The sequence below is a fragment of the Nicotiana tabacum genome, chromosome 12, assembly GCF_000715075.1.
Source record: "Nicotiana tabacum cultivar K326 chromosome 12, ASM71507v2, whole genome shotgun sequence".
NCBI lineage: Eukaryota > Viridiplantae > Streptophyta > Magnoliopsida > Solanales > Solanaceae > Nicotiana > Nicotiana tabacum.
The window spans coordinates 114,940,880-115,085,058 of NC_134091.1; the positions used below are offsets into that span (position 1 = coordinate 114,940,880).

A 144,179-nucleotide genomic window follows, 5' to 3' on the forward strand; every position below is an offset into this window, starting at 1 on the left:
CCCCTACTTTCGTTCGAATATAACTCTCAATTGAAACATATTATTGACCTAACTCATTTTACTGGTAACAAATTTGCGGTTTTAGTCATGATCAAGTAATGATTTTAAACAATCCACAGTTTACTTAATCCTAATAATTAATACCCCTTTCTACGTGCAATATCAACAATTAAGTATATGCTTAATCGCACTACTAGAATAAAGAAAACTACTTTGTCGAAGCTACATTTTACAATTTTTTAAATCTGAATCAATATAAGATAAGATGTCAATTGGATCTAGAAGTGAAATCAAAAGAACATTCTTCATTTTAGGATTTTGGGTTTAAAATACTTGCTTTTGTGTGAAATTTTTATACTTACTAATCTGTTAGAATTCCTATATGGATCAAATTAATTAATTGGAGTTGAAACTCAGTATTATTAAGGACAGGAAGATCACAAGAAAAAGACCTAAAAATACCCAAAAAGACAGAAACACATGAGAAATACTGATCTTATTAGTGATTCTTCAGTTCAGGTCTCCAAAGATTTTTCAGCAAGATAAAACCTCAGTAAATGTTTCAAATGATCATCATTAGACACAAAATAAGATCACCATAACAAATTCAACATACAAAAATAAAAATTTATATTGTTTAAAAATAATTTCAATAAAAGAACAAGCCCACTTCCAATAGATTGGGATTTTTTTTTTTGCAAATAAAATCTTGAAATTAAAAGGAAATGATGTGTGAATCAAAATCACCTTGTCTCTTCAGTTCAGGTCTCCATAACTTTCCGCATGGTTAATCTCAGAAGAACGAAAGTTATATTTTTGATCATCATCAGAGACAAAAAGAGATCTTTATTTCATAGGAGAATCAAAAAATACAAGCCCTTTATATACCAACTTGAAAAAAGATAGCACTAAACACAAAACAGACTAAGGAAAGAGGTAATAGGAAAACAAATATGAACAAAGAATACATAGATTTTCCTCTTCAAATCACAATAGATGAATAATGATCATCAAAGAGAGAAAATTAAGAAAAAACACTTCGGTATAAGGTAATTATAAGCAAAGTTAAAAAATAAAAACTAAAAAAGTTAAGAGCAAAGCTAAAAGAGAAGGCGCAGCCTTCGTTACCCTAGCGTCCGTTCACTATTTTGCTGCGGAGCAAACATACACTCATACAAAGACTTGGTGCCTGGATTTTATAAGGACAAAATGACGGTGGGAATTATAGAGCCCTAGGCAGTTTGGGCTATAATTTAGTGATCAACTGCTTGGGCTCTTCACAACATGTTGGCCCATCTTGCTTGATAATTAGGGTGAAGTGCAGCAATAGTTACTTTTAAGCCTATTATTTAAAATATATTCATAATTTATAATATATTTAAAGATTAGTTAATTTACCCAAATTTTAGGACTAAGTATCCTGAATTTGGAAATTCAAAGCCTAGTGTCCTGAATTTTTTAGCTGCTAATTTGAAATTCAGGAGTAAGTGTCCTGAATTTCTGAAGTACTAATTTAAAATTCAGGACATAAGATTTGAACTTCAGGACACAATTTTCGAACTTTAGGACACGATGTCCTGAATTTTGAACTTTGAGGTTTAAACTCTAGGACGTCGTGTCCTGAAATTTGAGTAAAATTGGCTAATCTTTAAATACGTTTTAAACATGCTTAAAAATGGCTATCTGGTGTCACTTCCACTAATAATTATATGAAGAATTAACTTTAATTAACATTGGCACGCACCTAAACCTCTATTAACATCTTGATTGATATTTGGCTACCCAATAACTCCACGCTTCGTAGCCTTATCCAAGGTCTTTTAACTCATAACGAACAATTCCTTACACTGGATCACCTTCTATCCATTGGTAATTGGGTGAACTACCTGAAGATTTCTCTTTTCTCATCCATAATACGTAATTTAATCCTACTTTTTCACGACCTGATACATATTGTTGGCTTGCTAATTCTACAGGCTCATTCTCCGCTAAATCAACTTACCACTTTTATCTTGCAACCCATTGTATTCTTCCTGCCAAACCGCCTGATATCAAATGGATTTGGACCCTTCATATCCCCAATGAGATAAAAACATTTTTTTGTCTACTCATTCTTAATCGAGTACCTACTGCTTCATATTTGTCATCTATTAATGTTCTTCACCACCCTCACTGCTACTCTTGTGCGATATAACTGAATCTCTCTATTGTCTTTTTTTCGAGTGCATTGGAAATTCTTTAATATTAGCACTACTAACGCTATTTCCTTCACTGCTTAGCTTATAATGCACTGTACCAACATTCACTGGTCTTTCACCTACCAAGGAATTGAAGTTCCCAAAATTTTACTTACCTCATTCATCATTTGGCATATCTGGACCAACCGAAATCACAATTTCCTCAATAACTTGCATGCACATGTCTTCATAAAATAATATTCTCTTCCATGTATCGAATTTCATTACCTCTTTTTTTTTATTGGCTTCATCCCGAACGTTAGGCTATAAGGAACAGAGTCAACAACTATGGACCGAGACTATAGAAGAGAGTTGGTACTCATTTAATTGACCTACTTCCATCTCCAACTCCCCTTCCCATTTCCACCCTTGAATATATTAAATGTCCCCCCTCCCCCCATATCATTTTATTTTAAAACTTAATATTAACGGCATTTTTAATCCCATCACTAAGATATGTGGTGTTGCTAGAGTATTTAGAAACAATCAATGTCAGTGGATTCGTGGTTTCTCCACAAAAATCCCGTGCTCGTCAGAATTCAAATCAGAATTACAAGCCTTGTTGATAGGATTAAAAATTGCTCAACAATTTTACCTTTATCCACTAGAGATAGAAACGGATTCTCAGGTAATGCAAAAAGTCTTGCATGCATGAATTGATCTTTACTTACCTATTAGTTTGGAATGCAAGTCATTACTGATAATGCTAAGACATCCAGAGCTTCAGCATATTTGTCGTGAAGCCAACACTGTAGCGGATCTACTTGCTAAGCATGTCATGACTTTAGCTCCTTGCGCAGGCCATCAACGTTGCCATCCTCTACACTATGAAGAACCCCCTCTTTATGTTTTACTTGCTTTCAATAATGATTGTTCCCGAACTTGTATAGCCAGGACAGTCCTCCAGTGTAAAACCTCTACTACTTGTCTTTCTTAACTTTTAATAATTATTCGTATTAGCAAAATAAACACAAAAGCTTTAATTATATGAAGAATTAACTAAAAATAGTCGGCGAATGTAAATAATAAGTATAATTCATATATAATATTTGATAATCATATATAATTAGTGTATAATCTATGTATCTAGATTAGAAAAAGTAAGCAGTAAATCTGGCCGACTATTTGTGTAAAGATCTTATAATAATAATAATAATAATAATAATAAAATAAAATGTCATAGTTAGGATTCAAGCTTGTGATCTAAAGCAACATTTGGACCCCCTTTATTATTATAAGAGTTTTTTCTTATGTTAAGAGAATCCAACATTTTATATATAACCAAATAAAATATTTTATTTTTACTCTATTTACAAAATATAATATTTCGACAAAGGGGATTCAATTGAACCCTCTTCTTACTAACGTTGCGCTCATAAAAACAAGATAATTAATAGTTTCTATTCGAGTATAGTAGTTTTTTTTTCTTCTTAAAGTAACATGTTGTGTGAGTTTACCTTGATTGTTTGATTAAGTACTTTTATCGAATAACTATGTCTACTAAAGTTTATGCAAATAAGAGGTTGAGTTGAATGCTTAGTTGTTTGGAAAATATTTGGTAAAAATAGTATATATTTTTTAGAGTAAATCTTACCGAATAGTTTGCCTTTGTAACACAAAAATTACTTTTCTTTTCTTTGTAACATAAAAATCGTCTCTTTAGAGCCTAATTAACAAAAATATAAAAGTGGCAGGAGGGATGTCTGCCATTACAATTGCGATAGGGATTCGGGATCAAGAAAATATTAAAGGGATCGAGCTAGTTGGAATTGAATGGAAAGTTGCAAGCAGGGAAGGGTTCTATGTATTCCGATGGAAAATTTCTCAGCTGCCGTCGGAGAGAAGATCCTTCGGTGGTGAAATTGAAATTAGCTGACGCTGTAGGTGGATACTAATATACTATAAATGACGGAAAAGTGTCCCTACATATGGGATAAGTTTAAAGTGGTCTCTTAAAAAGTATATTCTTGGGCACTTTTGATCCTTTATGTTTGCCAAAAATTAGACTTTTTAGTCTCCGTCAAGGCATCAAATACTTAACAAACTATAATTGTAAGATTCAACAGAATTTTTCTTTTAAAAATAATTTTCTAACTTTGGGGGTTCTTTCCATTTTATACTCTTAGAACCCGTTTGGATGAGCTTATTTTAAGTGGCTTTTAAGCATAATTCATAAGTTAGAAATTCTAACTTTTGGCTTTTAATATTTTGGGGGTTATTTTAGCATAAAAACAAGTGCTTAAAAGCACTTTTTATTTTATCCAAACACTACAAAATGACTTAAAAACTATTCTGGCTTAAAAATACTTAAAATAAGCCAATCCAAACGGGCTTTTAATCTATCCATAATTTTTTTATTTATATCTTATCCTTTTATTTTTGCGTTTTAGACTCTCATTTATTTATTACATTGCAAAATCATAAAATAGTTTATTTTATAAGGGGTATAATTGAGATTAAAAGTTAAAACAAAGAAGAGCCAAACTATAAAGGACCAGCAGAAATAATTTACCTCCGTCCAACAATTGTAAAACCGATTTACTTTACCTTGGCTTGGCCTAGACAAAAAAGGTGAAGTAGTCAAGCTATTGTTTCCTTCAAAAGATAATAGGTTTGGTTTAGTTTAGTCAAGAAAAGGAAAATATATATGTTAATACAAAACAATACCTTAACATTATAAGTAAAATCATGTATTTATGTTTAATCACGCCTAACCTTTCCTCTATTCCTTTTGTTATTTTTCTTTCATTAGTGATATGTGTTTACCATAAAAATCGGATAACAATTGAATTTATACGCAATTTTAAGGATACATGATATAACTTGATACAAATTAAGGAAACAGATTAGAATTGAAATTGACGATAAAAAAGATAAATGCAAATCACACAAATCGAATAGCCTTACGCCAAACTGTTTACCAAATCGAACAGCCCTAGCCCTCAAATTCGATCACCCTTGAACCAAGAGACGTCTCAACTGATGTATGAACAGAATAACAAGATGATAAATCTAGAAAATGATAGTATATTTCTTTATGTTGCGTAATGTGGTCTATGTTACAAATGATCAGACCCCATTTATATAGTAGGAGAGTTCTACTCTTGATACAATTATATACATGTTAAATATCTCATGATTTGCTAATCAATCAGCATATCCTTGATATGTGCCGAGATTTCCGTCGTGATCTACAACCGATCGCGGATATTTCGTCCTTCTGTTATTCGGCTTGGCAAATTTTCCTCGATCTCATTTGATCTCGATTTTTGTTCGATGACATGGTCTCGAGCTTAACGATATAACTTCGCACTTCGGTTCGAAATAATTCGAGGTCCGACTTTAACCTACCATATTTCAGTCTCGATTAGTCACACAAGAGGTGAATCTGGTTTTGACCATATACAAATAGTCCATACGTTTCTAGGAGAGAAGATGACGAGAAACAATATGAACTTCTGAATCCCATCTCGATGGGCCATGACGTAAGCGACAAACGGCCACTGAGACACCCGACTATGACATAAGCGACAAACGGATACCGAAACGTCCCGTTAGTCCAATTACCAAGGTATTGAATGCCTGTCAATTACTGGTAGGCCACTACGAGTTTTGAACCGTCATCAGCAAACTATAAATACCCTAACTTTCATTTATTCAAACTTTATGTTCAAAGCTCTTCCTATTTTTGTTCTTCAAAAATCCCTTTGCTCTCCAACTCTTCACCCGAATTTCTTGAACTTTTAGCAAACCGCTAAACATACCTTCCTAATTTCCTTTTCTTCTATTCTACAATGGCGAAAATTTCTAAGACGGTCCCGCAAAAGGAGGTCATCTCTTCATCACGACCTGCTGGCAACGGGGGCTGCGGCGGAACCACACCCTAAGGAGTTCGTTCCTACTGGGTGCCCGACCGTTGCCAATTTTAAGATTGAAAAAATTTCCTCGGTACCGGGTCGATGCGAGTCGGTCTTGAGGTACATATGTACGATCACCGATGATCTCATCACCAAGGTTAAAATAGATTGCAACTGGGCCAATAAACATGCGGTGGTTCCTTCGCATGAGAAGTCAATCACTACCCACGTGGATGGTTTTTTAAGTGTTTACATTTACCCCTTCACGTTGGGTCTCTTAGACCCGATCATTATTGCCTTATGCAAGAGGTACGACGTGACTCTTGTCCAGATTCACCCTTCATTATAGAGAATAGTGATTCTCCTTCGATTCTTCGTAAACAAAATCTTGGGGTGTCCCTTTACCCTCGATCACCTTATGCGTCTCTATAGTCCCCGACTCTATCGAGAGGGGCTATTCAAGCTTGCTTGCCGGGCCAATAGGGCCCCATTCTCGAGTATAGATGAGGCTCGGGACTGAGGTTGGATGGATCGTTTTGTTCGAATAAAGACTTGAGATTTGATCCCTGCCTAGGACATGCCATTTCCCGAGAAATGGAATATGAAACGTAAGTATTACTTTGCCTAGAAGATTTAATCTATTGCTTCTCCTCTTATCTTCTTTCTTATTGGTGTTTTAGGTGTTACAGTTGTGGCCTAGATGCCAGATGTGGTTCCTCAACTCAAGGAATGGGTCGAGGACCTTGTGTCACAGAGACCATACTTCGAGCGTACTTGGATGGAATTATCGAAGGGTCGGTGGGATTCCCATAATCATGGTAAGTTTCCTTTTCTAGTTCGATAAGGTTTTGACTTTCTCCTTGTGTTGTCGAATTCTTATCGGCTCTATTTTTTTTGTAGGTCTCCCCAAGGACGTTGCTATGAGGCCTCCATCTAAGGGTGAGGATGAGCCTCTCGATTCCCTTGTCCGAAGCAAGATGACGAGAAAAAGAAGAAGAGGGGTCCGAGCTCTCTAGACTCGGAGAAGAAAAAACCAAAGAAGAGGCTGGCGCGTAAAGCTAAGAAAAGTACCAGCGCCCTCCCATCGGACTCGATCCGCCGACTGATGGATGAGCCTGAAGAATAAGAAGATAACTCTGAGCTAGTGGCTCGGGTGCGGACCGCTTTGCCTCGAACTGAGGAGGCTTTTGAGACGACATTGGTCGGTACTTGCGAACCAGAACGAGGTGCGGCTTCTTTGCCCTAGGCCAGGGAGATCGAGAGAGAGACCGGGGCTGACACTTCTCTGGCAGAGGGAGGTGCCCCGAGGGACAATCTTGGGGCGATCGACCTTACCGGGTCCCTTCAAATCTCAGACGCCATGATACGCGAGGCTGGTATGCTAGAAGGTCATTCTTACGAGGGGCCTCAGGGGGCGACTGATATCCATAACTTCTTGGATGGGTTAGATTCCACTGCCTCAGAAGATGTCACCAGCTTAGTGACTTGCTGGTGCCAAGGAAGGTACCGTCATCAGGTGCCAGTGGGTCTTCATCGAGCCCAAAGCTGGTGGCTCGGTTCTCGTCCCTAAGTGTTAACCTTGACCGCAAGCGGTCGATAGTTTTCTCTATCCCGGAGGATGCCCGGGTTTTGTCTACCCCCGTGGGGGGTGCTAGCTACCTTAGTTGCTTGGTGATCGAAGAGGACCAAGCTATGATGGACGCGGTGGAAGCGCCTTGCCTATTCATTGAGGCCCAACACGCCTTGAATCGGGTAACTTCGAGTGTCACTTCATTATTTATTTTAAATTTAAAGTTGTAAATAATCCTAACACCTTTCTTTATGCTTGCAGGCCTCGGTATTGCACCATGAGGCTTTCCTCTAAATCCGGGAGGAGTTAACCCAGCATGAGGCTGAGGTTCGGGAACTCACCGAGAAGAGGGATACTTGTAAGTTTCTGAGTGAGAAGTTTCAGACCTAGTTAGAAGTGTCTCGGGAGGAGCGTACCGAGTGGACCCAGCAAGTAAATCGAGTACTTGAAGACAGTGTTGACGAACTGAACTCAATGGCGAATGATCTGATCCTGCAGGTTCGACAAAGGCTTGAACAAATAAGGCAGCTCAAGGCGCAGGTATACGCGATACAAACTGAGGCCGATGAGTTCAAGAAAAACATGGACCTCATAAACTTGTAAAAGGAAGTTGTCCAAGCACAACTGACATCGGCTAAGGCTCAACTTCGGGATTCAAAGTATAAGACCTCAGTGCAGGCCAAGAGGATCGAGGAGCTCCAATTTGAGCTTAACTCGGCTATTTCTGGCCAAGAGAGCCTGGCCACAAAGCTCGAGGCGGCCAAATCTGAGGTGGTCGTTGCCAATAACAAGGCTGATGCTAAAGTGGCCCAATTCAAGGTTGACGTCAAGGTTATTCAAGCACATGACAAGAGAATGATGGATCATTTAAAGTAGGAAGCTCGAAGGGGGGAGTCCATGCTCAGGGCTTTGACATACTGGCGGAAATCGAGAATGTCAAGGTAGAAGAAGCCAGGTGTTGGAAGCTGGCTTTTTAGGGGAAGGCTCTGAGAGCTTAACTGAATCTGAAGGTGGGGAAGACCCCGAGGATGAAGACGCTGCCCCCGATGAGGACCATACCACTTAGGCCTTTAGATGTTTTTATTTTTTGCTTTTTGCATCTTTTAAGGACGCTTTGGGCATTGTACATATCTATATCAGGCTATTCTGGCATTTGTAAAAAGATTATATATACAAGGCTTTCTTTCCCCTTTGGCTTTCAAAATTTTCCTTTGCTTTATTACTTGTATTCATAAGGGCTGAAACGCCTTAACATAAAGTAATTTAGGTTGTGTCCGAAAGTTCAAACAAACCTTGCCTTTGCCCTACTTTATTTTTAAGGCGTCTTGGGGGTTCGGTGTTACCAGAACCTTTTCCCTAAGTAGGTAGCCGAGATTGTAGTTTGCCGAGGGTAGCCTTTAGAACCGGTTGTGAAAAAATTTCTTTTTCGAAGGCCTAGTTTTTGTTACGAGTTTCAGACGTCTCTAAGCCATATTAATTTGACCGTAGCCTTTTAGTTTGGGCGCTGCCCATTGGACTTCTTTTCCCGAGCTATCCGGTCTTGCCTAAGATAATAGTCCCCGAGTAGGGTATCTGTGGACTTTAAAAATAGGGGAGTTGCCTAATAGGTCTTATGCCCCTGAAGCCTAGTGACTTGGGCTTGCTCGAGTTTTTTTGTTGGCAGTCCCCGAGTGAGGGAGTGGTAGTTCGTATTCCGGTTATAGACTGCCATTGGGCTCGTTATTTTCAGGAGATAAGAAGTATTAAACTCTTTAAGGGATGTAAAGAGGAAAATATTTATAACATAAGATGATTGCAAGGCAAGTACTTCTCTGTATTCTTGTGCAAAGCAGTCATACATGTGTATATGTTTTATGACAGGGCTCAAGTAATCTATGTGGGCACGATTCGTTTGACCGTTTGTCCCTTACAATAAATCCTACCCTATCGAGACCCTTCCTTTACGAAGTAATTTCCTCGCTAAAGTTGATATCTGAAGGTAATGCATATCTGAGGGTAATACCCCCCCCCCCAGTATTCGAGGTTGATTGTAGAGGGACCTCGAATATTGTTGAATTGATTTTCGATACCGATTCATGATCAGACTTGATTATAAGTTAGCACGATGCATTGTTGCCTCATTAAAAACCTTGCCGAAAAACCCATTTGGGATAAAACCGATCTAAGAAAAAAAGAGTGCAACACGTGTTATCAGACCTAAAAACTTCGTGCCGCTTCTTGTTAATCACCTGCAAGTGTTAGTCCAAAATAAAAAGGAAATTAAATGGGGTCGTACCTTAGTAGTAATATCATTTTAGGTGGGATATATTCCAATTGCTCGGTAGTTGTTCTCCGTTCATCATTCCGAGCTTATAAGATCCTTTCCCGGTGACCTCAAAAATCTGGTACGGTCCTTCCCAGTTCGGATCCAATTTCCCTTCATTCAGATTCTGGGTATTTAGTGCGACTTTCCTTAGCACTAAGTCCCCGACATTAAAGTATCGAAGGTTGGGCCATCGAACAAGGGCATCCAATCGAACAAGGGCAGTTTCACGCCTTTCATCCAATAGTTCCAAGCTCATATTCATGGCCTCGTCATTTGACTCCTTTGTTGCATATCGATATTTGATACTTAGTTCCTCGACTTAGACCATTATTAAGGCTTCGACACCATAAACCAATGAAAACAGAGTAGCCCCGGTACTGGATTTCGCAGTCGTGCGGTATGCCCAAAGGACTTCGGGTAGGATCTCCTTCCATTTCCCTTTGGCGTTGGTTAACCTCTTATTACGGTTTTGGATTATGGTTTTATTGGTCGATTCGGCTTGCCCTTGTTCTCGCTAGGGTAATAAGGTGTCGATAAGATTCTTTTGATCTTATGATCTTCTAGAAACTTGGTCACTTTGTTGTCGATAAACTGTTTCCCGTTGTCACACACAATTTTGGATGGTATCCCGAACCGACATATGATGTGGTCCCAAATGAAGTCGATGACTTCCATCTCCCTAACCTTCTTGTATGTCTGTGCTTCAACCCACTTAGAAAAATAATCAATCATAAATAAGATAAATTGAGCCTTACCTGGTGCCCATGAAAGAGGGCCAACTATGTACATTCCCCACTTCATGAATGGCCATGGTGACAAGACTGAATGCAGCAATTCTCCGGGTTGGTGAATAATTGGAACATATCTTTGGCATTTGTCACATTTTCGAACAAACTCCTTCGCATCTTTTTCCATATCGATCCAGTAATAGCCGGCTCTAATTACCTTTTGAACCAATGATTCAGCACCTGAATGATTTCCCCAAGTGCCCTCGTGAACTTCCCTCAGAAAATACTTAGTATCTCTCGGTCCAAGACATATTACTAGTGGGCCAGCGGACATTCTTCTGAACAAGGTTCCATCTTCGGACAAGGTGAATCGGGCTTCCTTTGTACGCAGGCCCCTCGATTCTTTTGGATCTGAGGGAAGTTTCCTGGTCTTCAAATATTCTACTTATTTATTTCTCCAATCCCAATTTAAGCTTGTGGAATTTATCTCGGCATGACCTTCTTTGACTACTGACCTCGTGAGTTGCACAACGACCCTTAATTGTGCTCGTCGTCCTCGACCAACGACCCTAAGTTTGCGAGGGCATCGGCCTCACTATTTTGATCTCGAGGCACGTGCTGCAAAGTCTTTAAACCGATGTAATGTTACTTGTAACTTATCTAGGTACTTTTGCATTCATTTTTCTCTGACTTCGAATGTTTTGTTAACCTGATTCACCACAAGGAGGGAGTCGCACTTAGCTTCGATCACCTCCACTCCCAAGCTTTTGTCTAGATCGAGACCTGCAATCATGGCCTCATATTCGGCCTCATTGTTAGTCAACTTCACAGTTCTAATGGATTTTCTAACCATGTTGCCCGTGGGTGGCTTCAGTACAATGCCAAGTCAGGACCCCTTTTGCGTTCGATGCACCGTCCATAAAGAGGGTCCAGATTTTCGAGGACATTCCCGAGTTTACCAACAACTCTCTTTCGACCTTGTGTATTAGGGCCGGCGTGAAGTCGGCCACGAAATCTACCAAGATTTGAGACATAATGGTTGTTCGGGGTCGATATTCGATATCTTACTCGCTAATTTCCATGACCCATTTGGCCAATCGTCCCGAGAGTTCGGGTTTATGCATTATATTTCGTAATGGGTAAGTTGTCACAACACATATAGGGTGGCATTGAAAGTGCGGTTTCAGTTTCAGGCTGGGACGTCTGGCATAATAATTTATAAACGGCAGAATTGGATAACTTCTTTGGCCTTATTGAGGCTTTTGTAGTGTGTCCTATCTACAATAGAGAAAGCCTTCTTATCCTATAAGGATAGACATAATGTTTTAACCTATAATAACAACAAATATATCGCTTTCTGTTTCCGCTCTATCTGCCAAGGGGAAATCCTGGTAAAGGGAACCCCGACCCCGAAAAGACCGTACTCATGTGCAACTAATTCAATAGGACCGGTTATGAACCCAATAGTGGATAGGAGTACTCATACTCAAGGACCGGAAGCTCTCATAGTAGGCGCTTAACAAAACAAGCGCCAATTGTTTCTAGGTGGGGATATCTTGTTTCGGCCTCACCCAAGGTCCGGCTAACATAATAAATCAGAAATTGCGTATATTGTTCTTCCCGAACTAGGACTCCACTTACCGCTATCTCTGATACTGCCAAATATAAGTACAGTTGTTCGTTTGCCCTCGGCGTGTGAAGGAATGACGGGCTCGACAAGTATCGCTTAAGTTCTTCCAGGGCCGATTGGCATTCTGGAGTCCATGTGAAGTTATTTTTCTTCTTCAGCAATGAGAAAAATCGATGACTCTTATCGGAGGACCACAAGATGAATCATCCCAGGGCGGCTATACATCCGGTTAGCCTCTACACGGCCTTTATGTTGTACACTACCGTGATATCCTCGATAGCTTTGATCTTGTTAGGGTTGATCTTGATTCCTCGGTGGGATACCATGAATCCAAGAAATTTACATGACCCGACTCTGAACGCACATTTTTTTGGATTTAATTTCATGTTGTACTTCCTCAATATACTGAAGGTTTCCTGCAAATGCTTCAAATGGTCCTCTGCTCGCAGGGACTTAACTAACATGTCATCAATGTAAAATTCCATAGATTTCCCTATTTGTTCATCGAACATCCGGTTTACTAGGTGTTGGTAAGTGGAACCAACATTTTTTAATCCAAATGGCATTACGTTATAGTAGTATGTGCTATACTTAGTGATGAATGAGGTATTTTCCTGATCATCCGGGTTCATTTGTATTTGGTTGTGCCCGAAATAGGTATAAAGAAAACTGAGGATCTCGTGACCAGCCATAGCATCGATCATGCGATCGATGTTAGGCAAAGGAAAAGAGTCCTTGGAGCATGACTTATTTAAATCTTTGTAATCCACACACATTCTTAGTTTGTTCTCTTTCGTTGGGACTGCTACTATGTTTGCTAGCTATTGGGGGTATTTGACTTCCCGGATGAACCCTATTTTAAGAAGCTTAGTTACCTCGTCTTTGATGAAGGCATGCTTGATCTCGTACTGGGGTCTCTTTTTCTGCTTCACCGGATGGAATTTTGGGTCCAAGCTCTTCGACCTTTGATTTGGTAGTGTCGGAATCATCTGGGACTATGAAGGATCGATGAACCTCATAATCATCATCTTCGTCATTCCCCTGCTTATCTAGTTGGGTTGAGGCCGACGACTGTGATTGCTATTCGGCTTCCTGTTTTGCTTTCGAATCTGACTCCTTTGTCGATGAGAGTATCGATATTGGAATCACTTCATCGACGAAAAACATTTACTTTGCGGCGGGCTTCTCCCCGTAGATTGTTAATCCCTTCTGGTGTTGGGAATTTTAGCACCCGGTGAAGGGTTGAGGGCATAACCCTCATGTTGTGAATCCACAGTCTCCTGAACAGGGCGTTATATCTCATGTCTCCTTCGATCACATAAAACTTGGTCTCCTGGATGGTCCAGGTTGCGTTCACTGGTAATGTTATTTCTCCCTCAGTAGTTTCACAAGCCATGTTGAATCCGTTTAGAACTTGAGCCGTGGGCACAATTTTGTCATGTAGACCGAGTTGTTCTACGACCCTTGATCGAATGATGTTGGCCAAACTACCTAGATCAATTAACACACGTTTAACTCGAGGTTTATTTATCGGTACAGATATTACCAGTGCATCATTATGGGGCTGTATGATTCCTTCTGCATCCTCGTCGTTGAAAGATTAGGTTCCTTCTGGTATATAGTCCCGAGTTCGTTTCTCCCTCGTGATTGACACCTTGGTGCATTTAAACATCGAACCTTGGGGAACATCGACCCCTCCGATAATCATATGAGTGACGTGTTGAGGTTCTTCGTTCTCGTTTTGTTTATTAGAATCTATGTTTCTGAAATAATTCTTGGCTCGATCACTCAGAAACTCCCGAAGGTGCCCGTCGTTGAATAACCTGGCTACTTCTTCTCTCAACTGTCGACAATCTTCCGTTCTGTGGCCATGGGTGCCATGATATTTGCACATTTGGTTGGGATTTCTGTGGGATGGATCGGTTTGTAAAGGTCGAGGCCATTTGGTTTCTTTGATGCGTCCGATAGCCGATACAATGGAGGTTGCGTCAACATTAAAGTTATATTCTGATAATCGTGGTGCCTCTTTAGGTCCGATAGGTATGTCGAAGACGTTCTTACTCATAAGCCTTTGAGAGTTCTGGTCTCGATCACTCCTTCTTTCATTTCGTACAGGATTTCGCCCATATCCGCTGCTCCTACGATCTCCATTATACGGCCGGTACCGATCCATGTTCAACCTTGGTTCTCGGTCAATGTCCCTTTTGATTCTATCAACGGGCATGATAGGATAAACAGACCCAGAAGGAGCCCCAAGTTGGTTATCTTCGACCCTGATCTTTGATTGATACCGATTGTGCACATCGACCCAAGTAGCGACTGAGTATTTTATCAAATTCTACTTCAACTGCTGCGAAGCCACTGAACTTCGAACATTGAGTCTTTGGGTGAAAGCTTGAATAACTTAATCATTGGCGACCGATGGCAGATCCATTTGTTCCATTTGGAATCGAGACATGAATTCTTTGAGCATTTCATTGTCCTTCCGCCTTACCTTGAAAATGTATGACTTCCTGGTTTCGACCTTGATGGCCCCAACGTGTGCCTTTTACAAAAGAATCTGCAAGCATAGCAAACGAATCAATAGGTTAGGTGGTAAATTGTGGTACCATATCATAGCTTTCTTTGATAGGGTTTCCCCAAATTTCTTTAGCAAGACAAATTCAATCTCGTCATCCTCTAGATCATTCCCTTTGATAGCACATGTGTAAGAGGTGACATGCTCATTTGGGTCGGTCGTTCCATTGTATTTAGGAATCTTGGACATGCGGAACTTCTTGGGAATCGGTTTGGGAGCCGCACTTAGGGGGAAGGGTTTTTGCACGACCTTTTTGAAATCCAAACCCTTCGATATTGGTGGTGTCCCCGGGATTTGATCGACCTTGGAGTTGTAAGTTTCCACCTTCTTGTCGTTTGCCTCGATCTTCTTTTTCCCTGACTCAACTCGTTTTGTCAGTTATTCGAGCATCTTCATGATTGCAGGATCGGCCTCCGATTCCTTCTCATTCGATTTTCTTGAAACCAATTCGACTATGTGGGCAACTTCCTGGGACGGCTCGGGCTCGATCCTACTCGGTGGGTGATCAAACATCTCTACGGATGTTGCTTTCGGGATCGACGGCCAAATTTGCATTGATGGCTACATGCGAGCTGACGTTGATTGGATATACAGCCGGAACTCCATCGAGGCCAACTGGAGGTACGTCCTTCCCTGGTGTTATGTTATCATTTTCGTTGTGGTAACCGAAATCATTGTCCACGTGTAGGGGTGATGACTGAGAGTTCGACATTTTGATCCTAGAATCAAAGATACTCCAAAGAACATGTGTAAAATAGTGTGTATTATGAAAGTTTGTACCAGGTAATCACTATTATCCTTAGCCCCACAGTGTGCGCCAAACTGTTTACCCTAAAAATCGAATAACAATTAAATTTATACGCGATTTTAAGGATACATGATATAACTTGATACAAATTAAGGAAACATATTAGAATTGAAATTGCCGATAAAAGAATAAATGCAAACCACACAAATCAAATAGCCTTGGCCCTCGAGTTCAATCACCCTTGAACCAAGAGATGTCTCAACTGACGTATGAACAGAATAACAAGCTGATAAAAGCTAGAAAATGATAGTATATTGCTTTATGTTGCGTAATGTGGTCTATGTTACAAATGATCAGACCCCCTTTATATAGTAGGGGAGTCCTACTCTTGATACAATTCTATACAAGGTAAAAAATCTCATGATTTGCTAATGAATCGGCATATCTTTGATACGTCCCGAGATTTCCGTCGTGATCTACAACCAATCGCGGATATTTTGTTCTTCTGGTATTCGACTCGGCAAATTTCCCTCGATCTCGTCTGATCTCGATTTTGTTCGATGACATGGTCTCGAGCTTAACAATATAACTTCGCACCTCGATTCGATATAATTCGAGGTCGAACTTTAACCTACCATATTTCAGTCTCGATTAGTCACACAAGAGGCGAACCCGATTTTGACTGTATACAATATAAAAGAACAATATGAAGATTGAACGTTACACATCTAATAAAATATATAAATTGAAAAGAGCCAATAAAAAATCAAAATACCAGCGCTCCATATATATGCATCTTAACTTCTTTGATGAGAAAAATAACTTAACTTAAACAATTTGAAGGTAGGAATATAATTCAAGTACATAATAAATTATCACATCAAGCCAGATAGGAATTCAAGTACATATTAAATTATCATATCAAGCCATTTACGCAAGGGCCCAACAGAACACGCTTTCGATCATATAATTGTTGACTACTCTTCAATTAAATTATCTGGCATGTTTTGATATACCAGTATCATCTTACACACGTTGCACGTGTACTTTGTCTTAATAATAAAATTTAAAATCATCAATCAAATATTCTTCTCGAAGAAGCGAAATAAATCTAAGTATCAACACATTGCTACCAAAAGATCATATCACAAGTTTACAGCAAATTACATGCCCAAAGGAGCGCAAATACCAGATCTAACACTGACATAGTCTTCAAAAGAGAAACCTCTATCGTACGTAGGCGTATTTCGTAAAACAATATTTGCATATTTAGTAAAATCAGTTTCTTCTGCTCGATTTTGTTATTTTTGAAATATATTGTTATTTAATTGGTTTTAATTTTTAAAAATAGAATAACCAAAATACTGATTTATACATATGTAAATATATAGGAATTTTGTTTCTTTTCTCTCTATTTCGCTATTTTGAAATTTAATTACAGCAACTTAGCTGGATTTAATTTAAAAGAAAACCAAAATATTGAATTATTAATTGTGATGATAAGTTAATGTTTGACTTGGACTCCACAATGACTTGGTATCAAAAACAATATACACGGACGACTCCACTGGTAAAGAAATCCGAGAATTGGTTACATACCTGTGTAATTGCTAAATTTTCGAGGAAGTATTAATTGTTATTAATTGTGAACACAAGTTAATGTTTGTTCTAGATGAAGTAAAATAGAATTGTTATACTGAAGTATTAATTTTAATTGTCATTAATTGTGATGATATTATAAAACAATAAAAGAAGAAGAAAAGTATTGCAGAGAAAAGTAGAGAGAATTCTTATTAATTTGGGATGAATGGAATAGAACCTCTTTATTTATAGGGGAAAAGTGACTTGGCCACCAAGTAACAAACCCTAAAATCTCTCTAAAACACCTTAAATACAATTCTATTTATAACACTACCCCTTGGATGTATATTCAACAAATAATGTACCTCGTTAAAACCTTAACTAAAATAAAACCCACTGGGAAAAAATTCTAGTGAAGGAAAAAGAATACTCATGTCTAACAATACGCTTTTTGGTTGCCTCGTTAAAAATGTTGCACAGAAAATCCAGTGGGACAAAATCTTGTAAGGGAAAAAGAGTATAACATGTATTAACTCCCCCTGATGAGAGCATCAATTCAAATATTTGAGTCTTTGCATTCCAATCTTGTGCACCATCTTCAAAATATTGTTGGTATAGAATTGATAAACAAATCAACCATATTAATTTGAACGAATATGTTGCACTTTGAAATCATCATTCTTGATAGAGATGTATTGCCCTCATGTGATCTATTTGTAATCATCATTTCAATATCTTCACATAGGGGTAAAGACTCTTACTATCATATTATCATACTTATAGTTATAGCAAGATACATGTGTGCACAAATTGCACTTATAATGTGATACTTCAGGACCAAGAATTGTATATGCTTTAAGTGACTTAAATCCTTCAAGGATTGTCATATAAGTTAATTCATATAGGCGATATAAATAGACTTTAGATTCATATCAAGTTTTCATGTCATGCTAGACTTAAAATCATTACTCATTCAAAAGCCTAAACGTCATCCTCTTATCTATCACCATTACATCCTTATTCTACTACCAGGGCAGTATTTCATTTCTTTTAATTGCTCATATTCTTAGGCTCCTCTGAGTTCCTTTAGACTGTACCGAGCTTTCTATAACTTATGGAAATCATTAACTCTCTTGTTTTGATAGGCTTAATCTCGAGGCCTTACCTGTTCTCGTCACCATCTCACTCACCTTATCATATCATTACTCTTATCTACCTAAAACCTTGTCGCTCTATCATACTTTATCTTGCGACCTACACATATCTATTTATACTACTCGCAATCTTTCTTTAAATTGCTAGTACCATATATTTCCTTTCGTGCCTTCTCATTTGTCTTTAAATGTAAGCAATTACTTTTCCTGGTCATTCTGCCACTTGTTGCATGAATACTTGGCTTATCTTGTTGTCCACGAATACTGGAATTTTCTGTAACTCATATGATCTCAAATATCACCTTTGATTTTTACTTTCCGTTCATTAGCCACGATGGTGCCACTTTCTTATGGAGTGTATACAATATTATAGTGAGAGTATTATTACAAGACCATTTTTATGTCACTATGCTTAGGTTGAAGCATTCTTCCTTATTTTCCTAGCTAGTCTTTCGGGGTAGTACATAGTGGAGACCCTCTGACTCCTGTAAAGATACGATCTTATTACATCGTATACCCGAAGGAGTATTTGATGTTCTTACTCGCCTATAATTAACCTTAGTTACATACCTCCGCTCCCTTGTACTCGTAGGGTTGCTTCTGAACTCACATTTTGAATGTCTCCCCAGTGGCACTCTCTTTTATTTTTGGAACACTTATACAGTACTTTTAACTACCCCAACTCCTATCTGAATTTTTTTCAACAATTGCGATCTCGTATCTGCGATACTGGATTTTCTATGTTGGGGTTCACTATGTTTATTTTGCATGATCTGTTAATTTATTTGTATCCTCTTGTCTAGCCATAACTAGACTCTTCCTGAATCAACTATAATTACTCGTTGGTCCATTCTCATATATATATATATATATATATATATATATATATATATATATATATATATACTGCGAAACCCCTCTTGGGTTATGTCCTTTGTCTTAACTTACCTCTCGTACTGGCTCCTTATGTAGCGAGTGTTCATTCCCATTTATTTATCAGTATCATCTAGTGCAGAACCCTTACTGCCTCTCGCCGACATCATGTTTGCATAATGTTCTGGAGTCGTATAATATATGTAGGATCTGAATAAATTAAATCTAATTTCTTTCACCTTTTTACCGCACTCTTTCTTTACTATTCCATAGTTACCTCTTCATATTTGGCATATTTTCACATCTTTACTGTCATCTTACCCACCTTGTGGTAACCCTTTTGTACCAAGAATAACTAAAGTTCTTACGCACGAGGGTGACACCTAGTGTAACTGGCACACTTAGTCCCTTAAGCTTAACTTTGCTCACAATGCTCGCTTTAGGGAAGCGTCTTCCTGGATGACCTTTAAAGGTTATTCTTTTGTTGTCCATTCTATTATCGTCGGAACGTGATCTCTACAATTCTCATGATGCCGACTATTGTCAAATTATTCGGTCCCTAATTCACATTCATTTTATCTTGTTCACCAGCTCATACTAATTTCTATTACTCTGGGGTATAACGTTTCCTTGTGGTAATCATGTTGGAGTCACCAACTTATTTCTCGAAAGAAAGATATGACTTTATGGCTTATACTCTTCTATTATTTCAAGGCATGTCTCCTCTTGTCTTTTTATTTCACTTGACTATAGACTCTATAATCGTATCATATTTTGATTTACCGTTATCACCCATAAATCACATCTTACTCATGATACTTTATTTATTCTCTTCTTATTCTTCGGGTAATATTTTTGTCTATTACTTTATTCTGAAAACTTCAACAAAACGTTCTTTCACTTTTAGCTCCCCTTGCTTCATCTCACTGGCTCTTCGGAATGCCTAACATTCTCCTTTTTTTACTAGGGGCTGGAGTCATACTAAGGTAAATATTTATCCCTTCTAGGATTTCAGTGCCTATCTTCTGAAATTTCTAAACAGTCTAGTATTCATATCTGACTATACTATTCTAGAGTTCACCATATGGGTGTCTCTATTACCACATTTGTACTATCTTCGGAAATGTTAGCTAATGATAACAATCCATCCACCATTTTTGGGTTACTCTAACCCCAGCTGGATCCCGATATTCTATCATTCTCTTAAACTATATCTGCTGGCTCCCATAGGGCGTAATTAAGATGAATATGGCCAATTGTATATAACTCTATTACTGTTGAAAGTAACTCATAATACTTGTATTTCTCTGTCTGAATTGCAAATACTGATAATCTTCATTAACTAGGTACCACATACCCTTCTTCATCTTGCTTCTTTTACTTGCCGAAACTTGTATCTACCTTCTGATTCTCTTATTTCTTTTCACCATATGGGTGGATAAATATTCTTGCCTTAGGTCTCCTTATCAAGAATCTTACACATCTTAGTACACACATGATCTTCTGAAGACCTCACATTTACTCATCATAAGCATGATGCAAAATCGAGTTTCTCTCACTTAACTCTTCCACAACCACATTCAATCGCTTATCAACTGTCTTTCTGGATGTAGGTATCGTTGTATTATAAATAAAATAAAATTTAAGAGTTTGAATTCTTACAACTGAGCTCTACCACATGATCTAGAGTAAGAAGAAAGAGTGACAGTCCTAAATGCCTTGTAGCTTCATGCTTATAAGTGCGGTGCACAATACACCCATAAACAAGACTATATTAGACACTGTTGTAGATTCCCTAGGACATAACTACTCTGATACTACTTTTGTCATGACCCAAACCGTAGGGTCTCGATGGGCACCCGGTGCCTAACTCAATCAAGTACCAACGTAATGTATCCTTCTTATCATACTATCATGGGTAAATGAACCGGAAAGGCCATCATGAGGTAACTAGAATTAAACATAAGAGAATACTCGACATGAGATGATCCAACATGATATATAAGCTTATGCATGCTACATACAAGCTTATAAGTCCGACATGATCATTTGTATACTCAAAACATAGGCCGACAAGGCCATACAAATATCTATATATATGACATCTGTCTACAAGCCTATACGAGTACATAAATTTCATAAAGTTCGAGATATGGCCCCGACATACCAATGTAACGACCCGACCGATCGTTTTGAGCATTTACGCTCATTTCAACTATTTGAAGTCTTGAATAATTTCCTACGAGGTATTATGACTTATGTGTAAATGACCCCGAGGGAATTGTTGCTAAGGAAATTAAGGTTTTGTGGTACCGAGGTGGATCAATTGGTACAAAAGTTATAGAACTTTTTGGGTTGAACAATACACCGAGGAGTAAAGGAAATTTTTTGCAAGCAAAAGGGTTATTTCTGCTGCCCACTATGCGGTTGCAAAATCACTCTGCGGATGGATCTTCCCTGGGCATGGATCTTGCCATAGATATATATATTGAGGGATGGATCTTCCCTATGCATGGATCTTGCCTGAAGCATTTATATTGAGGGATGTATCTTCCCTGGGCATGGATCTTGCCAGAAGCATTTATATTGAGGGATGGATTTTTCCTAGATATGGATCTTGTCCGAATAATTGATATTTGGGGATAAATCTTCCCATGTGCTGGATTGCCTTATATAGTACTGAGTGACTGACTGTCAATTGATGGATATACATATATATTTGGGATGGATCTTCCCTGGGTTGGATTGGCCATATATAGTACTAAGTGATTGAGTATTTTAGATTGTGAGTACACAGAGTTTTCACTAAGGTGAATCACATACAGTATGTATATTGACATGTAGATACAAAGATGTCATATTCCTCACATTGTTCGGAATTGATCTATTTTATTTGTACTGAGAGTAACTGTTGAACTTGAAAGCATGCCTACATTTCTGTATTGTTATTTCTATACTGGACTGTACATGCTGAGCTCGTTACTACTTTTAGCCCAAAGGTTAGTCTTGTTACTTATTGAGTTGGTTATACTCATACTACACTTTGCAACTCGTGTGCAGATCTAGGTGCTCCCGGATACGGCAGTTGCTAGATTTCAGAATTTATTATGTGAAGATTATCAAGGTAGCTGCTTGGCGTCCGTATACTTTGACTCCCTTCCTTTTTAGTTATTGTACTGTTTTATATTTTAAGATAGTGATTTTATCAGTCAGACCTTGTATTCATTTAGATGCTCATGTACTCAGTGACACCGAGTTTTGGGAGTGTTTATATATGTATTTGTAAGTTTTCTTCCGCAAAATTTAGATATTATGTTTTCCAAACTTAAAATATATGGTGATTTATTAAGATTGTCGGCTTCCCTAGTATTGAGATAGGCACCATCACGACAGGTGATATTTCGGGTCGTGAAAACCAATCAATACATGTCCCAATCATACTGACCAGATAGGTAAATCCGGAGCAAATGCAGTGCACCAACACCTTCCGCGGAGCTGATAGCCTACTAGGAGGACTCTCAACCTGTCTATCGGGACCTGCGGGCCTGAAACACATTGTCCCCAGGCAAAAGGGACGTCGGTAGAAATAAAGTACCGAGTATGTAAGGCATGACAATAGTATATAAAAGACGTGAACAAAACATGGAGTAAAGAACTCAACCTGTAATTCTGAATAGCTATGTGAATCATGAAAAATTTATAACGTCATGCATGTGCGTATAAATATCATACCATGCATAGGTATATGAGTAATAACATCATCAAGTCTCTGAGGGAATTCCATTATATCATCTCAGCCACTGTGGGCAAAATCATCAACGTATACCAGTTGATCAGGTGGTGGTGCGTATATAACGCCATAAACTTTAACACATACCCCATATACATATACTATACGTGTATATAACACCATCTGGTCATGGGTCAATATACATGTATAAAATGAATACAATACATAATGAAATAAGTCACTTAGATCTCTTGGAATGTCATGAGACCCATGAACATATGATATGATAGTAGGACATATGGGGAATCAAGAACATAGGTAACCCTAGTACTTCTAGGATAGAATCATTCGTGAAAGTGGTGTGCTTGCTTGTTTCGTCGTATCATATGGATCATGACAAAAAAGAAAGAAGGGATAGCCTTAACATACCTTAACTCAATTGAATCCTTAATAATTTCCAAGCAATTCTTCAAACAACTCAACTCAATCTACCATAGTATAAGGAGATTCAATATCAGTGTTGAGTAAAGGCTAACTCCGCAACTTAAACTAGTAGCTCGTTTATGTAAATTTGGGCAGCATCTCCCCAGTAACAATAGCCTCCTCCAATACCATATACCAACAACAATGACCATAAAAATCCAACAATACATAATTATCAATAACAAGACACCATATAACAACAACAAGTCACAATTACTTCACGACGAGCTACAAGCCCAATTGGAATCTGTATACCCGATATCACCCCTTGTAGACTTCTTACTTTATCTTAATAGTATAATTAAAATGATATTGAAGTCATTCATCAATGATTACAACCTTATACCATATATTTATAACAAAGAAAACAATCTACAATTCCAATTATCCTCAATTAGCAACTTTATTCACTAGTTCATGTCTAGTCCATCCATTTAACTTAATCAATGTCAACATAACCTTAAGAACATGCTAGAACACAATATACATACCAACTACAATAGCTTCAAGTCGAAATCCAAGTTATATTTAGCTTACAACAACCCTCAATGGCAATACAATACCATAGAAGTGACTTAAGCTAATATTCACTTCCAATCTCAAGTTTCTTGTGCTTCTTTCACCAATTCACTTGATAAACATATAGACGTGCATAATAACAGAAACCATATCATAATCAAGTTATTTTCCCCATTTTCCATCCATTTGTAGTTCATGGAAATAACCTTTCCAAAACAGTCCATTAAAACCTATAACATCTCAAATTATTTCAAGTCTTCTCTTGTAGTATATTGTTCAAATAATGCAACCAACACACAAACAACTACAAATACATGTAGTAGGATTTTATACTCACCTTAAATAGTAGAAAAAACACAAAATTTCTGCCAAGCACAACCCACAACTATCCTCAATAATACCACAACACTATAGGTGTTGTATTCTCTCCATGAATCAACTTTTGGTGTTCAAGTTGGTGTGTAAACACTTGTAGTTTACCTTTAAAATCTAATATATACGAAGGAGGTATTGATTATTACCTTAATCAACAAGAACAACACGAAATTTGAGGTGACTTGCCTTCAAAACAGTCACAAGACGAAGAACTACGATCTAGCAAGCACCACGGGATTTCTAGCATTGGATTCATATTTTCATCTTAGGTTCTCACCCTAGAATCACAGAGGAACTATTGGAGAGTATTTAGGAACTGTTTTGGACCATAAAAATGAGTTAAAACGACCCAAACCGTAGTACCGCGATGGGCACCCGGTGCTTAACTCAACCGAGTACCAACGTAACGTATCCTACTTATCATTCTATCATTGATAATTGAACTGGAATGGCCATCATGAGATAAGTAGAATTAAACAAAAGAGAATACTCGACATGAGATGACCCAACATGATATATAAGCTTATGCATGCGACATACGGGCTTATAATCCCGACATGATCATTTGTATACTCAAAACATAGGCCGACAAGGCCATACAAGTATTCATATACATGACTTTTGTCTACAAGCCCTACGAGTACATAAATGTCATAAAGTTCGAGATATGGCCCCGCCATACCAATGTAATGACCCGACCCGTCGTTTTGAGCATTTACGCTCCTTTCAACTATTTGAAGTGTTGAATAACTTCCTACGAGGTATTATGACTTATATGTAAACGACCCCAGAGAATTGTTGCTATGGAAATTAAGGTTTTGTGGTACCGAGGTGGATCAATTCTGCAAAGGTTATAGAACTTTTTGGGCTGAACAATGCACCGAGGAGTAAAGAAAAGTTTTTGCTAGAAAAGGGCCATTTCTGCGGCCCACAATGCGGTCTCAAAATCACTCTGCGGACCACATAATGGTCGCCGAGTGAATCAAGAGTGGGGCAAGTATGGAGGAAAATTTACGGTGCATTGTGCGATCACATATCAGTTATGCGGTGCATTATGCGACCGCAGAACATGTCTGCGGACCACATAACAACCAAATACTGAGGCAGCCTTGCCCAGTTCCGGAGGCCACATTTCGCGGCCATTTTGCAAGTCGCAGATGCGACCGCAGAGTGTGTTTCGGGGCTTAATTTTTTTGGTTTTATAAACCCGACCCCATTCTTATAAAACTCTATTAGAGGTCATTTTGATGGATTTCATCTGATATTTTAGAGAGAGAAAGTGAAGACCTAGTCATTTATCCATCAATTCTTGTTCAAGGTTTGAAGATTTCACAAGGATCTTGCTAGGGCTTCAAAGAGGTAAGAATTTCTTTCCCCAATTCTTCAATTTCGGGTTTGGAGTAAAAGATGTGTGATTAAGAGTATGATTCTTGGGTGTGAGAGTATTATTTATACATACACATACCAATAAGGTTTATGGAAAGATTGTTGAGTTCAAATGGGTAAAGATTGGATTGAAAATGGTATAAATCTTCAAAGACTTTAATTGAAGATTTGAGGGTCGAGTCGATATCGGAATTTGGTGAAATTTATATCGTTGGACTCGTGGTTGTATGAACGTTCATATTTTGTAATATTTGTCAGGTTCTGAGACGTGTGCCCCATGGGCGATTTTTGATTTAAATTTCGGATTTTTATTGAAAAATAGTATTTTATTATGGAATTAATTCCAATAATTTGTATTGGCTGAATAAAATTAATTGTGGCTAGATACGAGGCTTTCGGAGACCAATTCACGAGGCAAGGGCATAGCGGAGTGAGAAATTACACAGTTTGAGGTAAGTAACACTTCTAAACTTGGTTCTGAGGGTATGAATCCCAGAATTACATGTTGTATGAATTATTTGGAGATGACACACACGCTAGGTGACGGGCGTGTGAGTGTGCATCATAGGAATTGTGACTTAATTGATTCTGTGGAGTTGCATAATTAAATAAATGACATTATCCGCACATCATGCACTTGTTAGAAAAATTGAGCCGAGACTCGCGTTAAAGATCATGATTTGGCTACGCATCGATATATTTTGGGACCTACATGGGTTGTTTTATTGTTGAACTATTTGTTTAAATTTACAATATTGTACTCAGCCACATCTATCACTTGCATATCATATCTCATTCTATGTTGTCATTCATTGATACTTCATATCATCATGTCAGGTTGATTTTTTTTTCATGTCATTGAGAGCCCGAGAGACTGGAGATTCTGAATGATAGTTATGTTTATTTATTATGCCTGGATCTGGCTATTATAGCACTTGGGCTGAAGGAGCCCCTCCGGAGTCTGCACCCCCACAGTGAGCGTAGTTGATATATATATATATATATATATATATATATATGGGATGGATCTTTCCTGGGCATGGATCTTGCCATAGATATATATATTGAGGGATAGATCTTCCAGGGCATGGATCTTGCCATAGATATATATATTTAGGGATGGATCTTCCCTGGGCATCGATCTTGCCCGAAGCATTTATATTGAGGGATGGATCTTCCCTAGGCATGGATCTTACCCGAAGCATTTATATTGAGGGATGAATTTTTCCTAGACATGGATCTTATCCGAATCATTGATATTTGGGGATGGATCTTCCCCTAGGTTGGATTGGCCTTATACAGTATTAAGTGACTGACTGTCAGTTGATGGATATATATATATATATATATATATATATATATATATATATATATATATATATATATATATATTTGGGATGGATCTTCCCTCGGTTGGATTGGCCATATATAGTACTGAGTGATTGAGTAGTTTAGATCGTGAGTACATGGAGTTTTCACTAAGTTGCATGACATACAGTATGTATATTGACATGTAGATACAAAGATCTCATATTCCTCACATTGTTCGGAATTGATCTATTTTATTTGTACTGAGAGTAACTGTTGAACTTGAAAGCATGCTTATATTTCTGTATTGTTATTTCTATACTGGATTGTACCTGCTGAGCTCGTTACTACTTTCAGCCCAAAGTTTAGTCTTGTTACTTATTGAGTTGGTTGTACTCATACTACACTTTGCATCTCGTGTGCATATCCAGGTGCTCCCGGATATGGCAGTTGCTATATTTCGGAGTTTATTATGTGGAGATTATCAAGGTAGCTACTTGGCATCCGCAGACTTTGACTCCCTTCCTTTTTAGTTATTGTATTGTTCTATATTTTCAGATAGTGATTTTATCAGTCAGACCTTGTATTCATTTAGATATTCATGTACTCAGTGACACCGGGTTTTGGGAGTGTTTATATATATATTTGTGAGTTTTCTTCCGCAAAATTTAGATATTATATTTTCTAAACTTAAAAGATATGGTGGTTTATTGAGATTGCCAGCTTGCCTAGTATTGAGATAGGCGCCATCACGACATGTGAGATTTCGGGTCGTGACAACCAATTATTACATGTCCAAATCATACTGACCAGATAGGAAACTCCGGAGCAAGTTGAGTGTACCAACACTTTCCGCTGAGCTGATAGCCTACTAGGAGGACTCTCAATTTATCTATCGGGACCTGCGGGCATGAAACACAACGTCCCCAGGCAAAAGGAATGTCAGTACAAATAAAGTACCGAGTATGTAAGACATGACAGTAATATATAAATATATAGACATGCATAACAACAGAAACCATATCATAATCAAGTTTTTTTCCCCCATTTTTCATCCATTTGTAGTTCATGGAAATAACCTTTCCAAAATAGTCCATTAAAACCTATAACATCTCAAATTATTTCAAGTCTCCTCTTGTAATATTTTGCTCAAATAATGCAACCAACACACAAACAACTTCAAGTACATATAGTAGGATTTTATAATCACCTTAAATAGTAGAAACAACACGAAATTTCAGCCAAGCACAACCCACAACTATCCTCAATAACACCACAACACTATAGGTGTTGTATTCTCTTATTGAATCAACTTTCGGTGATCAAGTTAGTGTGTAAACACTTGTAGTTTATCTTGAAAATCTAATATATACGAAGGAGGTACTGATTATTACCTTAATCAACAAGAACAACACGAAATCTGAGGTTACTTGCCTTTGAAGAACCCTCCAAAACAGTCAAGAGACGAAGAACTATGATCTAGTAAGCACCGCGGGATTTCTAGCGTTGGATTCATATTTTCATCTTAGGTTCTCACCCTAGAATCACAGAGGAACCATTGGAGAGTGAGTATTTAGGAACTGTTTTGGACCATAAAAATGAGTTAAAACGACGGAGAATTGACTTAAATACAAGCTGGAATTGTTTCCTGACTTTGTGGGTCCCATGGGTACTGCTTGTGCAGTCTAGCAAAAACGTGAATATCTCTCTACTCCGATATTGTATCGACAAACGGTTAAATGCGTTAGAAATTAAACTCAAATACCTTCAATTTTATATATAATATGTCCCCAAAAGATATCATAAAGCTTATAAAATGTATTGTTCAAAAAGCTTCATTACAAGGCAAAGCCTTAGTCGTTTGTTCCGCAACTTAAATTTGATTTTTTTCAAACTTTATATTTCATATCTAAACATCATATACAGTCATATCATGACTTTAAACTCATTTAAATCATGATTAACAAGTCTCATATTCATCTTAACTTACTTAAGACTTCGATAAACCTTTCTTATCCTTGTAAAATGATTTCGTCTTTTTTGAGCTTACATTAGATAATTCTATAATGATAGTGACGTCTGAAGTACGGGGTGTAACAACATGTCCCCTTAGAAATATTTGTCCCCGAATGATAACTCTTAAAGGCTTGCGAAAATGGGACATAACATCATTAAATCACTTTATATACTTTCAAAGAGGATCTCATTTTCAAGCTTACATCAATTGACTTACGACGTACTTTCACGTACAAAAACATGGGGTGTAACAGATACCTTCACTGTAATAATTTTATCTTATTTAAGACTTATTACATATTGCTACCACATTCTCTTAAGAGAACTAGAATGAAGCAAATTCAATGGGACAAGTTTCCACTTCTTGTGCTCATAATCATACATGAATTTGATCATGGCAAGACATAAAAATTTTACCACTTCGGGTGGTTATAATTTCTTACAAACTCCATTAAAGTTATAATCAAAATTTATTGTCTTTGCTTGTATTTAAAATCAAATTATAGAATGTTAAGAATTTAAAAGAGAAAAATAAGGTAAAATACTTACATTAAATCCAGAATTTATCTGAAGGAAGTTCATGGAACAATTGACAATCATTATGCTCGATATTATTAGTAAAGGCGTATCCCAAAGTCTTTACTCAACTGGTTGGAGTCTCGTGTTGATAACGTATTATAAAACAATAAAAGAAGAAGACGAGTATTGCAGAGAAAAGTAGAAAGAAAGAATTCTTATTGATTTGTTATAAATTACAATGGAATAGAACCCCTCTATTTATAAGGGAAAAAGTGACTTAGCCACCAAGTAACAAACCCTAAAATTTCTCTAAATATAGACATTCATCTTAAATACAATTCTATTTATAACAGATAACAATTTAATATTTAATTCTAACTTGGACTTGACAAAAATAAATATACACACAATTACAATTTATTCAACATAAATAATACTTATTGAGAGTAAAAAGGCAAATGCTATTTCTCTAAGGGTCTTCGTATTTTTAATATAGTATAGATATAGATAGATAGATTGATTATTGCATAATTTGTTTTACTGAACTCTAAGCATGATTTTTCCTTACTTATTTCCCTGTGCCTTCAATATTCTCATAAAAATTGTTTACCTCCATTGCCAACATAGATAAAGTGAATTCTCCATATAAGGGTTGTGGCCATGGTCGAATGAGGTAACTGTATCTCAATAACCTTTTTGTGTGTGTGTGTGTGTTAAATCAGTAAAAAAAGAATTGGTTTAAACTTTATTATTTTTTTCTAAATAAAAAAAGTTTAGAAAAAAATGAAGTTTAAACTGTGTATTTCTCTGTATTTTCTCTTTAGATGCAATGACTGTTTTTATTTATTTCTTGAGTCAAATTAGAAAACAAAACGGGTTGAAACTTGAAAATCTATTATTTTTAGTTAGATGAAATCTTTTAGACTAAATAATAGAATTCTATTCATGTTTCTAAATAAATCTAGTCCGTAAAAGATGATAAAAAATTAACGAATTTAAAAGGACAAAAATGTATTTTATTTCAAAATTGCCACGTATCACAAAATTTCCATTAGGTGAGGTCAATGGGATAAATGGTAACACATATTCAAATTTAAGGGGTAATTAGAACAGCATAAAATTTAGTGTCAACTGAATTTAATTTTGCCAAATATAGGAGGGCTTTTAGTTATTCTGTCTAAATTTATTCCTACAAATTTACAATGGTATGGAAACAAAACGGAAAAGGGTCTGATTTGCCCTTCTACTATCAAAAATAGGCATTATTTATCCTCCGTTTAAATTTTTTTTCAAATATGTCCCTACCATTATACATTAGGTGCATATATATCCCTTACACGTTAAAAACACTCTCCTAAATTTTAAAAGCCATGTGTCATCTCCTTATTGGATCAACTGATCCGCCCCATTTTTTATTTCAAACCCACCCGATCCAACCTCTTAAACTACACCCATCAATAAAATAACTTTTTTTTTCATCTCACTATCTCCTTCTCCCTCTATCTCTTCTCTAACATAAAGAGACCAAAATCTAGGATTTACGGAGAGAATCTGACTGGATTCAATCGATTTATGCTTCAACTGTGTTAAAAGGTTGATTGTTTTCTTCAAGTAATTATTTATTTAAGCTCTTATATATATTTTTGTTGCTTAGATTTGCCGTGATTTTGGTCGTTTTTAGGGTTTATTGTTTAAGGATCATCTTTGCTTTAAGAGTTATCTTAAATGATTGTCTTAGTTTGTTAGGTTGTTGTCTAGTGGCAGTTTTGTTGCCATATATTATTGACCATCCTAATTTATTTTATTACTTTTTCAGGATATTAAAGATGACTTTGGTGGATGAATCTAATTTGTTTGTGAATGTTCCTAATATTGTCCATTATTCTGATTCACACCCATCACTAATTGACGTTGGTACAGATTGTAGTGAGAGTGAGAGTGACAATGACAGTGAGAGTGATGAGGTAGGGTATGATTCAGAGGAATTACAATCAATTGCATGTCAAAAAAATAGAGAAATTGATATTCGTCTGCAAAATTACAAGGAATTGTATAAGGGTATGAGCTTCAAGGATATACCTGAAGCTAGAAAATATATTAACTTCTATGCCCTGGCAAACAAAAAGGATTTACAGTAAGAAAAAAGTGATAAAGAAAGATTAAGGTACAAATGTGTTCTTGACTGCCCTTTTGTTGTTCTCATTTCTGGGGATGGAAACCTTCTAGGGGTTAGGATAAAGACATTAAGATTAGAGCATACTTGTGATGAAGCATTTGATAATAGTAGGATTGATTATCATACAATTGCACATTACTTCAACAAAAAGTTGCAAGATAATCCTATGTATAGGATTAAAGAGACGAGAGCAGATATCAAAACTGTATTTAATACAAATGTCAGTTATGGAAAGTGTAAGAGGGCTAAAAGACTGATTTTAGAGAAGCTAAAAGGTAGTTTTACAGATGGCTACAATAAAATTGAGGCATATGCCAATGAACTAAGAGACAGTAATACAGGGAGTGATGTGGTTATTAACTTGTCAAAAGATGCACTTGCTCAAGGTATTAGAAGATTCTTGAGAATGTATATTTATTTCCATGCTCTTAAGATGGTTTTTAAGGAAGGTTTGAGACCTTTCATTGGCTTGGATGGGACATTTCTTAAAGGGAAAGCCAAAGGCCAACTGTTATCTGTTGTTGGTTTGGACTGTAATAACCAAACCTATCCTCTAGCTTGGGCAATTGTAGATAAGGAAACTAAGAGACCATGGACTTGATTCTTGGAATTGCTTCAAAGGTCATTGGATCTCAAAGAGGGTGAAAGTATTACCTTCATGTCAGACATGCAGAAGGTAGTCTTTCCATTCCAGTTATTTATTTCCTTACGGTTAAGTCTATATTATTTGTGTACTTTAATTATTCTTATTTGAATTTACTTTTATTATATGAAAGGATTGATTCAGGCCGTCCATAATGTACTTCCAGAGTCAAATCATAGATATTGTGTTAAACACATTGAGTCAAGCTAGTGCAAAAAATGGAAAACAAATGAGTTCAAGAAGTTATGGTGGTGTTCATGGTGCTCGTATGAGGAAGACTTCAAGGACCAGTTGAACACCATTGGTGAAATGGATAAGGAAGCTGCAGAAGCCTTACTCAAATATCCTCCTCAAACTTGGTGTAGAGCCTATTTTGACACAGTGTAAGAACCAAAAAGTGGACAATAATTTCACAGAATCTGTAAATGCATGGATTTTAGAAGTTAGGAAGAAGCCAATCATTAACATACTTGAGGATATAAGTATTAAGCTAATGAATCAGTTGAGGGAGAGAGAAGAATCTGCGAGATTATGGGCTACATCTTTCAGTCCACATAGCATGAAGTTATACAATTAGTACTTGAAGATAGCTAATAAATGTGTTACTAACTCCAATGGTGAATTTGGATATGAAGTCACAAAAGAGGGAGATAGGCACAATGTCAATATGGCTATGAAGAGATGCACATGTAGGGGCTAGGATCTCACTGGAATTCCATGCCCCATGCAATTAAATCCATCCAATACAAGAAAATAGATCCTTTGAAGGAAATAAATTGGTGGTATAGCAAATAAGCATACATGCTTACTTATAATCACAAACTACAACCAGTCAGGGGTGAAATTTTTTGGAAAGTGGAAGAATCTCAAGCAATGAAACGACCCGAGTTAGTCAAGTTGGATGGGAAGCCTAAAATCAAGAGACCAAGGCAAAAAGATGAAGCAATCAAGAGGCAAGGTGAATGGGGAGTTTCTAGGAAGGGAAGAGTTATGACATGCAACAACTCTGGAGAGACAAAGCATAATGCTAGGGTATGTGACGAGGTAAGAATTAATTTAGTAATTTTATTCACTCACTAATGAATTTAACTAACTTCTCTAACTTGTTTAATAGTCACCCAATAAGGACAAAAGGCAAAAACTGCTCGATGAATATGAAGAAGGGGGGGACAACATTCACATGAAGATATCTACCTTACTGCACCCCAATGTAGTCAAGCAAGTCAAGGCCCAGAGTTGGTTTTCATGCTTACACCGAGCGTCTATAGTGAGACTTCAAGCAGTTCATTTCCTGCTTTTGAGCATCCAGAACCCGAAATAGAACCAGCTATAAGGCCTATGGTTGTGTCAGAGGAAAAAACAAGGCTTCAACAGAGACAACAACCATCACAACCTTCAGGATCAAGGATAATTGCATTCAAAGATGATCATAATGGTTTAAGTGTTCCATCAAATCTTCCTTACTCTCCAGGCAGAGTCACATGGAATGAAAAAATTGCTATTATTGGAAGACAATTGGAAATGCAAAGTAGGCAAAGAATTGAGAAATTGATGCCAAGGAAGGGAAACAAATAATGTGTGGTAGTTGAAGTTTTTTCGTTGTTTGTTTTGGGCTTGTAGTTACTACATTATGACAGTATAATTAAACTATTTTTTTGTTTAATTTGCTAGTAAATTGGAGGTCGTATTATGACCAAGGGTCTGTAAGTTTTTGGGGGTTATAATTTTGCATCCAACAGTTCATCAAACTGAATTTTCAAGCTTGCTAGGTTAAGAAATATGTAGTTATGCATCCAACAATCCATAAAACTGATTTTAGTTGAAGTTTGTTAAAGATAAAGTTCCTTCTTGTTTGTCATAGTGTTATGCTCTTTTGGTAAATGCTAGTATCAATTACCATACTTCATCTAAACACTATTTAAATTTATCCTACAGAAAGCGATACATGAAAAGAAAATCATGGTTCTCTGTCTACTTAGAAATTTGCAACAAAGCAACACATTCACTAGAAAATATAGAGAATAATATTAAAACATCACTACAACACTTCACTGTTTACAAAAGAAGTACCAATACACTAACTTCAAAAGTTGTACTTAATATATCAATTTCAGTTCATTAACATTGCGGCAACAAATCCTATAAATATTTCCCATGAAATCATAATGAAGATCTTCATATTTAGGACTTTCTCTTTCAATTGTCGGGCTTTATTCACTTTCGACTTCTTTAAAGCCTTCAGGACATCCACTATTTCCTTTAATCTGTCCATTTCAAGAATAATCGCATCCAATGTCGACTTCATATAGTTGAGTTTAACATTAGCCGCATCCAATTTGTAATTCAAATTGTTAATTGTAATGAGCGCTCAATCTGGTAACACATCATCTTGCCATTCCCAATAACCGCACGAGCTTATCTACCAACACAAAGCATACAACTTGCAATTATGAACCACTAATACGGGGGAGGGGGGGATTAAATTATTAAAAAAATCAAATGGAAACAGAATAAAGAAATAATATATACATCAGGTATAAGACACTTAAAGAATCTCCTTCCGGGATTATATGGAGTCGTTGAAGTGAAGTGGTTGGCAATTTCCCTACAATGGCACCTCCTCCTTGATGAAGAACTACTTTCTGACATGAAAAAATTCTATACGGTGGAAAACCTTCACAACCCAATGTATGAAGTTAAGAAGAAAGCAAGTGGCAGAGAAAGACTTTGCAATTGACGATTTGTTTTTCTCAGAGTAAATCCTAGATTTTGCTCTCTTTATGAGAGAAGAGATAGAGAGAGAACGAGATAGTGAGATTAAAAAAAAGAATTTTTACTAATGAGTGTAGTTTAAGAGGTTAGATCGGGTGGGTTTGAAATAAAAAAATGGGGCAGACCAGTTGATCCAATAATGAGATGCCACATGGCTTTTAAAAGTTGTGAGGGCGTTTTTAACGTATAAGGGATATATATGCACTTAATGTACAACGGTAGGGACATATTTGATAAAAAATTTAAACGGAGGATAAATAAGGCTTATTTTTGATAGTAGAAGGGTAAATCAGACCCTTTTCCGAAAAAAAAACTAGAAAGGAGCTTTCTGTAATTAGAACAAAACTCAGTGGATGTATATGTAAATTAAACATGATAATAATAATTCCTTTTCTGAGCCGGAGAAGGAACGAACCAGACATAGAGCCCGTTTGGGTTAGCTGAATTTAAGTAGCTTTTAAGCAGTAAATACTTAAAAGCACTTTTTAAGTGCTGGAACTGAATTTGTAATTAAGCAGCTATGTGTTTGGATAAAAGAGCTGGAGCTGAAAGTAAGCCGCTGATGTGTTTGGTAAAAAGTGCTGAAAAGTTCTTTTTCTATTAAGATGACTGAAATACCCTTAGAATTGTTAAGCGAAAAATGAGCTTGTTATTGCAATATTTTAAATTTCAAATTAATTCAAACACAAATTAAGTTATGTCTCAATTAACTTTAGTTATAGATTGTTTTTATAAGATTATAAATTATTTTATAAAGTATTTTTAATAAAAGCATTATGTTTGTTTTCGAAATATACAATAAATTAGAGTCGTCTCAGCAGCACAACTTGAATTTGTTACATAAAAGCCAAACAAAAAAGGCATCCAGAGTGACAATATTGTCACGGCCCTATCAAGACACTTGGATTGAATCAAATCGCTCAATTACTCCATTATTAGAGAACCATGACCAAAACATCTAGAGCTGTATCTATGCCTGGTAAAATGTCCAACGCAAAATTGAAAATAGCTAATGCCAAATATCATATAGAAATTACAAGCGTTCAGCATATTGCCAAATATAATCAGCAATCACGTCACGAGTAGCCATCTAAATGTTATCACTTTGATTTTCCACATTTTCTACGTTTGCGCTATTAGCACCCATAAATGTGCCAACATCATAATCAACAGATGGAATATATCTCTCATCCTCAGCTGTTAGAAACGCATCATCCAACTTATATTTCTTTCTAATATAATTATGAATGGCCATAATAGCAATGACGATATCCCTCTGGATATCAATATCGTAATAATGCATATCTCGCAAAATAGACCACCTCGCTTTCCATACCCCAAATGTACGCTCCACAATGTTTCTACATGAAGAATGCAAATAATTAAATTTTTCTTTCCTTCCTCTTGGTGCTCGCAATTATCGTGTCACACCTCGACAAAAATCTGCTAGGTGGTATCTCACATCAGCCCCTTTATATGGAGCCATATATCCCTTCATATGTGGATACCCTGCATCAACTAGGTAATATTTGTTTCCCAATGGGTGTGGAAAGTTAAGCTTCGATCTACGAAGTGCCTCACCAAATATACGGCTGTCATGAGTTGCTCATTCCCAACCAGCCCATGCAAATATAAAACACATATTAAAGTCGACAACGGCAAGAATATTTTGAGTTGGATAACCTTTACGCCCTATATAAGGTATCTCTTGGCCTCACGGTAATCTTGCTTTCACATGTGTACCATCAAGTGCTCCAATACAATCCTGTAAATATTTAAATACAAAAATATAATATAAATTTGCAATATTAAAATTTTGAGCTATAATGTAAAACTAGTTATTTAAAATTATCACTTACTTTAAAGAAAGGGAGATATCGTCGATTATATGGCTTGTGATCTCCTACACCATCATTATAATTCAATTGCAGCCTAATAATATCTCTTGCGAGCTCACCAATGGACTTTAGAACACTATGAATGTGCCTATGAATTGTTTCTCCTGAGTGTTGAAATATCTCTTGTATCAATCGATTTCCGGCACTATGTGCACAAATCATAAGAAACATGCCTAGCTTCTCGTACACAGACATTTCACGTGTGGGTTGAATACCATATTTGTCTGTTAAATCTTGGCATAAATTCACAAAATACTTCGAAAATTCTCATAGCAACGCTTCTCATTTCCATGTAATATCTCTTGAATAAAAATATATCCGGTGCGCTTAGATGTACGGCAAGGTATCTTGCATATGTATTTCTCGTAATACATCAAGATACACTTACCTGTTATTACACATAATGCATCCCATTCCTTCTTGTCTTGCTCATTTTGAAGTTTCTCCGATTCTTCTTGCATTTCATTTTCTTTCTCTCCATCATCTAGCAGATCATTTGGATAACAGGATACAAAGTTGCTAATGTCCCAATCATTTAGATAATTGGATATCATGTTATTAATGTCCCAATTTTCCATTTAACTGAAAATAAAATAATAAAAAATAGTAACCATGGGCCATAGCGAAATAAAATGAAATCATTTATTTAATAAAACATAATAATAAAAAATGTTTAAACCAAAAATCATAAAGTCTAAACATGAAACAGTAAGAAATTTAACCATGAAAGTATATGAAACAACATCAAATAACTAGTTTCAGAAATGCAATATGTATAACATATTATTGTTGCTTCTTCAAGTATGATTGATAGTTATACTCCAACCAAGATTTTCGAGCTTCATCAGCATATAGCTTGGAAAATATCTCTCGTGTCTCTTTCTTAACAAGAAGGTTTAAAGAGAAGTTGAAAATTTCGCTCCCCTCAGAAATGCCAGGAATAGTTACCAACAAGTCAATACACTTCTCGATAGTGGCCTCTGATGTTGTAAGAGATGTAGCGCTACTTTTGTTGGACACCATCTCAAGTAGGGAGTGTATATCATGTTTTAGTGATACAGCACCATACTTTGCCTTACTCTTTTTCCCTTGACTGCTAGTGCCAACGCCATCAATTGACTTTAGTTTTTTTAATGATGGCTCAGGAAACCTAACAGAATGTGCATGTTGCAAGATATCATCGCTATCGTCACTCTTCTCATCATTAAGGTTACCAAATTGTTCACCCTGATCATAACCATAAAAATTATTTATTTCATCATCTAAATCTAATCCAATCCCCGACATCTGTTCTTGGCTTGCTGCTCGTGCTCTCTCTCCAGTGGCAACAATATCAGCAAACAACGCATCATATCGAAACCATATAAGAGAAAGATCTTTATTCCTAAATTTTTTGTATTTAACATTCTCCTGTAACATAAATTATTAATTAACTTAAGAAAATAATAAAGATTAACAATGAAATACTTTAAAAAAGACATATAGAAGGGCGTGAGATTTGTACCTTAATTTTTTGCTCCCACCAATCATCATCCGCAACAATTATTCTTTTGTTTTCATCCCATCCTAACCCTGTCTCCCCCTTTATCAACTGCTTAAAAAGAGTCCATTCGGCGTTCATACAATCCCAATGATTTTTCATTTGTTTTTTATCATACGATTCTTCCGGTCTTCTTATTAAACTCATTAACCATATTTGTCCATTCTATTATCGTCGGAACGTGATCTCTACAATTCTCATGATGCCGACTATTGTCAAATTATTCGGTCCCTAATTCACATTTATTTTATCTTGTTCACCAGCTCATACTAATTTCTATTACTCTGGGGTATAACGTTTCCTTCTGGTAATCACGTTGGAGTCACCAACTTATTTCTCGAAAGAAAGATATGACTTTATGGCTTATACTCTTCTATTGTTTCAAGGCATGTCTCCTCTTGTCTTTTTACTTCACTTGACTATAGACTCTATAATCGTATCATATTTTGATTTACCGTTATCACCCATAAATCACATCTTACTCATGATACTTTATTTATTCTCTTCTTATTCTTCGGGTAATATTTTTGTCTATTACTTTATTCTGAAAACTTCAACAAAACGTTCTTTCACTTTTAGCTCCCCTTGCTTCATCTCACTGGCTCTTCGGAATGCCTAACATTCTCCTTTTTTTACTAGGGGCTGGAGTCATACTAAGGTAAATATTTATCCCTTCTAGGATTTCAGTGCCTATCTTCTGAAATTTCTAAACAGTCTAGTATTCATATCTGACTATACTATTCTAGAGTTCACCATATGGGTGTCTCACAAGGAGATCTATTACCACATTTGTACTATCTTCGAAAATGTTAGCTAATGATAACAATCCATCCACCATTTTTAGGTTACTATAACCCCAGCTGGATCCCGATATCCTATCCTTCTCTTAAACTATATCTGTTGGCTCCCATAAGGCATAATTAAGATGAATATGGCCAATTATATATAACTCTATTACTGTTGAAAGTAACTCATAATACTTGTATTTCTCTGTCTGAATTGCAAATACTGATAATCTTCATTAACTAGGTACCTCATACCCTTCTTCATCTTGCTTCTTTTACTTGCCGAAACTTGTATCTACCTTCTGATTCTCTTATTTCTTTTTACCATATGGGTGGATAAATATTCTTGCCTTAGGTCTCCTTATCAAGAAGCTTACACATCTTAGTACACACATGATTTGCTGAAGACCTCACATTTACTCATCATAAGCATGATGCAAAATCGAGTGTCTCTCACTTAACTCTTCCACAACCACATTCAATTTCTTACCAACTATCTTTCTGGATGTAGGTATCGTTGTATTACAAATAAAATAAAATTTAAGAGTTTGAATTCTTACAACTGTGCTCTACCACATGATCTAGAGTAAGAAGAAAGAGTGACAGTCCTAAATGCCTTGTAGCTTCATGCTTATAAGTGCGGTGCACAATACACCCATAAACAAGACTATATTAGACACGGTTATAGATTCCCTAGGACATAACTACTTTGATACTACTTTTGTCATGACCCAAACTGTAGGGTCTCGACGGGCACCCGGTGCCTAACTCAATCGAGTACCAACGTAATGTATCCTTCTTATCATACTATCATGGGTAAATGAACCGAAAAGGCCATTATGAGGTAACTAGAATTAAACATAAGAGAATACTCGACATGAGATGATCTAACATGATATATAAGCTTATGCATGCTACATACAAGCTCATAAGCCCGACATGATTATTTGTATACTCAAAACATAAGCCGACAAGGCCATACAAATATCCATATACATGACATCTGTCTACAAGCCTATACGAGTACATAAATGTCATAAAGTTCGAGATATGGCCCCGACATACTAATGTAATGACCCGACCGATCGTTTTGAGCATTTACGCTCATTTTAACTATTTGAAGTCTTGAATAACTTCCTACGAGGTATTATGACTTATGTGTAAATGACCCCGAGAGAATTGTTGCTAAGAAAATTAAGGTTTTGTGGTACTGAGGTGGATCAATTGGTACAAAAGTTATAGAACTTTTTGGGTTGAACAATAAACCGAGGAGTAAAGGAAATATTTTGCAAGCAAAAGGGTCATTTCTGCTGCCCACTATGCGGTTGCAAAATCACTCTGCGGATGGATCTTCCCTGGGCAAGGATCTTGCCATAGATATATATATTGAGGGATGGATCTTCCCTATGCATGGATCTTGCCCGAAGTATTTATATTGAGGGATGGATCTTCCCTAGGCATGGATCTTGCCCGAAGCATTTATATTGAGGGATGGATTTTTCCTAGACATGGATCTTGTCCGAATCATTGATATTTGGGGATAAATCTTCCCCTGTGCTGGATTGCCTTATATAGTACTGAGTGACTGACTGTCAGTTGATGGATATACATATATATTTGGGATGGATCTTCCCTGGGTTGGATTGGCCATATATAGTACTAAGTGATTGAGTATTTTAGATCGTGAGTACACAGAGTTTTCACTAAGGTGAATCACATACAGTATGTATATTGACATGTAGATACAAAGATGTCATATTCCTCACATTGTTCGGAATTGATCTATTTTATTTGTACTGAGAGTAACTGTTGAACTTGAAAGCATGCCTACATTTCTGTATTGTTATTTCTATACTGGACTGTACATGCTGAGCTCGTTACTACTTTTAGCCCAAAGGTTAGTCTTGTTACTTATTGAGTTGGTTGTACTCATACTACACTTTGCACCTCGTGTGCAGATCAAGGTGCTCCCGGATACGGCGGTTGCTAGATTTCAGAATTTATTATGTGGAGATTATCAAGGTAGCTGCTTGGCATCCGCAGACTTTGACTCCCTTCCTTTTTAGTTATTGTACTGTTTTATATTTTAAGATAGTGATTTTATCAGTCAGACCTTGTATTCATTTAGATGCTCATGTACTCAGTGAAACCGAGTTTTGGGAGTGTTTATATATGTATTTGTGAGTTTTCTTCCGCAAAATTTAGATATTATGTTTTCCAAACTTAAAGTATATGGTGGTTTATTAAGATTGTCGGTTTCCCTAGTATTGAGATAGGCACCATCACGACAGGTGATATTTCGGGTTGTGACAACCAATCAATACATGTCCAAATCATACTGACCAGATAGGTAAATCCGGAGCAAATGCAGTACACCAACACCTTCAGCGGAGCTGATAGCCTACTAGGAGGACTCTCAACCTGTCTATCGGGACCTGCGGGCCTGAAACACATTGTCCCCAGACAAAAAGGACGTCGGTAGAAATAAAGTACCGAGTATGTAAGGTATGACAATAGTATATATAAGACGTGAACGAAACATGGAGTAAAGAACTCAACCTGTAATTCTGAATAGCTATGTGAATCATGAAAAATTTATAATGTCATGCATGTGCGTATAAATATCATACCATGCATAGGTATATGAGTACATAACATCATCAAGTCTCTGAGGGCATTCCATCATATCATCTCAGCCACTGTGGACAAAATCATCAACGTATACCAGTTGATCAGGTGGTGGTGCGTATATAACGCCATAACCTTTAACACATACCCCATATACATATACTATACGTGTATATAACACCATCTGGTCATGGGTCAATATACATGTATAAAATGAATACAATACATAATGAAATAAGTCACTTAGATCTCTCAGAATGTCATGAGACCCATGAACATATGATATGATAGTAGGACATATGGTGAATCAAGAACATAGGTAACCCTAGTACTTCTAGGATAGAATCATTCGTGAAAGTGGTGTGCTTGCTCGTTTCGTCGTATCATATGGATTATGACAAAAAAGAAAGAAGGGATAGCCTTAACATACCTTAACTCAATTGAATCCTTAATACTTTCCAAGCAATTCTTCAAACAACTCAACTCAATCTACCATAGTATAAGGAGATTCAATATCAGTGTTGAGTAAAGGCTAACTCCGCAACTTAAACTAGTAGCTCGTTTATGTAAATTTGGGCCGCATCTCCCCAGTAACAATAGCCTCCTCCAATACCATATACCAACAACAATGACCATAAAAATCCAACAATACATAATTATCAATAACAAGACACCATATAACAAAAACAAGTCGCAATTACTTCACGACGAGCTACAAGCCCAATTGGAATCTGTATACCCGATATCACCCCTTGTAGACTTCTTACTTTATCTTACTAGTATAATTAAAATGATATTGAAGTCATTCATCAATGATTACAACCTTATACCATATATTTATAACAAAGAAAACAATCTACAATTCCAATTATCCTCAATTAGCAACTTTATTCACTAGTTCATGTCTAGTCCATCCATTTAACTTAATCAATGTCAACATAACCTTAAGAACATGCTAGAACACAATATACATACCAACTACAATAGCTTCAAGTCGAAATCCAAGTTATATTTAGCTTACAACAACCCTCAATGGCAATACAATACCATAGAAGTGACTTAAGCTAATATTCACTTCCAATCTCAAGTTTCTTGTGCTTCTTTCACCAATTCACTTGATAAACATATAGACGTGCATAATAACAGAAACCATATCATAATCAAGTTATTTTCCCCATTTTCCATCCATTTGTAGTTCATGGAAATAACCTTTCCAAAACAGTCCATTAAAACCTATAACATCTCAAATTATTTCAAGTCTCTTCTCAACTTCAAGTACATGTAGTAGGATTTTATACTCACCTTAAACAGTAGATACAACACGAAATTTCAGCCAAGCACAACCCACAACTATCCTCAATAATACCACAACACTATAGGTGTTGTATTCTCTCCATGAATCAACTTTTGGTGTTCAAGTTGGTGTGTAAACACTTGTAGTTTACCTTTAAAATCTAATATATACGAAGGAGGTATTGATTATTACCTTAATCAACAAGAACAACACGAAATTTGAGGTTACTTGCCTTCAAAACAGTCACAAGACGAAGAACTACGATCTAGCAAGCACCACGGGATTTCTAGCGTTGGATTCATATTTTCATCTTAGGTTCTCACCCTAGAATCACAGAGGAACCATTGGAGAGTATTTAGGAACTGTTTTGGACCATAAAAATGAGTTAAAATGACCCAAACCGTAGGACCGCGATGGGCACCCGGTGCTTAACTCAACCGAGTACCAACGTAACGTATCCTACTTATCATTCTATCATTGGTAAATGAACCGGAATGGCCATCATGAGATAAGTAGAATTAAACAAAAGAGAATACTCGACATGAGATGACCCAACATGATATATAAGCTTATGCATGCGACATACGGGCTTATAATCCCGACATGATCATTTGTATACTCAAAACATAGGCCGATAAGGCCATACAAGTATTCATATACATGACTTTTGTCTACAAGCCCTACGAGTACATAAATGTCATAAAGTTCGAGATATGGCCCCGCCATACCAATGTAACGACCCGACCCGTCGTTTTGAGCATTTACGCTCCTTTCAACTATTTGAAGTGTTGAATAACTTCCTATGAGGTATTATGACTTATGTGTAAACGACCCCAGAGAATTGTTGCTATGGAAATTAAGGTTTTGTGGTACCGAGGTGGATCAATTCTGCAAAGGTTATAGAACTTTTTGGGCTGAACAATGCACCAAGGAGTAAAGAAAATTTTTTGCCAGAAAAGGGCCATTTCTGCGGCCCACAATACGGTAACAAAATCACTCTGTGGACCACATAATGGTCGTCGAGTGAATCAGGAGTGGGGCAAGTGTGGAGGAAAATTTGCGGCGCATTATGCGATCACATATCAGTTATGCGGTGCATTATGCGACCGCAGAACATATCTGCGGACCACATAACATATCTGCGGACTACATAATAACCAAATACTGAGGCAGCCTTGCCCAGTTCCGGAGGCCACATTTCGAGGCCATTTTGCAAGTCGCAGATGCGACCGCAGAGTGTGTTTCGGGGCTTAATTTTTCTGGTTTTATAAACCCGACCCCATTCTTATAAAACTCTATTAGGGGTCATTTTGATGGGTTTCATCTGATATTTTAGAGAGAGGTGAGAGCATCTTAGAGAGAGAAAGTGAAGACCAAGTCATTTATCCATCAATTCTTGTTCAAGGTTTGAAGATTTCACAAGGATCTTGCTAGGGCTTCAAAGAGGTAAGAATTTCTTTCCCCAATTCTTTAATTTCGGGTTTGGAGTAAAAGATGGGTGATTAAGAGTATGATTCTTGGGTGTGGGAGTATTATTTATACATACACATTCCAATAAGGTTTATGGAAAGATTGTTGAGTTCAAATGGGTAAAGATTGGATTTGAAAATGGTAGAAATCTTCAAAGACTTTAATTGAAGATTTGAGGGTCGAGTCGATATCGGAATTTGGTGAAATTTATATCGTTGGACTCGTGGTTGTATAGGCGTTCATATTTTGTAACATTTGTCAGGTTCTGAGACGTGGGTCCCGTGGGCGATTTTTAAGTTAAATTTTGTATTTTTATTGAAAAAATAGTCTTTTATTATGGAATTAATTCCAATAATTTGTATTGGCTGAATAAAATTAATTGTGACTAGATACGAGGCTTTCAGAGACCAATTCACGAGGCAAGGGCATAGCGGAGTGAGAAATTACACGATTTGAGGTAAGTAACACTTCTAAACTTGGTTCTGAGGGTATGAATCTTTGAATTACATGTTGTATGAATTATTTGGAGATGACACACACGCTAGGTGACGAACGTGTGAGTGTGCATCATAGGAATTGTGACTTAATTGATTCCGTGGAGTTGCATAATTAAATAAATGACATTATCCGCACATCCTGCACTTGTTAGAAAAATTGAGCTGAGACTCGTGTTAAAGATCATGATTTGGCTATGCGTCGATATATTTTGGGACCTACATGGGTTGTTTTATTGTTGAACTATTTGTTTAAATTTACAATATTGTACTCAGCCACATCTATCACTTGCATATCATATCTCAGTCTATGTTGTCATTCATTGATACTTCATATCATCATGTCAGGTTGATTTTTTTTTCATGTCATTGAGAGCCCGAGAGACTGGAGATTCTGAGTGATAGTTATGTTTATTTATTATGCCTAGATCTAGCTATTATACGCTTGGGCTGAAGGAGCCCCTCCGGAGTCTGCACCCCCACAGTGAGCGTAGTTGATATATATATATATATATATATATATATATATATATATATATATATATATATATATATATATGGGATGGATCTTTCCTAGGCATGGATCTTGCCATAGATATATATATATATATATTGAGGGATGGATCTTGCCTGAAGCATTTATATATTTAGGATGGATATTCCCTAGGCATGGATCTTGCCATAAATATATATATTGAGGGATGGATCTTCCCTGGGCATCGATCTTGCCCGAAGCATTTATATTGAGGGATGGATTTTTCCTGAACATGGATCTTGTCCGATTCATTGATATTTGGGGATGGATCTTCCCTGGGCTGGATTGGCCTTATACAGTACTGAGTGACTTACTGTTAGTTGATGGATATACATATATTATTGGGATGGATCTTTCCTTAGGTTGGATTGGCCTTATACAGTATTGAGTGACTGACTATCAGTTGATGGATATACATATATATATATATATATATATATATATATATATATATATATATATATATATATATATATATATATATATATATATATATATATATATATATATATATTTGGGATGGATCTTCCCTCGGTTGGATTGGCCATATATAGTACTGAGTGATTGAGTAGTTTAGATCGTGAGTACACGGAGTTTTCACTAAGTTGCATGACATACAGTATGTATATTGACATGTAGATACAAAGATCTCATATTCCTCACATTGTTCGGAATTGATCTATTTTATTTGTACTGAGAGTAACTGTTGAACTTGAAAGCATGCTTATATTTCTGTATTGTTATTTCTATACTGGACTGTACCTGCTGAGCTCGTTACTACTTTCAGCCCAAAGTTTAGTCTTGTTACTTATTGATTTGGTTGTACTCATACTATACTTTGCACCTCGTGTGCATATCCAGGTGCTCCCGGATATGGCAGTTGCTATATTTCAGAATTCATTATGTGGAGATTATCAAGGTAGTTGTTTGGCGTCCGCAGACTTTGACTCCTTTCCTTTTTAGTTATTGTATTATTCTATATTTTCAGATAGTGATTTTATCAGTCAGACCTTGTATTCATTTAGATATTCATGTACTCAGTGACACCGGGTTTTGGGAGTGTTTATATATGTATTTGTGAGTTTTCTTCCGCAAAATTTAGATATTATGTTTTCTAAACTTAAAAGATATTGTGGTTTATTGAGATTGCCGGCTTGCCTAGTATTGAGATAGGCGCCATCACGACATGTGAGATTTCGGGTCGTGACAACCAATCATTACATGTCCAAATCATACTGACCAGATAGAAAACTCCGGAGCAAGTTGAGTGTACCAACACCTTCCGCTGAGCTGATAGCCTACTAGGAGGACTCTCAACCTATCTATCGGGACCTGCGGGCATGAAACACAACGTCCCCAGGCAAAAGGAATGTCAGTACAAATAAAGTACCGAGTATGTAAGACATGACAGTAATATATAAATATATAGACATGCATAACAACAGAAACCATATCATAATCAAGTTTTTTTCCCCCATTTTTCATCCATTTGTAGTTCATGGAAATAACCTTTCCAAAATAGTCCATTAAAACCTATAACATCTCAAATTATTTCAAGTCTCCTCTTGTAATATTTTGCTCAAATAATGCAACCAACACACAAACAACTTCAAGTACATATAGTAGGATTTTATAATTACCTTAAATAGTAGAAACAATACGAAATTTCAGCCAAACACAATCCACAACTATTCTCAATAAGACCACAACACTATACGTGTTGTATTCTCTTATTGAATCAACTTTTGGTGATCAAGTTAGTGTGTAAACACTTGTAGTTTGCCTTGAAAATCTAATATATACGAAGGAGGTACTGATTATTACCTTAATCAACAAGAACAATATGAAATCTGAGGTTACTTGCCTTTGAAGAACCCTCCAAAACAGTCAAGAGACGAAGAACTATGATCTAGCAAGCACCGCGGGATTTCTAGCGTTGGATTCATATTTTCATCTTAGGTTCTCACCCTAGAATCACAGAGGAACCATTGGAGAGTATTTAGGAACTGTTTTGGACCATAAAAATGAGTTAAAACAACGGAGAATTGACTTAAATACAAGCTGGAATTTTTCCCTGACTTTGTGGGTCCCATGGGTGCTGCTTGCGCAGTCTAGCAAAAACGTGAATATCTCTTTACTCCGATATTGTATCGATAAACAGTTAAATGCGTTAGAAACTAGACTCAAATACCTTCAATTTTATATATAATATGTCCCAAAAAGATATCATAAAGCTTATGAAATGTATTGTTCAAAAAGTTGCATGACATACAGTATGTATATTGACATGTAGATACAAAGATCTCATATTCCTCACATTGTTCGGAATTGATCTATTTTATTTGTACTGAGAGTAACTGTTGAACTTGAAAGCATGCTTATATTTCTGTATTGTTATTTCTATACTGGACTGTACCTGCTGAGCTCGTTACTACTTTCAGCCCAAAGTTTAGTCTTGTTACTTATTGATTTGGTTGTACTCATACTATACTTTGCACCTCGTGTGCATATCCAGGTGCTCCCGGATATGGCAGTTGCTATATTTCAGAATTCATTATGTGGAGATTATCAAGGTAGTTGTTTGGCGTCCGCAGACTTTGACTCCTTTCCTTTTTAGTTATTGTATTATTCTATATTTTCAGATAGTGATTTTATCAGTCAGACCTTGTATTCATTTAGATATTCATGTACTCAGTGACACCGGGTTTTGGGAGTGTTTATATATGTATTTGTGAGTTTTCTTCCGCAAAATTTAGATATTATGTTTTCTAAACTTAAAAGATATTGTGGTTTATTGAGATTGCCGGCTTGCCTAGTATTGAGATAGGCGCCATCACGACATGTGAGATTTCGGGTCGTGACAACCAATCATTACATGTCCAAATCATACTGACCAGATAGAAAACTCCGGAGCAAGTTGAGTGTACCAACACCTTCCGCTGAGCTGATAGCCTACTAGGAGGACTCTCAACCTATCTATCGGGACCTGCGGGCATGAAACACAACGTCCCCAGGCAAAAGGAATGTCAGTACAAATAAAGTACCGAGTATGTAAGACATGACAGTAATATATAAATATATAGACATGCATAACAACAGAAACCATATCATAATCAAGTTTTTTTCCCCCATTTTTCATCCATTTGTAGTTCATGGAAATAACCTTTCCAAAATAGTCCATTAAAACCTATAACATCTCAAATTATTTCAAGTCTCCTCTTGTAATATTTTGCTCAAATAATGCAACCAACACACAAACAACTTCAAGTACATATAGTAGGATTTTATAATTACCTTAAATAGTAGAAACAATACGAAATTTCAGCCAAACACAATCCACAACTATTCTCAATAAGACCACAACACTATACGTGTTGTATTCTCTTATTGAATCAACTTTTGGTGATCAAGTTAGTGTGTAAACACTTGTAGTTTGCCTTGAAAATCTAATATATACGAAGGAGGTACTGATTATTACCTTAATCAACAAGAACAATATGAAATCTGAGGTTACTTGCCTTTGAAGAACCCTCCAAAACAGTCAAGAGACGAAGAACTATGATCTAGCAAGCACCGCGGGATTTCTAGCGTTGGATTCATATTTTCATCTTAGGTTCTCACCCTAGAATCACAGAGGAACCATTGGAGAGTATTTAGGAACTGTTTTGGACCATAAAAATGAGTTAAAACAACGGAGAATTGACTTAAATACAAGCTGGAATTTTTCCCTGACTTTGTGGGTCCCATGGGTGCTGCTTGCGCAGTCTAGCAAAAACGTGAATATCTCTTTACTCCGATATTGTATCGATAAACAGTTAAATGCGTTAGAAACTAGACTCAAATACCTTCAATTTTATATATAATATGTCCCAAAAAGATATCATAAAGCTTATGAAATGTATTGTTCAAAAAGCTTCATTACAAGGCAAAGCCTTATTCGTTTGTTCCGCAACTTAAATCCGATTTTTCTCAAACTTTATATTTTATATCCAAACATCATATACAGTCATATCATGACTTTAAACTCATTTAAATCATGATTAATAAGTCTCATATTCATCTTAACTTACTTAAAACTTCGATAAACCTTTCTTATCCTTGTAAAATAATTTCGTCTTTTTTGAGCTTACATTAGATAATCCTATAATGATAGTGACGTCTGAAGTACGGGGTGTAACAACATGTCCCCTTAGAAATATTTGTCCCCGAATGATAACTCTTAAAGGCTTGCAAAAATGGGACATAACATCATTAAATCACTTTATATACTTTCAAAGAGGATCTCATTTTCAAGCTTACATCAATTGACTTACGACGTACTTTCATGTACAAAAATATGGGGTGTAACAGATACCTTCACTGTAATAATTTTGTCTTATTTAAGACTTATTACATATTTCTACCACATTCTCTTAAGGGAGCTAGAATGAAGCAAATTCAATGGGACAAGTTTCCACTTCTTGTGCTCATAATCATACATGAATTTGATCATGGCAAGACATAGAAATTTTACCACTTCGGGTGGTTATAATTTCTTACAAACTCCATTAGAGTTATAATCAAAATTTATTGTCTTTGCTTGTATTTAAAATCAAATTATAGAATGTTAAGAATTTAAAAGAGAAAAATAAGATAAAATACTTACATTAAATCCAGAATTTATCTGAAGGAAGTTCATGGAACAATTGACAATCATTATGCTCGATATTATTAGTAAAGGCGTATCCCAAAGTCTTTACTCAACTGGTTGGAGTCTCGTGTTGATAACGTGTTATAAAACAATAAAAGAAGAAGACGAGTATTGCAGAGAAAAGTAGAAAGAAAGAATTCTTATTGATTTGTTATAAATTACAATGGAATAGAACCCCTCTATTTATAGGGAAAAAGTGACTTAGCCACCAAGTAACAAACCCTAAAATTTCTCTAAATATAGACATTCATCTTAAATACAATTCTATTTATAACAGATAACAATTTAATATTTAATTCTAACTTGGACTTGACAAAAATAAATATACACACAATTACAATTTATTCAACATAAATAATACTTATTGAGAGTAAAAAGGCAAACGCTATTTCTCTAAGGGTCTTCGTATTTTTAATATAGTATAGATATAGATAGATAGATTGATTATTGCATAATTTGTTTCACTGAACTCTAAGCATGATTTTTCCTTACTTATTTCCCTGTGCCTTCAATATTCTCATAAAAATTGTTTACCTCCATTGCCAACATAGATAAAGTGAATTCTCCATATAAGGGTTGTGGCCATGGTCGAATGAGGTAACTGTATCTCAATAACCTTTTTGTGTGTATGTGTGTGTTAAATCAGTAAAAAAAGAATTGGTTTAAACTTTATTATTTTTTTCTAAATAAAAAAAGTTTAGAAAAAAATGAAGTTTAAACTGTGTATTTCTCTGTATTTTCTCTTTAGATGCAATGACTGTTTTTATTTATTTCTTGAGTCAAATTAGAAAACAAAACGGGTTGAAACTTGAAAATCTATTATTTTTAGTTAGATGAAATCTTTTAGACTAAATAATAGAATTCTATTCATGTTTCTAAATAAATCTAGTCCGTAAAAGATGATAAAAAAATAACGAATTTAAAAGGACAAAAATGTATTTTATTTCAAAATTGCCACCTATCACAAAATTTCCATTAGGAGAGGTCAATGGGATAAATGGTAACACATATTCAAATTCAGTCCACATAGCATGAAGTATACAATTAGTACTTGAAGATAGCTAATAAATGTGTTACTATCTCCAATGGTGAATTTGGATATGAATTCACAAAAGAGGGAGATAGGCACAATGTCAATATGGCTATGAAGAGATGCACATGTAGGGTCTAGGATCTCACTGGAATTCCATGCCCCCATGCAATTAAATCCATCCAATACAAGAAAATAGATCCTTTGAAGGAAATAAATTGGTGGTATAGCAAATAAGCATACATGCTTACTTATAAACACAAACTACAACCAGCCAGGGGTGAAATTTTTTGGAAAGTGAAAGAATCTCAAGCAATGAAACGACCCGAGTTAGTCAAGTTGGATGAGAGGCCTAAAATCAAGAGAACAAGGCAAAAAGATGAAGCAATCAAGAGGCAAGGTGAATGGGGAGTTTCTAGGAAGGGAAGAGTTATGACATGCAACAACTCTGGAGAGACAAAGCATAATGCTAGGGTATGTGACAAGGTAAGAATTAATTTAGTAATTTTATTCACTCACTAATGAATTTAACTAACTTCTCTAACTTGTTTAATAGTCACCCAATAAGGACAAAAGGCAAAAACTGCTCGATGAATATGAAGAAGGGGGGGCAACATTCACATGAAGATATCTACCTTACTGCACCCCAACGTAGTCAAGCAAGTCAAGGCCCAGAGTTGATTTTCATGCTTACACCGAGCGTCTATAGTGAGAGTTCAAGCAGTTCATTTCCTGCTTTTGAGCATCCAGAACCCGAAATAGAACCAGCTATAAGGCCTATGGTTGTGTCAGAGGAAAAAACAAGGCTTCAACAGAGACAACAACCATCACAACCTTCAGGATCAAGGATAATTGCATTCAAAGATGATCATAATGGTTTAAGTGTTCCATCAAATCTTCCTTACTCTCCAGGCAGAGTCACATGGAATGAAAAAATTGCTATTATTGGAAGACAATTGAAAATGCAAAGTAGGCAAAGAATTGAGAAGTTGATGCCAAGGAAGGGAAACAAATGATGTGTGGTAGTTGAAGTTTTTTCGTTGTTTGTTTTTGGGCTTGTAGTTACTGCATTATGACAGTATAATTAAACTGTTTTTTTGTTTAATTTGCTGGTAAATTGGAGGTCGTATTATGACCAAGGGTCTGTAAGTTTTTGGGGGTTATAATTTTACATCCAACAGTTCATCAAACTGAATTTTCAAGCTTGCTAGGTTAAGCAATATGTAGTTATGCATCCAACAATCCATAAAACTGATTTTAGTTGAAGTTTGTTAAAGATAGAGTTCTTTCTTGTTTGTCATAGTGTTATGCTCTTTTGGTAAATGCTAGTATCAATTACCATACTTCATCTAAACACTATTTAAATTTATCCTACAGAAAGCGATACATGAAAAGAAAATCATAGTTCTCTGTCTACTTAGAAATTTGCAACAAAGCAACACATTCACTAGAAAATACAGAGAACAATATTAAAACATCACTACAACACTTCACTGTTTACAAAAGAAGTACCAATACACTAACTTCAAAAGTTGCACTTAATATATCAATTTCAGTTCATTAACATTGCGGCAACAAATCCTATAAATATTTTCCATGAAATCATAATGAAGATCTTCATATTTAGGACTTTCTCTTTCAATTGACGGGCTTTATTCACTTTCGACTTCTTTAAAGCCTTCAGGACATCCACTATTTCCTTTAATCTGTCCATTTCAAGAATAATCGCATCCAATGTCGACTTCATATAGTTGAGTTTAACATTAGCCGCATCCAATTTGTAATTCAAATTGTTAATTGTAATGAGCGCTCAATCTGGTAACACATCATCTTGCCATTCCCAATAACCGCACGAGCTTATCTACCAACACAAAGCATACAACTTGCAATTATGAACCACTAATACGGGGGAGGGGGGGATTAAATTATTAAAAAAATCAAATGGAAACAGAATAAAGAAATAATATATACATCAGGTATAAGACACTTAAAGAATCTCCTTCCGGGATTATATGGAGTCGTTGAAGTGAAGTGGTTGGCAATTTTCCCACAATGGCACCTCCTCCTTGATGAAGAACTACTTTCTGACATGAAAAAATTCGATACGGTGGAAAACCTTCACAACCCAATGTATGAAGTTAAGAAGAAAGCAAGTGGCAGAGAAAGACTTTGCAATTGACGATTTGTTTTTCTCAGAGTAAATCCTAGATTTTGCTCTCTTTATGAGAGAAGAGATAGAGAGAGAACGAGATAGTGAGATTAAAAAAAAGAATTTTTACTAATGAGTGTAGTTTAAGAGGTTAGATCGGGTGGGTTTGAAATAAAAAAATGGGGCAGACCAGTTGATCCAATAATGAGATGCCACATGGCTTTTAAAAGTTGTGAGGGCGTTTTTAACGTATAAGGGATATATATGCACTTAATGTACAACGGTAGGGACATATTTGATAAAAAATTTAAACGGAGGATAAATAAGGCTTATTTTTGATAGTAGAAGGGTAAATCAGACCCTTTTCCGAAAAAAAAACTAGAAAGGAGCTTTCTGTAATTAGAACAAAACTCAGTGGATGTATATGTAAATTAAACATGATAATAATAATTCCTTTTCTGAGCCGGAGAAGGAACGAACCAGACATAGAGCCCGTTTGGGTTAGCTGAATTTAAGTAGCTTTTAAGCAGTAAATACTTAAAAGCACTTTTTAAGTGCTGGAATTAAATTTGTAATTAAGCAGCTATGTGTTTGGATAAAAGAGCTGGAGCTGAAAGTAAGCCGCTGATGTGTTTGGTAAAAAGTGCTGAAAAGTTCTTTTTCTATTAAGATGACTGAAATACCCTTAGAATTGTTAAGCGAAAAATGAGCTTGTTATTGCAATATTTTAAATTTCAAATTAATTCAAACACAAATTAAGTTATGTCTCAATTAACTTTAGTTATAGATTGTTTTTATAAGATTATAAATTATTTTATAAAGTATTTTTAATAAAAGCATTATGTTTGTTTTTGAAATATACAATAAATTAGAGTCGTCTCAGCAGCACAACTTGAATTTGTTACATAAAAGCCAAACAAAAAAGGCATCCAGAGTGACAATATTGTCACGGCCCTATCAAGACACTTGGATTGAATCAAATCGCTCAATTACTCCATTATTAGAGAACCATGACCAAAACATCTAGAGCTGTATCTATGCCTGGTAAAATGTCCAACGCAAAATTGAAAATAGCTAATGCCAAATATCATATAGAAATTACAAGCGTTCAGCATATTGCCAAATATAATCAGCAATCACGTCACGAGTAGCCATCCAAATGTTATCACTTTGATTTTCCACATTTTCTACGTTTGCGCTATTAGCACCCATAAATGTGCCAACATCATGATCAACAGATGGAATATATCTCTCATCCTCAGCTGTTAGAAACGCATCATCCAACTTACATTTCTTTCTAATATAATTATGAATGGCCATAATAGCAATGACGATATCCCTCTGGATATCAATATCGTAATAATGCATATCTCGCAAAATAGACCACCTCGCTTTCCATACCCCAAATATACACTCCACAATGTTTCTACATGAAGAATGCAAATAATTAAATTTTTCTTTCCTTCCTCTTGGTGCTCGCAATTATCGTGTCACACCTCGACAAAAATCTGCTAGGTGGTATCTCACATCAGCCCCTTTATATGGAGCCATATATCCCTTCATATGTGGATACCCTGCATCAACTAGGTAATATTTGTTTCCCAATGGGTGTGAAAAGTTAAGCTTCGATCTACGAAGTGCCTCACCAAATATACGGCTGTCATGAGTTGCTCATTCCCAACCAACCCATGCAAATGTAAAACACATATTAAAGTCGACAACGGCAAGAATATTTTGAGTTGGATAACCTTTACGCCCTATATAAGGTATCTCTTGGCCTCACGGTAATCTTGCTTTCACATGTGTACCATCAAGTGCTCCAATACAATCCTGTAAATATTTAAATACAAAAATATAATATAAATTTGCAATATTAAAATTTTGAGCTATAATGTAAAACTAGTTATTTAAAATTATCACTTACTTTAAAGAAAGGGAGATATCGTCGATTATATGGCTTGTGATCTCCTACACCATCATTATAATTCAATTGCAGCCTAATAATATCTCTTGCGAGCTCACCAATGGACTTTAGAACACTATAAATGTGCATATGAATTGTTTCTCCTGAGTGTTGAAATATCTCTTGTATCAATCGATTTCCGGCACATGTGCACAAATCATAAGAAACATGCCTAGCTTCTCGTACACAGACATTCCACGTGTGGGTTGAATACCATATTTGTCTGTTAAATCTTGGCATAAATTCACAAAATACTTCGAAAATTCTCATAGCAACGCTTCTCATTTCCATGTAATATCTCTTGAATAAAAATATATCCGGTGCGCTTAGATGTACGGCAAGGTATCTTGCATATGTATTTCTCGTAATACATCAAGATACACTTACCTGTTATTACACATAATGCATCCCATTCCTTCTTGTCTTGCTCATTTTGAAGTTTCTCCGATTCTTCTTGCATTTCATTTTCTTTCTCTCCATCATCTAGCAGATCATTTGGATAACAGGATACAAAGTTGCTAATGTCCCAATCATTTAGATAATTGGATATCATGTTATTAATGTCCCAATTTTCCATTTAACTGAAAATAAAATAATAAAAAATAGTAACCATGGGCCATAGCGAAATAAAATGAAATCATTTATTTAATAAAACATAATAATAAAAAATGTTTAAACCAAAAATCATAAAGTCTAAACATGAAACAGTAAGAAATTTAACCATGAAAGTATATGAAACAACATCAAATAACTAGTTTCAGAAATGCAATATGTATAACATATTATTGTTGCTTCTTCAAGTATGATTGATAGTTATACTCCAACCAAGATTTTCGAGCTTCATCAGCATATAGCTTGGAAAATATCTCTCGTGTCTCTTTCTTAACAAGAAGGTTTAAAGAGAAGTTGAAAATTTCGCTCCCCTCAGAAATGCCAGGAATAGTTACCAACAAGTCAATACACTTCTCGATAGTGGCCTCTGATGTTGTAAGAGATGTAGCGCTACTTTTGTTAGACACCATCTCAAGTAGGGAGTGTATATCATGTTTTAGTGATACAGCACCATACTTTGCCTTACTCTTTTTCCCTTGACTGCTAGTACCAACGCCATCAATTGACTTTAGTTTTTTTAATGATGGCTCAGGAAACCTAACAGAATGTGCATGTTGCAAGATATCATCGCTATCGTCACTCTTCTCATCATTAAGGTTACCAAATTGTTCACCCTGATCATAACCATAAAAATTATTTATTTCATCATCTAAATCTAATCCAATCCCCGACATCTGTTCTTGGCTTGCTGCTCGTGCTCTCTCTCCAGTGGCAACAATATCAGGAAACAACGCATCATATCGAAACCATATAAGAGAAAGATCTTTATTCCTAAATTTTTTGTATTTAGCATTCTCCTGTAACATAAATTATTAATTAACTTAAGAAAATAATAAAGATTAACAATGAAATACTTTAAAAAAGACATATAGAAGGGCGTGAGATTTGTACCTTAATTTTTTGCTCCCATCAATCATCATTCGCAACAATTATTTTTTTGTTTTCATCCCATCCTAACCCTGTCTCCCCCTTCATCAGCTGCTTAAAAAGAGTCCATTCGGCTTTCATATAATCCCAATGATTTTTCATTTGTTTTTTATCATACGATTCTTCCGGTCTTCTTATTAAACTCATTAACCATATTTTTCCATCCTTTTCTAGACAAATAAGTATTAGGTCTATTTCCTTTTCTTATCTCTTGTTCACACAACTCAACAAATTTAATATGGACATCATCACCCCACTTAGCATTATTTCGTCCGGTAAAATTTTCCGACATGTTTGAATGTTAACAATCTGAAGAAAATAAACATTCTTCGTAAGCTCTGTACGATGATATTCTAACCTAAGAAGTAAATAAATAGAAATATTTCATCATAAAAGGAAATAGAAAATAATAGCTTCTACAATTCTTAGATTGTGAATAGAAGCTACATGTAATGATTGACTAATGTTCTTTTGTAAATAGAGCATCCACAGGATGCCAATAATAAGAACTTCCTTTTTTTTTTTTTTCCGACAAAAATAATGATAATTTCAACCTCCTAAAGTGCATGTTGCCACATTCTTCCATACTTCAAATAAAATCCTGACATATAACCAGTCATCAACGATAGAGCAATACACTTGCACCTCAATCTAATTAACGGAAGAATTTGCAACAGAAAAAAAAATTGCATCAAATAATGACAACAATATACTCAAGACTATAGTGATCTTATGGCTGATATATAATAGAAACAAAGATATACCATAACATTGCAATTATTCATCCATGCAACGTTAAATTGCTTCAACCATTCATATTGAACTTTCTTTAAGTAACAAAAGAAAAAAGAACGGACACAATTTTTTGGTTAGTGAATCACTAATATCTCATCATGATCTTAAAACGAAATAAAACCAAAGTAAAAGATAGGACCTTACCTTAAACTGATCAACAACGTTGTCTACCAAGCAACTCAACCTCCAAGTTTCTTTACTGCACGCAGACTTTTATCTCCAAATGAGGAAGAGATTGTGAGCTCGAGTGAGAGCAGAAGGAAAACGTCAAGATTGATTGAGAAAAGAAAAGAGTCGTAGTTAGGGTTTTAACGAGGGAAGGGTATTTTGGGGTTTAAAAAATAATTTAAGGGATGGTAAAAACGAAAAAAGTTATGGCTTTTAGCTTGTTTTGGCTTAAGAGCGCCCTAACTTAAAAGCACTTAGATGTTAAGCAAACACCAAATTAAGCCAAAATATGCACCAGCTTTTAAGCCCACCCAAACACCCTCTTATTTATATATATCATTCGGTGCGGTGTGGAAACAAATCTACAGAGAGTAAAATTTATCATAATTAGGGTTTCAATTTTCTCTTTTTACAAAAAGTAACAGTCGGAACACTCAGAGGAGAGAAGCAATGGACGACGTAATTTCTGCGACGGACCAGTAGATGTTAGTTTCGTCTTTCCTTGAAATCGCCGTTGGTCAAACCGCCGATACTGTCCGACAGTTCCTCCAGGTTCTAAAAAATATTCCTTTTTTATAAATATCACTATATATGTTTTTTTGCTTTATATATAGTAGCATATCCAGGATTTAAGTTGTAATTATGTGTGTGGATGTACTCTGAGTGTGTGCGTGTTTTAATTTTTTTAACTAGGTATTAGTTCGGGTGTTAAAGAGAGTAGTGTGCTAGCATAATTATATATTTGTATCAAACCTTTTCTCTACTATGTATTTAAAGTTGGAGTTAAAGAGTGTTTTTTTTGGGCATTATCGTGTTGAGAAATTAAATTAATTTTTTGAGCTTTTGTGTTTGTTCTCGTTTTTTTTAATTTAAATCTTTTGATTTAAAGATCCAAGCTTTATAAAAAAGAATTTACTTATTAAAAAATAAAAGATTTGAGCTTTGCACCGAAGGGATGGCTTGATTACTTCCCAGCCACCTAAGACTTTGGGGCATGTACTAGTGGAAGGATGCATGTGGAGTAGTTGAGGTGCGTACAACCTGGTCCGGACATAACCGTTATGAAAAATAGAAAATTTAGCTCCTTTGGGGTCTAGATTTTATGTCATGAATCACGATGTATGTCCAATTTTACATTCTATCTTGTTACTAGAATATGAGATGATGTCAATCCTGTGGAAGTTAAATGAATTTTGGGGTTTCTTTTTGTTTGGCGAAGCATGTTCAACTTTTAGCACAGGAAATAGATGGATGAGACTTGTACATTAGACTTTGTACTTTTGTTTGCTGTTATATTAATTGAGCCCTTCCCTTTGTTTCTTTATCAGTAAATAAGAGATGTTATTAATAGAATAAAACCAGACACCAAGATGGTGATTAGCCGGTACAAAAGTGTGCATTCCCCTGTGATGAAACAAGAGAAGGGGATAACCTTTAAACAAAAGATTCTATTCTTGTAGCGAGCTAATGAAATCTATCATGTTGCGAATTTCATACCCATCTGAAATTTGCACCAAAAGGCTAGCAGAAACAGGAATCTGTATTTCATCCAATGTGCAGTAGTAGCTTTGCCCTCAAATCATCTTGATTGGCCTTCTGACGCTATATCACACAAATTTATTTTCTCAAGCTTTGTCGACAACTTAGTTTGTGAATTTTTTAGTTGTTGGGGCGTGGAGAGGCATTTATTTCATGTATTGGTAATAACATACGTCGATGGGTGGGTAAGTAAGCAGGTAATGAAATGCTGGGTAGGTAGAGGGTTTTGTTGCTACTGATGACATTGACCTTTGCTTGATTTTGGCTATTTGTTGGCTCTTGTTGAATCCTGTTTCCATCAGGGGCCTATGCAGAATATTGAATTATCGTGCAATTGAAATTGATGACTTTTCTCCATTTTGGTAATTTTTTGAACCTAGTTTGTATAAGGTGGATTGTAAATATTCTGTGTGGCAGGCAACAAGCTGGAATCTTGAGGAAGCAATTCAGCTTTCCTACATCGGAAATGAGGGTGGGGCAGCAGCATCTGTTAATTCTCCACAATTGGGAAATGATGCGCTTCTTGGTGATCCGAGCTTGAGGTATTTTTAATACCCTGTGATCTTTCTATGTTAGTTAATTTTTTTGTCTTTTTTAATTACTTTTTGTATCTTTCAATTTTTGTTTTTACCTGTCATACTTCTCATACTTCTTAATGTACTCTGGTTGTCTATATGTGAGCCTTTTGTGTTTGTTAGTTTCTCATTCAAGCAAATTGAATCAAAACAAAGTTATACTGTTCTTAGAGTTTTTTTTTCTCTCCATATTATTCCCATCACACCAATTCCTCAGGTTTGATAGAGCAATCTTTTTCCCTCTTATTGTTTCTGGCTTTAATATTGTGCATCTCCGCTCAACTTTTTGGGGTTTGAGGATATGGTTTCTTCCGGAAATCATGTCTTCACTGTACACTTCCAACACTCATCAGCCACAACTAACTTGGAGACTTTAGGGTAACCTGGTGCTTTCCAGCACAAGCTCAAATCATCTTTTTCAAAACGAAATGTTCAAAGCATTGTTCTTCTACATATGGATAAGATGCATTTTCCCAATAGAATTTCTCAAAAGTACAATAAGGATCAAGCTGGTTGCTGGTTCAGGTTTCTAGTTCTCTGCTTGTTATGTTGCACAAGAATAGTTCTACATTCTTGTCTTATGTGAGGCATCATAAAGTTCCCTCACATAGATATTTATCCAGGGAAAAATGTGTTTCCTCGTTATTATAGATATCTGGCACTCAGAATAATTGATGTTGCTCATAGATTAAAACCTACTGTCGTCCTCTTCTTCCTCTTCATGTCTTTCTCTTTTCATTATTATGGTTGTGATGCGATCAAAATTGTACTATGAACTGCATTCGTTGTTCTCTCAGTGCAAACAACACAACTGTCATACCTCTTTCACAAATGGTATGGCTCTTTCTTGAAGGATATAAGTCGAGTGATACTGATGAGGGTCACCCTTCTGTGGAAAATTACATAGAAGAATATGATTATATTAGTGATTAGAAGTAGTATGGTTTAGAATTTCATATTAACACTTATGTATGGGTTTAGCTTTCATATTAAGACTTAAGTATAACTTTATCTTTTCATATCTTCGCATATTAAGCAGTTTTCTCCTTATTGCGCTTTTTTTAGTCAAGCCGTGCTTTAAGTGCGCTTTGCGCTTTAAGCCCCAGCAGGGCTTTAGCGCTTTTTTGCGCTTTTCGCTTTTGACAACACTGTTTTTTGCAATTTCTGGAGCGCGGCCTAGTTGTACATGCACTTAGATATTGAAATTCGCTGACATGACAAAGATTACTAGCGGTTGTGTGCATTGCTAATCTATACTATTTTGCCATTTTGATTTTCTAAAGGGTGTTTTTAACCCTTCCATTTGTATCCTTTTATTGAATTGATTTTCTTGTGTTCTTTAGTTCATCGGGAGTGGGAGGTTCATCACGTGAACCTCGATTAGTTGCTCCCTCCTGCAACTTTGAGGAGGAAATGAAGCGTCCTGGAGTCCTGGAGGCAGAGAAACGTTCTACTCCTACAACAGATGCTGCTCAAGACAATCTTGCTTCTTTGTGTCATCCTCCTTTTGCCTTGATGTACCATGGGCCTTTTGAGAAGGTAGATGCACCTTATTACTGGAAAGATTTGTTGCTCAGTTTCCTGCTTCATAAATAATTTTTTTTGTTTCTGTGGTGGTTCTTCTCACTCTTATACTCTTGCGAGGATTTTTCTTGATTTATAATTTTATATATAAAGGGTGTGTTCTTTCAATTAGTAAGTAGAGGGGTGGGGAATTTATATTAGTTACCTTAGAAAGCTACTCATATTTTACACATTTGTATCAATACAGAATTTGCTGGCACGTGTTGGTGAGCCAGAAGTCACCATGTTTTCGGGTGTCGGATCTTTCAGATCGTACATAGCTAACACTTTTAAATGCTTGCATCATCTACCTCCTTTTAGTTATAGCAACACGAGAGAAGAGAAGATCCCTAAGCTGGCTGGAGTTGGCAAGTTCAAAGACCTAGAAAAGAATGACTGCAACTGCTCTGCTGTACATTCTTCCAGGAATGAGAAGGGGAGATCACGATTAAATACTAATGCTGCCCTCAAGGTAAAGGACGAATGTGTTCTATCACTTGTGGCTACTCTATTAGCTACTGTAATGCATACAGCAGTTTCTCACTTGCCTTACTTCATTGCCAAGGCTAATCACATCTATGACGGTGATACAGGTCGAATAGTCCAATATATAAGAGATTCCCCCATCATTTCTTCATTCATATTATTTAACTCAATAGGTTTTGTAGCATCATTGGCTATTGTTATGTCCATTCTGCCTAGTTTACCATTGAAACCGTGGACTCAGATGGCAGTATTTATGTATTATGTCTCCTACATGTGCATGATCATGAAAATATTACCACTGGGATCCTGGCTGGTACTCTTCCTTTCCGTCCCATTGCTATTATTGGCAGCTTCTGGAAAACTGTGCAACTTTGCAGAGGAAAGACCTGCAATTCCGCTACTTATTTAAAGAATCAGGTACTTTTAGAGATCTGAAATTTATGAATGTATAAGGATTTATATGCTTCAGAAAAAGGTACTCTTGTGTAGCTTCATGTGTAAATAAAAAAGGTGGATCCACATATCAACTGAAGGTGTTTTTATCTGTTTTCTTTAGACTCTTTCTTAAGAATAGCAATTGTATGAGAGTTTTTGGACTTGTCATTTGATGATTTTGTGGTTGTATTGAATGGAAACAACTTCCAGCATATTATTTGGTGTATTAAGTTACCATCTGCCCTAAAGCTTGAGCTTTTATACGGCTTTAACAATCTCATAATGGTAATGGTCAATCGCACAATTGTCTTAGAGATTGACAATTAATGAAGGTGATCAATACGAAAACATTAAATTTAACCAATTCTTATCTGAATATGGATTTTAGACAAAGTTCTAATTCCCATGGAGCTCTGAGGGAGGCGCTGATCTGGAATTTTCAATTTAAGATAATAAATAACCCAGGAAGTGGAGCAGAGTATTAACCCTCAAACATTTTAGCAGGGAACTGGATTGATTCTACTTGGCAAAGTAAGATAGTGCGTGAAGCTTCGCGTGGACAAAATACCATTCTTAAAAAATACTGCTTGCCACGCCAAAACTATATTCAAGGAGTACGATAATTAGGTTACGAAAGATTTTAAGAGAAATCAGCTGAGTAATTTATCTTTCTTGTATATCAGCCGAGTAAATTAACTTGATGTAGTTCCAGTGATAATTCATCGCTAATTATTTTTGCTTTTACCCAGAGGCGGATCCAGGATTCGAAGGTTGCGGGTGCCACCGTGTTATGCATACAATATACATGTGAGTAGCTACAAAGGCAGATTAGGAATAATGGGTCGATTTTAGTTCAAATTTTTACCAGAGGCAAATAAGTTCGATTTTAGTTAAAAAATTTAACGATTAATTTAAACACATTCTAAATAAAAATGCAAAAGAAAAACAAAATTTCATGAAAGAGCGCTTCCAATATAAAGATTTGCTTAAAGAGTACCTTAACTACACTATATATTCTTTGTTTGACTAGATTAATTTACTTGTATTGTTCTTTGTTTATTTTTCCATCTTAACTGTTGAGTTATATGACAATTATTTTTTTAAAAAATCCTTCAACATTCAACTTATAATATTCTACTCAAAACGACTATCAATCAAGCCATTTAATTTTTTCTTCAAAACCCAATAGAAGATATTGCTCAAATTATATTTCAATATATAAATTAATATCGTTTCATTAAAAATAAAAAAATTATATGCTAACTAAAATCAATTCAAATTACCTATAGAAAATAATTGTTCATAAAGTAATGTATAATGATAAAAACAAAATGAGGACCGAAAGTTAAAAAAATAAAGAAGAGAGACTTAGTAAGTAAACCTTCAAAGGGAAGGCTGAACGAATGACACTTTGTGACTTTTGCATGCCACTTTATCCATTTATACGTTTCTTTCACAGAAATATTATGTACACAGTAAGAATTTTAACAAAGCGAGCGGGTGCCGTGATACCCCTACCTCATAAGGTAGATCCGCCCCTGTATTTACAGATTGTGTACGAGTACTGTTTTTCTTTGGAAATAATCTGGTTTTGGACGCATTCCGAATATTAAAGCTAATAGCTTTTGGTTTATTATATTAGACTGATTGAACTTGTCTCCCGAATTCATGCAAAAGTTTTCACTGATCAATTGTTTACTTGATACTTATCTGGAATAAGCAGTTCAATGATTGACCTTTGCAAATTGCAATACAAAATTAAAGTTATTTTTTTTATAACTTAAAAATCATGTTTTTATAGCGTAGTTAACAAAAGTACAAAAGTGATCGAAATATGTTATTTTGGCCGAAAAACTGACGTGACTATTCTACCCCAACCATCAATATTCCTGATCTTAATTTTTCTTCTTCTGATCCATGTGAACTCGATGATATGATTGTATTTCTCCATATTATTAGTACTTTATATTTTCTTTTGTCCCTTAATTAACTAAAAGTTATGGGGCTAATTTTGTGGACTGATTTATTATAATTTTACCTATTTTGCATATGTTGGAATGATTAGAGAAGGCTTTGTGGAGCAAAAACCAGTGGTATTTCTTTAGCCAAGTGAAGGAAGATCGAGCTACGGGAAAAGGATATTAGAAGGAACTACATATGAATGAGCCAATTATACTCACAACTTTCGGAAAATAAATATAGTTGGGATAAAGAAGTATTTTATTGTACTATAACATTCACTAATTGAATTATGGAAGAATTCCACCTCTGTAGCAGTAATTCCTTCAAGAAGCCTAGCAAGGGAAGAGAAAATGAGAAGACAATATTGTAAGGAATTGTCAACATCTTAAGAAATTATATGTAACTGATTCAGATGTATATCAACCCAATTACATTGGTCGATGATTCAGTGTTAAAGAAGACAAAAGTCCAACATAGCACACAAAAGTGATTTATCTTAAACAAAAGAAAAGAAAGAGAAAAATCACAGCGGAACGGAAGCAGCTAACATAATAGAAGTATTAAAAGAGCCATAGCATGTCAAAGATATAAGCCATTTAAGCATCACATGGGAAAAGGCACTCATAACCATAGCAATATAGCATAGCAGCATATACTTCACAAGATTTCTCTAATATCCCAAAACAATGACCGGCTCCAAATAATGGTGCAACTATTAGGCTGAGACTACACTAAACTAAAGTGTCAATCATGTTGAACTTTTACCCTTCTACTACAAAGCTCCACGGATCCTCTGGGCAATAAGTGCTAATGTACTGGCAAGAATAATAACGTACACACTGTAGAACACCAAAACAGAACCTGCTGGGAATTCCACATGCACTCCATCTATTCTTACACCTCCTGGGAATTCCACATGCACTCCATCTATTCTTACACCTCCTGGGAATTCCACATGCACGCCATCTATTCTTACGACACGGGGAAAGAGCTTATTTAGTGTACTGCAAAAGCTTACTAACATGGATGTTATGACAAAAAAGGTAAAAACTGCCAAGGCAGTCCCCCACTCCCGTCTCCTAAATATCATGCAAACTGCAACCAAAATGCCTAGCATGGCTGATATGAAAGCAACCGTGATTGTAGTAAAGAAAAGAAACCCGTCCATAATGGCACTTGGATATGTAAACAAATCATGCATGCTGAGATTAACAATCTTCCCTTGATCCGCAGCTAAAACTGGATACAAACCGTGATAGCTAAGTGGAGCTGCAAAAGACCCACCTGCAATTAGCACCATCATTGTTAAAGCCGCAGACCATACCGTTGGCTCATTCGGTGTTCTTGCAGAATTCTCCTCGGATACATTCGAAATTGTTCTTGTAGTGCTTCGGCCAACTTTATCACAAGGCTGCATTAAAGTGGAAGAAATAAAATTTGAGTTTACAACTAGAGAAGTTTCTCCAACTAGAACAGAAGTCGCTTCAAGTCAACAACTAGAGAACAGAAGCAAGATGTTAATGAATCATAATCACATCAGGTATAGTAATAAACAACCATTCTTTTCCACTATAAGCACATTCTAATATCTAAATTATTCTTGTTGTCATAATGTAATGCATTCACTAAACAATTTCTTCCTATAAAGAGAAATACAAATAATCAAGAAACCTGGGACGCAGGTGGATTAACAAAGAATATTAGTCATAACGGAACTCCATGGACATGACAACCTTTTAGAAAGAAGCAATGGACTAGGCAAAGGAAAAACATCAGGCACAGTGGATCCAACAACTATTTCTGATATCTAATTAGTAGAAGCTTTTAAAACAAATGCAAACACATCTTAACAGTAAACGCAGGATGAAGCCTGCTGTTTCAGTCAACATTCGTAGTATGATATAGTTATGCTTTGCTTTTGTTACTACCATAATTTAATGAAATTCAGAATGTGGAACTGGTGTTTCAACTTGCCCACAGAACCCAATACTGCATCTCTCGTGAAAATTGGGTTACTCATGTTTACCATTTGTATCGATGCAGAAGTTGCTGGCATCTGTTGGTTATCCAGAAGTCACCAAGTTTTCGGGCATCAGTTCTTTCAGAGCATGCTTAAGCAGGCTGTGCCATCTACGTCTTTTTAGTTATAGTAACACGAGAGAAGACAAGATCCCTAAGCAGGCTGGAGTTGGCAAGTTCAAAGACATAGCAAAGAATGACAGAAACTGCTCTGCAGTACATTCTTCTGGGACTGAGAAGGGGAGATCACAATTAAACACCGATGCTGCCCTCAAAGTGAAGATAGAATATGTTCTACTGCCTGCGGCTACTCTATTTGCTGTTGTAACGCTTATAGCAGCGTGTCATTTCCCGTGCTTCATTGCCAAGGCTAGTTACATCTATGACTATGATACAGGTCGAATAGTCCAAGATAAAAGAGAATCGTCTGTCACTTCATCATTCATATTATTCAACTCAACAGCTTTCGTAGCATCATTACCTTTTGTTATCTCCATTTTACGCAGTTTTCCATTTAAACCGTGGCCTCAGATCTCAGTATCTATGTTTTTTGGCTCCTACATGTGTTTGATCATGAAAATATTACCATGGGAATCCTGGCTTGTACTCTTCCTTTCCGTCCCATTACTACAATTGGCAGCTGCTGGAAAACAGCTCAGCTTTGCAGAGTAAAAACTTTTGCTGTTCTTCTACTTGCTTAAAGAATCAGGTACTTTAGATGTCATGGTTGTTTGTGAATTATTATCTCTATTAAACTTAGATTTTGTGGATCTGATGTATTTCACATTTGCAGGATGGAAGGTAAGGACCATGACACGCCTGCTTTGTTCTTTCTCATTCTTTTGTTTTGCCATTTATTGCTTAGCTGCTTGATTAATACAAGTAATAGCTCATTCTTAGGATTAGTCAGTCCCTAGTTGGCAGAGAATTCTGTGTGACACATACACATTAGTTAGTCAATAACATTAGCTTTTCAGAGTTCTATACAACTCTTTTATGGTATCAGGACTATACTGCCTAACGGCGCAACTATCCACCATTATTTTGACGCCCCATGGATGCTGAAGGAAAATCTACCTAATCTTCCTCACCTTTGATTCCAACTACCAGTTCTGCTATAGCACCAATAACTCCTCCCTTCATGACTGACATCACTACAGCCGATGCATCTCATAGCGTCGGACACCTTCCGTCACTTCTGGTTGGCACTCATCCTTTGTCAGTGGCTGCAACTACTATGTCGTCTACTTTAAATCCCGCAGGATCTGCTATCAACTCTTCGTTGTTTCACCCATCTTTGGGTTCTCTACCTGCAACATCCATGTCACCTTTTCACATGGCTGCTCCTTCTACCTTTCTACAAATTATTTGATGGAACCTTCTGTTAATCAGACCCTTCCTTCTCTCCCGTCTTTACAGACTCCATATCCAGCATCTACGTCTACTTCTTTTTCTCCTCAGATAATAAACCCAATCCCCTCACTCACTGTCCCTTCTCAACCAAACACAAGTTCATCTTCTCAGTCATCCTTGATTAATATTACACCCTCACTTCAGGCCTCCATTAAACTCACGCCATCGAATTATAAAACTTGGAATTCACAATGGCGCTCCATTCTTATTGGATATGGATTCACACAGGTTGTTACCGCACAGCCATCTACACAGCAAATTCGATCTGACTATTGGTATCGTCAAGATCAATTGTTAAGAAGTGCAATTATTGCCTCTCTTTCTACAGAAGTTCTTCCACTTGTGAATACTGCTGACACTTCTGATGTATGGACTGCTTTGCATACAATGTATGCTCGTCCCTCTCGAAGTCGTATTCTTAGCCTTAAAGAATCTTTATCTCGGGCAAGTAGCTATCTAGCTAATGATCTAATATTTGATTCCTTATATTGACTGCTTTTGAAGGTGAAGTAGCTATCTAGCTAGTGATCTAACATTGATTCCAAAGCCAATTGCCTGACCTGCTAATCATATGTAATAATGGAATGTCAAAGATCAGATCTGATCTCAATCTATGTTTTCTAGTTGCTTCAGGATTAGGCTTTCTACTGCTGTAATAAGACTCCCTATCTAAAGGGGGATTTGAGGAATAAAACCCTAAGTCATATTTCAAACAAAAAAAGAGACCACAATTCTTTCCTTTAACCAGCTGAATTTTAAATCAAAATAGGTCCATCTAAGAATTCGAACAAGCGCAGAAAGTCGAAGCCAATAGATTTAGATTTTACTGTTCATCGTCCTGTGACACGATCCTTCTACTTGAAATTCTAGCAAAATAATCTCCCCATTACAATCCCTGTAGTTTTAATCCTTGCATTACAAATTCTTGTATTATAATATATGTATAACTTATGTTCAAATTAAATGGCCCTAATAATTGTAGAAAATCGTCCCAAAACTCTTGAAATTTCCATTTTAGTTGTTAATTCTGTTTTGTGTGACTAAGGTCATAACATTGTCTAAGAAAATTGCTTTCATTCTACAGAATTAACAGTGCAAAACAATCTTTTACAGTGTTATATGCATATATAGAGAGAGGGAGAGAGAGAGAGAGAGGGACCTTAAGGAAACGACGCTGTACAGCAATTTCACGGTAAGTTTCGCCAGTTTGGCGGGCAGGCATATCGAGAATGTGGCGATCTTTTCGCCTGTGATGCGTCTTGCATAGTAAACTGAAGCAGTTCCATTTTTCTTGACGGAGTGACCAGTGAAGCAAAGTTTCACCAGAAGGAGTCTTGAAATGAAGAGACTCTGGGCATGACCGAATCAACAAACGCATCATATCTTCTCCCCCATCATCAATAAGGGCAGTAACAATAGGATACCTTTCGAACTCATCCTTAGTAGTACAATAGCTAGGGTATTTCTTGATAATCTTTCTCACTGACGCAATGTCTCCAGCCTTTATTTTTTCGAAAAATACTCGTTTCCTTTCTTCTTCATTGATCAGTTCAGAGGAGCGTGGTGGTGGCTCAATATCAATAACCAATTCTCTCGTTTCTTCTTCTTCATCGGTTTCAGAGGAGGGCGAATCAAGCAATTCTGTCATTTCTACTTCAGCGGTTGCAGAGGATGAAGTTAACAGGGTTTTTTCTGATTCCTTCACTTTCTGAGCAGTAACCTGAAAATCCGATAGAAAATTAATCTGACAATTATATGTGAATGAAATCAAAATGAGTCAAAATTCGAATAGCGTGGTACTAAATGCATTAAACGATGATATCTCTGCCAAACTCACCATTGTTTCTGTAGAGAGAGAACTGAGAGTTTAGAGAGAGAGAGAGAGAGAGAGAGAGAGATTTGGAAAGTTAATCGGAATGAATTGTGAGAAATGAAGAAAACTGGCGGGAGATAGTTCAGGGGAGGTGAGTTTATTGAGCAACGCGAACTGTGTGCTACAGTGGCTTAAACGGAAATTCGGAAAAAGGCAGGGGTTATTTTGAACTCGGTCATTATTTGTTTCCTTTTTTCTTGTACAACATTACTTTCTTTTTTATCAAGTTAATTTATGCTGAAGCAAATAAATTTACTACTTTTGAGTCTTAGTTATGCTTGAATTTATTACTCATGTATGTCTAAGAAAGTAACTTAATAATTTTTGGTATCCACCAATACAACTTAGGTTAATTGGTTTATTTTTTTTAAGTTTTATATTAAATCTCCTAAAATAAATCTATTTTACACCTAAGAGAATTAAAAATAAAAAAATAAGATATGTTTCACATTTACATATGTGTCTTATACTTCTTTTCTCCATCATACCACGTGTGCCATCACCTAATTCTATCTCTTCCTCTTCGTTTCTATTTCCCACACGCTCACTTAATTCAAAATCCAAAATCAACACTCTCTTTGTAAAATCCAAAATCAACGGTCTCTTACTTGTGATCCTCTTCCTTCCCTTTTGCTCCTCTCTGCGTCTTTCGCATTGTTCTTTTTTAATATTTTCTGTTTGGGTTTAAAGCTATCTCCGGGTTGTGCTGTATTTTTCCATTCTTGTGATTATTCCTCTAATCTTAATTTGGCAAATGCATACATATTTTTCCTAATTGGACTTTTATGGGTATCTGGTAGCTTTTCTCTTCTTTTGGGTTGTTTTTGTTGGAATTTCTTCGTGCATGTTGGTAATTTTGTCTGATTTGCTCGTGTGTTGTTTTTTCCTCGCAATCAAGCAATTTTACTTGCATCGCCCCAATATTCTTGAACTGGGTTTTTCTTTTCTTTAAAGTTATTATTTTGTCTTTGTTATTTTTATGAGATTTTAATTAAACTGAATAGTTTGTCATTATATTTGATGTTTTATTTTGAAGAAGATGAACTTCAGTTGATTTTTCCTTGAAGATTAAGCTTAGTTGACTTGTTTTTTGCCAAAATATTGATTTTAGTGAACATATTTGCTTGAGATTTGATTGCTTCTTAAATAAATTCTCAATGTTGCTTTGAGTTTTATCAATGATTTGATCTTCTCTTTTAAAAGATGAATATAAGTTGATTTCTTAAAAATTATGTTCATGTAGTTGAATTATTTCGAAGAAATCTTGATTCTACTGTACAAATTTGTTGCTTGAGTTGAATTTTTTCCTTAAAATTATTTTGTTTGCACTTGAAGGCGAATATTCTGCTTTATGAGTCAACCGCTTCTTAGGAGTGTTCGTGCTACTAAACATTTTGTTCACTATACTAATTTTCCTTCCATCCTTTTGTATCTCATTTTAGAACTATTCATTTGTTCATGTGTATATTAGAAGTGTCATGCTTTAAGAATATTGATTAGAGTGTTATAAAATTTCAGTCTCAAAAGTACATTTTCAAGATTATATTAAGCTGTAAAATATAGTTAACCATATTTGGTTAAATAGACTTGCATGGTTGATTGTCTGATAACATATGTTTTTCTATCACTTCACTTCTTGCCTTTCGGCTCTGATTGTTTGTGGCTTATATTGTTTTTGTGGATTAATTCCTCACACACATGAGCTAGCACTTTGTGATTTTGGGAGTGATAAGATATTGGTATGTGGTGCTAAGTATTTTTGTTCCTCCTCTATTAGCAAATTATTGAGATTTTTGTTTCTTTATTCTACCTGTTTGGCGGGGCCAATATATCATGCATTTGTTCTCGTAGGGCCATTGAGGTGATTTCAGGACTATGGACTATACAAATGTAGGTGACATATGTATTATGCCCGTTGCGCTATTCATAAGTTGCGTTGCAAGAGGCTGGTATATGTAACTTTTATATATTTTCCTGCTGAAACTTTTATATACGTAACTTTGGCATTTGATCTAATATTATTCCGAAGCTTCTGTTTCAAGTGTTTATATTGGTTGTACTAAAATCTAAATACAGCTGATAGTGTTGAAATATTTTCAATATGAGTAATCAAAAAAAAAGTTAAAGATAAAGAAACTAACAACAAATAGAAAGAAAGAGAAGTGTTGATGCTAGGGAAAGTTTTGGAAAATGGAAAAAATTAACAAGATGTCAAGGAAATGGGAGAGCTCTATAGAACACTATTTGGTACGAACTATTTCCTTGAACCTTGAGTTTGTTGCTTAAGAGTAGCTTCTAATTTTTTTGTATATCATATATAACGCTGGAGGAACAATGAGAGTTTGTAATATTATTATATCCTTTAACCTGTTGTGATATGCTTATTTATATTATATGCAATGTTTCCTCTCTGCCAGTTTTTTGTCTCCTTTATTATTCATGTTTTCTTCTTTTATTTGTAGCATGATATTTTTTGATACACCGTATAGGGTTGGGTTGGATGAAATGGAGGTTAGTATCTGGAGTCCTGTGTGACAAAAAATGCCATTGATACTCAAAGGTAAGTTTTATAGAGCGGTGGTTAGACCGGCCATGTTGTATGGGGTAGAGTGTTGGCCGGTTAAGAACTCACATATACAGAAGATGAAAGTAGCAGAGATGAGGATACTGAGGTGGATGTGTGGGAACACTTGGATGAATAAGATTAGGAATGAAGATATTCGAGAGAAGGTGGGCGTGACTCCTATAGATGACAAGATGCGGGCAGCGAGACTTAGATGGTTTGGGCACGTGCGTAGGAGGAGCCCTGATGCCCCGGTAAGAAGGTGTGAGCGGTTGGCTTTGGTGGGAACGAGAAGAGGTAGAACGCGGCCTAAGAAGTATTGGGGAGAGGTGATCAGGCAAGACATGGCGAGGCTTCAGATTTCCGAGGACATGGCCCTTGATAGGAAGGTGTGGAGATCGAGCATTAGGGTTGTAGATTATGAGGTAATTGAGCATTTTTTCTACTTCGTTCCGGGTGCGGGGATAGACTGATAGGATTGTCTTAGATTTCTAGTGGTTTATGTTGTGTTCTCGCTATTCACCTGTTTTTCTTTACTGGTTATTATATTGCGTTTCAACTATTTTTTGGTTTCTTATAATGATTTATTATTTCTATGGTTTCTGTTGATGGTACTGATATATTCTCTTTTGTCTTTTTCGTTTTCTTAAGCCGAAGGTCTATCAGAAACAGCCTCTCTACTCCATTGTCACGACCCAAATTTCCCTTCGTTTGGGTATCGTAATGGCACCTAGTCTTAGGGACTAGGTAAGCCTAACATTAATTGAGACAACAACATTATTTAAATAACATATGACAATTTGAAATAGAAATCTCTTAAAATTTACAATTCCCAAAACCGGTAGTGCAAGTCATAAGCTCTACAGAGTGTTTGCTAGAAAACTTTCAAATACAACTGTCCAGAAATAAGAATAAACAGTGCAAAACGAAAACTTGAAGGTGACTCTGAAGCCTGCGAACGCACCAGTAGGTTTACCTTGAGTCTCCACAACAACGACCCAGCTACTGACGAACAAATACCTAGATCTGCACAAAAATGTGCAGAAGTGTAGAATGAGCACACCACAGCGGTGCTCAATAAGTATCAAGACTAACCTCGGTGGAGTAGTGACGAGGAACACTCAAAACACCCACTCGTCTAATAAACTGAACAAGTATATGTATAGGAACAACAGAAATATGATATCTACATAAAGACTATGCAATATGGCTCACAATACAGTAATTTCAATAAGAAAAGAAACAACAAGTATCAACAAAATACCATAAAAATGACACAGAAAAGTGAATGGAACACAACCTAAATCCGGAATCACAAATACAACAGGGACAAGTAATAACTCAACAACTACAACCACTTTTACATCAGGTTTTAGTCAACAAACTCTAGAATCTCGGACAAATCACAACTCACGGGTCTCAATACCTGAACCCTAATACTTGGCATCCTGTGCCTTCATAACACCTCATAACCGCACTAATGACTCACGTGCCAATAGAGCCATTCTCACATAGAAGGCAAGTAAACAAGGGTGAGCATCTATGCTCAACAATATCAAGAAAACCTCTTATCCAATAAGAGTGCTTAACTACGTGTATGCTTGTGCAAGTGTCCTAACATAGTCCATACCAACAAATAAGCATAAGGAAAAAGAACGGACAACACGTAGAATATTTTCTCACAGCTTTCACAAGATAAAGCCCACGCGGGTAAGTCCACTACACAAATATCAACAACAAGAATGCCCCCAGGCCATCACGAATCATCACAAATCCATCCCTCACATAACCTTGTCTCGCCACGTGTGCAATAATAAAGTAAGTGCCTGCCTTGTCTCGCCACGCGTGCATAACAATGTTCCCACCTTGTCTCGCCACATGCGCAACCAACATATATATATATCCATATATATCCCGCCTTGTCACGCCGCATGTGCAAATATCAATAGTAACAATAGCACAACAGAAATCTCGTGCAACACCATAACAACAACTGCACGACAAAAAACTCGTGCATCACAATAACCACAACCGTACGGCAGAAACCTCGTGCATCACAATAACAAATACAACATCAACAGTGACAATAGTACAATGGTACGACAAATAAGTCAACTTAGAAATTCCAGAACTCAAGGAAACGGAGGAACTAATTCACAAGAAGTAGCAACAATAGAGAATGCTAGTCATAATAGAATAGCTCAGCAAGAAAGGAAATATTGTGTAACACGGTCTACAAGGTACGGTTCGACAACGAGGGAGCTACGCAAGGCGAATAATTTCAAATAAGGACAAGTCACTAACATATAGGATATCTAACTTCTTTTAAGGTTGGCCAATTAAGAAAGAGGTACAACAACTTCAATTAAGAATAAGCAGTATAGGGGTAATCTTTGCCTCAACTAAGGATGAACAATTACAGAAGAGACAATTATAACTTCAAATAAAGATAAGCAGTTAGGGAAAAAAATAACATGACAATAGAAGAGATAATCATTTCAGTTTATGGCACATATGAATCAAATGAACAACAAGAGTGGATCATGAAGCAATTAATTCCAATTAAAGCAGGTAGAAGTGAAACCATAATGTTAAGAAACGTAATCATAACGAAAATAACTGCATATTCAGTGAATACAAGAACCTAAGAATCCTTAAAAGGCCAATTGCCACAAATAAGTGCGGGCACGTACTCGTCACCTCGCGTACACGGACTACAATTAGCATAAAAGACTCAAATCCTAAGGGGTAGTTCCCCCACACGAAGTTAGGCAAGATACGTACCTCGAACCAAGCTCAATCAATCGGTAACAATGCCTTAACCACGAATATCCGACTCTGAATGGCCCAAATCTAGCCAAAATCAATTACATACCATAAATACAACTATAAGAAATTAATCTAATTAATGAAATCAAAGCTAAAACAAGAAATTAGAAAATCGCCCCAAAAAGTTTCCCCGGGCCCACGCCTCAGAATCGGGTAAAAGTCACAAAATATGAACATTCATTCACTCACGAGTTCACTCGTACCAAAATTATCCAAATCCGATGTCAAATTCTCAATCAAACCCAAAATATTAGTTGAAGAACTTCTTCCCATTTTTCCCAAATTTTCAATCCAAATCCGAAATTTAAATGATGAAATCAACCATAGATTAGTGGAATATAACCATAAAGGAGTTAAGAATCGTTACCCAAAAGCTTTTCTCTGAAAATCCCTCAAGTCAAAAAAAAATAATCGCCCATTGCGAGCTCTCAAAGTCCCAAAATCGAAATGGGAATCAAACCCTCGAATTTCTCTTTTTCTGCCCGGTTATTCCGCATATGTGAACCTGCCTTCGCATATGCGTCACCGCACCTGCGGAATTCCCATCGCAGGTGCGGATTCCACTCAAAACTCAGCGTCCACTTCTGCGATCAAAGGGTTGCACTTGCGTGTGTGCACATGCGGACCCATGTCCGCTTCTGCGGTCCTTCACCGCTCCTATGATCGCTCAATCGCATTTGCGGGCATCGCAGATGCGGAATTCACCTCGCACCTGCGACCCATGGTACTCCTCCACTTTTCCGCTTCTACGGTTACCTCTACGCACGTGCGATCCCTCATCTGCGGTCTCTCTACCGCAGGTGCGAAAGTACCAAATGCCTAAAGACTTCACCACCAACACAAATCCAACTTTTGATCCGTTAAGCACCCGAAACTCACCCGAGATCCCCGGGACCTCAACCAAACATACCAACTAATCCTAAAACACCATACGAACTTAGTTGAGCCCTCAAATCACATCAAATAACGCTAAAATCACGAATCACCCTCCAAAATCAAACTTAAAGAACTTGAAACTTCAAATTTCTACAACCGATGCCGAAACCTATCAAACCACGTCCGAATGACCTCAAATTTTGCACACAAGTCCCAAATAACATAACAGAGTTGTTCCAACTCTTGGAATCGCATTCCGACCCCGATATTAAAAAGTCCACTTCCGGTCCAAATCTCAAAAAATTCGATTTTCGCCATTTCATGCCTAAATCAGCTACAGACCTCAGATTCACAGTCCGGACACGCTCCTAAGTCCAAAAATCACCAACGGAGCTAACGTAACTGACGAAACTCCATCCCGGAGTCGTCTTCACCCAGTTCCGACTACGGTCAAAATCCTAAGACTTGCTTCCGTTTTAAGGACTAAGTGTCCCAAATCACTCTGAATCATCCGATAACTGAATTCAACCACGCACGCAAGTCAATACACATAATACAAAGATGCTCAGGTCCTTGCGCAGCCGAACGAGACTTAAATTCTCAAAACGACCGTCCGGGTCGTTACATCCTTCCCCTCTTAAACAAACATTCGTCCTCGAATGTGCCAAGAATCGCCTCGAAGTCTTCAAATTACTGAATGCACATATCTAACATACACCTGCGGGCGACCCCACGTCACCCCAATCCACATAAGCCTGATGACACCATCCTAACTGTAATTTATCCTTTCTATCAACACCGATAAGCCTTAGAGTCAAAATTCTCACCTTCCATTTATCTTCAAAAGACCCTATTCTAAATCCATAACCGGTATCACCGTATCAGTCTCAACCAACTGCCACAACTCATGCCTACACCCACAAGGTACGACCATAATCATGACACACCACCCATAGGCCCATAATAACATTTCTAATCACAATAGCTGCCCGTAAGCAAAACCAGCACCGACAATTAGTCTCATATCCGTTAGCAACCCATTTCAAACCTCCACAACGCTGACAATGATGTAAGGAACACGAAGACCTCATAACTATACACTCAGATCAACAAGTCACAACTGACACCACCGGGCACACACCCCGCAAGCTAAAACTCAAGAAGCACATAACGAAAATGACTGAATATGTAAAGAGAAACACATAAGAGAAATATCAAACAAGCCCGACATGCACAACTCTCTAACAGTACCATACTACGAATCAATTTAAAAGGAAAAATCAAAGTATATGAACAAATCACAAGAATCTCATCCTGATATAACTTTCCACCGCGGCACGCAGCGCCGCTCAAACATATCGAATCACATGAAATCACGAGGGTCTCACCCTCAACTCTGAATCACAAGCCGAATACACATCATACTAATTGAAATCTTCCACTAACTCAATTCTGCCAATAAAATCACAACACTTACTGAACTCTCACCCAGTAGAGTATCAAATCACAAATCGTAACCAAATTACTGAGGAATCACATCAAACCTGCCATAATAGACCACATGAATTCACTTCTAGTCTCGTAACTTTCAATAATTAATTAAAACAACGATAGACACGGCTATCACTCATAGAATCTCCCAACATGGGCAAACACATAAACATAATACTAAGTCATGAACTCACCCATAGGTGGGACAACAAATAGGGGCACTCGCCCCGATAAGCAGAACCGATTAAAAATACGAATGGTGCCCCTATGTAACAAATTAAAAGCATACATGTATGACATCATCTGGCGTAGCAGCCTCCAGCCTACTATATGAGACACATCAACTGGCCGGGCCTTCCCCTCTTGGGCGCCCTCTACCCGCCTGAATACCCCGCTGTGACACATCTGTCCGGAGTCTAGGACAATCTCTCACCCTATGGCTGGTATTTCCACACTCGAAGTAACCTCTCTGCTGACGTGGCTGTGGGAACTGTGCGGTACAGATACTCTAAGACCCATGAGCACCTAAAACACTGTGCGAAGCCTGAAGTACAAACTGAACTGGCTGACCCATAAAACCTCTACCATATCGTACCCTGCCTCCAAAATAAGGACTAGTAGATCTCTCCGGTCTACGAGGCCTCCTTGCCTCCGTGTCCTCTCTCTCCTAATCTCGCATGTACTCTCTCTCATGGCCCCACCTGTCCTCTCTCTCCTGATCCAACATGCCCTCTACACGACGAGTGATCCCTACCACCTGCTGAAACGAGACATCCGACTCCAACTCTCGAGCCGTGCTGAACCGAATATCATGCCTGAGCCCCTCAGTGAATCTACGGACATGCTCTCTAACTGTAGTGACCAAAGCAGGTGCATGTTTGGCCAAATTACTGAATCTCACAGCATGCTCTGATACTGACATAGTGCCCTGGCACATCCGCTCAAACTCCGCGCGCCATGCATCCCGAAGGGACTGAGGTACAAACTCTCTCGAGAACATCTCTGAAAACTGAACCCACGTAAGTGAAACTGCATCGGCCCGCCACCACTGATAAGCCACTCCCTTAAGCTGGAACGTAGTAAAAGCAACCCCACTCGTCTCAACAATACCCATAGTGCAGAGAATGCGATGACATTCCTCCAGAAAACCTTGTGCACTCTCTGAAGCCAAACCACTGAATGTAGGAGGGTCATATTTCTTGAACCTTGCAAGTCTAAGTTGCTCTTCCTCAGATGATGTTGCCCTGCCCACAGGCTGAACTGGAACCACAGGCTGTGTCGCCACGACACCTGGAACCTGACCAACATGAACTCGCTGCTCTGGGGTGTGGGCGACGGGAGTTTGGGTTCCTCCCCCGGTCTGTGAAATAGCTGGTGCAACCGGAATCAACCCCTCCTGAGCCAATGTGCCAAACATGCTCAGGAACTGTGCTAAGGTCTCCTGAAGTCCGACGGTGACAGCAGGCGCCTCCGGTACCTACCCCCCAACTGGAACTACTGGCGGCTCCTCAACTGCTGCTCTGGTAGGTGCTCTAGCTGCGGTGCGTGCTCCTCTCCGGCCTCTGCCTATGCCCCTAGCGACATCTACTCCGGGGACAACGTCATCAGTAACTGCAGCTCGTGTCCTCACAATCTGTGAGAGAATGGAATGACAAAAATTCAAACTCCGAGATCAATGAGCTCGCACGATAGGAATGAAAGAAGTGAGATTGTCCTAATAGTTCCGTGGCCTCTCGAAGATAAGTACAGACGTCTCCGTACCGATCCGCAAGACTCTACTAAACTCGCTTATGATTCATAGCACCTATGAACCTAGAGCTCTGATACCAACTTGTCACGACCCAATTTCTCCCCCGTTTGGGTATCGTGATGGCACCTAGTCTTAGGGTCTAGGTAAGCATAACATTAATTGAGACAACAACATTATTTAAATACATGTGACAATTTGAAATAGAAATCTCTTAAAATTTACAATTCCCAAAACCGGTAGTACAAGTCATAAGCTCTACAGAGTGTTTGCTAGAAAACTTCCAAATACAACTGTCTAGCAATAAGAATAAACAGTGCAAAACGAAAACTTGAAGGTCACTCTGAAGCCTGCGAACGCAACAACAGGTTTACCTTGAGTCTCTACAGCAACGACCCGCACAACTACTGACGAACAAATACCTGAATCTGCACAAAAATGTACAAAAGTGTAGAATGAGCACACCACAGCGGTGTTCAAGACTAACTTCGGTGGAGTAGTGACGAGGAACAGACAAGATACCCACTGGTCTAATAAACGGAACAAGTATAAGTATAGGAACAATAGAAATATGATATCTACATAAAGACTATGCAATATGGCTCACAATACAGTAATTTCAATAAGAAAGGAAACAACAAGTATCAACGGAATACCATAAAAGTGACACAGAAAAGTGAATGGAACACTACCTAAATCCGGAATCACAAATACAATAGAAACAAGTAATAATTCAGCAACTACAACCGCTTTTACATCAGGTTTTAGTCAACAAACTCCATGAGGTACCGAACCTCGGACAAATCACAACTCACGGGTCTCAATACCTGAATCCTAACACTTGGCATCCTGTGCCCTCATAATACCTCATAACCGCACTGACAGCTAACGTGCCAATAAAGTCATTCTCACATAGAAGGCAAGTAAACAAGGGTGAGCATCTATGCTCAACAATATCAAGAAAACCTCTTATTCCAATAAGAGTGCTTTAACTACGTGTATGCTTGTGCAAGTGTCCTAACATAGTCCATACCAGCAAATAAGCATAAGGAAAAAGAACGGACAGCACGTAGAATATTTTCTCACAGCTTTCACAAGATAAAGCTCACGCAGGTAAGTGTACCACTACACAAATATCAACAACAAGAATGCCCCCAGGCCATCACGAATCATCACAAATCAATCCCTGACACAGCCCACCTTGTCTCGCCACGTGTGCAATAATAAAGTAAGTTCCCGTCTTGTCCCGCCACACGTGCATAACAATATTCCCACCTTGTCTCGCCACATGCGCAACCCATATATATATATATATATATATATATATATATATATATATATATATATATCCCGCCTTGTCACGTCGCATATGCAAATATCAATAGTAACAATAGCACGACAGAAACCTCGTGCGTCACAATAACAACAACCGCGCGGCAGAAACCTCGTGCGTCACAATAACCACAACCACACGGCAGAAACCTCTTGCATCACAATAACAAATACAACAACAAGAGTGATAATAATACAATAGTACAACAAATAAGTCAACTCAGAAATTCCAGAACTCAAGAAAACGGAGGAACTAATTCACAAGAAGTAGCAACAATACATAATGCTAGTCATAATAAGAATAACTCAGCAAGAAAGGAAATATCGTGTAACACGGTCCACAAGGTACGGTTCGGCAACGAGGGAGCTAACGAAAGGCGAATAATTTCAAATAAGGACAAGTCACTAACATATAGGATATCTAACTTCTTTTAAGGTTGGCTATTATAACTTCAAATAAAGATAAACAGTTAGGGAAAAAGACAACATGACAATAGAAGAGATAACCATTTCAGTTTATGGAACATATGAATCAAATGAACAACAAGAGTGGATCATGAAGCAATTAATTCCAATTAAAGCAGGTAGAAGTGAAACCGGAATTTTAAGAAATGTTATCATAACGAGAACAACTGCATATTTAGTGAATACAAGAACCTAAGAATCCCTAAAAGGCCAATTTCCACAAATAAGTGCGGGCACGTACTCGTCACCTCGCGTACACGGACTACAATTAGCATAGAAGACTCAAATCCTAAGGGGTAGTTCCCCCACACGAAGTTAGGCAAGATACTTACCTCGAACCAAGCTCAATCTATCAGTAACATTGCCTTAACCACGAATATCCGACTCTGAATGGCCCAAATCTAGGCAAAATCAATTACATACCATAAATACAACTATAAGAAATTAATCTAATTAATGAAATCAAAGCTAAAACAAGAAATTAGAAAATCGCCCCAAAAAGTCTTCCCGGGCCCACGTCTCGGAATCGGGTAAAAGTCATAAAATATGAACACCCATTCACTCACGAGTTCACTCGTACCAAAATTATCCAAATCCGATCTCAAAATCTCAATCAAACCCAAAATCTTAGTTGAAGAACTTCTTCCCATTTTTCCCAAATTTTCATTCCAAATCCGAAATTTAAATGATGAAATCAACCATAGATTAGTGGAATATAACCATAAAGGAGTTAAGAATCGTTACCCAAAAGATTTTCTCTGAAAATCCCTTTAATAAAAAAATAATAATAATTGTCCAATCCGAGCTCTAAAAGTCGTGGACAAGCTGGAGCTTTAGGCTTCAATGGCCAGCGACCAGCCGGATTTTCCGACTGGTCTGCCCTCCCCAGCATTGCACAACAACATAAAACAACTAACGCCAACCCAGCCCCTCTAGATTACTCTAAGATTTTGAAATCAAATTCTTTAAATCCTCCAGCGATGGCTACTGCTGCAGCTTCAATTCAACCCATTCCACTACGACGAGCAGTGTATTTGAATGGCCAACCAGTGGTTAAATTCACAGAGGCAGAAGTAGATAGAATGAACGTGATTGAAGGCCTCCAATATGCTATCGTTGGCAAGCTTTCATATGGTTCTCCGGAGATTCACGAGCTTCGCCGAATAATTCCAACTCAATGTGGTATCAAAGGTGAGTGTAATATCGGATTCCTTAGAGATCGTCATGTGTTAATTAGATTAACTCTATGGCAAGATTTCCTCGATTTCACATCGAAGAGTACGTACTACATCAAAGCCAAAGATGGGTACGAATACCAATTGCGTACTCTTATCTACGATGCAAAATTTAAGGCGGGTGAAGAAACTCCGATGGCGATGGCGTGGATTTCTTTTCCTGGACTGTTGCCTACTTTTTTGTAAAGGAAACTCTGTTTTCTTTGGCTACAGCTGTGGGAAGGCCAGTGTGTCTTGACGCGGCAACTACAAACAAAACTAGGCCGAGTTGCTCAAGAGTAAAAGTTCTTGTTGATTTGTTGGCCGAACTACCTAAAAAGGTGCGATTGGATATTGACGATGAAGCTTCTGGTGGTGTTCGAACAGAATGGGTGAGAATTCAGTATGACATGCTACCAAAATATTGTAAGGAGTGTAAACTACAAGGACATGATGAAATTGAATGTTGGCGTTTCCACCCCGAGCTTATTGAGAATCGAAGCAGCAAGAAAAGGAATGATCTTGCTGAGTTGAACAACTGGAATTCTGCTGTTGATGAACAAGGAAAAACCAAAAGTCACATTACCCCTTTAATGATTCTCACGAGTGGAAAAGTAGTCGGGAACGTAGGTGCACAGTGGAAGGAAGTTCAGGATAATCGGGGAACCAACAAAAATAACAAAACCCGAGTATAAGGGCAAACTGGCAATGCAATCGTGCCAGTGAATGCTGGTGTACAACAGGTGCACAATAACTTTGCACTGATGGAGGTCGAAGAAGATCAGACAAACAAGGTTCAAACAAGGAATAAATTTGCAGTATTAGAGGAGGAACAAAGTGATATAAACGAGAACAACCAACTGGTTTTGGTGGGGGAAAAACCAGTCTTTAGTTCTAAAGATGGTCCTACTCCTTCTGGGATTCAGTCCACAATCGACTGGGTTCATAGAAGGTTTGGGACTAGCAAAGATGAGCTAAAACAACTCAATGTGACTACAAACCAATCTTGTCATGCGATTCCATCTCAAACTTTTAAAGATTCTGGGCAGATGGAGGATCTTGATGAGGTAAACTCTACAAAGGTCTTATGGAGCGATGCAGTTGAGGTTAAGAATGATCAGCTGGGCAAAACAAAGACAATAGAAGACAAGGTGAAGAAGGACAACAATCCAAGCTCACCCGGCGATAGGCTGGCGACGCCAGACCTAAAGCCAGGCTGATAGGCTGGCGACGCCAGGCCTAAAGCCAGGCTCCCCAAACGTTAGGCGGGCGACGCCAGGCCTAAAGCCAGGTTCACCTGATGAGGCAGCTACAGTAAACCTCAACCATAGAGCCATTGGAGAGATTTTGGCCTATGTAGATGGTGTTCCGGCGTATGTCCATGAGCTACAATTCAAGGAGTATGAACAGGCTGATGAGCGGGCAATTGTTCCAAGAGCATCCGAGGAAATAGAGGAAGTGCCTATGGAATCTGGCACTGATCAAACCATGCAACTACATCTTAATGTTCTAATTAAGACTCCTCTACAACATTTACATGATTTAGTTACACACAATGTGACACCAATTGATGAAGACTTATTGAGACAAAATCCAATGGAGGATGAAGGAGATGATGAATCAATTGCCGAAAACTTCAAACAAGTGGCTAGGGAAGGGAATTTATCACCCACAACTAGTGCTAAAGGAGGTAAAAAAACTAAGAAGAATCAGAGTAAAGATCCACCACAACCTTCAAGAATAATGCCCAGGAGGGCAGCTTCTCTATCTAAATGATGATGATCAAAAAATTAATATGGAACCTAAGGTCTGTGAATACACAACAGGCCTTTCCTAGGGTGATCAATATGAATAAGGAGCATAATTTTTGTGTAGTTGCATTGATGGAGTCTTTTCAAAAGAAGGGACTCATTGATAGATATAAAAGGAGGTTGAATATGGAGACTGCTTATACAAATATTAATGGGCAAATATGGTTGTTCTTCGATGCAGTGGTGGAATGGGAATTAGTGGAGGATACTGAGCAACAAGTGACTGTGAGAGTGTTTCACCATGACCTGGGGCAGCACATGATGATGACATTTGTTTAGGCAAAATGTTCAGCAACAGAGAGGTTGGATTTGTGGGATCACTTGTATTATTTAGCAAGTGATATGGAATTACCATGGTTGGTAGGAGGGGATTTCAATGTGATATTGCATGAAGATGAGAAAATAGGGGGATTTCCAGTACACCCTCCTGAATATGAGGATTTTGCATTTTGTGTAAACTCTTGTGGTTTGTTTGCGCAAGGGTACAAAGGAAGTCCATTCACATGATGGAATGGGAGATCCAATACTGAGTGTATATTCAAGAGATTGGAAAGGATTTTTGTGAATTTGCCATTTCAGAACATGTTGCCAACTATTGAAGTTGAGCATCTAATCAGAACTGGATCAGATCATGCACCATTGCTAATGACATGTGGGGTGCAGACAACCAATTTTGTCAAGCCTTTCAGATTCTTGAACTTTTGGACAAAGCATGCTACATTTATGGATGTGGTGAGGCAGAATTGGGAAGCTGATTTCATAAGGGATCAGTTTTTGATGTTCAAGCACAATATCAAGAGGGTGAAGGCAGCACTCTCAAAATGGAATAGGGAAACATGCAAGGCAGGTTTTGCAAGGCAAAAGCCAGGATTGAGCTGGCTTTAAGCAGGCTTTACAAGGCAAAGGCCAGGCATGCGCTGGCTTTAGGCAGGCTTTGCTGGCCAAAGGCCAGGCGTGAGCTGGCTTTAGGCAGGCTTTACAAGGCAAAAGCCAGGCATGAGCTGACTTTAGGCTGGCTTTACAAGGCAAAAGCCAGGCATGAGCTGACTTTAGGCTGGCTTTACAAGGCAAAAGCCAGGAATGATCTGGCTTTAAGCAGACTTTGCAGGGCAAAGGCCATCCTTTGAGAATGTGCCTTTTTGTGATCTTGTAAGCTCAGATCCTTCCCTACTAGAACCTTTAATGTAGACATCATTCAAAACATTGCTAAACCATTCTCAGATTGAGCTTGAAAGCATGCTAATACCACTGAGAAATGATTCAACAATCTCCAAAAATATCATATGATGGGTTCAGCATTTTCCCTAGCATTTGGACATATCAGTTTGTGCAGAGTCCAATCTTGTGAAGCCATCAATCTGGGGTTCTTCTCTTTGCTATCCTAATCCTAAGGTTAGGTGATTGAGATTTGTCTAGATTGATCAACCTCCTCTCTGCACTAGGCAGTTCAGAGAATGAATGAAACTCAGATGTACCTGCAAAAGAGAACACAATGTTAGCTATAAAATCCGCCACTGAGTTGCCTTCTCTGAACACATGTTGAAAGATCATATTGAAGTTGTCCTTCATCTCTATAATTTTCTTCACATCCTTTGCAATTACCCAAGGAGGATTCCATTCCCCTTCTATCGCCTTCTTCATCACCAATGAATCAGTCTCCAGTATGAGAGGGTGAAAATCATGCTCCACACAATATTCCAACCTTTGAATAATAACCTTAGCTTCAGCCACCACATTAGTTGTCACTCCCAGGTCTACTGCCCTAGCATACACCACATCACCTTCATCATCCCTCATACAAAAGCCTAGGGAGCTAGGTCCAGGATTGCCCTTTGAAGCTCCATCAGTATTACATTTGTACCAACCATGACAAGGAAGTTGCCATGTTACTCTTGTAGTGATCAATATAGGTTTATATCCTTCAAAGTATTGAATGATGTCTGGCCATAACAATGGAATATTAGGGATCCAAGCATACCTCACCCTTGCCAGTTGATGCAATGTCCTATTTATCTCATGAATCACCCTATTTGTGGACATTGAACCACCATGTTTACCTGCATTTCTTCTCTTCCACAGCTCCCAAGTGATGATAGCTGGTACTGCTTGAAATAGTGGCTTTAATTTCGGACAACACTGAGCATACCACCAATGCCTTATAATCTGCTTCAATTGAATCAATTGCACAGAAATTCCAGCAGCCCCATGAACAAGTTCCATACCTTGGAGGCAGTAGGACTTGTGACAAATATATGCTCAATGGATTCCTCGTGGGGCTGCTGACAACACCAACACCTAGACATCACCATTTGCCCTTGCCTCTTCCACATGTCATCGGTGGCTATTTTCTGCCTCCACAATCTCCACAAGAAGAAGGATATCTTGAATGGCAAATCTTTAATCCACATTAACTTGAATTCCTGATTAGGATCTGCCCTATGCATTAATATTTGCCAAGCACTGCTAACACTGAACTTGCCTGAAGGAGTTGGCATCCAGTATGGCTTATCCCAATATCCCTCACTGCCTTCATAGTGCACATTTAGCCTTATATGTTCTGCAATTTCCTCATTGAAAGTTTGATCTAGCAGCTGATCATCCCATGTTTCCCCTTGCCGCAGTTCTGCCACCTCCTGAAGACCTTCATTGTTTGGAAAGTTTTCAGGTAATACATGATAAAGTGCACCCAATCCAGTCCAATTTTCATGCCAAATATTAGTTGTTCCACTATTCAATTCACATACGATCTTATGTTCTACTTCTTCCCTAGCATTCAGCATTTGTCTCCAAACATGAGACCCTCCCCTAAAATGCACCACAGTTGGTGGCTCCTTCTTGCAATACTTATTTCACATGAAATTAGACCACAAAGATTTTGTGGTCCTAAACCTCCACCATAGTTTAGCAAACAGTGACCTTGAGACATCATTTAAGGACCTAAAACCTAGCTCCCCTTCCTCTTTAGGAAGGCAAAGATTTTGCCATGAAGCCCAGTGTCTGCTTATCCCTTCTTCCTTTGTGCTCCAAAAGAACCTAGCAAAAGTCTTATGTAGATGCCCCAGGATGCTGTTTGGTGGATCAAGGACTGATAACATGTGAACTGGCATATTTTGCAACACACTAGAGATGAGTGTTGCCTTTCCTCCAAATGACAGTAGTTTTCCTTTCCATGAATACAATTTAGCCTTCACCTTCTTGATAAGATCCTCAGAATAGTCCTTCCTCTTTCTAGTGTAAAAAATAGGACACCCTAGATATGTGAAGGGGAATTTACCTCTTGCAAATCCTGTAATAGCTCCAACTGCCTGAAACAATCCATTAGCAACCTTTGAATACATGTAGTATGAACTCTTATCTTTGTTGATCATCTGGTTTTTATCTTCTCATAGTTCCCCAACACTGCCATAATCTTGCTCAAAGAGGGAGGATGAGAGATGCAAAGATTATCGTATCATCAGTATATGCCAAGTGGTTTAAAGAATCAGACCACTTAGGCATTCCAAATCCCACAAATGACTTGTCTTCAAAAAGCTTATTCAAAGACCTAGAAAGTACCTCAGCTAACAGAATGAACAATGCTGGAGATAGGGGATCCCCTTGTTTCACACCCCTTGTCGACTTAAAGAACCCTGAGGACTGCCCATTCACCAATACTGAATACCAGTTATTTGACATCAAGTTCCACACCATGTTGAAGAAGTGTTCAGAAAATCCCATCTTCCTTAGCACATGCAATAAGTACTTCCATGAGACCCTATCATAGGCCTTAGCCATATCAAGCTTGATCACCACATTAGCTGGCTTTCCCCTTAACCTTATGTCAGTGACAATTTCTTGAGTCAATAAGATGTTCTCAAATATACTCCTACCCTTTACAAATCCGGATTGATTAGGAGCTATTAGAGATGGCAAAAAAATCTCCAATCTGTCATGTAACACCCTAGACAAAACCTTGTTAATGAAGTTGCTCAAACTAATAGGTCTTAAGTCAGAGAAGGTCTCAACTCTAGGTTTCTTGGGCAGCAACACTAGATTGGTGTGAGTGATGGATTTAGGCAATGCAGCTCCTCCATAGAAGTGTAGCACCATGTTGTGTATATCAGCACCAATAACATCCCAGCATGTTTGATAAAACAAGCCAGTGAATCCATCAGGGCCACTAGCACTCTCCCCACTAAGCTCAAAAACTGCTGCCCTTACTTCTTCAATTGTTGGCAATCTGCTAAGTTCCAAATTCTGATCCATAGTGACCATTGAAGGTACATTATTGAGCAAGGGAAATTCAGAAGCATCACCTTCATTTGTGAACTGTTTTTGATAGAAGTCCACTGCAGCTGTAGCCAATTGCTCCTGGTCTTCAATCCATACCCCACTGCCACTTTTGATCCTCTTCAGTTGCAATTTCTTTCTTTTGCCATTGACATGGTTGTGAAAGAAACTTGTATTCCTATCTCCTTCAGCAAACCAAGTCATCCCAGCTTTTTGCTTCCAATACTGCTCCTCAATATTCAAGTATTTCTTCAATTCAGATTGAGCCTTTTGAAGCACAATCCTATTCTCAATTGTAGGCTCTTCTTCAAACAACATCTCCTTCACCCTAACAATGTCCTCCAAAATAGCCAATTGCTTGAAAATATTAGTCGAGCACTCAAATCATATCAAAAAACGCTAAAATCACGAATCACCCTCCAAAATCAAACTTAAAGAACTTGGAACTTCAAATTTCTACAACCGATGCCGAAATCTATCAAACCACGTCTGAATGACCTCAAATTTTGCACACAAGTCCCAAATAACATAACGGAGTTGTTCCAACTTTCGGAATCGCATTTCGATCCCGATATCAAAAAGTCCACTTCCGGTCCAAATCTCTAAAAAATCGATTTTCGCCATTTCAAGCCTAAATCAGCTACAAACCTCATATTCACAGTCCGAACACGCTCCTAAGTCCAAAAATCACCAACAAAGCGAACGGGACTGAAGGAACTCCATTCCGGAGTCGTCTTCACCCAGTTCCATCTACGGTCAAAATCCTAAGATTTAAGCTTCCGTTTTAGGGACTAAGTCCCAAATCACTCTGAATCATTCGGTAACTGAATTCAACCACGCACACAAGTCAATACACATAATACGAAGCTGCTCTGGTCCTTACACCGCCGAACGAGATTTAAATTCTCAAAACGACCGACCGGGTCGTTACATCCATGGGGTAGTGGTAAAATCTGCGTACACACTACCCTCCCAGACCCCTTACTTGGGTTGTTTTTGTTGCTTGAAATTTTTTGATAAGGATTTGTGGCATGATCATTAGTTCATCTCAGAGTAAGCATTACGCTTTCTAAAGCAAATAAACCAATTGTTGAAAAAGTACCTTTTTGATTTTTAACCAATAGTTAAATAAGATTCTTTGTATTTTGCTTATTGCCTTTGCTGGTTTGACAAATAGATGGGCAGGTGGAGATCTTGCTTCATTCTACGCAAGAGTTCTAAAATGCGGGCGACTATCTTTTCCAAATGCACGGGCATCATCCCTCTAGTATTCTATATGAGATAAATTACTGAAAGCTAGTTCTGAGCGTGTGGGATGTGTCAAGTTTCACATTGGTTGAGGAAATGTATTGTTATGGTTTTGGGTGGCTCTCCCCTCGTGAGTTAGTTTGTATTGTTGAATTAGGCCCAAGGGTCATATCTTCATATGGCATTATAGCCAAGCGCATCGATCCATGTTGCTGTGTTTCTCGATGCTGGGCCTCGTGTATACTATCCATGCACTAGTTGTCCAGTCTTGGCCCTTGGGTGTGTGAGGGAGTGTCAAGTCCCACATGGTTGAGGATATGAGTTTGGTCTTCCTTATATGGTCTTGGATAATCCTCTTCTCGTGAGCTAACTTTTGGGGTTGTGAAAATAAGTATATGTAAATATATTATACCTTGTATATTTTATTTGTAATCCAAAGAACCAAACATTGCCATTAAAAGTATATCCACTAAATAATTCAGTTATTATTTAATTTCTGCATTATAATCCCACATTATAATCTCAGTTTTACTTGTTTGCATACCAAACAACCCCTAAGAGTATAACTTTTCTTTTCTTGTTGCCCAGGTACCTATGAAATTCCCCTATATTTCGCATAGGTGTTTTTCTTCTTTGTCATGATTTTAGTATATATTCCTAGAAGTTGACATGCAATATGAGCTTTGTTGTTACTGAAACTTCACTAATGGATGCTTTGGCAAGTCCTTTTTAAAAAAAAGAAACTGTCTGCTTTATGTTGTTACATTAGCTATAACTACTATTTCATTCCTTTTCTTTTGTTTGTGGGGGCGGGTGGTGGTGGTGGTAGTTGGGGGAAGGGTGTAGTAGTTTAGAGAGTTACTCATGTTTACCATTTGTATCGATGCAGAAGTTGCTGGCATCTGTTGGTGATCCAGAAGTCACCAAGTTTTCAGGCATTAGTTCTTTCAGAGCATGCTTAAGCAGGCTGTGCCATCTACGTCTTTTTAGTTATAGCAACACGAGAGAAGACAAGATCCCTAAGCAGGCTGGAGTTGGCAAGTTCAAAGACATAGCGAAGAATGACAGCAACTGCTCTGCAGTACATTCTTCTGGGAATGAGAAGGGGAGATCACAAGTAAACACCAATGCTGCCCTCAAAGTGAAGATAGAATATGTTCTACTGCTTGCGGCTACTCGATTTGCTGTTGTAACGCTTATAGCAGCGTGTGACTTCCTGCGCTTCACTGCCAAGGCTAGTTACATCTTTGACTATGATACAGGTCGAATAGTCCAAGATAAAAGAGAATCGTCTGTCACTTCATCATTCATATTATTCAACTCAACAGCTTTCGTAGCATCATTAGCTATTGTTATCTCCATTTTACGCAGTTTTCCATTTAAACTGTGGCCTCAGATCACAGTATCTATGTTTTTTGGTTCCTACATGTGTTTGATCATGAAAATATTACCATGGGAATCCTGGCTTGTACTCTTCCTTTCCGTCCCATTACTACAATTGGCAGCTGCTGGAAAACAGCTCAGCTTTGCAGAGTAAAAACTTTTGCTGTTCTTCTACTTGCTTAAAGAATCAGGTACTTTAGATGTCATGGTTGTTTGTGAATTATTATCTCTATTAAACTTAGATTTTGTGGATCTGATGTATTTCACATTTGCAGGATGGAAGGTAAGGACCATGACACGCCTGCTTTGTTCTTTCTCATTCTTTTGTTTTGCCATTTATTGCTTAGCTGCTTGATTAATACAAGTAATAGCTAGTCCAAGCATTTGAGAGTTGTGTAAAGAAAGTTCTACTATTGTTAGTATTTCTCACATTTGAAACTTATGAATGTATAAGGATTTATATGCTGCAGGAAAGGTACTCTATGTAGTTTCAGGTGTAATGATCCTCACTTGTATACATAAAAAGGTGGATCCACATATCAACTGAAGCTGTGTTTACATCTGTTTTGAATAAACTGTTCTTAAGAATAGTCATTTATTCACATCTGCATGCATGAGAGTATCCAGACTTGTCATTTGAATATTTTGTGGTTGTGTTGAATGGAAGCAACTTCCAGCAGATTATTTTGTGCGACAAGATACTACAGTCCAACCTCTCTATAACATCTCTATAACAACATTCTTATATAACAACACTTCTCTATAAAAGCCAAGCTTTTTCGGAACTAATTTTTATGTTATGTTATAATATATGTTCTCTATAATAGCACTTCGATATAACATTCAAAAATATTCGGAACAAACGAAACTGTTATAGAGAGGTTTGATTGTATCTGCTTTATTTGTCCTCGAGCTTGACTGCTTGAGTTTTGATATTCTCATCATGCTAAGGGGCAAGATGCACAATTGTCTTGGAGATTAACAATTAATGAAATTGGTTAATACAAAAACATTAAATTTAACCAATTCTCATCTAAATCCATCTAAACAACTGGATTTTAGAGAAGTTCTAAATCGCTAAACTTGCTATATGAAGATTTGAACTCTGAAGGAGCTGTTGAACTGTAATTGTCAATTTAAGACAACCCAGGAAGAGCAGAGTATTAACCCTCGAAAAGATTTAGCAAGGAACATGGTCTTGATTCTACTTGACAAAGTAAGGTAGGCTTGGCAAGGGACACTTAAAGCCTCATTTATTTATTTTTAAGATTAAGACGTCTGGATCTGAATATGAAGATGTGTATTAAGATTAAAATATCTGAATATTAAGATGTGTAGTAAGATTTGAATACTAAATGATCTGTTTTTTTTAACATATGAATATATAAATGTATTTTTATTTAAAAATTAATAAACATAAAATTTAAATAAAATACTAATTAATCTAATGGTGGTGGTTCTAAGTAGTAGCTAGTGATGATTGGTAGAGATAGCGATTATGACTGAGGATGGTGGTGGTGGATGGTGAAAGTTAATAATGGTGGGTGGTGGTTGTGGTTGTGATTGAGGAAGGTGATGGTGGGTGGTGATAGTTTATAATGGTGGATAGTACCGGCTATGGTTATTGATGGTGATGGGGTGGTTGGTTGTGGTAGTTGAGGTGGGTGAGTATGTGATTATGGTTGAGGGTGATGGTGGTGGAAGTAGTGGGCGATGGTAGTGGTGACGGCTATGGTTGAGGATGTTGGTGGTGGTGGTGGTGGTGGTGGTAGTAGTAGTAGTAGTAGTTGATAACGATAGGCAGTGATGACAGTTAATAATAAATGTGGATGATATCATTTTAATAAAATTAAGTCTTTGTTATAGATCTAAATCATACATACCGATTCAGATCCATTAAGTGGTTGTGAAGTAAAAAAACAAACACAATTAATGATTAAGATTCAAATTTTAAAAACAAACGTACTTAATATCTGAGATTTGAATGATTAAGAGTCACCGAGGCCTAAGAAAGACCATGGCACCTTCAGACCAAGCCTTCTGATCATATTGTAGATTATTCTTCAATTCAATGTTCTGGCATGTTTTGAGATATTATTGTGTAAAAGGTGGCCTTATTTTTAGGCTTTTTATTTGTAAGCCTTGTTGACACATTTGGAGCCTTTTATTTAAGGCCTTGTTGGCCAAATAAATGGCCTTGTATTTTGAGAGGATGTGGTCAATTGTTGGCCAAGCATTTTTTTCTTCTCTTCCTATATAACGAGGACTCTCTACACATTTGAAAACACACCAACAAGACTTGTCTTCAATTCTTGTTTCTTCCTTTCTTCCTTTATTAAGAATGTTTTGTATGAGAGTTAGTGTTAGGAAGCACTTGTGTGAACCCTTTCTTTGGAGTGATCTTGTGAGGTTATTCTTTTGGGGTATTTGGGATTAATTAGAGTATTTATTCTAATTTTGTACTCTCTTTTGTACTCTTGTTGGTATAGTGAAATTGCTTCTCTCCGCTTGTGGACGTAGGTCACCTTGACCGAATCACGTTAAATTTGTGTCTTATTTATCTTCTTTAATTGCCGTTATTATCAACTTTCATTGTCTTTGTTATTATCATTATACCGTTGTTTGGCTAAATTCCGCACTACTCGGGTTCCCGATCCTAACGTATTTCATGAATTTTAAGCATGATTTTCCATTACTTATTTCCCTGCGTCGTCACTATCCTCATAGAAAATTGTTTACCTTCATTGTCAACATAGATAAAAGCGAATTTTTCATATATGGGTTGTGGGCAAGATCGCATGAGGTAATTATATCTCAGTAACTTTTTCTTTTTTGTATTAAATCTGTAAGAAAATTGGTTGAAATTTCATTATTTTTATCTAAATAAAAAAGGTTCAACTGTGTATATCTTTTTATTTCTCTTTAGATGCATTAATTTTCTTATATTAATTGTATTTTTTTTCCAGAGTCAAATTAGGAAACAAAAAAACTGGTTGAAACTCTATTATTTTTAGTTAGATAAAATCTTTTAACCTAAATAATGGAGTTTATTCACATTTCTAATAAAACTAGTCCGGATGATAAAAAATATTAACGAATTTAAAAGGACAAAAACTATTTTATTTCAAAAATGCCACGTGGATACAAAAATCCACATAGTACATGGATCACATTTTCATTAGGTGAATTCAATGGGGGTAAATGGTAACAAATATTCAAACTTAGGGGATAATTAGAACAATGCAAAATTTTAATGTGAACTGAATAAAATGTGCCAAATTTAGGAGGGCTTTTAGAGCCTATTTGACCAAGCTTCTTATAGGCCAAAAGTACTTTTATCTCGAAAAAGTACTTTTCAAAAAATTTAAGTTGTTTGGCTAAGATGGAGAAGTACTTTTGGCGTAGTTTTTCTACTTTTGGGAAGAAGTAGAAAATTTTAGCTTCTTCCAAAAAGTAGAAGCAGAAAATTAATTTATTCAAGACAAAACTATCATCGGCATAAATTTATATTGTCCAAGTTATCCTTTATTAATTTAATTTTTTTCTTTTTATTTTTGTCTCTAGTGTTTACCATTCTTTTAAAATTAAAGATATCATATACATGAATCATATTGTAACTTTCCAATTATTTATTGACTTTTCTTGTTTTTGATTTCTTGTTTATGAAATATCTTGTAACTTTCCAATTTATCTTCTTTTTTTTCACACTAAAGAAAATTATCTACATCCTTCTTTGGATTATCAATTCTTTTCCTACAAACAATCATCTATAATATCTTCTGTTATATGCTATTAGTTCACTAATCTTTAAAACATTTATCAAATCTAATTTGTGAAAATTACCTACTAATAGATAATAAATTTTCAATAGCATCGCATAATTTATCTATATTATTATTAAAAGAAGAAGAAAAAGCATCCACATTAAGTCAAGTGACAGCCTCACAAAAGCCATTTGGCAATTTAGTACAAAGTTAGTTATGTTAGGTAATAATTAATTTCTTTTTGAATTTAAATTTTTTAAAAACAAAATTATACATTATATGTTGTTAATAATTAATTACTCTTTTTGAATTTGAATTAAACCATACTTAACTTTTTTTTTTTACGAAAGTAATTTTTTTATATATATTTAAAATTATATTTTTATTTTACGCTTAATGTCATATTTCAAGTTTGACACTCATAATTATCTAGTTACAACTACCATGACTATACATAATTTCATCTTACAATATTCTTCTACCGATAAGAAATTTAACTATTATGCTAACAAAGACATTACTGCATAGATTGAGGAAGGAGATGGGTCTTCTCGTATTCCTTTAGAAATGCAAGGCAAATCTTCTACTAATATGGAAGCGTTGTGCCATAGAAGTAGAGATGGAATTATTGAGAAATGTTATCATATGTGAGTGACTTTATTTATTATTTCATGATGGATTATCAATATATAGTAATTTGTGGAATAGACTTCTAATTTATACTGAATGATGTATTTTGATTCTTCAAATCATCATGCAACAATAAGTAATTATACAAGATAATATTATATGCTTTGGTATAACTATATATGTAAAATTGATTTAAATCTTTAATATGTATGTTTACTTTATGTTTCATATTGTAATTAAATAAAATAAAAAATAATAAAGTATCTTATGATAAATAATTAAGTTTATTTTTCTCTTTAAAATAATTATAAGACATGTGTACTATCCTTTTTGGTAATTTAACACTCAAAAGTACATTTTAGAAAGATTGACAAAACACAATTTGTTTATCAAATGTATATATATATATACACACACACACACACACACAACAACAACAACAACATACCTAGTAAAATTTTACTAATGGAGTCTGAAGAGAGTAGAGTGTACACACACCTTACCGCTACCCCGAAAAAAGTATAGAGGCTGTTTCCGGGAGACACTTGGCTCAACAGAAGAGACAATAATATCAGAAAAAAACAAAAGAAAAGGCATGTAATAACAAAAGATGCCAAAAAGATAATGTCACACCTCCTTTTTCCCGAGGGGATAGGGGATAGGGGATAGGGGATAGGGGAGTTTTTTCAATTAAAGTGACTTTAATCGAAATGAGGTTATTTATTTAATTCAGAGTCGCCACTTGGAATAATTTATGGTGTCCCAAGTCACCGGTTTATTTTAGAATCCCAAATCAAGGAAATTTGACTCTTATTTTTGGTCCGCGAATACAGAAGATAGGGTAAGGAATTTTGTTAACCTGGGGAGAAGGTGTGAAGCACTCCCGAGTTCCGTAATTTTAGCACGGTCGCTTAAAAATTAATACTTAGCGTAATTATCTGATTTATTACATGTTTTAAACCTATTGTGAATTTTTGTCTTTTACCGCCTTTTAATATTTATGGAATTTATTTGAACAAGTCGCGATGTCGCACACTTGTCGTTTTGGTACACATTGCAAACCGCGCCACGTGAAACGCACCCGCGATTTACAACATATTTATTTTTATTATTATTTGAAATTATGGTCAAGTCGCGTGAAACGCGCACTTGAATTGGGGTTTACGTATTATGACTATGCCACAAGAACCGTACCCATAGTCACAATGATTTATTATTAATCGCGCCTAAATCAAGCTACGGTGTTCGAATATTATTCAATTACTAATTTTGACATTATTGTAAGGTCATGAGGTATGTATATTGTTATGGAGGAAATGAAGTAAATTAATTATGGAAAAAGTTGGCTAGCTTGTGAATGTTTATTTATTTTTGGTCATGTGCAACAATTAGCCCATAAATATGCTAGTGAAGTCCAATTAAAGTCTTACACCAATCATGGCACAACCTAATCTCTTATAATTTTACTGCTAACCAATACTTGAAACTAGACTAAATTTATGGCAGGAATAAATAGATACAGGCAGGACCAATTTAGTAGCTAAGATAGTAGAACAAAATGAAACTTCATCAATAAAATTAACCATATGAACTACTAAAAAGGACAATAAATTAATCTTAACAAATACTCAACATGAGAACAGATTAATCTTAGCACACTCAGATGCGAACTCGATCATATCATACTCAAAGTTAAATTAAAACCGAGTGACCCAAACATTAATGAGAAAAAAAAATAGAAAGAGAAGTTAACCTTTGTATTGATGATTGTGGATTTAAATTATAACCACTCAATGATCGGATAGCTCTCAACTGGACCCTTCGGACCACGGAAAACTCGAGCGGCAAATCTCAACTTGCAACCTCAATCGACCTTGCAAAATTGACGATTTAGTGGCTATTTTTGGAGCTTTTTTGTTATTGTTTGGGGGGTTAATGATGGCTCAAAAGTAGTCAAGGGCCGGTGGTTTTGGGGTGGTGAAGCTACTGAATTTTTCGAAATAAAGCCGAAGAAAGAATGACACGAGTATGAATTTCCTTATCCTAGAAGAAGAAAATAATTTTATCTCAATTTCTTCCTCCCTATTTTTTCCTTTCTCTCTCTCTCTCTCTCTCTCTCTCTCTCTCTCTCTCTCTCTCTCTCTCTCTCTCTCTCTCTCTCTCTTTTTCATCACATTTCTCTTCTATTTATAGAAAAAAAATTCGAAATTTTCAGATTTTTATTTTTTATTGATTTTTTTATTTTTAATTAAAAAGAATTTTAACTTCCCATTTTTCTTATTTTTTAAAAAAAATAATTTCCCACTTTCCTTTACTTTTAATATATTTAAAATCCCACTTTTTTACTTTTCTTTTTTTATTTCCCACTTATTTTACTTTTCTTTTTTATTTCCCACTTACTTTTACTTTCTTTTTTTTAATAAAAAAATCAGATACCCTTACTTTTATTATTTAATTACAACTTTATTTTAATTTTTATTTTTTAAATTTCCACATTCTATTACTTTTATTTTTTTTAATTTTCCACTTTCTTTTACTTTTTTTATTAAACAATTTCTACCTACTTTTACTTTTAAATTCTATATTTCTACTTTTCCTATTTTTTTTAATTTCCATCTGAAATTTGTTTTAAAAAATAAAATAAAATATTAATTTTTATTTATTTTCGGTTTATAATTCATTTTATTTAAAAATAAAGATAAAAATAATACTAATAGTAATAATTTACCTCTCTCTCTCTCTCTCTCTCTCTCTCTCTCTCTCTCTCTCTCTCTCTCTCTATATATATATATATATATATATATATATATATATATATATATATATATATATATATAAATGTTTACATAGTAGAAGGTGATAAAAATTCAAATATAGTCAAAAATTAGGTGCTCACCGCTGCCCCTCTTTGCTTGGAAACATGAAGAGTTTTCTGCCAAAGACTAGGTGAGTCATGTGACTAATTTTTGACTAAACCATTATTCAAAAGGAAAAGAAATAAAAGATAGGGTGCAACCGAGTCCTGGTTTTGGACAACCTACATATCCCGGGTTATAGGAAAATCAGGTCGCGTGTAGTTCAAGGAGAATGGTGAAATGATGAGTTGAGGAGTCGAGTGAGGTTCCGTCGATGCTCCGGTGTGCGGTCCTGCTATTATATCAAAATAAAAAAAATAAAAAAAAACAAAAAAAAACAAGCCTATCAATTATGAGTTACAAGATTCCTATCTATAAGTCTTCAGAAACTTGATCTTGAGTCTTGACTAGTTCTTCATGCAGGCTTTGATCTAAACCTTGATGCTCACTAGCTGTAGGTTCTAGTTCATTGTTCTATAGCTTCTTCTAATCAAACCGGAACTCCAATGCTCGTGGCTTCAATCATGTCTTAGCATTCCACATCTTTTCAATTGCTTTTGCATTTTGGATTCTCTTATTTTTTTCTTTTCTTTTATTCTGAATTGAGACTTCTTCTTTTGGTTATCTCAAACCCTGTGCCTCGAGGTAAAACCTACTCAGACACCAAAACAAACAATCGAACGAAATTTTTCTGCCCCAGTTTGTACTAGGAAAATTTCGTGAATTATTGTAACAAAATTCTAAACTACTTCTTTATTGAAAGCAATAAAAGGTTAGGAGTGGTGTACCCTAAAAATGTCATTTTTATTTTTATTTTTTTTGGATTGTGTTCTTTTATTGTCAAAAGGATGTCTCAACTAAGGATTGGTATACCTTATGTTGAGAAAATATGGACAGGGAATGAGATACCCTATATTGGCAAAGATATCGGGGAATGGTATACCCTGCATTTAAGATCAAATTAACTAGGGTGTGGACACCTTATGTTAGAAAAAATGACTAGGTAGTGGAGAACCTATGTCGAAAATAAAATCAACTAGGGAGTGGAGATCCTATGTTGGAAAAGACAACTAGGGAGTGGAGACCCTATGTCTACAATAACATCAACTAGGGAGTGGAGATCCTATGTTGCAAAATCGACTAGGGAGTGGAGACCCTATATCTAAAAACATCAACTAGGGAGTGGAGACCCTATGTTGGAAAAGAAACAAGGGAGTGGAGACCCTATGTCTAAAAATGATCAACTAAGGAGTGGGGACCCTATGTTGGAAAATGATCAACTAGGGAGTGGAGACCCTATGTTTAAAAAGAGACTAGAGAGTGGAGACCCTATGTCTAAAATATCATCAACTAGGGAGTGGAGACCCTATATCTAAAAATCATCAACTAGGGAGTGGGGACCCTAGGTTGGAAAATCATCAACTAGGGAGTGGAGATCCTATGTTTGAAAAGAGACTAGGGAGTGGAGACCCTATGTCTAAAATATCATCAACTAGGGAGTGGATACCCCTATGTTGGAAAATCATCAAGTACGGAGTGGAGACCCTATGTTGGAAAAGAGACTGGGGAGTGGAGACCCTATGTCTAAAATATCAATCAACTAGGGAGTGGATACCCTATGTTGGAAAAGTGACTAGGGAGTGGAGACCCTATGTCTAAAATAAAATCAACTAGGGAGTGGAGACCCTATGTTGGAAAAGCGACTAGGGAGTGGAGACCCTATGTCTAAAAATCATCAACTAGGGAGTGGAGCCCCTATGTTGGAAAACGCAGCTAGGGATTGGAGACCCTATACTACCATTTTTTTTTATTTCTTTTTAATTTCATATATATTTTTTAAGATAATGAGTAAAATGCGGGAAAGAGTTTGGAGAAGACTTCCCTTTTGCAGTAGTTGCTACAAAACTGTTTCTAGCCTTTGCGTAATTTCGTTTTTGTTGCACCTGCTTCTTGCAAAGTTGCTTTTGGATTGCACCTGTTTCCCTATTTCTTTTTCAAACAAAGAACAATTTGTCAGTTTGAAACAGTGGTTGGTTTTGTGGCCTTGATTGTTTCAGTCACTTGGTCTCGGTCCTTTCAGTTGCAACTGGTTGTTTCCTGAATATCGATTGCATTTCTAACCTTGAAGAACCTCTGGCTTTTCTGAACTTTGCCATAATGGTTAGTCACGTGGGACTTAACCTTTTCAACTTTTATTTTGCCCTTGTGGGCATTTGACTTTGAATTTCCTTTTTCAATAGTTTTTGATTTCGAAACATCGGCCAACATGGCCAGTTGGAGTCAACTTGATGCCCTTGCCGAGATTGGGTGCCTTTTTCTTTTGCATATTAGCTTGTATCAAGTGAGAACCCTGTAAATCAGTATTGTCTTCCCTTCTTTGTCTTAGTTTCAGAACAGAGTTAAACCGAAAAGGATTCAAAGAAAAGCAAACAATGGAATGGACAAATGAATTTAGACAAGAGGTATCCCTTTCGGGGAAAAGAAAGAAGGACTTATCTGGAATGTATATAGACTTCAATGAACATGACATGCCTCTTGGACTAGATGCGTGATCTGTGTAAACCATCCAACTCTCAGAAATTCATCACAACTCTTGCTTTGAGACTGAGAAACTTTGCCCAGGACTGTGTCGATGCCAGTGACTGTGAGGATTCTCTTTTCGATCAGTGGCGCCCTTTGCGGGTTTTCACTAGCTGGCCTCTCTCATTTCTATTCTCACCATCGCATTATAGTGCTCCTTGTGAGTTTTCACTAACAAGACTCTCTCATTTTCAAATTTCTCTGCTTACCATCGCCTTATGATGCCCGTGAGGTTTTCACCAATAAGACTCTCTCATTTTATTTCTCTTATTTTGTTGTATCAGATCCGAGTAACTGTATCCTCCCATTTTGAATCTCTTTGCCGATTGATCGGAAGGACTTGAAAAGGATTTGGGTAAAAAGGATTTGGATTGAATTACAACTTTGGAACCTTTCAGACAAAACCATCGCCAAACCATTATAACAACTGCCCCGATTTCACTTTTGAGGGAATTTGGGTTTTTGTTTTGGTGTGACTGAACCCCAGAGAGAGGCTGCCTACGTATCCTTTCGGAATCAAGTCAAACGTAGTTCAAGGAACTTTGTTTTTGTTTATTTTTCTTCCTTTTTTTTTATCTTTTTTTTTCGTAGTAACTTCCAGGTTCCAAAGAGGGTGACCAAAGAAACAAAAAAAAATCAAACATAATACCTCTTGACCGCATCTGCATTGACAGCTGTTTCAGGGTCATTTCCTTCAATGTCTCCCAAGTACAACGCTCTTTTCGACAACCGTTTTCTTATAATGTACGGACCTTTCCAATTTGGAGCAAATTTTCCTTTTGCTTCCTCATGATGCGGGAGAATACGTCTCAAAACGAGTTGCCCCACTTCGAATTTCCTGGGTCGCACTTTTTTGTTGTAGGCACGAGCCATTCTTTGTTGGTACAACTGCCCGTGGCAAACTTCGGCCTTTCGCTTTTCATCAATCATAGTTAATTTTCCAATCGGGCCTTGATCCATTCCTCATCCTCGATCTCGGCTTCAACAATAATTCGAAGAGAGGGAATTTCAACTCCTGCAGGTATTACGGCTTCAGTGCCATAAACCAATAAGTAAGGTGTAGCCCTAACTGATGTGCGCACGGTTGTGCGATATCCCAATAATGCGAAAGGCAACTTTTCATGCCACTGTCTAGAACTTTGAATCATTTTCTTGAGGATCTTCTTGATATTCTTGTTTGCAGCTTCAACAACGCCATTAGCTTTGGGCCGATAAGGGGTAGAATTACGATGCGTAATCTTAAATTATTCACATACCTCCCTCATCAAGTGGCTGTTCAGATTTGTAGCATTGTCTGTAATGATAGTTTTATGAATACCAAAATGACAAATAATGTTGGAATGCACGAAGTCCACCACCGCTTTCTTGGTGACGTCTTTGAAAGTGACTGCTTCAACCCACTTTGTGAAATAATCAATGGCAACCAAGATGAATCTGTGCCCATTTGAAGCTTTCGGCTCGATTGGCCCAATGACATCCATACCCCAAGCAACGAAGGACCAAGGTGCTGACATAGGATGTAACTCTGAAGGCGGTGCATGAATCCGGTCACCGTGTATCTGACACTGATGACACTTCCGGACAAAACTGAAGCAATCCTTTTCCATGGTCATCCAGTAATAACCTGCCCGAAGGATTTTCTTTGCAAGGACATATCCGTTCATGTGAGGTCCACATACTCTCGAATGCACTTCGTTCATGATCTTTTCAGCTTCTAGGGTATCTACACACCTCAAGAGATTCAGATCTGGAGTTCTTTTGTACAAGATTTCTCCGCTCAAGAAGAAACCGCTCGCAAGCCTTCTAATGGTTCTCTTTTGGTCTCCACTAGCCTGTTCGGGATATTTCTTTATTTTCATAAACCTTTTGATATCATGATACCATGGCTGAACATCTGGTTCTATTTCAATTGTATTACAATAACCATGCCTCTCTCAAATTTGGATTTCCAGTGGGTCAATATGGACATTGCCTGGATACGGCAACATTGAGGCCAAAGTAGCTAATGCATCAGCTAACTCGTTGTGGAATCGAGGAATATACCTGAACTCGACGGACTTGAATCGTTTGCTAAGATCTTCCACATGTTGCCTATATGGAATAAGCTTGAGATCTCGAGTTTCCCATTCACCTTGGGCTTGCCGAATGATCAAATCTGAATCTCCCATGATTAACAATTCTTCCACATCCAGATCAACTGCCATATTCATGCCCATAATGCAGGCTTCATACTCAGTGGTGTTGTTGGTACAGAAGAACCAAAGCCGGGCTGTGGCCGGGTAGTGCTGACCGGTGGGTGAAACCAAAATTGCCCCAATCCCGACACCTTTTGCATTTACAGCTCCATCAAAGAATATTTTCCAAGAATTGGTGTCTTCTGGAATTACTTCAACTGAATTTACTTCCTCGTCCGGAAAGTAAGTACTTAGGGGTTGGTATTCATCATCAACCGGGTTCTCAGCTAGATGATCCGCCAAGGCTTGAGCTTTCATCGCTGTACGGGTGACATAAACAATGTCGAACTCAGTGAGCAGGATTTGCCATTTTGCTAACCTTCCCGTGGGCATTGGTTTCTGATAATGTCTGAGCTTCTGGGCGACCCAAGTTAGGGCACAACAAGTTCTTTCCAACAAAGTATACTTGGCTTCATAAATGGTAAACTTCTTGCTCAAGTAGTATATGGCCTTCTCTCTCTTCCCGGTCACATCATGTTGCCCCAGGACACAGCCAAAGGAATTTTCCAAGACTGTCAGATACAAGAACAAAGGTCTTCCTGGCTCGGGTGGAACCAACACCGGCGAATTTGACAGATATTCTTTGATCTTATCAAAAACCTCTTGACATTCATCTGTCCGTTTGATCACTGCATCTTTCTTCAGCAACTTAACTATGGGCTCACACGTGGTAGTAAGCTGAGCAATGAACCTGCTGATGTAATTCAATCTCCCTAGCAGACTCATGACCTCTTTCTTGGTTCTCGGAGGTGGCAAATCCCGAATAGACTTTATCTTTGTCGGATCTAACTCAATACCCCTCCGACTGACTATAAACCCCAGAAGTTTCCCAGATGGAACTCCGAATGCACATTTGGCTGGATTCAATTTCAAATCATACATGCGCAGACGCTCAAAGAACTTTCTCAAATCTTGCACATGGCCTTCTTGTGTTCTGGATTTAATGATCACATCATCCACATACACCTCAATTTCCCGGTGCATCATGTCATGGAAGATGGCAGTCATGGCTCTCATGTAAGTTGCCCCGGCATTTTTCAAACCGAATGGCATGACTCTGTAACAATAAGTGCCCCACGGCGTGGTGAAAGCCGTCTTTTCTGTGTCATCCTCATCCATCAGAACCTGGTGATACCCAGCATAACAATCCACGAAAGACTGTATCTCATGTTTGGCACAATTGTCAATAAGAATATGAATGTTTGGCAGTGGAAAGTTGTCCTTGGGACTTGCTTTGTTCAAATCCCGATAATCAACACACACTCGGGGTTTCCCATCTTTCTTTGGCACTGGGACCACATTAGCCAACCACGTGGTGTATCGGACCACCCGAATCACACCAGCTTTTAATTGTTTGGAGACTTCTTCTTTGATCTTATCACTGATTTCCGTTTTAAACTTTCTTTGCTTTTGTTGTACGGGTGGGTAACCGGGATAAGTTGGCAATTTATGTACTACCAAATCAATGCTCAAACCTGGCATATCATCATAGGACCATGCAAACACATCCTTGAATTCAAACAAAAGTTGGATCAATACATTCCTAGTTCTTTCATCGGCGTGAATGCTTATCATGATTTCTCGGACCTCTTCTGGACTGCCCAAATTAACTGGCTCGGTTTCATTTAAGTTTGGCTTAGGCTTATTCTCAAATTGTTCCAATTCTCGATTTATTTCCCTAAAAGCCTCATCTTCATTATATTCTGGATCTTGATTCATTATTTCATAGTTAGACATCGTTTTAGGATCTGGGCATGAAGTCTGCAAGCATGTCATATTATTTAAGTCCGCATTATTAGAACTTAAAAAGAAAAAGATAAGAAAAATAGCAAAATTAGAATAAAGAAAAAAGAAACATCCATTGATGATGAAATATTGATTTCATTTCTTTGAATTGAAGATAAGAGGGGTTACATCGAAATCAAAAGACAATAAAATAAAAACATTCGAGTTACACCCTGAAATAACTCGTAATGTAGAAAAGATGGCAAGACTGGACTACCGGGATTCCCGCCTGACAGGGAATGGGGTAGCTTTCCAATTCTGAAGCTTGGCATTTGGCCCCATGTATAACACCTCAGCAGTTCTCGTTCCTTCCCCCGGATGGACCATGTGGGACTCATACAAAATTCGTTTCATGGATTCACAAATGTCCTCAATCTTTTCAGCCGTGAATGTCTCTTCTTCTTCTTCTTCTTCTACTACATATTTGGGATCAATAAATGACTTGGTGAGATGCGGAACGGGCTGAGGCAGGACCCACCCATTTTTCTTGCGCTCATCAGCCCATTTTCTATCGGCCTCTGTAGCTCGGAAACCTACGCCGAAGAGCTTCTCATTGGCGGCTGACGTAACGGTCTCTATGATGCCTTGTAGATATACCCCGAGCCCCTTTCCGGTCTTGCACCCATGTTTAATCATTTCAGTGGCGACCATGACCGAGGCATTAGATAAGCAAGGTTGAGGGAACGGGTCCCCTTCTTCGCATTGATCAGCGATCACAATTTCAAAGGCTTGGTAGACAATGTTCTCACTTCCTTCTCTAGCTTCGAGACATGGGACTGAAGGGTCCCTGTAAATGGACTTTTCATCCTCCCCGTGGACAACAATTTCTTGATTTTCATGTTCAAATTTGACCATTTGATGAAGAGTGGAGGGCACAGCTCCTGCAGTGTGAATCCATGGTCTTCCTAGGAGAAAATTATATAAAGTATCCATGTCCATAACCTGGAAAGTTACCTCGAAATCCACAGGGCCAATGGTCAAAATCAAATCAATTTCCCCTATTGTGTCTCGTTTGACACCATCAAAAGCGCGCACACATACATTGTTTGGTCGGATTCTTTCTGTTCCAATTTTCATCCTCTGGAGCGTTGAGAGAGGGAAAATGTCGACCCCAGACCCACCATCTAGCATGGCTCTCTTCATATAATAACCTTCGCATTTGACAGTCAAGTGAAGGGCTTTGTTGTGGGCGGCTCCCTCTTGGGGAAAATCATCACGGCTGAAGGAAATCCCATTAACTTCAAAGAATTGTTCAGCCATTCTTTCCAGTTGTTCAACTGAAATTTCAACCGGGACATATGCCTCGTTCAATGTTTTCAGGAGTACCTTCTGATGTTCATTTGAGCTAATAAAAAGAGATAAAAGTGAAACTTGGGAAGGAGTCTTCCTGAGCTGGTCAATTATTGCATATTCTGAAGTTTTCATTTTTCGAAAAAACTCTTCTGCTTCCTCAGAACTCACAGGCTTCTTAGGCGGAAACCTTTTATCCTTGCTCAGTTTTAACATATTTTGCTCTTCTGGGTTGTGGTACTTCCTAGGTTGGTTCATTTCGTTCACCTCTCCCATAATCTCTTTCCCTTTGTAAGTAACCACTATTTTGCTATAATTCCAGGGGACTGCAGTGGGGTCTCTCATAGGGCTCTGTGGTGCGCGGCTAATAACCACGGGCTCATTCAGCCTTGGTGAAATTACCGGCCCCCGCGCCACATAAGTCCCTTTTGGCACATACAACTTTGGCACATTTAGCATGACTTTCCTCTGCTCAAATCTTTTGGGAGTGTTCAACATGAGTTGTTCTTTCCTTGGGGCCCTAGGAACATAGAGAATTGCGTCCTTAGCTGGTGCTTCCCCAGTATTTGTTTCTACAACTTGAGGAGTTAGAGTGATTTTCTTCTCATTTCTGGCTTGTTTCAATGCCGCTTTAGGTCTTGCCTCTAAATCGACAATGGCGATGATAGCTTTCAAAGCTGGATCAAACTCTTTATCATCACAAATCATTCCAATGACCGGCCCATTGTTGTGAGTCGGTAATGGATTGTTAGTCACATTGGGGACTTCCTCGTCCCTCAGCACCACTCATTTTTGTTCTATCAAATTCTCAACGGCTGTCTTGAGAGTCCAACAATCCTCTGTATCATGACCCTCTGCCCCTGAATGATAGGCACACCTAGTACCGGGCCGGTATGATGGAGATTCCGGATTTTGCCGGTTTGGAGGCACAAGTTGCAATAGACCCATATGGACAAATTTTGTAAACAAGCTAGAGTAGGACTCCCCAATAGAGGTGAAGTCGTTTCTCCTAGGATGCTCACGAGGGCGTGTATTATGTTGGTAATTGCTTTGTGGGGGAGTTTTATGGAGCTTGGTAAGGATGGTTATTTCTGGGAGGTGGAGCTCGGTTTTGGTTGTAGTGTTGTTGTGGCTGTGCATAAGGTTGGACATTCATCACCGCATAGGGAGGCGGTGCCATGGCATATGCTGCATCTTGATGGGGGTAGTAGTATTGTGGGGTTCTGGAAGGCAGGTAAGAATGATCGCGGGATCGATGAGGGCATCTCAAACCTGAAGTCATCAATGCTCCTTCTTCCCTCTTCTTTCGATTTGCTAAACCTCCCGAGCCGTTCTGGATGGCTTGGGAGGTGGCTCTCAAAGCAGATTGACTTATGATTCGGCCAGTTTTCAAGCCATTTTCTACCATTTCTCCAATTTTTATGGCCTCTGCAAAAGGTTTGCCCATTGCAGACATCATGTTTTGAAAGTAATCGGCCTCTTGGACTTACAAGAAAACATTGACTATTTCTGCCTCATCCATAGGCGGTTTCACTTTGGATGCTTGCTCACGCCACTTGGTAGCATATTCACGGAAGCTTTCCGTGGTTTTCTTCTTGAAATTGGTCAGAGAATTCCTATCTGGAGCTATATCAATATTGTATTGAAATTGTCTGACGAAATCTCGGGCCAAGTCATCCCATATATGCCAATGGGAGATGTCCTGATTTATGTACCATTATGACGCAATTCCCGTCAAGCTCTCCCCGAAATAGGCCATCAAAAGTTCTTCTTTTCCACCTGCCCCTCTCAACTGATTGCAATATCTTTTCAAATGAGCGATCGGGACTCTGTGCCCGTCGTATTTTTCGAATTTTGGCGTTTTAAAACCAACGGGCAAATGAACATGAGGAAACATACACAGATCGAACATGAGGAAACATACATAGATCGGAGTAGGAGACACTCTTTGGCCACTCAGGCCTTGCATGTTCTTCAGACCTTTTTCGAGGCTTTTCATCTTTCGAACCATCTCTTCTTGCTCGAGGTTTCTCATAGCTCTTTCCTGTTCCATAGGAGGCTCAATCTGCGGGTGTTGAGGGTAAGAGTTTGGGGTAACATGAGCATTGTCTAGCTGAAATTGCGGGACTTGAAAAGTGAAAGCTGAAGGCTCGAAGCATGGCCTGGGAACTGTTGGTTGTGCCGTAGTAGAGACTGGTGGTGCGGTGAATAATGTAGAAGGTACCCCTGAAAACGGTGTCTAGGGACGAACCTTAGAAGGCATACCGGTGAAATTGGCCGATATAGTGGGGTACCCAAACGGGATGAATGGGTTTGTTACGGGGATGGGAACATTAGAGATTCCACTCGTCCTGGGAAGCAGTTCAGGAAATCCAGAGATTATACTGGGCGGTTCTTTGCCATTAGACCAAGCGTCCCACATTTCTAACATGCGGACGCGCAACCTCTTATTTTCCTCAGTGGTTGCGGACTCTGACTGTGGAATAGCCGATACAGGACTATCCTCAGGCTCAATAATTGATAGATGACTTTCAGAGGCCATAGGAACACTGCTTTTGATCTCGTGAAGTAAGGATGGGAAGCCAGATTACCACAAAACCAACCACCTTAACAGGACCTTTGATATTTGCACACACAACAACCTGGTTAGTTTGAGATATTTAACAAATAAGGAATCGCATATTGGGAATGCAATGCACTTAAACAATTAAATATTTCTATATGTCTTTGCAACGGCTGTATGTTTTATCCCGGCTTTACTATCTCTTTTCTCAAATTTCGAATCCTTATTTCTTTTTCCTTCCCTTATTGTTGTTTTTGCTCTTTTATTTTTCACTCTTTCTTCTTTCTTGTTCACTCAATTTTCCTTCTTTTTCTCTCCTTTTATTTATTTTTCACTCGAATTGTCTATAGCTACGATCGAATCTGATGGGGATTGCCTACGTATCATGACGCCGCATGAATCAGATCATTACGTAGTTCAGGACCGGCTTTGCAACTTGTCCGAACCTCGTTCTAAAAATTAGGGTATGGCTCTAACAGAAAAGAAGCCACGCGAAGCGCACGCTTCCCAAAAGATTTAGAAGACTCAGAGAGAAGAGGGTTTCGTAACAGTTTATATACAGTTCAAGCAATATCAAAGCGGTAAAAAATGGCATTTAGCACATTAGGCTCAAACACGAAAAAATCAGATAATAAATAAAAGCCAAGTATAACAACTATTCTAAGCTCGAATTCTGAACCCTGAACCAGAGATTCTAAGTTCTTATTCCCCAGCAGAGTCGCCAGAGCTGTCACACTTCCTTTTTCCTGAGGGGATAAGGGATATGGGAGTTTTTCCAATTAAAGTGACATTATTCGAAATGAGGTTATTTATTTAATTCAGAGTCGCCACTTGGAATAATTTATGGTGTCCCAAGTCACCGATTTATTTTAGAATCCCAAATCGAGGAAATTTGACTCTTATTTTTGGTCCGCGAACACAGAAGATCGGGTAAGGAATTCTGTTAACCTTGGGAGAAGGTGTGAGGCACTCCCGAGTTCTGTGGTTTTAGCACGGTCGCTTAACAATTAATACTTGGCGTAATTATATGATTTATTACATGTTTTAAACCTATTGTGCATTTTTGTCTTTTACCGCCTTTTAATATTTATGGAATTTATTTGAACAAGTCGCGATGTCGCACACTTGTCGTTTTGGTACACATTGCAAATCGCGCCACGTGAAACGCTCTCGCGATTTACAACATGTTTATTTTTATTATTATTTGAAGTTATGGTCAAGTCGCGTGAAACGCGCACTTGAATTGGGGTTTACGTATCATGACTATGCCACAAGAACCGTATCCATAGTCACGATGATTTATTATTAATCGCGCCTAAATCAAGCTACGGTGTTCGAATATTATTCAATTATTAATTTTGACATTATTGTAAGGTCATGAGGTATGTATATTGTTATGGAGGAAATGAAGTAAATTAATTATGGAAAAAGTTGGCTAGCTTGTGAATGTTTATTTGTTTTTTTGGTCATGTGCAACAATTAGCCCATAAATACGCTAGGGAAGTCCAATTAAAGTATTACACCAATCATGGCCCAATCTAATCTCTTATAATTTTACTGCTAACCAATATTTGAAACTAGACTAAATTTATGGCAGGAATAAATAGATACAGGCAGGACCAATTTAGTAACTAAGATAGGAGAATAAAATAAAACTAAAGCATGCTAAAATGGAAAGCCATTACTTCATTGAATAAACAAGAAAAGTAACGAACTAATACATATTCATCAATAAAATTAACCATATGAACTACTAAAAAGGACAATAAATTAATCTTAACAAATACTCAATATGAGAACAGATTAATCTTAGCACACTCAGATGCGAACTCGATCATATCATACTCAAAGTTAAATTAAAACCAAGTGACCCAAAACATTAATGAGAAACAAAAAATAGAAAGAGAAGTGAACCTTTGTATTGATGATTGTGGATTTAAATTATAACCACTCAATGATCGGATAGCTCTCAATTGAACCCTTCGGACCACGAAAAACTCGAGCGGCAAATCTCAACTTGCAACCTCAATCGACCTTGCAAAACTGACGATTTAGTGGCTATTTTTGGAGCTTTTTTTTTTTTTGGGAGGGGGGGAGGGGGGGTAATGATGTCTCAAAAGTGGTCAAGGGCTGGTGGTTTTGAGGTGGTGAAGCTACTGAATTTTTCGAAATAAAGCCGAAGAAAGAATGATACGAGTAGAAATTTCCTTATCCTAGAAGAAGAAAATAATTTTTTCTTAATTTCTTCCTCTCTATTTTTTCCTTTATCTCTCTCTCTTTTTTTCATCACATTTTTCTTCTATTTATAGAAAAAAAATTCGAAAATTTCAGATTTTTATTTTTTATTTTTTATTTATTTTATTATTTTTAATTAAAAAGAATTTTCACTTCCCATTTTTCTTTTTCTTTTTTTAAAATAATTCCCCACTTTCCTTTACTTTTATTTTTTAATTTCTCACTTTTTTTTTACTTTTAATATATTTAAAATCCCACTTTATTACTTTTCTTTTTTTATTTCCCACTTATTTTACTTTTTTTTTATTTCCCACTTACTTTTACTTTTTTTTTTTAAAAAAAAAAATCAGATACCTTCACTTTTATTTTTTAATTCCAACTTTATTTTACTTTTTATTTTTTAAATTTTCACATTCTTTTACTTTTATTTTTTTAATTTTTCACTTTCTTTTACTTTTTTTATTAAACAGTTTCTACCTACTTTTACTTTTACTTTTAAATTTTATATTTCTACTTTTCCTTTTTTTTTTAATTCCCATCCGAAATTTGTTTTAAAAAATAAAATAAAATATTATTTTTTATTTATTTTCGGTTTTTAATTCATTTTATTTAAAAATAAAGATAAAAATAATAATAAAAATAATACTAATAGTAATAATTTACCTTTTAAATTATTAATAATTTTTTCTATATATATCTAAAAAATATATATTAAATTCTGAAAATATTTACATAGTAAAAGGTGATAAAAATTCAAATATAGTCAAAAATTAGGTGCTCACAAATAATAACAACAACGAATAAGTGAAAGGACAGTAACACAAAATTATGTAAAACAACAATACGAACACAACATAGACCGCTAACAAACCTAAACAAAACTCTATCAGACTACCCCGTACAAAGAGGGAAGAACTCTCGACTACCCCCTAGCCTACCACCCTAATGCTCGACCTCCACATGTTCCTATCAAGAGTCATGTACTCGGAAATCTGAAGCCACGCCATGTCCTGCCTGATCACCTCGCCCCAATACTTCTTAGGCTGCCCTCTGCCTCTTTTCATACCTGCCAAAGCCAACCGCACACACCTCCTAACCGGGGAATCTATGGTTCTCCTACGCACGTGCCCGAACCACCTAAGCCTCGCTTCCCGCATCTTGTCGTCCACGGAGGCAACACCCACCCTCTCTCGAATATCTTCATTCCTTATCTTATCCAGTTTAGTATGCCCGCACATCCATCTCAACATCCTCATTTCGGCTACTTTCATCTTCTGGATATGTGAATTTTTCGCTGGCCAACACTCAACCCCATACAACATAGCCGGTCTAACTACCGCTCTGTAAAACTTACCTTTGAGTTTCGGTGACATCTTCTTGTCACACAAGACTCCAGACGCTAACCGCCATTAACCAAACACAAACTGTTTTTTTTTTTAAAAGTACTTCTGAAAAATTACTTTTCAAAATAAGTAATTTTGTCAAACTTGAACAAACGAGCTCTTAGTTATTATACCTAAATTTATTCCTACAAATTTACAATGGTGTGGGAAAAAAAACGAGATAACAATAATTCTTATTCTGAGCCGGAGAAGGAACGAACCACACTTATATATATCATATCAATCGGTGCGGTGTGGAAAGAAATCTACAGAGAGTAAAATTCATCGGAATTAGTGTTTCAACTTTCTCTTTCTCAAAAAAGTAATAACCGGAAAACTCAGAGGAGAGACGCAATGGACGGCGTAATTTCTGCGACGGACCAGCAGATGTTAGTTTCGTCTTTTCTTGAAATCGACGTTGGTCAAACTGCCGATACTGCCCGACAGTTCCTCCAGATTCTAAAAAATATTCCTTTTTTGAAATATCACTATGTATGTTTTTTTGCTTTATGTATAGTAGCATATCCATCATTTAAGTTCTAAATATGTGTGTGGATGTACTCTGAGTGTGTGCGTGTTTTAACTTTTTTAACTAGGTATTAGTTCGGGTGTTAAAAGAGAGTACTATGCTAGCATAATTATATATTTGTATCAAACCTTTTCTCTACTATATATTTAAAGTTGGAGTTAAAGAGTGTTTTTTGGGCATTATCGTGTTGAGAAATTAAATTAATTTTTTGAGCTTTTGTGTTTGTTCTCGTTTTTTTTTATTTAAATCTTCAAATTTAAAGATCCAAGCTTTATAAAAAAGAATTTACTTATTAAAAAATAAAAGATTTGAGCTTTGCACCGAAGGGATGACTTGATTACTTCCCGGCCACCTAAGACTTTGGGGCATGTACTAGTGGAAGGATGCATGTGGAGTAGTTGAGGTGCGTACAACCTCGTCCGGACATAACCGTTATGAAAAATAAAAAATTTAGCCCTTTTGGGGCCTATATTTTATGTCACGAATCACGATGTATGTCCAATTTTACATTCTATCTTGTTACTAGAATATGAGATGATGTCTCCTTTGGAAGTTAAATGAATTTTGGGGTTTCTTTTTGTTTGGCAAAGCATGTTCAACTTTTAGCACATGAAATAGATGGATGAGACTTGTACATTGTAAAGAATAAGACGAATATTGCAGAGAAAAGTAGAGAGAAAAAATTCTTATTGATTTGTTATGAATTACAATGGAATAGAACCTCTCTATTTATAGGGAAAAATGACTTGGCCACCAAGTAACAAACACTAAAATCTCTCTAAATATAGACATTAATCTTAAATACAATTTTATTTATAACAGATGACAATTTAATATTTAATTCTAACTTGGACTTGACAAAAATAAATATACACGCAATTACAATTTATTCAACATAAATAATACTTATTGAGAGTAAAAAGACAAACACTATTTCTTTAGGGGTTTGCGTGCTTTTAATATAGTATAGATATAGATAGATAGATTATTGCATAATTTGTTTTATTGAACTCTAAGCATGATTTTTCCTTACTTATTTCCCCGTGCCTTCAATATTCTCCTAAAAATTGTTTACCTCCATTGCCAACATAGGTAAAGTGAATTCTCCATATAAGGGTTGTGGCCAAGATCGCATGAGGTAACGGTATCTCAGTTACCTTTTTTTTTTTTTTTTTTGTGTGTGTGTGTTAAATCAGTAAAAAAAGAATTGGTTGAAACTTTATTATTTTTTTCTAAATAAAAAAACTTTAGAAAAAAATGAAGTTTAAACTGTGTATTTCTCTGTATTTTTTCTTTAGATGCAATGATTTTATTTATTTATTTCTTGAGTCAAATTAGAAAACAAAACGGGTTGAAACTTGAAATTCTATTATTTTTAGTTAGATGAAATCTTTTAGACTAAATAATAGAATTCTATTCATGTTTCTAAACAAATCTAGTCCGTAAAAGATGATAAAAAATTAACGAATTTAAAAGGATAAAAATGTATTTTATTTCAAGATTGCCACGTATCACAAAATTTCCATTAGGTGAGGTCAATGGGATAAATGGTAACACATAATCAAATTTAGGGGGTAATTAGAACAACATAAAATTTAGTGTCAACTGAATTAAATTTTGCCAAATATAGGAGGGCTTTTAGTTATTCTGCCTAAATTTATTCCTACAAATTTACAATGGTATGGAAAAAAAAACTAGAAAGGAGCTTTCTGTAATTAGAACAAAACTCAGTGGATGTATATGTAAATTAAACATGATAATATTAATTCCTTTTCTGAGCCGGAGAAGGAACGAACCAGACTTATATATATATATCATTCGGTGCGGTGTGGAAACAAATCTACACAGAGTAAAATTCATCAGAATTAGGGTTTCAACTTTCTCTTTCTACAAAAAGTAACAGCCGGAACACTCAAAGGAGAGAAGCAATGGACGGCGTAATTTCTGCGACGGACCAGCAGATGTTAGTTTCGTCTTTCCTTGAAATCGCCGTTGGTCAAAATGCCGATACTGCCCGACAGTTCCTCCAGGTTCTAAAAAATATTCCTTTTTTATAAATATCACTATATATGTTTTTTTGCTTTATGTATAGTAGCATATCCAGGATTTAAGTTCTAATTATGTATGTGGATGTACTCTGAGTGTGTGCGTGTTTTAATTTTTTAACTAGGTATTAGTTCGGGTGTTAAAGAGAGTAGTGTGCTAGCATAATTATATATTTGTATCAAACCTTTTCTCTACTATGTATTTAAAGTTGGAGTTACAGAGTGTTTATTTGGGGCATTATCGTGTTGAGAAATTAAATTAATTTTTTGAGCTTTTGTGTTTGTTCTCGTTTTTTTTAATTTAAATCTTCTGATTTAAAGATCCAAGCTTTATAAAAAAGAATTTACTTATTAAAAAAATAAAAGATTTGAGCTTTGCACCGAAGGGATGGCTTGATTACTTCCCAGCCACCTAAGACTTTGGGGCATGTACTAGTGGAAGGATGCATGTGGAGTAGTTGAGGTGCGTACAAATTTTATGTCATGAATCACAATGTATGTCCAATTTTACATTCTATCTTGTTACTAGAATATGAGATGATGTCAATCCTGTGGAAGCTAAATGAATTTTGGGGTTTCTTTTTGTTTGGCAAAGCATGTTCAACTTTTAGCACAGGAAATAGATGGATGAGACTTGTACATTAGACTTTGTACTTTTGTTTGCTGTTATATTAATTGAGCCCTTCCCTTTGTTTCTTTATCAGTAAATAAGAGATGTTATTAATAGAATAAAACCAGACACCAAGATGGTGATTAGCCGGTACAAAAGTGTGCATTCCCCTGTGATGAAACAAGAGAAGGGGATAACCTTTAAACAAAAGATTCTATTCTTGTAGCGAGCTAATGAAATCTATCATGTTGCGAATTTCATACCCATCTGAAATTTGCACCAAAAGGCTAGCTGACACAGGAATCTGTATTTCATCCAATGTACAGTAGTAGCTTTGCCCTCAAATCATCTTGATTTCCTTTCTGTCCATCTTGTTGCTCAGTTTCCTGCTTCATAAATAATTTTTTTTTTGTTTCTGTGGTGGTTCTTCTCACTCTTATTACTCTTGCGAGGAATTTTCTTGATTTAGTTACCTTAGAAAGCTACTCATATTTTACACATTTGTATCAATACAGAATTTTCTGGCACGTGTTGGTGAGCCAGAAGTCACCATGTTTTCGGGTGTCGGCGCTTTCAGATCGTACATAGCTAACACTTTTAAATGCTTGCATCATCTACCTCCTTTTAGTTATAGCAACACGAGAGAAGAGAAGATCCCTAAGCTGGCTGGAGTTGGCAAGTTCAAAGACCTAGAAAAGAAGGGGAGATCACGATTAAATACCAATGCTGCCCTCAATGTAAAGGACGAATGTGTTCTATCACTTGTGGCTACTCTATTAGCTACTGTAATGCATACAGCAGTTTCTCACTTGCCTTACTTCATTGCCAAGGCTAATCACATCTATGACGGTGATACAGGTCGAATAGTCCAATATATAAGAGATTCCCCCATCGTTTCTTCATTCATATTATTTAACTCAACAGGTTTTGTAGCATCATTGGCTATTGTTATGTCCATTCTGCGCAGTTTACCATTGAAACCGTGGACTCAGATGGCAGTATTTATGTATTATGTCTCCTACATGTGCATGATCATGAAAATATTACCACTGGGATCCTGGCTGGTACTCTTCCTTTCCGTCCCATTGCTATTATTGGCAGCTTCTGGAAAACTGTGCAACTTTGCAGAGGAAAGACCTGCAATTCCGCTACTTAGTTAAAGAATAAGGTACTTTTAGAGATCTGAAATTTATGAATGTATAAGGATTTATATGCTTCAGAAAAAGGTACTCTTGTGTAGCTTCATGTGTAAATAAAAAAGGTGGATCCACATATCAAATGAAGGTGTTTTTATTGGTTTTCTTTAGACTCTTTCTTAAGAATAGCAATTGTATCAGCAGATGTTAGTTTCGTCTTTTCTTGATATCGCCGTTGGTCAAACTGCCTATACTCCCCGACAGTTCCTCCAGATTCTAAAAAATATTCCTTTTTTTAAATATCACTATGTATGTTTTTTTGCTTTATGTATAGTAGCATATCCAGCATTTATGTTCTAAATATGTGTGTGGATGTACTCTGAGTGTGTGCGTGTTTTAACTTTTTGAACTAGGTATTAGTTCGGGTGTTAAAAGAGAGTACTGTGCTAGCATAATTATATATTTGTATCAAACCTTTTCTCTACTAAATATTTAAAGTTGGAGTTAAAGAGTATTTTTTTGGGGCATTATTGTGTTGAGAAATTAAATTAATTTTTTGAGCTTTTGTGTTTGTTCTCTTTTTTTTTATTTAAATCTTCTGATTTAAAGATCGAAGCTTTATAAAAAAGAATTTACTTATTAAAAAATAAAAGATTTGAGCTTTGCACCGAAGGGATGGCTTGATTACTTTCCAGCCACCTAAGACTTTGGGGCATGTATTAGTGGAAGGATACATGTGGAGTAGTTGAGGTGCGAACCTGGTCCGGACATAACCGTTATGAAAAATAGAAAATTTAGCCCTTTTGGGGCCTAGACTTTATGTCACGAATCACGATGTATGTCCAATTTTACATTCTATATTGTTACTAGAATATGAGATAATGTCTCCTATGGAAGTTAAATGAATTTTGGGGTTTCTTTTTGTTTGGCAAAGCATGTTCAACTTTTAGTACATGAAATAGATGGATGAGACTTGTACATTAGACTTCGTACTTTTGTTTGCTGTTATATTAATTGAGCCCTTCCCTTTGTTTCTTTATCAGTAAATAAGAGATGTTATTAATAGAATAAAATCAGACACCAAGATGGTGATTAGCCGGTACAAAAGTGTGCATTCCCCTGTGATGAAACAAGAGAAGGGGATAACCTTTAAACAGAAGATTCTATTCTTGTCGCAAGCTAATGAAATCTATCATGTTGCGAATTTGATACCCATATAAAATTTGCACCAAAAGGCTAGCAGACGCAGGAATCTGTATTTCATCCAATGTGCAATAGTAGCTTTGCCCTCAAATCATCTTGATTTCCTATTCTGTAATTAGAACAAAACTCAGTGGATGTATATGTAAATTAAACATGATAATAATAATTCCTATTCTGAGCCGGAGAAGGAACGAACCACACTTATATAAATCATATCAATCGGTGCGGTGTGGAAACAAATCTACAGAGAGTAAAATTCATCAGTATTAGTGTTTCAACTTTTTCTTTCTCAAAAAAGTAACAGCCGGAAAACCTAGAGGAGAGAAGCAATGGACGACGTAATTTCTGCGACGGACCAGCAAATGTTAGTTTCGTCTTTCCTTGAAGTCGTCGTTGGTCAAACTGCCGATACTGCCCCGACAGTTCCTCCAGATTCTAAAAAATATTCCTTTTTTTTTTAAATATCACTATGTGTGTTTTTTTGCTTTATGTATAGTAGCATATCCAGCATTTAAGTTCTAAATATGTGTGTGGATGTACTCTGAGTGTGTGCGTGTTTTAACTTTTTTAACTAGGTATTAGTTCGGGTGTTAAAAGAGACTAGGTATTAGTTCGGGTGTTAAAAGAGAGTACTGTGCTAGCATAATTATATATTTGTATCAAACCTTTTCTCTACTATATATTTAAAGTTGGAGTTAAAAAGTATTTTTTTTGGGCATTATCGTGTTGAGAAATTAAATTAATTTTTTGAGCTTTTGTGTTTGTTCTCGTTTTTTTTATTTAAAACTTCTGATTTAAAGATCGAAGCTTTATAAAAAAGAATTTACTTATTAAAAAATAAAAGATTTGAGCTTTGCACCAAAGGAATGGCTTGATTACTTTCCAGCCACCTATGACTTTGGGGCATGTACTAGTGGAAGGATGCATGTGGAGTAGTTGAGGTGCGTACAACCTGGTCCGGACATAACCGTTATGAAAAATAGAAAATTTAGCCCTTTTAGGGCCTAGATTTTATGTCACGAATCACGATGTATGTCCAATTTTACATTCTATCTTGTTACTAGAATATGACATAATGTCTCCTATGGAAGTTAAATGAATTTTGGGGTTTCTTTTTGTTTGGCAAAGCATGTTCAACTTTTAGCACAGAAAATAGATGGATGAGACTTGTACATTAGACTTCGTACTTTTGTTTGTTGTTATATTAATTGAGCCCTTCCCTTTGTTTCTTTATCAGTAAATAAGAGATGTTATTAATAGAATAAAACCAGACACCAAGATGCTGATTAGCCAGTACAAAAGTGTGCATTCCCCTGTGATGAAACAAGAGAAGGGGATAACCTTTAAACAGAAGATTCTATTCTTGTCGCGAGCTAATGAAATCTATCATGTTGCGAATTTGATACCCATATGAAATTTGCACCAAAAGGCTAGCAGACGCAGGAATCTCTATTTCATCCAATGTGCAGTAGTAGCTTTGCCCTCAAATCATCTTGATTTCCTATTCTTTAATTAGAACAAAACTCAGTGGATGTATATGTAAATTAAACATGATAATAATAATTACTATTCTGAGCCGGAGAAGGAACGAACCACACTTATATATATCATATCAATCGGTGCGGTGTGGAAACAATTCTATAGAGAGTAAAATTCATTAGAATTAGTGTTTCAACTTTTTCTTTCTCAAAAAAGTAACAGCCGGAAAACCTAGAGGAGAGAAGCAATGGACGACGTAATTTCTGCGACGGACCAGCAAATGTTAGTTTCGTCTTTCCTTGAAGTCGTCGTTGGTCAAACTGCCGATACTGCCCCGACAGTTCCTCCAGATTCTAAAAAATATTCCTTTTTTTTTTAAATATCACTATGTGTGTTTTTTTGCTTTATGTATAGTAGCATATCCAGCATTTAAGTTCTAAATATGTGTGTGGATGTACTCTGAGTGTGTGCGTGTTTTAACTTTTTTAACTAGGTATTAGTTCGGGTGTTAAAAGAGACTAGGTATTAGTTCGGGTATTAAAAGAGAGTACTGTACTAGCATAATTATATATTTGTATCAAACCTTTTCTCTACTATATATTTAAAGTTGGAGTTAAAGAGTGCTTTTTTTGGGCATTATCGTGTTGAGAAATTAAATTAATTTTTTAGCTTTTGGGTTTGTTCTCGTTTTTTTAATTTAAATCTTATGATTTAAAGATCCAAGCTTTATAAAAAAGAATTTACTTATTAAAAAATAAAAGATTTGAGCTTTGCACCAAAGGAATGGCTTGATTACTTTCCAGCCACCTATGACTTTGGGGCATGTACTAGTGGAAGGATGCATGTGGAGTAGTTGAGGTGCGTACAACCTGGTCCGGACATAACCGTTATGAAAAATAGAAAATTTAGCCCTTTTGGGACCTAGATTGTATGTCATGAATCACGATGTATGTCCAATTTTACATTCTATCTTGTTACTAGAATATGAGATGGTGTCTCCTGTGGAAGTTAAATGAATTTTGGGGTTTCTTTTTGTTTGGCAAAGCATGTTCAACTTTTAGCAGAGGAAATAGATGGATGAGACTTGTACATTAGACTTTGTACTTTTGTTTGCTGTTATATTAATTGAGCCCTTCCCTTTGTTTCTTTATCAGTAAATAAGAGATGTTATTAATAGAATAAAACCAGACACCAAGATGGTGATTAGCCGGTACAAAAGTGTGCATTCCCCTGTGATGAAACAAGAGAAGGGGATAACCTTTAAACAGAAGATTCTATTCTTGTCGCGAGCTAATGAAATCTATCATGTTGCGAATTTGATACCCATATGAAATTTGCACCAAAAGGCTAGCAAACGCAGGAATCTATATTTCATCCAATGTGCAGTTGTAGCTTTGCCCTCAAATTATCTTGATTTCCTATTATGTAATTAGAACAAAACTCAGTGGATGTATATGTAAATTAAACATGATAATAATAATTCCTATTCTGAGCCGGAGAAGGAACAAACCACACTTATATATATTATATCAATCGGTGCGGTGTGGAAACAAATCTACAGAGAGTAAAATTCATCAGAATTAGTGTTTCAACTTTTTCTTTCTCAAAAAAGTAACAGCCGGAAAACTTAGAGGAGAGAAGCAATGGACGACGTAATTTCTGCGACGGACCAGCAGATGTTAGTTTCGTCTTTCCTTGAAGTCGCCGTTGGTCAAACTGCCGATACTGCCCCGACTGTTCCTCTAGATTCTAAAAAATATTCCTTTTTTTTTAAATATCACTATGTATGTTTTTTTGTTTTATGTATAGTAGCATATCCAACATTTAAGTTCTAAATATGTGTGTGAATGTACTCTGAGTGTGTGCGTGTTTTAACTTTTTTAACTAGGTATTAGTTCGGGTGTTAAAAGAGAGTACTGTGCTAGCATAATTATATATTTGTATCAAACCTTTTCTCTATTATATATTTAAAGTTGGAGTTAAAGAGTGTTTTTTTGGACATTATCGTGTTGAGAAATTAAATTAATTTTTTGAGCTTTTGTGTTTGTTCTCGATTTTTATAATTTAAATATTCTGATTTAAAGATCCAAGCTTTATAAAAAAGAATTTACTTATTAAAAAATAAAAGATTTGAGCTTTGCACCGAAGGGATGACTTGATTACTTCCTAGCCAACTAAGACTTTGGGGCATGTACTAGTGGAAGGATGCATGTGGAGTAGTTGAAGTGCGTACAACCTGGTCCGCACATAACCGTTATGAAAAATAGAATTTTTTTTTAAGGAGGTTCATGGAATAATTGACAATCATTATGCTCAATATTATGAGTAAAGACGTATCCCAAAGTCTTTACTCAATTGGTTGAAGTCTCGTGTTGATAACGTATTATAAAACAATAAAAGAATAAGACGAATATTGCAGAGAAAAGTAGAGAGAAAAAATTCTTATTGATTTGTTATGAATTACAATGGAATAGAACATCTCTATTTATAGGGAAAAATGACTTAGCCACCAAGTAACAAACACTAAAATCTCTCTAAATATAGACATTAATCTTAAATACAATTTTATTTATAACAGATGACTATTTAATATTTAATTCTAACTTGGACTTGACAAAAATAAATATACACGCAATTACAATTTATTCAACATAAATAATACTTATTGAGAGTAAAAAGACAAACACTATTTCTTTAGGGGTTTGCGTGCTTTTAATATAGTATAGATATAGATAGATAGATTATTGCATAATTTGTTTTATTGAACTCTAAGCATGATTTTTCCTTACTTATTTCCCCGTGCCTTCAATATTCTCCTAAAAATTGTTTACCTCCATTGCCAACATAGGTAAAGTGAATTCTCCATATAAGGGTTGTGGCCAAGATCGCATGAGGTAACGGTATCTCAGTTACCTTTTTTTTTTGTGTGTGTGTGTGTGTGTTAAATCAGTAAAAAAAGAATTGGTTGAAACTTTATTATTTTTTTCTAAATAAAAAAACTTTAGAAAAAAATGAAGTTTAAACTGTGTATTTCTCTGTATTTTTTCTTTAGATGCAATGATTTTATTTATTTATTTCTTGAGTCAAATTAGAAAACAAAACGGGTTGAAACTTGAAACTCTATTATTTTTAGTTAGATGAAATCTTTTAGACTAAATAATAGAATTCTATTCATGTTTCTAAACAAATCTAGTCCGTAAAAGATGATAAAAAATTAACGAATTTAAAAGGATAAAAATGTATTTTATTTCAAGATTGCCACGTATCACAAAATTTCCATTAGGTGAGGTCAATGGGATAAATGGTAACACACATTCAAATTTAGGGGGTAATTAGAACAACATAAAATTTAGTGTCAACTGAATTAAATTTTGCCAAATATAGGAGGGCTTTTAGTTATTCTGCCTAAATTTATTCCTACAAATTTACAATGGTATGGAAAAAAAAACTAGAAAGGAGCTTTCTGTAATTAGAACAAAACTCAGTGGATGTATATGTAAATTAAACATGATAATATTAATTCCTTTTCTGAGCCGGAGAAGGAACGAACCAGACTTATTTATATATATCATTGGGTGCGGTGTGGAAACAAATCTACAGAGAGTAAAATTCATCAGAATTAGGGTTTCAACTTTCTCTTTCTACAAAAAGTAACAGCCGGAACACTCAAAGGAGAGAAGCAATGGACGGCGTAATTTCTGCCACGGACCAGCAGATGTTAGTTTCGTCTTTCCTTGAAATCGCCGTTGGTCAAACCGCCGATGCTGCCCGACAGTTCCTCCAGGTTCTAAAAAATATTCCTTTTTTATAAATATCACTATATATGTTTTTTTGCTTTATGTATAGTAGCATATCCAGGATTTAAGTTCTAATTATGTGTGTGGATGTACTCTGAGTGTGTGCGTGTTTTAATTTTTTAACTAGGTATTAGTTCGGGTGTTAAAGAGAGTAGTGTGCTAGCATAATTATATATTTGTATCAAACCTTTTCTCTACTATGTATTTAAAGTTGGAGTTAAAGAGTGTTTTTTTGGGGCATTATCGTGTTGAGAAATTAAATTAATTTTTTGAGCTTTTGTGTTTGTTCTCGTTTTTTTTAATTTAAATCTTCTGATTTAAAGATCCAAGCTTTATAAAAAAGAATTTACTTATTAAAAAATAAAAGATTTGAGCTTTGCACCGAAGGGATGGCTTGATTACTTCCCAGCCACCTAAGACTTTGGGGCATGTACTAGTGGAAGGATGCATGTGGAGTAGTTGAGGTGCGTACAACCTGGTCCGGACATAACCGTTATGAAAAATAGAAAATTTAGCCCCTTTGGGGTCTAGATTTTATGTCATGAATCACGATGTATGTCCAATTTTACATTCTATCTTGTCACTAGAATATGAGATGATGTCAATCCTGTGGAAGCTAAATGAATTTTGGGGTTTCTTTTTGTTTGGCAAAGCATGTTCAACTTTTAGCACAGGAAATAGATGGATGAGACTTGTACATTAGACTTTGTACTTTTGTTTGCTGTTATATTAATTGAGCCCTTCCCTTTGTTTCTTTATCAGTAAATAAGAGATGTTATTAATAGAATAAAACCAGACACCAAGATGGTGATTAGCCGGTACAAAAGTGTGCATTCCCCTGTGATGAAACAAGAGAAGGGGATAACCTTTAAACAAAAGATTCTATTCTTGTAGCGAGCTAATGAAATCTATCATGTTGCGAATTTCATACCCATCTGAAATTTGCACCAAAAGGCTAGCTGACACAGGAATCTGTATTTCATCCAATGTGCAGTAGTAGTTTTACCCTCAAATCATCTTGATTTCCTTTCTGTCCATAGAACGCAACACACACAGGCCGGAACCGTTTTCCTGAGCTCTTTGGCCTTCTGACGCTATATCACACAAATTTATTTTCTCAAGCTTTGTCGACAACTTAGTTTGTGATTTTTTTAGTTGTTGGGGCGTGGAGAGACATTTATTTCATGTCTTGGTAATAACATACGTCGATGGGTGGGTAAGTAAGCAGGTAATGAAATGCTGGGTAGGTAGAGGGTTTTGTTGCTACTGATGACATTGACCTTTGCTTGATTTTGGCTATTTGTTGGCTCTTGTTGAATCCTGTTTCCATCAGGGGCCTATGCAGAATATTGAATTATCGTGCAATTGAAATTGATGACTTTTCTTCATTTTGGTAATTTTTTGAACCTAGTTTGTATAAGGTGGATTGTAAATATTCTGTGTGGCAGGCAACAAGCTGGAATCTTGAGGAAGCAATTCAGCTTTCCTACATCGGAAATGAGGGTGGGGCAGCAGCATCTGTTAATTCTCCACAATTGGGAAATGATGCGCTTCTTGGTGATCCGAGCTTGAGGTATTTTTAATACCCTGTGATCTTTCTATGTTAGTTAATTTTTTTGTCTTTTTTAATTACTTTTTGTATCTTTCAATTTTTGTTTTTACCTGTCATACTTCTCATACTTCTTAATGTACTCTGGTTGTCTATATGTGAGCGTTTTGTGTTTGTTAGTTTCTCATTCAAGCAAATTGAATCAAAACAAAGTTATACTGTTCTTAGAGTTTTTTTTTCTCTCCATATTATTCCCATCACACCAATTCCTCAGGTTTGATAGAGCAATCTTTTTCCCTCTTATTGTTTCTGGCTTTAATATTGTGCATCTCCGCGCAACTTTTTGGGGCTTGAGGATATGGTTTCTTCCGGAAATCATGTCTTCACTGTACACTTCCAACACTCATCAGCCACAACTAACTTGGAGACTTTAGGGTAACCTGGTGCTTTCCAGCACAAGCTCAAATCATCTTTTTCAAAACGAAATGTTCAAAGCATTGTTCTTCTACATATGGATAAGATGCATTTTCCCAATAGAATTTCTCAAAAGTACAATAAGGATCAAGCTGGTTGCTGGTTCAGGTTTCTAGTTCTCTGCTTGTTATGTTGCACACGAATAGTTCTACATTCTTGTCTTATGTGAGGCATCATAAAGTTCCCTCACATAGATATTTATCCAGGGAAAAATGTGTTTCCTCGTTATTATAGATATCTGGCACTCAAAATAATTGATGTTGCTCATAGATTAAAACCTACTGTTGTCCTCTTCTTCCTCTTCATGTCTTTCTCTTTTCATTATTATGGTTGTGATGCGATCAAATTGTACTATGAACTGCATTCATTGTTCTCTCAGTGCAAACAACACAACTGTCATACCTCTTTCACAAATGGTATGGCTCTTTCTTGAAGGATATAAGTCGAGTGATACCGATGAGGGTCACCCTTCTGAGAAAAATTACATAGAAGAATATGATTATATTAGTGATTAGAAGTAGTATGGTTTAGAATTTCATATTAACACTTATGTATGGGTTTAGCTTTCATATTAAGACTTAAGTATGACTTTATCTTTTCATATCTTCGCATATTAAGCAGTTTTCTCCTTATTGCGCTTTTTTTAGTCAAGCCCTGCTTTAAGCCCCAGCAGGGCTTTAGCGCTTTTTTGCGCTTTTCGCTTTTGACAACACTGTTCAATTTCTGGAGCGCGGCCTAGTTGTACATGCACTTAGATATTGAAATTCGCTGACATGACAAAGATTACTAGCGGTTGTGTGCATTGCTAATCTATACTATTTTGCCATTTTGATTTTCTAAAGGGTGTTTTTAACCCTTCCATTTGTATCCTTTTATTGAATTGATTTTCTTGTGTTCTTTAGTTCATCGGGAGTGGGAGGTTCATCACGTGAACCTCGATTAGTTGCTCCCTCCTGCAACTTTGAGGAGGAAATGAAGCGTCCTGGAGTCCTGGAGGCAGAGAAACGTTCTACTCCTACAACAGATGCTGCTCGAGACAATCTTGCTTCTTTGTGTCATCCTCCTTTTGCCTTGATGTACCATGGGCCTTTTGAGAAGGTAGATGCACCTTATTACTGGAAAGATTTGTTGCTCAGTTTCCTGCTTCATAAATAATTTTTTTTGTTTCTGTGGTGGTTCTTCTCACTCTTATTACTCTTGCGAGGATTTTTCTTGATTTATAATTTTATATATAAAGGGTGTGTTCTTTCAATTAGTAAGTAGAGGGGTGGGGAATTTATATTAGTTACCTTAGAAAGCTACTCATATTTTACACATTTGTATCAATACAGAATTTGCTGGCACGTGTTGGTGAGCCAGAAGTCACCATGTTTTCGGGTGTCGGATCTTTCAGATCGTACATAGCTAACACTTTTAAATGCTTGCATCATCTACCTCCTTTTAGTTATAGCAACACGAGAGAAGAGAAGATCCCTAAGCTGGCTGGAGTTGGCAAGTTCAAAGACCTAGAAAAGAATGACTGCAACTGCTCTGCTGTACATTCTTCCAGGAATGAGAAGGGGAGATCACGATTAAATACTAATGCTGCCCTCAAGGTAAAGGACGAATGTGTTCTATCACTTGTGGCTACTCTATTAGCTACTGTAATGCATACAGCAGTTTCTCACTTGCCTTACTTCATTGCCAAGGCTAATCACATCTATGACGGTGATACAGGTCGAATAGTCCAATATATAAGAGATTCCCCCATCATTTCTTCATTCATATTATTTAACTCAATAGGTTTTGTAGCATCATTGGCTATTGTTATGTCCATTCTGCCTAGTTTACCATTGAAACCGTGGACTCAGATGGCAGTATTTATGTATTATGTCTCCTACATGTGCATGATCATGAAAATATTACCACTGGGATCCTGGCTGGTACTCTTCCTTTCCGTCCCATTGCTATTATTGGCAGCTTCTGGAAAACTGTGCAACTTTGCAGAGGAAAGACCTGCAATTCCGCTACTTATTTAAAGAATCAGGTACTTTTAGAGATCTGAAATTTATGAATGTATAAGGATTTATATGCTTCAGAAAAAGGTACTCTTGTGTAGCTTCATGTGTAAATAAAAAAGGTGGATCCACATATCAACTGAAGGTGTTTTTATCTGTTTTCTTTAGACTCTTCTTAAGAATAGCAATTGTATGAGAGTTTTTGGACTTGTCATTTGATGATTTTGTGGTTTTATTGAATGGAAACAACTTCCAGCATATTATTTGGTGTATTAAGTTACCATCTGCCCTAAAGCTTGAGCTTTTATACGGCTTTAACAATCTCATAATGGTAATGGTCAATCGCACAATTGTCTTAGAGATTGACAATTAATGAAGGTGATCAATACGAAAACATTAAATTTAACCAATTCTTATCTGAATATGGATTTTAGACAAAGTTCTAATTCCCATGGAGCTCTGAGGGAGGCGCTGATCTGGAATTTTCAATTTAAGATAATAAATAACCCAGGAAGTGGAGCAGAGTATTAACCCTCAAACATTTTAGCAGGGAACTGGATTGATTCTACTTGGCAAAGTAAGATAGTGCGTGAAGCTTCGCGTGGACAAAATACCAATCTTAAAAAATACTGCTTGCCACGCCAAAACTATATTCAAGGAGTACGATAATTAGGTTACGAGAGATTTTAAGAGAAAGGGCACAATTCTGCTTCCATTGTCAACATCTGATCTTGTGACCCTAATGGTTTTCCTTTTTTCCTTTTCAATTGCCTGCTATAAATTAGACGAAATAGTAATTTGTCAAAGTTAGACTTCTTTTGATAGACGTGATCAGTAAATCATGCAATAAAATTTTCTGTTGGCCTCACCTAATCATGCTCTATATGAGTGCTACTACTGAGTACTGATCTCAAACCGCAAATGGATCAAACTAAGCGAAATTGTTTTTCGGAAAAGTTGAATCAAACAAATTGTAAATTGAATTTCAGTTAAAAGGGGAAAAAATACGTAAAAGGTTGACGTCTGTGCTCAATAGTGAAGATAACTATAGAATGACATAAATCTTAACATCTTCAGCAAACTAAAACAATCTACTTTAGTCACTGGATGGAAACAAAAGCTCCCTTACTTCCCTCTCCTTTCAAAACCAACATATCAAGCCAGGGGAAGTACATCTGTGAACTTGAATTTGGAGGTTGCATAACATATATATTTGAGTTAAGTGAAACATTACTTTTTGTTGACTACTGTATCATGTGCACCGGTATACTCTGTCAAGTAGATTTAGATGAAACTAATATATCTAGTTCCTCGCACTATCATACTTATAGATGAAACTAATATATCACTGCTTGGATTTAAAGAAACTACTAAGGAAACTACCAAGAGATGTTACTATTTGAGTATCCATGTCATGAACCTTCAAGCAATTTGAGATTTTTGGCGTCTTACATACTGAGGAATAGGATCTTTTACCTGCAGACAACAAAGGTAAAAAGAAGAATGAGTTTCAGGATTCAAAGTAGTATAACTTATCCCAAATTCATTGGGAGAAATTGATGCATACCATGCTTGCTTTCCTTTTACGCTTACCCTGACTGGATAAGCTACAGACAACTGTCTCTAACTCATCACGATTTGTGCTTCTATATGTTTTCGCATTCTCATTCCCAGGTACGAAACTCTCCCCTGTAGGTATGGGCTGCATAATGTCATATATAACGAGTTATTTCTTAAGAATTTTCAGTTACCAACTTTTCAGATCAGTGAAACAGTTCAAGCATGAACTAACCTCTGCCTTGCTTGAAGGGGTGATGGTGTGTTTTCATGGTCCCTTCTCTTTGAGACAGTCTGATCGCTCAAGGCAGAGCCATTCTGGAATGCATCCGATTTGCCTCTTGTGCGAGTGAGGTATGATCCAATAGAGCGGAGAGCACCACAAGTGGATAAATCTCTATGATTATTTTCTGCCAGCACCAAAGCAGTCATAGCTTTTGTGGTTTTAATCTTGATTACAAGCATAAATTAAATTGAGTAAACACTACCCGAAGTTCTAAATTGTTGGACTTATTACCTGATTTATTCATGTCCACATCCTGACCAATAAAGATAGTTCAAAATTGATTAAAACTTTTGCAGTGCATAAACTATTGAACCCATATAAACTTGTGACTCTTACCATGGCATCTTTCTCTAAGACCTTCTTAACCTCAACCAGTTTTTTCTCAGTCAAGTCAGAGTGGATCACACGCTTGCCTGCAATAACAAAAGCAATATAACAAATGGTGGTTAGTGATATTCTGTTTCTTTCTCCTCCCTGCAACGCCAAAAAATGAAGTTCACCAGTGCGTACCTAGCCTGCGGTTGCTGCTAGCCTCAACAAAGCCATCTTGTGTCATTTTATTTAGTAGCTTCTTCACAGTAGTTTGATTTGCTTCTCCTGCTAGTTTACTTTGAAGTTTGCTAATAGTTACATAGTTCATTGGAAGAGCATGATACAAAGCCTGAAACAAGACAGTGCCATTACAAACTTGCATTCCAGAAATTTAGCATATAAATTCCATACATCTCAGAACAGAAATTTTACAATTAGTAAAATAGGATACTGTAATATTATTCCTCTTATAACTTTGAGAACTTTAGTTGACTAAATGAGAACGCTAAACCTTTCTCCACAATCTATCGGATGTTATTTGGATGTTTACTCTTTCCAAATGCTTCAGGCAGGATCTAATGTATTCGTCTCTGCCTTTGCTCTAAAGTTTTCTTTAAAATCACAGATCATAAGATTCTTTGTCTACAACAGCCAAATGTATGAACGCTATTCAAAGCTCCTTCTAATAATTAATCAACCATCAAGGCAAAATATAATTTGTCTCTTGATTTATATTAGGAGGGTAATCGAAGGAAAGTTAGCAATGGATGACAAAAAATTAGCATTGAGTCATTGACAGGCAGGGATCTGGATGGTTGGAAGAGGATGCAGGTCCAACCACTGGATTCAGCTGGAACTGTACACATATTTGAGAATTCATAAAGTATATAAATTTATACTAAGTCAGCATCCACTGACTTAAAAGACATGGATCCTCTAACAGGACCGCCACCTTATCCCTCCCTATGTCATCTCGAATTCTCTAGCTCCCAGAACAAGACACTAGATTGATACCAAGAAATCTATCCCAAGTGCAACAGACCTTTATTATAATTGCACTTGATAAATGGTCAGGTCAACCACTCTGACTCTTTGATCTCCATTAAAGTGAAGTCCAAAAGTATTTCTACCTTCTACATCAGAACTACATTTCTGTACATGCAGCTTCTAAGAACATCAATGTAACCTTCATTTCACATTTTATCATCCTGAATCACTTATATTTTTTCCATTTAATCTGATAATATTGGGTAGTGGCCATTTGTAAAAGCAATAGAAGCATTCATCATCACTTTGGTTATGGTGGGGATGGCATGCACAGAGAAAAAAGCTTTTTACCTTGACAAGGTGGATACACAACGTGTAGAAACGAGGAAAATAAAAACTCTATAAACAGGACTCAGTACAAAAATGACCTGCTCCGTACCTGACAATTTTATTTGAATGACCGATTCCAGAAAGAAGAATCAAAGGGCAAATAGTAGGTGGAAACTTTCAAAACCCATGAGTATATATAGATAGATACACAAAGTGAATAGATGAGAAACTATTAGTTAGAGCAGCTTCATATAACATGAAAACACATTTCGAAAAGGATACCGTGCACCCACTTAGATATCATCAGGCCAATGCCGAGTATGAAAAATCTTACCTTCATGTACATGTATTCTTCACCCTTGCCATGCTGAGTTTGGTTGCCTTTTGGGTATTTCTGGCCGTTAATTTCTTCTTTCACAATGTCGAACTCATAGTTGAATTTCTACAATTGAGTATCAGTTGAAATAACGGTATTCCAGAAAGTATATATTATGACCAAATGGAAGAAATATATATATGGAAACTATTAACCAGTAAAGGAAATGCTAACAAACCATTTGCTTGTTAATGATGTAACAGTCTGTGCCAGCACGTGAAAGTATGCCTTCCTTAACAAGCTTTTCTATAATGTCTGAAATGAAATTGAAAGGAAGAAGAGGCTGTAGAACTACTTAAGATTGATACTTAGAAAATAGGCTTTATTCATCTTAGTTTAGTTTTTAAATGGCGTTTTTGGGCCAAGATTATTTGATCAATGGTCTCCTCTATGAAGCATAGGTTTAGCATGCTCCTTATTTGGTTAAAGATGTCCTTCCATTACCTTCAGCCAAGACCTGCAACCAGGATAGCATATTAGGTAAACTGACCAGAAGTTGTGAGAGAAACAGGCACTTTAAATGACCACCAGCATCAGAGTTTTTACCACTGATATGTCAGGGAAATGAGACAGAACATCAGTCACTTCAATTTTGTCAAGGTGGTATGAGTTGATCCAGTCCTTTAGCCTAGCAAATTGTTGCTCATCTTCATCTGGATCCTGAGTATCATCTGAAAAATCAAATAGCACATTAGAGGTATTTGGCACTTGGTCCAGCAGGAAGTTGGCAGCATTTGATGGAAGTAAACAATACCTTCATCATCCATATTACCATTATCCTGAGCATCTTGCTTCTCTGTGAAGAGATTATTTGTTATTTAAACTTAAGTGATTCAGAAGTACTTAGGTAAGGAAATATATAAGCAAATCAGTCAGGTATAGACATATGTATTACCAATTGGGGCAACTATGTATTGGTCATCATCAGAGTGACTGAACTGAAATATATCATCATATTGCAGAATTTAGTCCGTGCAAACAAATTAAGAGGATACTAAATGCAGTCAAGGTTTATATACAATTGAGGCTAGGAGAAATAACGTTCTACCTCACTATCAGATTCGCTGTCATCACCCTGGAAGGAATCAGCTCCCAAGCTCACACTAATATCTTGATTGTTGTCATTCTCATCCTCACAGGGATCAAGAATGCTCTTAAGCTGTGCAGAAACCACTTAATGCAAATTGATGAGCATTAAACTGAAAACTGTAATATCCTTCTTCCTGAAATAACTGCCCCATACCTTCAGAGCTAACACAAAATGCTTGCTATTGACATTGCCAACCTCCATTTCCAAAGGACTTTTAGTCCATGGATTAACAGCCTCCTCTTCAGTGCAGCTTCTAAAGAAAGGAGGCTCGTAATCAGCAGGCTGCACAACCAGCAATTCTGTTACCAACCTTCACTTGACCAGTATATTGACAAGCCAATTGACATTTGAGACTAAAATATTAAAATGGTAAGAGTAGAGGAAGTTAGGAAAGGACAAAAAGAGTGAGTGAAGGGAATACAGTGACATCATCATAATAAAGGAGCTTCATCAGTATCGTTCGCTGAAAAAACAGGAAAGGAGGAAAAGAAATTGAAATTAGAAACAAGATGAAAGTTTCAGAGAAAATGAAACATCAATGATTAATGAATAATGTAGCCTGCGTTTAAGGAATACCAAAAAGCTTTACCTCTTCTGGCATCTTATCCAAAGTTCTCATCAACTGAATCAATGTACGGACCATTTTACAAGCAGAACTCCTGAAACAGTGCTACTTCTTAACTCAATGGTTCTAGCTATCCAAAATCAACTAGCATGGGACGAAACAATGAACAAGAATTTCATGGATCAATATAACTACCTCATCTGATTGGGAGTTATTTCAGCGGTTGAATTGCACTTGAATGTTCCCCCTTTCTTCATTCCAATGCGATTGACATTCATTGACACTTCTTGGCTGTCAGAGTTTGAGTAACAGAAAGAAACTGCAAGTAAAGAACCAGAAGTATCAGTTTTTCTCAAGCTCCAAGATTATAGTTTCAGAAATAATAAAAAATTAACATAGAAAGGCTATTATTTTGCGTTTTCATTGTTTCAAGCCATACTATTCTGAGATGCTGAAATACATAGCCTGTGATATCATTAATCAGTGCAAACATGTAACTATCTATACAGTCCAAACTCAACCGTCTATTTTGAGGTCATACATGCATATTCCTCGATCATTGGGCCACCTATTTTTTCGCACACGCTGAACAAGAGTGTTTTAAGATACTTCTTCTGAAATGCATCATAAACACCTAAAAAAACAAAGAGATGTAAAGAGCTGTCATGGCAGATTATAAAAGTTGACAAAGTATCACAAAATAGCCAAAGATCAACATGCCTTTTTCCATCCAATCAATCAGTCGACGTGATTCAGCATCCATGGGCATGAGTTTCTTAATTTTCATCTCTGTTTGTGATATAAGTACTCACTGAGTTAACTCAGACAACTGAAAGAGACTGTTACCATGACAGGTTTAGCAGGGAAAAAAAAAGTTACCTAAAGCTGGAACAGATTTATCACTAAAATATTCCTCAGGAAACAGGCCTCTGACGTAAGCAATGTTGAATAAAGCAATGCGCATCAAGTTCCTTGTCTGTTTTTTCAGAACCAAGAAGGAATAGATAGATATTAATATGTAAATGACACATGAGATAAAGTTAGAATTCAAAATAATAGAAATGTAAACAGTTCAGTTCACTGATCAATAGATCAAGTGACAATTTAAACTGACAAATTTACCCAAGACACAAACACAATACAGATTATCACAGTAGTAAAAACAGCCTAAACTTCTCTGTTAATTTACCCAAACAAATTTTGTAGTAAAAGGAACATAATACGAGACCGGATTATGTTAGTTTTGACAGTCACTGGAAATTTTTAAGCACAGAAGTTAACAACCAATAACCATAATTTCGGAAAATGGTGAATGGAGCATAAAATAACATATTAAGGCTAGGTCGATACAATTTCAGAATATAATGCAAAGTTTTGATACTAAATGAAGATAACTTCTCGAATCTAACAATTCTTTTTAGATCAGGTTCAATGATCGTGAACTTGTCTCCTAAAATATTTTAAAATTTTAGGTTGTTTAGCAATAGAAACTAACATTCCGATCAATTGCAATTGAAAAGCTACATATATATAGACTATATGCTTGCGCGTGCTCTTACAGATACTAAATGTTCGTTTAATGCCTGTTTAAATATACGGAGTAATAAAACTCAAATTAATGCGATCATAATTAGCTGATGAATAGAAAAACGTCGAAAGGATAAGTTAACAGGGTTTTTACAAGGAGGAGTGAGTCCTGCTCTGTAATTTCTGATTCCTTCAGTTTCTGAACAGTAACCTGAAAATCCGAAAGAAAATTAAAGTGAGAATTATATGTGAATTAAAAGAAAATGAGTCAAAAATTCGAAAACCGTAGTTGAAATGAGAAAAGCATTAAACGATGATATCTCTGCTGGGCTCACCATTGTTTCTGTAGATAGAGAACTGAGAGTGTAGAGAGAGAAAGATTTGGAGAATTTGGAAAGTTAATCGGAATGAATTGTGAGAAATGAAGAAAACTGGCGGGAGATAGTGCAGGGGAGGTGAGTTTATTGAGCAACGCAAACTGTGCGCTACAGTGGCTTAAACAGTAATTTCGGAAAAAGGCAGGGGTTCTTTCTAAATGCTTTAAACTCGGTTATTATTTGTCTTCCTTTTTTTTTTGTCCAGCATTACTTTCTTCTTTATCAAGTTTAATTAATTGGCTTATGGTCCATTATAATTTTTTTTAGTTTTATGTTAGATCTCTTAAAATAAATTTATTTTACACCTAAGAGAATTAAAAAAAAAAAAAAGAAATCGTTAAAGGATCATTATCTTCTATATGAGATAAATTACTGAAAGCTAGTTCAATAAATATAATTTTTGTAATAATATTTTTATCTTGAAAAATAAATATTCATAGCTTTTCCTCAAATTTTCAAAAACATATTTTTTGCAAATAAAAATGTACTTTTAGCTTCCCAAAAAGTTGCCAAACTTGATAGAAGCCACAATGCCTAAGTACTTTTACCAATTTTTTGTAGCGTTGTTTGACTAAACACAAAAGTTATTAAAGAAAGAAAAGATTTTAAAAATTTATTTATAATCTCAAACATATCACAAACATTTGTGTGAGATAAAATGAGAATTTTAAAATAATAGTATTTTTAAATAGAGAAAGTGATATTCTTTTTAAAAAGATTAAAAAGAAAAGTTACCACATAACTCAAAACAGAGAAAGTATATTCACAATTTTTAATTATTTATCTTCTCTTTCTACAACATATCGTAATGTACGTGGAGCTTTCTTTCCAACCAAGAAATGAAGTGCAAAGGCAAATGAAGGATTTGTACAATTAATCATTTTAAGAATTTAAATTTAAAAATTTATATATTATTAAAATGAGAGAAAAAAGTCCTCTCCTTAAGCCAAGTGGCAACCTAAAAAAAAAGCCACATGGCATAAGTAGTTAATAATTAGTTATTTAATTAATAATTAATAATTAATTATTGGTTATTATTTTTAAATTTAAATATCTATAAAATAAAATATTTTATAATAAAAAACGAAAATTAAAAAAAAATCTATCCATTCAAATTAGAATTTTTAAATCATTTTAAAATAAAAAACTAAAATAAAAAATTGCCAATTCAAAATTTCTTTATTTTTTTAAATGATTTTTGTTTTTATTTTTAAAAATAAAAAGTTTATTTATTCAGAAAATATTATTGATAATAATAGAATAAAATATAAAAATATATCTTCTATTATATTATAAAAAGAAAGTAGCATACAAAAATTTAAATAAAGTAATATGCTAATAAAAATTTCTATTAACAATGCAATAATACTAAATATTGGATAATATAATAAAGAAAAATACCTAACAAGCCTATTATTCGATGCCTATATAAGTCTCATTAATATTATAGAGATTTTATTCATTAAAAATTAAATAATATTATTGAGAACAATAGGATAAAATTTAAAATAAAAAAAAATATTTCAAGAGTAATAAAATATATATCTTCTATTATATTACAAAAAGGACGCAGTAAACAAAAATATTAAATAATATGCTAATATAAAATAAAAATTATTTCATGATTAATAAAATATATATATCTTCTCTTATATTACAAAAAGAAAGCGAGCAAACAAAAATATAAAACAAAGAATATGCTAATAAAAAATTTCTATTAACAATATAAAAATACTAAATATTGGATAATAGAATAAAAAAAAATAGAATAAAAAAGTTATTTAATGACTATATAAGTCCCTTTAATTTAATAAAGATTTTGTTATTGGTATATTATATTGACAAATAAAATGACAATAAAAATTTATTAAAGTAATACAATCTAATATATTCAAACAAACTCGATCAAAATTTAATTTAATTAATATTTTTAAGATTGATCGCGCATCCACGACTACTCGTTATAATTAAAGGGACAAAAGTCGGAATCCGCACGAAAATAAAAGAAAAAGAAAATGCGAGGAAAGGGAAAAAGCTAAAAAGCGTGACTGAAGTGGACATCAACGTCGGGCCCCACTCAACGACAGCATATATAAGCCCTCACACTCCGAGCAAACAAACGCTATTAACGGCTTTCTCTCAGTTTCTCTGAATCACGCACACACAACTTGAACACTCCACTTGAGAAAATTCACACGTTCTGAACCAAAGTACAAGCAATGAAACGAAAGTTACACTCAGAAGCACTTCAACCGGCGGTGAAGAAGCAGCTCCGGTCAAAGCTACCTCTCCGGCGGCGATCACATATCTCTCCGATTCTACATTTCTCTATTGCTGGTAATTCATCGCACTTGACCTGCGAATTCTCACGCAATTCGAGCAAAAGTTCCGTGAATAAGGAAACAGCAGTGAAAAAGCGTGAAATCCAAGGAGATGAATTTAGGAGAATTACTAGAGCTTATTACAGGAAGAACATGCTTGAGAATGATCAGAAGAAAGATGCTTATCTGGAATTATCGGAGTGCTCTTGTGTTGATTCGTGTTCTGAAATTATTGGAAAAATCATGAAAAATGAAGATCCAGTTGATATCGTATCAAAACAGAAAAGAAATATAAAAGATATTGAAGGAACTGAGGATTCAGATGCAATTTCGCAATTTCTGAAAACTTCTGCTGATTTTTGCGGTAAAAGCTCTAAAAACGATGCGAAAATCAACGATGAAGATGTTGTTTCGTTCAATTCCGTGTTACAATCGCCTACTGAGTCTAAATATGGAAAATCATCAGTTCAAACAATCAAATGTAGTGAAAACAGAGCAGCGGAAGATGTCGTTTCATTCAATTCTGTGCTTCAATCGCCTTCTGAGTTGAAATGTGCACATTCATCAGTTCAAACAATCAAATGTAGTGAAAATAGAGTAGCGGAAGATGTTGTTTCATTCAATTCTGTGCTTCAATCGCCTTCTGAGTCGAAATGTGCACATTCATCAGTTCAAACAATCAAATGTAGTGAAAACAGAGCAGCGGAAGATGTTTTTTCATTCAATTCTGTGCTACAATCGCCTTCTGAGTCCAAATGTGCAAATTCATCAGTTCAAACAATCAAATGTAGTGAAAACAGAGCAGCGGAAGATGTTTTTTCATTCAATTCTGTGCTACAATCGCCTTCTGAGTCCAAATGTGCAAATTCATCAGTTCAAACAATCAAATGTAGTGAAAACAGAGCAGCGGAAGATGTTGTTTCATTCAATTCTGTGCTACAATCGCCTTCTGAGTCGAAATGTGCAAATTCTTCAGTTCAAACAATCAAAAGTAGAGAAAACAGAGCAGCGGAATTTGAAGTAGAATTATCAGCTGAAGAACAAGCACATGAGAAGCTCGTTGAAGCAGAATTTGATCTAGAATGTTCTGAAAATTTCTCAATGACTGATGTTTCTGATGACTACTCATCAGCTTACTCCGAACTCCAGTCGGAGATTTTCCCGGAGAGTTCCGATATAGATCTCTCCGACTATAGTCTGTGGTACGACGACTCTGGAAGCCAGTTTTCTGAGAAATCGAACGCAGATGCTACTCCTTCACATACTTTCACGTTGTTTCTTCAGTTCAGTCAACAGTTTTTCAGATCAACCGTCGCTTTGCAGTCTCCTTCCATAAACTCCTCAGACGATTACATTTCTACTGAATTCACCGTAAGTTCTATAAAATCTCAACTTCTTCCTTTGTACTGATAATTTACATTTCACATATTTTTTTCTCTGTCTAACTTCATCGAATTTGAAAATGTATCATAATAGATATAGAGAATTTAGATAGAACACGTTATAATTGTTGAAATTCAGGCTTTATGTGTAGTTTTGATATTGTAGTAGTATTAATTTTGTTAGCCTTAATATCATTATGATTCTGTTTATTCATCTACTTTGAAATTCTATAAATTCTTCTTCCTTTGTACTGATAATTTAAATTTCACAAAATCTAATCTCTCTCTAAATTCATCGAATTTGAAATTCATATAGAGAATTTAAATAGCGGATTCAAACTAGTTTGAGATTAGACATATAGCTTTTGTTCTTTTTTGTTGTTGAAATTCATGTGTTCTTTTAGTTTTAATATTGTATACGTATTTGTTAGCCTTAAAATCATAATGATTCTGTGTGTTTTTAGTCTCTCTCTAATTCATCGAATTAGAATTATGAGCGTTGTGTTAAAATTACAAATACTGAATAATGGAATCAAAGGAGAAGTATCACAAAACACATGTAGGTATAGATAATTTATATAGAACGTAGTTATAAATTTATAATTGCCGTTGAAATTCAGGCTTTTGTCTAGTTTTGATATTGTAATTAATATTTTAGATTTAAAATCATTATGAATTTTTCTGTGTATGAAGGAGGGTTGGGAAGAAGAGGATGAAGAGAGTTATTTGATGATAAGGAAGAGAGAGAGGAGACAATTGTATCTACACGATTACGCCGAGGAGTACTGTTCTACTACGGACTACGGCGAATTAATCGTACAGCAGCGGTTGCAGATGGTTCATTGGATCCTTGCGGTAAGTTACGTTATAGCCGGGAACGTGTTACTCTCCACGTTCCTTTCTAGTTGATCAAATCAAATCAACTTTGTGTGACATGGAATATTTACGTTATAGTGCATGTGGAAGTTATATTTTTCTACTACTGGTAATAACTAACAAGACAATAGAATCCAGTTTGCACGTGAGCCTATAACGTTACTTGCTGTCCATATTGCGTGATGCATGTTATTCATGGCGGTTTGAGTGCGCTTATACATTTACCAGTTTTCTGAAATAGAAGTAACTGTTAGTAATAAATGATCCATGAAGTATAATATAATCCTCCCTTTTATATTGCACAACTATATATACAATTGTTTTGACTAAATACAAAGGTGAGGATGTTATTCATTTTGTGTATTACATCATATTAATGGTATAGACGAAAAATTATATTTGGGAATAGTTAGTTTGACAGTGAAGACCTCATGTTAAAACTTAATTCTTGAAATTTTTGAAAGTCGAGAAGATCGGCTATGGTCGTCAAACACTTTGGAAACTTCGAAAAGGAAAAGGATTTCGTTTAAATTGAAATAAATGTATTATAAAATCTCTTGTTTTTGCATTTTAATCATAGTCTCATGGGAAAACTAATAATAGCAAAAAAGAAAGAGTAAATCCTACTTAAACACCTTAATTTTTTTAGGTTAAGGAAATAATACCCCTTTCTCAATTTGAATGGGATAGAGAATTGCCCTTGACCTCAAAGCCAAAGGCCAAATGAGAGTCATTGATAGAATCTTCAAATGGTAGAGAATGACCCTCAATCAGTGGCGGAGCAAGATTTTTATTAAGGGGAGTCAAAATATAAAAAAATAAGCTCAACAAAAAATCAAAGGGTGTCATTATATAGTGTGTATATATATATATATATATATATATATATATATATATATATATATATATATTTAAAATAACTACTGAGTTAAACAGTGTAATTTTCTGTGACACCCTTGGGTGCATGTGGCCCCGCCACTGCCCTCAATTAGTAAGGTTTTAACATGTACAGTTTTTCAACAATTAAAAATTTAAGGCTTTTGCGTCTTAAACCCAATGGTGCTGGGAGTAGTCCTCCAATAAATTGTTGTTACTTTAGTACTATGTTACTTAGAAATTTTACAATTCATTAGATGGTAAATGGGCAAAACCATTCTTTGGCATCTCAGAATTCCTACTTTTTAATCTGCAAAAAGTTGCAATCACCTTTTTATATATAATACTGAAGGATGCTAATACCCTTGAAAGAGAGCTTTGGAATACAAGAAATAATTTGTTTGAACAGCCTATGCTTCGGAAAGTTTACACATACAGACTAATGTCACTAGTGTTTTGCAGTTTCCCCTTCAGTCTAATGTTGGACATACTTCTTTTACAGCAAGCTACTAGGAAGGACCTTCAGAAGGAGACAATGTTCTTAAGTGTCAACCTCTTTGACCGACTTCTAAGTAAAGGGTACTTCAAAACCAAAAGATGCCTTCAAATTGCTGGCATAGCCTGCCTTACTCTGGCAGTCAGGATCGAAGAAAACCAGCCTTACAACAGGTAATGTTTCTTGCTCTGATGTTATTTCCGGGCTTGTTCACTTGAGAGCCACTAGAGTATCAGAATGAAATGGCTATAGAAAGTGCATATAACCAGATCTTGAAATCAAATGTAGAATCTGAGGAAGCTCATTGCAGATTACTTTGCATTCATTTCCATTTTCCTCTGATGTTAGTTACTGGGAAATATAGCTAAAAATTCCAAAAGAAAAGCTCAAATTGACGAGACTGAGGACATTAAACAATTTAAGAGTCTTGGTCTTTCACGTTCCATATCATTATTCAAGCATACTAATGTGTCTTAGGTCTCATTTGCAAAAAAAAAAAGGTTACATATTTAGTTGACAAGTTCATTACTTTCATTTCAGCATCCGCCAGAAGACATTCGTTGTTGCAGACACTGCATATAGCTGTTGTGAAGTGGTGGCTATGGAGTGGCTGGTGCAGGAGGTCCTCAACTACCAGTGCTTGCTTCCCACAATATACAACTTCTTATGGTACAAAGATTAACCATTGCTATACAATTGCTCAAGATCTGAAATTTGATGATTTTGCCTTCACTAAAAAGAGCCATTCCATCTACTTTATACGGCTTTCGTCACAATGGCATAGGTTCTATCTTAAAGCTACTAGAGCTGGCGAACGTGTGGAAAGGACTGCGAAATACCTGGCAGTACTAGCTTTGCTCAGTCATGATCACTTGTGCTACAGACCATCAACTGTAGCTTCCTCACTGGTGTTTCTCGCTTCATCAGCTGCAAATCTTTATGCCTCCTGCTATTTGGTCACAAAGGTAATTTCTGAACGACATATTTATTAATCCAAGTAAAATGTGTCTGTAACTTTCTTCTCTACTTGAAAATACGACTTCAAATACGAAATCAGCTCGAGTGTTTTCTTTTAGTGTGGAGTCATGACGGAAAGTGCATTTGAACTCTAATTCACATGCTTTTTCATCTCTTCATTTGCAGACTCATGCCAAAATGAAAGACGACGATTTACCTGAATGCATAAAGGTACTATATCCCTAACTTCCAAACTACCACTATTTAGCTCATCTTTTGTTTCTCTGCAGAAACACACGTAGAGAGATTGAAACAACTAAAACAACACTTAAGTCGCTCCTTTTTTTAGTCCTGTATAATTAAAGTTGTGATATTAGTTTAAAGAGGTTACTGCTTTAAGCTTATCAAAGAAGTTCCCTAATGGAATGTTCATACATGACAGAGCTTGGAATGGTTGGTGAGGTACATATGATATGAAGGTGGACCAGCATCTCAGTCACACATTTTGGAGTAAATCAGTATATCTTCTCATTCTTTTGCTGAAACTTTCTTTTAGTCTCTTCTCAGAGCCGTGGGTAATAACATCAGGAAGTTTGATCAAGTGATGCTTACTTCATCATGTTGTCCAAGTAACAACCAAAAGTACACTTTATGTCTACTGTCCTTACCAGGAAATAAGCAAGTAGTTAGGGCTTAGAGTCAATCTTGTACTCAGCAGCACCCTGTACCCCAAAGTATCGATAAACAATGGTTTAGCTGAAAAAGAAAATTCGTGATCTATGTTTCAACTCAAATTTTGAAGGAATCTGTAAGACTGAATATCAAATGAGAAAGGGAGTTTGGCAATGGCAAAGCCATTAGCCACCCGATACCTTCAGGCTTCAGGTATGAGATGTAAATTGTAACTTCTGTACATGAAAGCTGGTACTCATTTTAGCATTGGCCTATGCCTCAACAGGTTAATGCTCACTCTCCTGGTTTATTTTACAATCCTAGCCAACTGTTTTATAATGCCTCAACAGGTTAATTCTCACTCTCCTAGTTTTTTCCATAACACTACCTTAGAACCACCACAGTTCCAAGGAGAGAGCACAATCAGAACTAGTAAGTCAAGACATAGCACTAATTGTTGCTGCAAGTTTCAGCAGCAAGATTATCTAACTCGGAACTAAAATCAACCATAATACAAATTGTTAACATTCCTTAATTTATCTAGTTTGAATTTGATCGATGCGAACTTCTAGGCTATTGTTTCTGAGACTTTCTTGCGGCCGTGGATTATTCTAGCAGAGATCTCAGACAAAGGGCCACAAGAATGCAATTCAATGATTTCTAATGTTGGGATATCTTCAATCTCACAAGAAGTTTCCTTCAACAGGTAGCAAAATTTGATACCACAAAACTAGGAAACTAAATTCATTAAGTATGCTTAATTCCTTTCATGAAAACCTTAAAAGTTGTTAACAGCACTGACCTGCAGATTCAAGGAGGCCGTATTTCATGCAAAAAGCGACTACTACATCTACTAATTCAACATTGTTTTAAGCTATAACAAAAAGAAATAAGAAGAAGAAAAATGAAAAGTTCAATTCTTCATACCAACACTTTCTTGAATCTAACAACAAGTGGTTCATCATTCAACCCAAGCCATCTCTTCCCATTCTCATTAAAAACACCAACATTCCCACACACTACCTTACAATTATTACAAACCCCAGGACAGAACACAATCTTATAATACCCATTATTAATACTACTCACATTCCCAATCCTCTCTATTCTAAACCAATTGCTCACTGTCTCCAGCCCCGGCCGGCCAGTCATGCCACCACTCATGACGTACCTCCGGCCGGTTATCTCGTCCGTTCCACCGAGCTTCCACGCCGTGGACTGCACACAAATGGTGGCAGTAAGAAACACAATGTTTAAATCAGTAGAAAGGTTTATGACATTTTGTTTATTGTCAACTGGCATGAATCTTGTTGGAAGGCCATTGGATGATTCAAGATTTTCTTGCATGACATAAAAAGGACATGGCCTGTCTTTAGCTGCTAGTGCTAGCCCACCTCCTCCAGTCCCATTTTGACTAGGTAAAATTGTGTACTTTGAGCCAATTTGGAGCTCATGGCCATCAATGTCTAACACTGGTGTTGTGGTTGTTGTTGTTGATGGGGCTGCAGGTTGGCTGGTTATTAGGCAAGCTAATAATAACAAACTCTGGAGTAGGAGTGATAATTTTAGATAGTTTGTAGTACTCATGGTACCTTTTCTTTTTGTTGAACAATGTAAGTACTAAATGACCAGTCACACGTATATATAAACTATCCGAGTTTTGGACCATTTAAAAAATTAAGTAACGAAGCATAGTACCACTGAGTAGTAGCCTAGTAGGTGTGATCATATAACACAAAGGGTTGATTGTTAAAATTTCTCATAATAAAAGTATAGAATTTGAGTCTTGAAAATGA

General features: G+C 36.5%; 9 protein-coding genes, 2 long non-coding RNA genes and 2 other non-coding genes across 19 annotated transcripts; 5 read left to right on the top strand and 8 right to left on the bottom strand.

Annotated features, from left to right (window-relative positions):
• Positions 1-504: 504 nt before the first annotated feature.
• On the bottom strand, positions 505-584 carry LOC142167733 (small nucleolar RNA Z159/U59). The gene has a single exon (XR_012697819.1). It is a non-coding gene; the product is annotated as a small nucleolar RNA Z159/U59 (small nucleolar RNA).
• A 166-nt stretch (positions 585-750) lies between these two features.
• Positions 751-834, bottom strand: LOC142167732 (small nucleolar RNA Z159/U59). Its single transcript, XR_012697818.1, has one exon. It is a non-coding gene; the product is annotated as a small nucleolar RNA Z159/U59 (small nucleolar RNA).
• A 37,035-nt stretch (positions 835-37,869) lies between these two features.
• On the bottom strand, positions 37,870-38,728 carry LOC107816071 (L10-interacting MYB domain-containing protein-like). Its single transcript, XM_016641741.2, has 2 exons — positions 38,591-38,728; positions 37,870-38,496 (listed from the first exon to the last, which is right to left on the bottom strand). Exons 1-2 carry the CDS (start codon positions 38,726-38,728, stop codon positions 37,870-37,872), a joined length of 765 nt encoding a protein of 254 aa, XP_016497227.2.
• A 17,718-nt stretch (positions 38,729-56,446) lies between these two features.
• On the bottom strand, positions 56,447-57,495 carry LOC142167342 (uncharacterized). Its single transcript, XM_075227503.1, has 2 exons — positions 57,322-57,495; positions 56,447-57,073 (listed from the first exon to the last, which is right to left on the bottom strand). Exons 1-2 carry the CDS (start codon positions 57,493-57,495, stop codon positions 56,447-56,449), a joined length of 801 nt encoding a protein of 266 aa, XP_075083604.1.
• Positions 57,496-58,530: 1,035 nt separating this feature from the next.
• LOC142166941 (uncharacterized) lies at positions 58,531-62,976 on the top strand. Its single transcript, XM_075226841.1, has 4 exons — positions 58,531-58,718; positions 60,123-60,247; positions 61,624-61,819; positions 62,052-62,976. The coding sequence occupies exons 1-4, from the start codon at positions 58,650-58,652 to the stop codon at positions 62,736-62,738; spliced, it is 1,077 nt and encodes a 358-aa protein (XP_075082942.1). The 5' UTR covers positions 58,531-58,649; the 3' UTR covers positions 62,739-62,976.
• A 2,306-nt stretch (positions 62,977-65,282) lies between these two features.
• On the bottom strand, positions 65,283-70,121 carry LOC107805504 (uncharacterized). Its single transcript, XM_075227595.1, has 3 exons — positions 69,996-70,121; positions 69,318-69,878; positions 65,283-66,137 (listed from the first exon to the last, which is right to left on the bottom strand). Exons 1-3 carry the CDS (start codon positions 69,996-69,998, stop codon positions 65,499-65,501), a joined length of 1,203 nt encoding a protein of 400 aa, XP_075083696.1. The 5' UTR covers positions 69,999-70,121; the 3' UTR covers positions 65,283-65,498.
• A 394-nt stretch (positions 70,122-70,515) lies between these two features.
• On the top strand, positions 70,516-91,869 carry LOC107805503 (uncharacterized). 7 transcript variants are annotated; one of them, XM_075226843.1, is made up of 5 exons: positions 70,524-71,770; positions 71,883-71,980; positions 72,494-73,019; positions 90,766-91,450; positions 91,535-91,869. In XM_075226843.1, the coding sequence occupies exons 3-4, from the start codon at positions 72,573-72,575 to the stop codon at positions 91,411-91,413; spliced, it is 1,095 nt and encodes a 364-aa protein (XP_075082944.1). In that variant the 5' UTR covers positions 70,524-71,770; positions 71,883-71,980; positions 72,494-72,572; the 3' UTR covers positions 91,414-91,450; positions 91,535-91,869. The 7 variants fall into 7 exon arrangements, with proteins under 7 accessions (XP_075082943.1, XP_075082944.1, XP_075082945.1 ...); XM_075226844.1 differs by having other exon boundaries at positions 72,521-73,019; XM_075226845.1 differs by having other exon boundaries at positions 70,533-70,630.
• A 23,127-nt stretch (positions 91,870-114,996) lies between these two features.
• On the top strand, positions 114,997-117,063 carry LOC107816744 (uncharacterized). The gene is made up of 2 exons (XR_012697460.1): positions 114,997-115,136; positions 116,277-117,063. It is a non-coding gene; the product is annotated as an uncharacterized LOC107816744 (long non-coding RNA).
• Positions 117,064-123,129: 6,066 nt separating this feature from the next.
• Positions 123,130-127,654, top strand: LOC142166944 (uncharacterized). The gene is made up of 4 exons (XM_075226851.1): positions 123,130-123,363; positions 124,825-124,949; positions 126,302-126,497; positions 126,731-127,654. The coding sequence occupies exons 1-4, from the start codon at positions 123,262-123,264 to the stop codon at positions 127,415-127,417; spliced, it is 1,110 nt and encodes a 369-aa protein (XP_075082952.1). The 5' UTR covers positions 123,130-123,261; the 3' UTR covers positions 127,418-127,654.
• Positions 127,655-128,313: 659 nt separating this feature from the next.
• LOC142167443 (uncharacterized) lies at positions 128,314-129,210 on the bottom strand. The gene is made up of 3 exons (XR_012697583.1): positions 129,189-129,210; positions 128,964-129,098; positions 128,314-128,872 (listed from the first exon to the last, which is right to left on the bottom strand). It is a non-coding gene; the product is annotated as an uncharacterized LOC142167443 (long non-coding RNA).
• A 10-nt stretch (positions 129,211-129,220) lies between these two features.
• Positions 129,221-134,764, bottom strand: LOC107819972 (meiosis-specific protein ASY1-like; the record flags this gene model as incomplete). The annotated part of the gene is made up of 20 exons (XM_075227504.1): positions 134,711-134,764; positions 134,581-134,637; positions 133,779-133,875; positions 133,620-133,688; positions 133,441-133,533; positions 133,095-133,218; positions 132,924-132,993; positions 132,756-132,797; positions 132,488-132,616; positions 132,293-132,403; positions 132,140-132,182; positions 131,999-132,040; positions 131,791-131,915; positions 131,689-131,701; positions 131,423-131,499; positions 131,203-131,310; positions 129,750-129,900; positions 129,576-129,652; positions 129,471-129,492; positions 129,221-129,363 (listed from the first exon to the last, which is right to left on the bottom strand). Coding segments are annotated over exons 1-20 (1,647 nt in total), but the record flags the coding sequence as incomplete, so codon positions are not given.
• A 2,183-nt stretch (positions 134,765-136,947) lies between these two features.
• LOC142166943 (uncharacterized) lies at positions 136,948-142,650 on the top strand. The gene is made up of 7 exons (XM_075226849.1): positions 136,948-138,495; positions 139,200-139,361; positions 140,761-140,927; positions 141,295-141,423; positions 141,539-141,719; positions 141,898-141,942; positions 142,154-142,650. The coding sequence occupies exons 1-7, from the start codon at positions 137,023-137,025 to the stop codon at positions 142,181-142,183; spliced, it is 2,187 nt and encodes a 728-aa protein (XP_075082950.1). The 5' UTR covers positions 136,948-137,022; the 3' UTR covers positions 142,184-142,650.
• Positions 142,651-143,304: 654 nt separating this feature from the next.
• LOC107819974 (kunitz trypsin inhibitor 5-like) lies at positions 143,305-143,970 on the bottom strand. The gene has a single exon (XM_016646169.2). The coding sequence runs from the start codon at positions 143,968-143,970 to the stop codon at positions 143,305-143,307; it is 666 nt and encodes a 221-aa protein (XP_016501655.1).
• Positions 143,971-144,179: the final 209 nt, after the last annotated feature.

Excerpts from the sequence above, each read along its gene's own strand:
- LOC107816071 (XM_016641741.2), bottom strand. The coding sequence starts at position 38,728 with ATGAAAAATCATTGGGATTGTATGAACGCCGAATGGACTCTTTTTAAG. Across the intron at positions 38,497-38,590 it reads GGTGGGAGCAAAAAATTAAG|GAGAATGTTAAATACAAAAA; the intron begins GTACAAATCTCA and ends TTTATGTTACAG.
- LOC142166943 (XM_075226849.1), top strand. The coding sequence starts at position 137,023 with ATGAAACGAAAGTTACACTCAGAAGCACTTCAACCGGCGGTGAAGAAG. Across the intron at positions 138,496-139,199 it reads ACATTTCTACTGAATTCACC|GAGGGTTGGGAAGAAGAGGA; the intron begins GTAAGTTCTATA and ends CTGTGTATGAAG. Across the intron at positions 141,720-141,897 it reads CCTGCTATTTGGTCACAAAG|ACTCATGCCAAAATGAAAGA; the intron begins GTAATTTCTGAA and ends CTTCATTTGCAG.
- LOC142166944 (XM_075226851.1), top strand. The coding sequence starts at position 123,262 with ATGGACGGCGTAATTTCTGCCACGGACCAGCAGATGTTAGTTTCGTCT. Across the intron at positions 124,950-126,301 it reads CTTGGTGATCCGAGCTTGAG|TTCATCGGGAGTGGGAGGTT; the intron begins GTATTTTTAATA and ends TGTGTTCTTTAG. Across the intron at positions 126,498-126,730 it reads ACCATGGGCCTTTTGAGAAG|AATTTGCTGGCACGTGTTGG; the intron begins GTAGATGCACCT and ends GTATCAATACAG.
- LOC107805504 (XM_075227595.1), bottom strand. Across the intron at positions 66,138-69,317 it reads TACAGCGTCGTTTCCTTAAG|CCTTGTGATAAAGTTGGCCG; the intron begins GTCCCTCTCTCT and ends ACTTTAATGCAG.
- LOC142167342 (XM_075227503.1), bottom strand. The coding sequence starts at position 57,495 with ATGTCGGAAAATTTTACCGGACGAAATAATGCTAAGTGGGGTGATGAT. Across the intron at positions 57,074-57,321 it reads ATAAGAAGACCGGAAGAATC|GAGAATGCTAAATACAAAAA; the intron begins GTATGATAAAAA and ends TTTATGTTACAG.
- LOC107819974 (XM_016646169.2), bottom strand. The coding sequence starts at position 143,970 with ATGAGTACTACAAACTATCTAAAATTATCACTCCTACTCCAGAGTTTG.
- LOC107805503 (XM_075226842.1), top strand. The coding sequence starts at position 72,573 with ATGCCATTGATACTCAAAGGTAAGTTTTATAGAGCGGTGGTTAGACCG. Across the intron at positions 73,020-90,765 it reads TTAGGGTTGTAGATTATGAG|AAGTTGCTGGCATCTGTTGG; the intron begins GTAATTGAGCAT and ends GTATCGATGCAG.
- LOC142166941 (XM_075226841.1), top strand. The coding sequence starts at position 58,650 with ATGTTAGTTTCGTCTTTCCTTGAAATCGCCGTTGGTCAAACCGCCGAT. Across the intron at positions 58,719-60,122 it reads CTGTCCGACAGTTCCTCCAG|GCAACAAGCTGGAATCTTGA; the intron begins GTTCTAAAAAAT and ends TCTGTGTGGCAG. Across the intron at positions 61,820-62,051 it reads ACCATGGGCCTTTTGAGAAG|AATTTGCTGGCACGTGTTGG; the intron begins GTAGATGCACCT and ends GTATCAATACAG.